Raw genomic sequence first — 144,179 nt, forward strand, 5'->3', positions numbered from 1 at the left:
ACTATTAAACTTAGTGGGAAGTAAAAGTGATCCATAAGTATTTCCAATTAAGGTTAGGAAAACAGCTTTTTAAATTTTTAAACAACTTCATTGGTTGGGAGTGTTTGAGACAGTCTCCCTTTGTAGCCTGACTAGCCTGGAACTCCCTGTGTAGACCAGGCTGGTCTCCAACTCATAGAAATCCACCTGCCTCCTCCGGAGTGCTGAGATTAAAGTACATGCTCAGATTTTTACGTTTTTTACATTTTTGTTTTGTGTCTGAGTATTTTGCCTACATGCATGTGTCTGTACCGTGTGCATGCCTGGTTCCTGAGGAGACTAAAAGAGGATGTCAGATTTCAATGGAACTGGAGTTAAGAGACAGTTGTGAGCAGCCATGTGGGTGCCAGAAATTGAATTTGAGTGTTCTGGAAAAGCAGCCAATGCTCTTACCTGCTAAATCATCCCCAGCCCAGGAAAACAACCTTTTTTTTTTTTTTTTTTTTTTTAAGTTTCTCAAGACAGGGTTTCTCTGTGTAACTGCTGTGGCTGTCCTATAACTCACTTTGTAAACCAGGCTGGCCTAGGAGGAGATCTGTCCGCCCAAGAGCTGGGACCACCTGATGGAAAGCAACTTTAAAAACCAGAATTTGGACAGGTGAGATGGCTCAGTGGCTTAGTACTTGCCATCCAACCTGATCAAACCTGAGTTTGAACCTGAGAATCACAATGCGGGAGAAGACTCAAAAGTAAATGTTCCAAAAACAACCATAAGGTTTATCCTAATCTGGGTGGATGATCAACTTCGTCTTGGCCTGATGCCCATTTGGGCAGCCAGACCACTGGGTTGATGGTCCCAGTACTGTCTGGGCCCCTCATCCTCTGCTTTCCGAGCAGTGCGCTGATCCCAGGGTAATGACAGGTTGCTCAGGTCTAACCTCATCCCTGCCCTTTTCCGTATGATTGACCGAACACGCAGTGCCAGTGGCTAGTTAGAGGAAAATGCTAGGGTGGTGGAGTGAGTTGGAAGGCCTCCCTACGTTGCTAAGCCTATTCTGCCAGTGCTCCTTGGTTGCCTTGGAGAAGCAGAGGCCCCTCAGTGTGCAGAAGCTCTCCCACCTTGGGGCTGTATACAAATTGTTCCTAAATGTATTTAGCCTAGGTGGTGGTTGAGACGCCTGGCTCCCTGCAGGGCCATTCAGTTAACCAATGGAAGAAGAAAGCGGGGGTGCTGCAAGCCACAGGAGTGGGGGGCACAAAATCTGGTCTCACCGTTTTGATTCCCAGAAAGAGCCTCAAAACCAGAAAGGAACAACGAAGGCTTCCAAGGCTCTTCTTTGGCGAAGCCTGCCTCCGGGACAGCACTTCAAGAGCGACCCTTTAGGACCATCTGGTGCCCGCAGACCACAGCTCCACTATTCCCGGGTGGGGCACGATGGACCGTAGACAGGAAAGAGCTGGGCTGACAGCCGGGGGCATGACCTAGGGTAAGAATGTCAGGACAATCCCGCGAGCTGGGGGCAGTCCCGGCCCCCACCCAGAACCGCCTTACTTGCTCAAGCCAGGCCATAGGCTGAGACCCGCCTCTGTGCCCCAGTCCCGCCCAAGGCTTACGTAGGGCCCACCCGCGTTCCAGAGGCCTCCGGTTTGTTCCGAAGCCGCGTCCAAGACCGAATCGTCCCGACGTGCCCAAGTGCAGAGTCAGACTAAGAACTCGCGGCTTTCCTAAGTCCCACCCAGCGTGCCGGAGCTCGGATCCACCCGCGGGGGAGCCGCACAGCGCGGCTTCTGACATTCGGGCTCTCACGCCCCGCCCTCCTCGGGTGGCCACCAATCAAAACTGCATACTGCGCTCGCAGACGCGGGTCGGGAGGACCCGCCCGCCGGCCAATCGGCGGTGCGTCCGCGGGGGCGGGCTGCGGGCAGGGGGGCTGCGGCGGGCGGGGGGCAGCAGCTCGCTGTGGGATCGGCGGCGCGGGCGGACGTGCAGGAGGCCCGGCTGGCGGCGGCGCAGGCCGGGGCGGCTCGGTGAGGACGCGGCGGCCGTGGCGGGGGTGGCGGGCGGGCGGGCGAGCCAGCCGCGCAGGGGCGGTGGGTCGAGCTTGGGCTTCCTTGGTTGGCCGGACCTCAGCAGAATCTGAGCCGGACCAGGCCTGAGGCTGGCGGTCCACCAGAGACAGTCCACGCCCGGCTCTGAGGCCTTCGTGAGGCGCGCCAGCTCCTCACCGAGTCCGCTGTTGACAACACGCGTCCGTGAACGGCCTGTCCGTGGAGGGCGAAGGGAGGACAGGCCTGGGTCGACACTGGCGTCGGCTTGTGTAAATGGGCAGGCTGGGGAGGGCCGAGGGCTGCAGGGTTCTGCCTGGAGCCTGGCTGTCAGCAGAGTCCTGAGGGCAGGGACATCACACGTGGGGACCAGCTGTCGAGGGAGGGGGCGATCGCGAGTGTGGGCGGGCGCCTCTCGTGGACTCTGCGTGTCCCGTGGGGGGTTAAAGGCCACCAGATTGCCCTCCCGAAGACCACCCCCTCCCCCAGCCAGTGCTCAACCAAGCCGGAGCCTTGGAAAGCAGCACCAAGAGCCACAAGTGAAAGCCCAGAAGGACATTGGCCACTCCCTGATTTTTCTTCTCAGCCTTACCTTCAGACCGGAAACTCAGGTGTCACTGTCCTAACGCTGCTGGGATCTGGAAATAGTACTGGCCCATTGCATTTTCCTCACCCTAGATTATAAACGCCTTTGCCGTTTACATACGTGGCAGTGATTTCTCAAGATCTTTCCTGTCCCAGTAACGGTGGTGAAAAATAGAAATTAAAGCAAGGCATTCGTGAAGGAAATAATGTCGATACATAGTGTTCAGAAAGAATGGAGAGACATTCCAGGCAGAATCTTTACAGGGTGGCTTTTCTCCCTAACTTTTTGATTCCATGAGGCGTTTTGTTTTTGTTTTTTTTTGTTGTTGTTGTTGTTGTTTTTTGACTGGGCCGCTGTGAAAATGTTTGGTAATTAGTGGGTTACACTGAATTCGCGTTGGTCTTGTGGAGACAGTATTATAATCGGTACTACTGTGTGCTAGATGAAAGAGGTCGTTTGAAATAGGGAGGTGTGAAGTAAGTAACCTTTACTTGTAGGCTAAATACATTTTTTGTGAATTTCTGGACACAGCAAGTCATTTGTGAAGTACTTTATGGCTGTTATTTTGTCAGTTTTGAAGTCTTCAAAGGAGACATGCCCAAGTTGCACAGCCTTCTCACATCTGCACCCCACATCCCCCCGGTTTTTATTGAGACGGTTTCTGTGGCCCAGGCTGACCTCCAGCTAACCTCTTAGTTTTGTGAGCGCTGAGAGTACAGGTGTACTCCATTCTAAAGCACAGGAAGAAGTTAACTGGTGGGTTTAGGGTGACGTTCTGAGATATGTGCACCACCAGCCATGGCTCTTGCTTCTCTTATGACCTTGCTTTGCTACATTTTATGGATGCTAATGGTGAGTTAGGTTCCTTCCTGTAAGTTCCTTTACCAAAGAGGAAGTTACTATGAGGTATATCCCCCATTTATCTCTGCCTTAGGTTCCTTATCCATAAAGTGGGTTTAAAATGTACTTACCTCACAGGGTTATTTAAGGACTAAGAATTAACCTTTGAAAGTTGTTACGATGCCTCTCAGTAAGTAAGTACTTCATGGACTTCAGTAATTGTTACTATCGAGTGGGAGAACAACCTGAGTAGCACAGGCTAACCCTGTGTGTCAGACGAGTTGGTAGAGAATTAGACAGTGACACCACAGTTAACCCACTTGGAGGGAAGGCTATGAACTATATGACCTAAGCAGAGATTAATCCATGGGTGATCCCCTGGAAAGCCATTGTGTTTCTTTGTGAGTTTCCCCCTTTCCAAACATTCCTGCATCTAGTCCCATGAACACTGTATTCAGACATTAACAAATTTCCTAAATTCTGCCTACAATTTCAGTTATACTCGTATTTTCCTTTTCCCCCCGTTCCCATCTGATTCCTCAGTTCCCTTCATGAGCTTTGTATATGCCAGGCAGTGCTAGGTGTGCAGCCGGAACACAGTGAAAAGTTGGGTCTGTTCGCTTGGGTCAGTGTGTGTTGAGTCTGATGATGGGAGGGTTTGACTTTATCGACAAAAGCTGAAAAGTTGAGTGAGGATCTCATAGGACTTAGTACGATAAATCCCAGTGTTATAATTTTCCTGGGAGTGTTTATGTTGCAGAGGATTGTGGCCTACTGTTTTGGGAAAGCAGCTACCAGTATGTAATATTTTGATTTTTGAAATCCCACTTTTAAAAAATAATCAGATAAGCAAACATTGTGTCAGTCAGGTAGTTAAGTATGTACTCTTGGCCAGTAAACATTCTTTGGCAAGCTCATTCCAGTCCCTTCTTGAAGCATAATTTGAACCATAATTTGATCCTGGAAAATATGCTTCACATATGCCGTTAACCTTAAAGGTGAAATCGTGTGCACAAATTCAGATGTAAAAACTGTGATGAGGACATAGACAGAATCAGGAGGGCAGAATGACTTAAGTGATTTTATTTTAGTCTTACAGGGTTATTTCCCACTAACCCTAAATACTAAGATAAAAAAAAAACCTGAGGACGGTTGGATGGCTGAATGGGTATAGGTGCTTGCCGCCAAGCCTGGTGACCTGCATTGGAACCAGGCACAAAAGTGGTAGAAAGAGAAACAATTTCCAAAAGCTATGCTCTGACCTCTTTATGTGAACAGTGTCAAACATGCACACACACATACACAAGTAAATGTAATTAAAAAAAAAACAAAGCCATGACGGGCATTGGTGGCACACACCTTTAATTCAAGCACTTGGGAGGCAGAGGCAGGTGGATCTCTGTGAGTTCCAGGGCAGCCTGATCTACTGAGCTAGTTCGAGGACAGCCAGGGATACACAAAGAAAACCTGTCTTGAAAAACCAAACAAACAAAGGCACCGTGACAGCAGGATACAATGCTTTGGCTCATCGCTCCTCCCCGGCCCATCCTGATCACATCCCAAGATAGATTTGGTAATGTCCCACCCAACTTCAGAACCTGCTTCAGTATGAACTTCCTTCTAGTTGACAGCCCAGTCCCAGGCATCTTCCTCTGCTCTTCTCTGTTGTCTTGAACTGACTATACCCTGCCTTTCCCCTAACTCTGTTCACACACAGGTAATGTGTCCACCCCACCTGAGGGAAACAGGGTCTGGCCACTAAGACCTGGCTGTCCTGGAACTCGCTGTGTAGATCTGGCTGACCTCGAACTCATAGAAATCTGCCTTCATCTTTTTCAGGAGTTCTGGGAGTAAAGGCCAGTGCCACTCTGCTCCACCTTGTCCCTTGCTTCCCCACCCCATTGAGCCTGAGCAGCCACTATAGTAAGTTTTGTTTTCCTTGCTGTGATTGCAGTGGACAAGTGGTCTTGAGTGCTTACTCAGTTGTTTTCCTTTCTTGATTAAACTTTTTTGTGCACACTGTAGAATCAGGGTGGGAATCAAGGTGGAGTTGAAGCCATCTGCAGAGGTGAGGAACTGCCAAGTCATTCTCCTCTATGAGCTGGAGTTCATTAAGCTATAGTGTGGAAACACTGTCACCTGTCACAGGTGGCTGTGAGCAATAAATGGCACAGTGTAAAACAAAGGGCTCAATCTGGGCCTCCTGGCAGTGGTGGTCACTTGGAAGTAGTAGCTACTGTCATGTGTGAGGATCGATAAGCCTTTTTGATTAGACTACTCCTCCACCTGCCAATTTCCCCTCTGTATCCTCACTTTATCTAGCATGCTTACACCATCTAACATTCCCACTGCATTGTAGGGATTTTTCTCCCTTAGAAGGGCCTACATCCTTAAGCATTTAGAATTTCTATATTATCAGAATAAGTAATCAATAAATGTTTGAAATACAAAATGATAATATATCATTAGTACAATGCAATAATGAAGTTTCCTGTGAGAGTGGAGTCTGATGGCTAGGTTTTGTGGAACCTGAACTGAAGCCTCCCTAGCATACACAAAGCCCTGAGCTTGATCCCATAAACCTGAGATAGTGGCACATTTCTGTGATCTCAACATAGGGTGGTAGACACAGAGAACCACAAGTTCAGGGTCAGCAAAGACAGCCGGGGCTACACAGAGAAACCTTGTCTCAAAAAACAAAAGTAAATAAATAAAAGTTTCAATACTGGAATTAATTTAGATATTGTGGCCTACTCCCCATATTAACTACTACTAAAAAAACTGATTTTAATAGACAAAATATTTAATAAAGCCTTGTAAGTTCATTTCCAACATCATCTCCTCCTTCCCAAACAAATCCCCACTAGTCAAGGAAAACACACTTGGGACCTTAACCCCACATGCTACTAGTTTATTCAAGATCAAGCATGGAGCATAAAACTGTCCCAAACAAAGTTAGCTTGATTAAAAACTAGTCTGGCTAAAGTTTCTAGGTGTCTCACATGGGCTTCTGTTCCAAGGTACTGGTAAGGCCCCAAGCAAAGGCCCCTATGGTCATAGGTTTCTGTGAAATTTACCAAAACTTACTTTGATTATAATCACTTGTGACTGTTGGATCTTTCTGGTTTAACTTTGCCTGCACCATTCTCCCCCATGAGAAGGTAGCTTGAAAGAGCAGTTGGCATTTCCGGGAGCCAGATAAGGAAGCATTAAGGTGGATGTACATGTAAGTTTCCGGTAGTTAATTTTATGTACATTCTAAACATGTTCCTAGACTTCTGTTCACATGCTGTGTGTCCCTAGGCACCCAACACGAGTGGGTCCACTATTATCTGGCATGGAAGGACATGGACAATGAAAAAGAAACACAACTGAGATACAAGGGGCCAGAAGCTCCTTTCTGAGAAAATCTTCAATAGATTCGTTAAACTCTAGGCAGAGTTCAGTTCTTAGAAGACAAAGTACAAACCCTTACTAATACAGAACTACAATTGTAAATATGCCTTAGATGTATATTTTTCCTTATTAAATGTAATTGTTTAAAACAGAATAAAAATCTTTCCACCACCCCATAAACACAAAGCTATTTGTGCACTATTATGAAATATACCTATATGTGAAATCATAAATTATGTATCCTACCAATAAAAAAATTATCAGCTATTCTAGAGGAATTTTAAAAAAAAACAACAAAGTGAAGCAGGCCATTACAGGTGTCTTCAGGAAGCTGTGTGATTTGAAAGGTAATATCCATCCATTACTGTAGACAGCTGGGAAAGAATCTTACATTGGAAAGTAGAGTAAAACTCAGTCCTTTACCTTCTCCCAGTGAGAACCACCATAAACATGTCTGGAGTTGTTTTTAGGGGAGGACTCGTTTATTTTGGCTCATGGTTTAAAATGTGTGATAATGGAGCTTAGTTTCTGGGAGTGCGTGCTCCATCCCAGCCCTCCCACTCATTAGCTAGACCATCTGGATGTGTGCATGGCAGCTGTGGAGGACTCTGGCAAGCAAAGGTAGTGGGTAGTGCAGATGAAGGCCAGAACTTGAAGCACCGCTACACCAACAGAGAGCTTCTTGTTTTTCCTCCACTATTCCCTGGCCTGTTGCTATCACAGTGTTCAGAACCTGGAGGTGAGCTTCAGGTAGTGACACGGGGAGCTACAGAGAAGCTCTCTAGTTTGAGCTCCAGAGGAGACTGGGGAAAGTCCACCATTTTTCTCTTTGCCTGTTGGCTTTTTTCCCTTTCTTCCTCTTGGAGCTCCATCACAGGCAAAGTACAATTTGTGGGTAAGCAGGGCTGCTAAAGCCCCAGAGTTCTGGCTACAGGACTGAAAAGAGAGCCTTATGAACAGGAAAATATACCAGAGAGATCAAAGAGAAAAAGTTTGAGAAAGTTGGTCCTTAAGGTTTTATAGACTTAGGTGCTCAACACTGAGCATGTGTGTGGGTCCTGAACTGAGAACCATGGTCTGGAGAGATGACTCATCAGGTAAGAGCACTGGCTGCTCTTCCAGAGGATCTGCGTTCAATTTCCTAAACCCATATATCAGTTCACAGCCAGTTCCAAGGGACCCAATGCTTTCTTCTGGCATCTGCAGCTAACATCAGGCTAAGTGGAACACATGTAGGGTTTTACTGAGGAAAAATCAGGGCTCTGAAGTGGAGTTAGCACTGAGACAATATGCCATAGAAGACTGCATGGGACTGGCAGCCTGAATCCAGCCAGGCCAGTGTCTGTGCATCAGAAATACCAGTATGCTCCACAGGAGTGAAGTAAGACCTACACTCCAACAGCTCAGTGTTTTGGAAGTCTAGGATATAATACAAAGATACTCATGTATGAAAACTCAGGGAAATGTCACAGGCAAAAGACAGACTAGAACTGAAGTGATGTAAATATTGAACTGATCTGAGAACTTTGTCAGTGTGCTGACTAGTGTTATGCCAATGTGATATCCGAAGTACAGTTATCTGAAAGGAGGGAACCTCAATTGAGAAAATGCCAACATAAGATCTGGCTGTGAGGCAATTTCTTAGTGATTGATGGGAGAGGGCTCAGCCCTTTGTGAGTGGTTCCATCCCTGGGCTGATGGTCCTGGGTTCTATAAGAAAGACTGAGTAAGCCAGGGGAAGCAAGTAAGCAGCCCCCTCCATGACCTCTGCATCAGCTCCTGCTTCTAGATTCTTGCCCTATTTTAGTTCCTGTCATGAATTCCTTCAGTGATGAACAGTGCTGGGGAAGCATAAGTCATATAAACCTCTCAACTTACTTTTTGGTCATAGTGTTTCATTGCAGCAATAGAAACCCTAAAATAGTCAGGTTTGTGGCCTTTGTGGCCATAAAATTCTTAGTGTTCATCGAGGAAATGTGTTACATAGTAAGACTATTTGCAGATATAATTAAGGGTACTAATCAACTAACCTTGAAATAATGAGGCTGACCTGAATTCAGGTGGTCCACCCATGTGATCAGAATTCTGTGGGAATCTATCTCCAGATGATACCAGAGAGGTGGAGAGGTTAGAAACATGTGTTTTCAGTGTGTTTTTTCTGCCTTAGAAGGAGCCAGGAGCCAAGCATGAAAGTGGCTTGTTGTTATACGCAGGGGGTTAAACCTGGGCCTACAGTGCTTGCCTAGTACTTATGAGACCACCACACAAAGACTTTTTTCAGTTATAGAATTTTTTTACATAAAATCAGAACATCTAGTGATTGAAGCACCAAGTGAAGGAAATTATAAAACTATTTACTGTTGAGATGCTTAAACAGCTAGGGGGAGAAGGTAAAGCTGTGAGGTTGATAAATGTCCATTGTCTCCAAAGATGCACCTTTGACCAGCTGTCTTGTTTATTCTGTGCTGTTTGTGTGAGGGGGTCTTTATTCTTTAGCTACTGATGGACATGCCCAGGTCAGAAGACTGATTGCAGAGCTTCACGAGGTTTATTTTAGTTTTGGTTATAAGTACTATAAACTAGTTGACACATCACCTTCCACACTTTTTTTCCATTGAGCTGCTTAAAGCAGTTGTGGGTCAGTGACAGAGTTGGGACTGGATCCTGTCTCTGATCGTTCTAAAAATTTCCACTGGATGTCTGCTGTCCTCGTTCCAACAAATACCTGCCTCACTCTGGTTTTTGGTCTGGTATGTGTATGTATACTGTGGGTGTGCACATGTGGGGATATATGTTGACTTCAGGAGTTTTCTTGAATCATTTTCCACCTTACTTTTGGAAACAAGGTCTCTTTTTAGATGTAGATCAAATGAGATCCAATCATGAATTTGAATACTTCGTGCCCAGTTTGTGGATTACAAGGTATATATGGCCTTTTTCCAAGATCTGTGTCACTTGGGGTGGGTTTGAGGTTTCAACAGACTCTTGCCAGTCCCAGTGTGTCTTTCTCTTTCTGCTTCCAACTGTCGGGTCAAGATATAAGCTCTCGGCTGTTGCTAATCCAGTGCCTTTGTTTTGCCACTATGGACCCTAACCCTGAAACTGTGAGCCCCAAATTTCTTTATAAGTTGCCTTGGACAACTTATATTTTTTGTCACAGCAATAGAAAAGTGACTAAGACACTGAGAGCTCACAAATTAAGCAAGACTGGTGGGCCAGCAAACTCCAAGGAACTGCCTGTCTCAGCCTTCCCGGCACTGGGATTACAAGCACACCTGGGTTGTGTGAGTTCTGGTGTAGCAAGCTTTCTTGTTGGACTATTTTTGGATTACCAGCCTGCAAATAACAACCATAGAGACATTATTAATTATGAAAGCTTGGCCTTAGCTTAGGCTTGTCTCCACTCACTCTTATAACTTAAATTAACCCCTTTATACTAATCTATGTTCTGCCACGTGGCATTACCTTTCTCTGTACTACCCATCTTGCTTCCTCCACATCTGGCTGGCAACTCTGCTTTTCTTCTTCCCAGAGTCCTCTCTGTCCCCAGAAATCCTACTAGTCTCTTCCTGCCTAGCTACTGGCCATTCAGCTCATTACAGCAGTCACAGCAATATGTCTTCACACGGTGCATAAATACCTCCCAGCATTCTGGGGATCCACACTCATATCCTCACGCTTGCACAGCAAGCATTTTACAACTGAGTCATCTACCCAGCTCCTCTGTGACCTTTAAAGTCTTAACAGAAGTTCTTGACTGATCTTCCTGAGGTCTGAGAGGCCAGTGTTTTCTGTAGGTTCACTTGTTCACATTTGTGCAGGGGATGAGTCCAGGTGTGGTTTCTGCAGTGCTGAGGCTGCTTCAGCATCCATCTGGCAGTGCAACTGTGTCTAGAGAGGTGGTGTATATTTATACAGTGAAACTCCTAGGAAGGGTGTGGATGTTCATACCTGCCCGTCTGCCTAGCTAGCTGTTTCTCATCAGTTCTTTGAACCTTGCCCTATAATATAAAACCCGACATTGTTTTTCAGCTTCTGTTATTGATTAACTTGCTTACTTACTATTTTAAAAAAAAATCAGTTGTGCTTAGAGAATGAGGGAACCATCTTTTGCTATACTGCAGTAGTGTAGCCCAAGGTTAGGGAACTGGGAATCCATATATTATCAGCTATGAAAGTTGACTCGATGGCCAGTGAGATGGCTCAGCCAGTAAAGGTGCTTGCTGACAAACCTAATGACCTGAGTTCTGTCCTTGGGGCCCACATAAGTTCGTAACATTGAGGAGATTTTAGACCTGTTAGAAAATGATTAAATATCATATTCTGTCTCTTTGGTTAATCAATAAGGAAGTTTGCTTTTTAATTTAATTCTCCCATAGGAACCCAGGGTTTCAAGGAAGGCAGATGTCCACTTCCCAACAGCATTCTAGCTAGATACATTACTGTGAATAGTAGACTGGCTTTTGTTCAGGGAGAGCAAGGATCTTGGTAACCAGATCGAGGCTCAAAGCTGACTCTGTGGCTTATGTGTTGCTGGGCAGCCTCTTTTATTTATTTATCTATTTATCTAAGCAGTTTTACTGCAGAGATTTCCCATACACATTCCATCCTATACATCCCCCTACTGTCAGCAGCCCTTACCAGAATAGACAACTGTTACATCACCACCATCCCCAAAGCCTTTGCCAACTTTTAAGCTAAATTTTCCAACTTTAGGAAATGACATGTCACAGGTTTTTTTAAATTATTTTTTAAATGAGAACATAACCAAAGCAGCCAAATTTGTAGTGAATGGTACAAAAGGATGGAAATTGTATCCAGCTACCAGAGATATTTTTAGGAATGTAGACTACAAAGCATTCCATTCACTTGGAAAAAAGGATAAGAAAATTACTTGAGCCCCTTATATAGGTTGCTGGTTCTTCGAACTGCCTTTCTGTGGACTTCTGGGGGTGGTGCCCCAGCAGATGCCAGGACAGGGCAGAAGTGGACCATAGGCTCCCAGAACTGTAGGCCTCGTTCTGTTTCTGTCCTGGCCTTCTTAGTATTTATTTATAAGCACACAAAGCAAAGTTCATTCTTGTTAGGTCATATTTTACATAAGGCAGAGCTTTCCCCCCATTTTTCCTCATGTCACACAAAAGCAAATGATACTGAGTGATTCTGCAGCAAGAGCCCAGAGATGAAGGTTAACCAGCATTCCCTACACGGGATTGCTTACCAGTTTTCTATCAAGTTCTTTTCATCTCTCCTCAACTTAGCAATACACTGAGCCCTAAAGTCTTTGCCTTAAGTCCCTGTCTCAAACTTTGTCTTAAAGCTGAGTACTTCCTAAGTGGGTAGTTCACACCATATCACTCACTGTTGCAGACTAGCAAGCAGATTTGTCATTGAAATTGCAGCAGAGTGCCTCCTGGGTCAATTCTTATCCAAACCAGTGTGAATAAGAGTGTGTTAGGACTCTGGGTCTCAGCTGCAGCCCTATGAATGACTCTCTTTGAACCAGATGAAAAGAAAGACAAAGGTCACTGCTCAGAAGGTGTGTAAGCTTGCAGAGGTTTCTGTGGCGAGCCTCATAGTTCAGGAGAGCTTTGATATCCCTCCAGTTCTTCTGGGTCTTTTGTTCTCATGGCCGCTGAACTAATTACTGTTAAATGAAAAAATCACAGCTAGGATTAGAGTTAAGCTGTTTTAAGTATATTTTTTACCAAATATACATATACAGCATGAACTTATGGCTTAATTTTATAGGGTTCTTTTTTAAAGATTTGTTTTATATGTGTGTGCACATGCATGTTCATGCAGGTGTCTTCAGAGGCTGAAAAGAGGATGTCAGATTCCCTGGAACTAGAGCTACAGGTGGTAGTAAGCTCCCAGATGTCAGTGCTAGGAACCAACTCCAGGTTCTTTGCAAGAATAGCAAGTGCTCTTAACTGCTAAGTCATCTCTCTAGCTCCATTTGGTTTGTTTTTTTGAGAGAGAAAGTTTAAGAGCATTTGTTCTTGCAAAGGACCTGGGTTTGATTGCCAGCACCCACATAAGAGCTCACAACTGTTCATAACTCATTTCAGGGATCCAGTGCCCTCCTCAGGTGTCAGGTATGCATGTGGTACACAAATATACATGCAAGCAAAACACTCATACAAAATAAATAAATCTCTAAAAAGAAAAGAAGGGAGGGATATAGGCAGGCACACAGGCTTGCTCCTCTTTCATGGTTCCCAGCATGCACATGATGGTTCACAGCCATCTGTGACTTCACTACCAGAGGATGCAGTGCTTTCTTTTGACCTCCACAGACTCCTGAAGGCATGTGACACACGCATACACACAGAGACATAAATAAATGAATATTTTTTTTAAAAAGAATGCCGGTTCAGTTCTCAGCACCCATATGGTGGCTCATGACTGTCCATAAGTCAAGTCCAGGAGATCTGATGCTCTTTTATGACCTCCTAGGGCACTGCATCCTTGGGGTACTCAGACATACATGCAGGAGAAACACGTATGCACTTAAAAAAGATTTTAAAAAGGTGTGGGGGGGGCTAGAATGATGGTCCAGTGATTAAGAGCATTTGTTAACTTAGAGTCTTACTATGTTAGCCCAAGCTGGTCTTGACTTGTGACCACCTGCCTCAGCCTCCTAAATACATGTGTATACTACCACACTGTGTGTATACTACTACACTGTGTGGCTTAATGCTTTGTAAAGTGAACACTGTCTGCCCTAGGAGTACTTACCCTGTGCCCTGTTTATGCGAGAGAGGGGCTCATGTCCTGAGGGAACTAGCAATAATTTCCTTGCATTTTCTTTTTATGTCTTTTTCATCTTAGTGTGCACTTCTAGGCCCTATGGTTATCCTTCATTTTCTTAGGACTGTGTGGTTAGATGCAAATATTTTATAACAAACACAAGCTGGGCAGTGGTGGCATATGCCTTTAATCCTAGCACTCAGAAGGCAGAGGCAGGTAGATCGCTTTGAGTCTGTAGCCAGCCTGGTCAGCCTACATAGAGAAACCTGGTCTTGAAAAATGAAAAACAAACAAACAAACAAACCCAAAACAAAACAGAAAACCTGAAGAATTTCTCCCTTTCAACATAGTAGCTGAGCCAAGTGTCATATACCCATAGCCCAACATGGGGGAAGCTGAGGCAAGAGGATGGACTAAGTCAGGAAATATAACAAAACTCTGTCTCTAAATTAATACATATAAAAATACAAGTGAAAGGGCTGGAGAGATGGCTCAGGGGTTAAGAGCACTGACTGTTCTTCCAGAGGTCCTGAGTTCAATTCCCAGCAACCACATGGTGGTTCACAACTATCTATAATGGGATCTGGTGCCCTCTTCTGGCATGCACTGTATACATGATAAATAAATAAATCTTTTTAAAAAAATACAAGTGAAAATCATTACATAATAAGATAGCCTCTAAAAATATATTTTGACTTTAGTAGCCTTACTTAAGGGAAGATTTACCTTGATGAGCAGAGTAAAAAACACACCTTATTTCAGAAGAACTAACTTGAGTTCGTTGGTTTTCCAACATCACTCTTAAAATACTCAAGAAAAACGACTCCAGGGAGAGGCGTTTATTCTGAATCAGTCTCAGGTGTCAGTCCATAACCACTTCCCTGTGGCTCCTGGGCCCATTTGTAGTGAAACAGCATCACGGCAGAGAGCGTGTGGAGTATCGAGTGCTCATCTCAAGAGAGGCAGAGACACTGACCCCCACTGGCCTACTTCCTGCCTGCAAGTAGTCCCTACGGCAATAATGCCATCCAATTATGAACCTGTCAGTAGGTTAATCCACCATAGGATTAAAGCCCTTATAATTCCATCAGTTCTCAAGAGCCCATCAGATGGGACCTTTGGGGACAGTTCACACTCAAACTGTAGCAGATCACTTGATGATTCGGTATTTGATAAATGTAAACTGATGAAGAGGAAATAGAGGCCACTGTTTGTATTTTCGTCTCCTTCCACTTTGGAGGTATCCCAAAGGTAGAAGTCTCCATTTGCAGTCTCTTCTGTGTTAGCGTTTTGTGGGAGTCAAGGGCAACGTTCATGGTTGTAGCTCTCAAAGCCCACTAGTGTTAACTATCAGTGTGCACACTCATAAGTGCTTATCTGCTGCTTGATGAGACAGTGCAGTTTCTTTAATGCCGAGGATACTAAGGAACTACTTAGCTGGCAGACACAGTGAGAGTACAGACTGGACTGGAGAGCTTCCAAAGAATGGCAGGTCACAGCTACCTGAGCCTCACATCTAAGTGGTTGTCCTGTTCTTTGGTTTGAACTAGCTTTACACAAGGATTGAGATGGGAAATTAACTTGGTACAATTATGTACCACTTTGTCACTTTGCTCACGTTACACTTGTTTTTAAAATATTTAGTTGTGTGCATATGTGTGAATGCACATATGTGTCACATTAGTGGAGGTCAGAAAATTTTCTGGAGTCCGTCTGTCCTTCTACCATGTGAGTCCTGGGTATAGAGCCCAGGTCACTGGGCTTGGTGAAGTGCCTTTACTTGCTGAGCCTTCTCACTGGCCCTCATGTTGCACTTTGCCAAAAGATTTTAGCCTCTTTTGATAAACTGGGTCCACGCAGCACTTCTCAACTGAGCTCCTCATGCATGTGGCTTTAAGAAGGAATTGGTTGGCAGTGAGTCCTGAAGAAGCTTTTCAAATGTAACTCTACAAGATTCATTGTTTGGTTTGTCTAGCTAAGTAAGACATGCGTGAAAACAGGACAGGACCCACAGCAGTGGTTGGCACAGAAGAGAATGGTTGGGGGTTGAGTGAGTTTGTTTTGTTTTCTTATTGCTGAGGATTTAACTCAGACCCCTGTCCCCTCCTGGGCCAGCATTCTGCTACTGAGCTACAACTCTAGCCCAAGGGAGAGAGATTCTTTAAAAGGTTAGTACAGTTAGCAGAAGACATTTGCAAAGTGACTTAAGAGACATTAAGTACATTTTGCAGACTGCATTTTTTACCAGTTAAACATCTGGTATTTGTGTCTCACTTCTACCAGGTTGGCCTGTATCTTTTGCTCTCCTGGTTTTACTGTTATAAAATTTTTCTTTTTTTTTTTTCTTTGTATGTTGTTTGTTTGTTTTAAAGGCAAGTTCTCACTAAGTAGACCAGGCTGGCCTCAGACTCACAGGGAGTCTTTTGCCTCTGCTGAAATTGTTTAGCTTTGTTTTTTTAAGAGATGGTCCCATATAGACCAAGCTGACCTAGAGCTCGCTTTATAACCAAGAATGATATTGAACTCAGACCCATTCATCATCCTGTCTCTGCTACTGAGTGCTGGAATTGGGTGTGTGCTACCACCACCTGCTATACATGATACAGGGGATTGAACTTGGGACTTTGTTCATGCAGACAAGTGCAGTAGTAATGAGGCCACATCCCTACTCCTTAATTTAATTTTCAAACATAACTAATATATTTAAAAGGGTAAATTGCCATAAATAGTAAGTACCCTAGTACAAGGAAAAACAATATTATGAGATTCTAACAGATACTTAGCTTGTTCTTTGTTAAAAACATGGAGGAAATTACCCTATTAGACTTAACAGCTTAAAAATAGGCTTTTCCTTTAGTGCAACAAAGAGGATTGAAAATGACCTGGCCCCTTTGGACCTTTCTTGTCATCTGTTAAATGATCTTGCATAGCAATGCCAGTGTTATGGTGGGTTTGAGGTGGGTTATAACATGAGAATAGGCTGGGTCAGGTGTGTGGATTCACTAGGCCATTGTCCGGGCTGTCATTTGGTGCCATGCCCCAGATTTCCTCCCAAGTGGCCAGTGGCAACTGCTCTACCCTGGAAGACACAAGGAGTAAAAGGCTGACAAAGACAAGTCTGGCTGTTTTCATGTCCTTTAGCTTCAGCCCTGGTGGCCTTCTCTGCACACTGAGCCAGTGTAAAAGGCAGGTCCATGGCTACTTCAGCTTACTGTGACCATACCAGACATGCGCTGATGCTTTACTATTTATATATGCTTTACTATTTATATTTATACTATAATAGTATTTACTATTACTTTTACTAGAAAGGACATTGTCTAGCACCTCAACCAATTGTTAGCACACGTGACTGGGCTGAAGGAGGAAAACATGCTGGGTATTGAGCAGTTCTGGGAAAAAAGATAGTCACGGTTTTCTTCCCTCTCCCAGGTGAATGATAATGATGTCACTCATGAATAGCTTCTTGGAGGATCAGTGAGTTAATGTATGTGCCTGGCTCAGAGAACCTTGGAAATATTAGGAGGGGTTTTATTCATTTTGTGCTACAACTATATGTATAGGAAAAGAAAAACTTTATGTTCCTTATTTTAATGTATTTAAAAACTCACAGAAGTTAAGCCAGGCGGTGGTGGCGCACGACTTTAATCCCAGCACTCAGGCAGTAGAGGCAGGTGGATCTCTGTGAGTTTGAGGCCAGCCTGGTCTACAAAGCTACACAGAGAAACCCTGTCTGGGGAGGGTGGCGGGGGAACTCACAGAAGTTAAATACATGATATGGTGGGTTCTTATGGGCCCATATTTTTTATGTCGCTTTAATATCTAAGTGATAGTTATTTAGTATGTTTTTGTTTTAGTGTTTCCTCCACTTTCAACTAATGAAGAATGGGGGAGATAGAAGGAACATACAGAGCTTTACCGACTTCAGGGACACGCTTGGGTGGCCAAACTTCTGTTGGAGTGAGCACCCTGGAACCGGAGCAGACCCTCTCACCCAGGATGCAGGAGAAGCACCTGCACATCAGAGTGAAACTGCTGGATGGCACTGTGGAAGTATTTGACATTGAGGTGAGAAGCATGGCTTTTTACGGCATGTTTCCTTCTATGTTCTAAAGTCAAGTAACTCTGTACCAGATTCCATTTTGCTGGTAAAGAGCTTGTGTTGTGTATTTATTCAGGTAACCAAGAGTTGCTTTGAGTCTTTGGAAGTAATAAATCTAAGTTCACTTTCAGATAACATTCTAAAGGATACACTGTTTCTCTTCTTTTGTTTTAAGAGGATGGCTGAAGGATACAGCTGTGACCAAATGGCTTTGACTCAGATCTTCTACATTCCCTGCCTAGGTGTCTGGGGTCCTGGTACCTCCATAAAAGATGCCACAGGGCCTCAAGGAGTGTCAGCATACCTGTGTGAGCACAGAATCAGTCCTCCCTGTTCAGGGTGCTGGTCCATGGACTGAATAAACGCTAGGAACAGAGAGGTGATGTCGTGCACAGTGAGGGCTTACATAGTGAGAGTGACATCAGTCTGTCCTGTACAGTGAGGGCTTACACTAACAGGTGACGTGCAGTAAAGCCTTAGACTGTCAATTAGTGTAGAGTGAGGATCTTACATTGAGAGGTACTGTGATCTTGACCTCCTGAGGCAGTGTACAGTGAACCTGGTGTCCTGGCAGTGTGCGGTGAGGGTGAGGCCTGCTGTTGTGAGGAGGTGCACAATGAGTGCTAACATTGGTGTGAGGAGGTACACAGCAAGTGCTAACCACTAAGGAAATAGAAACCGTGATCTCCCAACCAAAAAAAGCTCAGGTCCAGATGGTTTCACCACAGAATTCTGCACGATGTTCAAAGAAGAACTAATACCAGTACTCATGAAATCATTCCACACAACAGAAACAGAAGGAACATTATCAAACTCTTTTTATGAGGCTACAGTTACCCTAATACCCAAAACACACAAAGACCCAACTAAGAAAGAGAATTACAGACCAGTCTTCCTCATGAACATTGATGCAAAAATACTCAATCAAATACTGGCAAGCCGAATTCAAGAACACATCAGAACAATCATCCACCATGATCAAGTAGGCTTCATCCCAGAGATGCAAGGATGGTTCAACATGTGAAAATCCATCAGTGTAATCCACCATATAAACAAATTGAGAAAGAAAAACCACATGATCACTAGATGCTGAAAAAGCCTTTGACAAAATCCAACACCCCTTCATGATAAAGGGGTGATCAGGGATAACAGGAACATACCTAAACATAATAAAAACAATATACAGTAAACCAACAGCCAAGATCAAACTAAATGGAGAGAAACTCAAAGCGATTCCTCTAAAATCACTAACAAGGCTCTTCCACTCTCTCCATATCTCTTCAATATTGTCCTTGAAGTTCTAGCTATCACAATAAGACAACAAAAGGAGATCAAGGGGATACAAATTGGAAAGGAAGAAGTCAAATTATCACTATTTGCAGATGATATGATAATATGCATAAGTGACCCCAAAAACTCTACCCTGGAACTCCTACAGCTGATAAACACCTTCAGTAATGTGGCGGGATACAAGATTAGCCTTCCTATATACAAATGATAAACGGGCTGAGAAAGAAATCAGAGAAACATCACCCTTTACAATTGCCACAAATATAAAATATCTTGGGGTAACGCTAACCAAACAAGTGAAAGACCTGTATGACAAGAACTTTAAGTCCCTAATGAAAGAAATTGAAGAGGATATCAGAAAATGGAAAGATCTCTCATGTTCTTGGATAGGTAGGGTCAACATAATAAAAATGGCAATCCTACCGAAGCAATCTACAGATTCAATGTAATCCCCATCAAAATCTCAACACAATTCTTCACAGACCTTGAAAGAACAGTACTCAACTTCATATGGAAAAACAAAAAATCAGCTAAAACAATCCTGTACAATAAAGGAACTTCTGGAGGCATCACCATCCCTGCCTTCAAACTCTATAATAGAGCTATAGTTATAAAAACAGCTTGGTATTGGCATAAAAACAGACAGGTGGATCAATGGAATCGAATCAAAGACCCTGACATTAATCCATACACCTATGCTGTTAGTTTTTAATAGATATCTTTGACATGTTTAGAAGTTGCCATCTGTTCCTGGCTAAATGAGAGTTCTCCCCTTTTCTTTAAAATTGTATTACATTTACCAAATTTTGACATCAGTTAAAATGATAATTTATTTTTCTTTATTGTTTTCTTTTTTTTTGAGACAGGGTCTCACTACATAACCCTGACTGGCCTAGAACTCACTATATAGACCATGCTGGCCTGGAGCTCAGATACTTGCCTGTCTCTGCCTCCTGAGTGCTTGGATTAAAGTCATGCATCATCATGCCCTGCTTATTTGCTTTTCTCTTATTCTGTTGATATTATTCATTACATTAATTACATTTTCCTAGCTCTCACCCATTACCTTCTGCATAGACACCAGCATGTCCTGGAATCCCCAGACTCTCATGCATCACTAGCTAGCTAGTTTTTTTGTTTTTTTTTTTTGTTTTTGTTTTTGTTTTTTTTGGGTTTTTTTGTCAATTTGACACATGCTAGAGAAGAGTAGACCTCAATTGAGAGAATGCCACCAAAATATTGGCCTGTGAGCAAGCCTGTGGTTCTTTTTCTTGATTAATGATTGGTATGAGTGGGCCCATGCCATTGTGGATAGTGCCACCTGAGCAGATGGCCCTGAGCTGTTCATACAGGCTGAGCAAGCCATGAGGAGCAAGCCAGTAAGCAGTGCTCCTCCGTTGTCTCTGCTTCAGTTCCTGCCTCCAGGTTTCTGCCTTGAGTTCCTGTCCTGGCTTCTCTGTATGATGAATTGACTATTAAGCTACAAAGTGAAATAAACTTTTCTCCCCAAGTTGCTTTTGGTCATGGTGTTTTGTCATGGCAATAGAAACCCTGGCTATTAAGCTCCCATATTCCTGTTTCTTCCAACATATATTATGTAGCTAAACCTTATTTATCCTTCAGGAATCTGCTAAAATGTCACTTCCTTTGGGTGGCTTTCCCTGAACCCCCTTCTTCCTCAGTGTTTGTGTGTGTGTGTTGTGTTTTCTTGACATTTATGGACGTGGTGTTTGGTTGTCCTGAGGTTGGTCCTTGGATGCATTTCTGGTCTGGAAGAGTGTCATCTGTCTTAGTTAATTGAGTTATATGGTTGTAAAGACTGAAGTCTGGCCTCTGCTCTAAGGGTCTTAGTTTTGAACCTTAAGTTTATTTTTATTTATTTTGGTTTTTTTGAGACAGGGTTTCTCTGTGTTGGCCTGGCTGTCCTGGAACTCACTCTGTAGATCAGGCTGTCCTCAAACTTACAGAGATCCACCTGCTTTTGCCTCTGAATGGACCACCACATGCAGCCTTAAGTTTATTTTAAAACCAGGACTTATGATACTCTCATCCATAAGCATCACTTGCAGAGACAAACTTGGTTACCAGGATTTTAAAAGACGGTAAATCATGGTTCTTCATATTGACTGTGACTGAATCGAGATGCTTCTGCTTGTGTAGAAGGCACTGTAGTGATGCAGGAAAAAGGAGGAAATCACTGTGACAGTTTCAGGATGGATCACTGTGTGGATGTAGGCTTCAGTTATTATTCCCATTTCAAGGACTTTTGGCATTTATAGACCGGAGTCTTGGCTATCCAAAGGCCAGTCAGTGGCTGGCTTTCTGACCTACAGTAGTCTTGGTTTGTTTCAGTTCATTGAATGAGTTGTATGGTTGGTGATCAACATTGAAATCTAGCATCATCTCTAGAGAATCTCCATTTTAAGTCATAACTTTATTTCAGAACCTTGTAGAAGAAAGTTGTGTATCAGCTTGCTTTGTCCTACACACTAAGCTGTGGGGTAGAAACACTTTCAGCTCTGGCATAAAGTGGGAAATTACCAATACGGAGTCAGGTAGAAATATAAGGGTATTTAATAGGGAAAAGCCTTACTTACAGAGCGACCTAGCCAGCCGGTGCAACAGCAGTCTGTAAAGCAAGCTGAAAAGTGAAACCAAAAGCGAAACCCAGCCTCCTGAAACTCTACATCACCCTGACCACGCACTTGCCACTTGCGTGGTCAGGCACACCTTTAGCCAGCCCCTAAGTAGGTGTGGCTATAGCTTCCTGTACACTGGCACTGAGAGTATCCAGCTCTGTCACTCAGACAGTGAAGGTGGTACCTAAAACCTCACCTAGAGGGTCCTCACCAATCTACAGAGGGCAGAATGTCTAGAGCAAGTGTTTCACTGGTTCCTAACTTGCAATTTTAAAACTTTTCTATTACCTGAAAGCATTACAGCAAGAGACTTTAATGATTAAAATAATCATTGGTGTTGAGGATGTGGTTCAATGATAGAGCACTTGCTAACATGTACAGATCCCTAAGTTTGACTCTCAGCACCATGCTAGAAACCCCACAAACAAAAATAGGTACAGTGATATACTGTAATCTTAGTGCTTGGGGTGGGGGAGGGGTTGAGGCAGGAGAATTACTATAAATTTGAGGCTAGCCTATATTATATATTGAGTACCAAGTTGGTCAAGGAAGGCTTCAGAGTGAGATTCTGTCTCAAAAAACAAACAAACAAACAAACAAACAAAAACTAAACAAAAAGTGGTCTTAAGATGAGCATGGTGGGAAAAAAATTAAGATAAAGAAAAAAAAAGATGAACATGGTGGCAGAAGCCTTTAATCCCAGCACTGGGAAGGCAGAGTCGGCTAATCTGATTTCCACATGAACTAGGGCTACGTAAAAAGACCCAGTCTCTGGAGAGATGACTCAGTGGTAAAGAGCATTTACTGACTGTTCTTCCAAAAGATTGGCACTTAATTCCCAACACCCATGTGGTAGCTTACAAGCATCTATAACTCCAGCTCCAGAGAATCCACATGTTCTTTGGGTCTCTGCAGGCAAATCAGGCATGCATGTGGTACGAAAACACTCATTCACAGAAAATAAATAATAAATTAATAACTAAAAGAAGGAAGACCCGGTCTCAGTAAATAAATAAATGAAAAAGAGGGCTGGGATGTCCTGTACCTTCACTGAGAGATGGCGATTGCGTCCCAAAGAGCATTCAGGTATTCTTTTTTTTTTTTTTTTTTTTTTTTTTTGTTAGTACTACTCCATTTTCTCATATTTCATTATCCTTTAGTGTATGCAAAAGCTTTAGAATAGGCTTTCATTTTCTTTGTGTAAGAAATAAGATGCCACATAGGCAGAGGCAGGCTAGCTAAGGCCTGTCTTTAAAGAAAAAGAAATGCAGAGGTTGTCTGGGAATGTAGCCGAGTTGGGAACGTGCCTGTCTGCTATGCTCAAAGCCCCTGGTTTGGTCTCTGGCACTGCATAAAAGGGGTGATAGTACATGTGCAGTCACTGCCCGTCATCCCGGCTTTCAGGATGTAAGTCATGGTCATCTTCAGCCGAACCGTGAGTTCAAAGACACAGGTGCAAATGAAATGCCTATCAAAAGAAACGAAAGTGAACTGCATAAGCAATAGTTTAACTATGTGACGAGGCCGTGGTCTCAGTCATGAACTTCCGTGCTAGAATACAAATTTGTGTTCCGGTAAAAAGTTAATGCTTTCCTTCTGACCAGGGAAAAATAGTCAGAATTCCAGAAAGCATTGTAGACAGATGTTTGCCATTTCTCCCACATGAACATCCTAAATATGGCAAATAAACGGCCTTAAAATTCTTTTTGGTCTGACCTCAGAATAAAAAGCTAGTAATTTAACATCTTAAGTTTGGGGATAATGTAGGTGTTTTGTAAAAGCTCTTAGAAGATTTTACGATACATAGCTGTTATATGACTCTGCCCTAGACCTTGAAACTTGTGATTTTGTCATGGAAAATTGAACCTTTTTTTTTTTTTTTTAAATCCTAATGCTAAGAATGTGGTTGGGTGGTGCCATGGCAGAGACATTGGCACTTATTCTTAGCTGTTCAGAGTGTGGTGTTGGGACTCTCTGTACCAGCTCCCCCCACGTAACACCAGCAAACACCCTCTGTGTTTGATTAGAAAGTAATGCTGCTGAAGAAGGTAGGTCATGAAATGGAGAATGGGAAATGGTACCCCTAAAAGGCCTTTAACCACAGTTTTACAAAGGAGAGTGCTATAGTGATTCAGGATCTCAGAGGGTATAGAAGTGAAATTTGATGGTTAGGTCCCAGCTTCTTTAGCTGTGGGTCACAACCCCATATGGGGTCATGTAACTGAATGTGTGGATTGTGAAAAACTTGGCATCAGTAAAAGATTTCTTAATACAGAATGACCAAAAAGTCATTCAAATCTGAATGTGCATAATGAGTGCAGTGCTGACCCATGGCTTATTGCAAGACTTGATCGCTGCCTTAGTTCTGACACAGCATGCACACTGAACCCTGCTTATACCTCACATCAGGCAAGGCCAGTGAACACTGCCTGAAAAGCCTCAGCTCAGTTCATGGCTGTTGTATGCTATAAAGTGCAGTGTTTTTAATTACACATGCAAAGTTTTCTGTGTCTATAGAAATATAATAGTTTAATTATAGAAAAGAAAGATTTTTAATACTTTTCTACCATTGATTTTTTTCAGCAGGTATCAAATTAATGTCTTTGGTTTGCAGTGTCTTAGAATGTTTGTGTTGATGGCTTGAGTTTCATTTAAAAATATTAAATGAACTTAGCCAGGCATTGGTGGTGCACGCCTTTAATCCCAGCACTCGGGAGGCAGAGGCAGGCGGATCTCTGTGAGTTCGAGGCCGGCCTGGTCTCCAGAGCAAGTGCCAGGATAGGCTCCAAAGCTACACAGAGAAACCCTGTCTCGAAAAAACAAAAAAAAAAAAAAAAAAAAAAAAAAAAAAAAAAAAAAAATTAAAAATAAGTAAATAGATAAATAAATGAACTTTATAGAATTAGGTTAGAATTTTCAATAGTTTCTGAAATGGCTGTAAACCTACTTCTATTTTGTGTTGTTTATTAATGCAAAGTAGTATTCTCAGCAGTGATAACTATAAAATCAAAATATTGTTCAACCCTGAAAAACATTGAAGATGCTCTGTGTCCTGCAATATCAAATATTCAACCAAGATCTAATTCTTAAAAGTAAATGTGCACACCTTTAATCCTAGCACAAGGGAGGCAGGTGGATCTCTGTGAGTTTGAGAACAGCCTGATCTACACAGAGAAACCTGTCTCAAAAAACTAAACAAACAAAAAAATGCACATCCATCGCTTTGCATTCAAATTTGCTTTTGTTCTTAATAAATGTTGAACTTATTTGTATACCAAAGATTTGGTTTGTTTTGCTTTTGTTGTTTTCAAGATAGAGTTTCTCTATGTAGCCCTGGCTGTCCTGGAACTCACTCTGTAGATCAAGCTGGTCTTGAACTGAGATCTGCCTGCATCTGCCTCCAGAGTGATAAGATTAAAGATGTGCACCACTACTGAGGGGCCAAAGAATTTTTGCAGGGGGAGGGGGACTCGAGACAGGGTTTCTCTGTGGCTTTGGAGGCTGTTCTGGAACTAGCTCTTGTAGACCAGGCTGGTCTCGAACTCACAGATATCTGCCCGCCTCTGCCTCCCAAGTGTTGGGATTAAAGGCGTGCGCCACCACCGCCCAGCTAAAGAATTACTTTTAAGAGAAATTTCTGTATGGCTTGCTGGTAAGTACCTATTTTATATGCCTGTATAACTGGGATCTTGAAAACTTTTTTGGATGAAGGAAAGAAGTATCCCTGAGTTAGATTGTAGCACTATTCTTTGAGCACCAGGGAAGTCTAGCACTTGGTGTGATTTATATGCTCATTACCAACACCAACAGGGGACAGGAGTCCTCCCAGGTGGCACAGGAGCAGCTGACCCCTGTGAGCTATAAGCCCCAGTCAGAACCTCTGTGCTTTCTTGTTACTTGTGTGATCAAGAAAAAAGTTAACTCAAAAGAGATGTCTGTTTATTTTACCGACATTTTTATCTTTGAATTTTCACTACCTTTCTGGTTTTGTTTGTTTGTTCGTTGCATCTGTTTTTGACATTCAAACACCTACATTCTTGGCCCAACTCCTGGCTAGTTTTGTGCCAACTTGACACAAGCCAGTCTTTTGAGGAGGGAACCTCAAATGAAAAAAAAACAACAACAACAACAACAACAAAAAACAATGCCTCCATTCAATCTGACCTTAGGCAGGCAAGCCTGTTAGGCATTTTCTTAATTAGAGATTGATAGGCAGCAGGGGATCTGGGAGCAGACCACTGTGGATGTTGCCACTCCTGGGCCGGTGGTCCTTTTGATAAGAAAGCAGGCTGAGCAAGCCATGAGGAGCAGACCAATAATCAGCACCCCTCTGTGACTTCTGCATCAACTCCTGCCTCCAGGTTCCTACCTTGGCGTCCCTTAGTGAACTGTAATTCAGAATATGTGAATCAATTAAACCCTTCCCACCCTAAGTTTCTTTTGGTCATAGTGCTTATCACAGCAACAGTTACCAAAACTAGACAGAATTAGCACCAAAAGTGGGGTGCTGTTGTGATAGAGCTGACTATGTTGTATGGGGGAGGGGCTTTGGAGCTTTGGGCTAGAAAGTCTTTGAGTATTGAGAGCTTAAATGGGCTGTTTTGGAACTTGGAAGGTAATACTGAGAGATGGTGGCCTGGCTTATAAAGTTCAGAGTGAAGTTTCAAGACTCTATTGGGGTCATTTGATATTTTGAATTAAGAATCTGTGGTTCTGGTCAGCTAGGTCTGAAGAACCAGCCATGATTAGCATCACCAAGCGCCTAGCGTCACTGAAGTAAAACCTTCCTTTACTGGGAAACTCAGAAAGACACTGGCAAATGGAAATCTTTACAGTGGGCAGAATTTAGGGCAGTACACGTGGTCATTCTTTTTTTGGAAGGAGAAATGGCTAGATGTTGATTGATTGCTCACTGATTTGTGGGCTGTAGCCAGTGGGTTGGTTGGTTAATCAGGGACTTGGAAAGGACAAGACTGGAAGACTGGTTAGAAGGACATCTGAGAAAGAAATGTGTGGATAGGACCCTCCAAAAGGACAAAGGGTGTGAAGAGTCTCCTGTCCCATGTAAATGCTTATCAAAAAATGACTTCAACAGAGGAGTTCAGTAATCTAGTAGATGGGGTGACCCAGCCATTTCTGTTATTGTACAGTAGGCCCATGAGCAAAGTGGCCATGTGGCAGAGATGGAGATTATGCATGGGCTCAGTAACGTGAACTTTCATTCACCAAGGCTGACCTGGATATAGCTGCTGTTGGGTGCCAGATTTGCCAGCAACAGAGAGCAACACTGAACCCCAGTGTAGCACCATTCCTGGGGTTAACAGCCAGCAACTTGGTGGCAGGTTAGTTACATTGAAATATTCCTTCATGGGCAGCACAATGCTTAGTCCTTAGTGGAGTAGATATTTATTCTGGTTATGTATTTGCCTTCCTGAATGTAATGCTTCTGCCAAAAGTCTACCATCCATAGACTTACAGAATGCCTTACCCACTGTCATGGTATTCCACACTGTATTGTTCTAACCAAGCAACTTATGTCACAGCCAGAGAAGTATGACAGTCGGCCCATACTCATGGAATCCATTCATTTTTACCATGTTCCCTACCATCTTGAAGCAGCTGGCCTGATAGAACAGTGGAATGGTCCCTTGAAAACACAGAGCACCAGTTAAATGTCAGTATGGTATAGTTTCACCCATAGGTAGGATTCACAGATCCGGGGACTAGAATGGGAATGGTTCCACTCACTGTGATGCTTCCTGTTCCCACCACCTTAAGTTCTGCTGGCCTAGAAGTTTTGGTTCCAGACAAAGGGAGCACTCCTGCCTGGTCATGGGTCATTCACTGGAGCAGGAGAAGGTTAGGTTATGCCACCAGGCATGCCCCCTGTTATTTCAAGCCTGCAGTGCCCGTGTACTCATTCCTATTTGCATCAACTTTCATCTCTGGAACTGGTTGGCACCAAGGTCTACATGTCAGCCCTTAGCCACATGGTAGAGCATGGACATGCATCTCTGCCAGTTTCAGATTTAGGAGAGAGATTTGGTAGGACAGTTTGGTCAGACATCTTATCTGGGCATGCAGATGCAAGGATGAAGAGTCACTAGCACTAGATTCCTGAAGCCAGGGATACTGGAGGCCAGCTTGTTCCCAGAAGTCAAAGGGCTCCGGGGTTACTATAGGCCCTCCCTCAGCTGCCCAGTGCACACAAAGTAAAGTCATACAGTACTTTCAGAACTGCCTGCCTCCCTTAGCTGTTCTGATGACAAAGGTGTGAGTAGTGAGATTTTTCCTAGTGCTCGGCTATGTCTAGCAAACTTACCACACGCTTTCTTTTGTGTCATTGTATGTACATTTGTGCTTCCGAACTTGGGCTTATCTATCTTGAATTGCGACCAAGGTAACCCTGGATTGTTTTGGAAAGTAAGCTGTGGTATAGCCTTGTGACCCCACAGGAGTCAGCTTGTTCCCAACTCTCCTACTGTCTACAACCTGACCTACTGTGGGGCCTGTAACCAAGTTACTTCAGGCCTACCCTGGTCTCTTCCTCAGTCCTCACCTATTCCTTCCTTCAAGTACTCCACCTCAGTGACCTTTAAAGCCCAGTGATAAATAGGTGGGTGTCATGTTGTTGAGAGCTCCCCAAATACTGTAGACTAGACAGTAGGCAGCAGCTATGAGAAGAGTTAATGAGCTGGGAACGGGGCCCTTCAACCACAGGTTACCATTGTCCGTCACACAGTCTGTCAGGGACCTTCTGCTGGAGCCATTGTTTTCTAACTTATTCCCCCATTCACCTGTAGCAGAAAGCCTCTCCTTTCTCCACGAATGTTTTCCCATTTCAGCCCCTCCTCAGCTGTGGAGCCTTTCCAGGTCATATCAGCCCTGCTTACATTCGCTTCCTCTTCAACATTTAAACAGTAAATCCTATGCTATGCATGATGCTGTATACCTGCAAACCTAGCAATGGGATACTAGGGCAAGAAGATGGAGAGTTTGAGACTAGCCTGGGTTACATAGTGAGATTTTTGTCTGTTAGAAAGCTGAGGGTACAAATACAGTCATCTCTGTCTTTCCAGAGACAGCGTCCTACTTTTCTACCTTTCAGAGTAGAAAATATACTTCTAAATGTTATATTTACAAGTGATGTGTCCATTTGGGTTATGGTTGCACTGGCAACACCTTGGCTTTCTAAGATGTGTGTCCCTGGGAAAGCCTCAGACACGAGCTCTATACGGCCATCACATCTATATGCTGTGTGCTGCTGCCATGGGTGTCTCAGGACTACTCTGCCTTAAGATTTTACAGAGAGTTCATCTAAAAACTAAAAACAATAGTTGTTTCAGCTGGACATAGCACATATCTTTAATCCCAGCACTTGGGAAGCAGAGGCTAGCATCTCTCTGAGTATGAAGCCAGCCTGGTCTATATAGCAAGCCCCAGGACAGCCGGGATGAGTTAGAGAGACACTGTCTCAAAAAGAGCCAAAAAAACAAAACAAAACAAAACAAAGCAACAACAACAGAGTCGTTTCCTTTTGCAAGTAATGTATATTTGTTGTAGAAACCTAGAAAGTCTCATGGCAACACCCACAGGGGACTGCTAAAGTAGACAGCCATCCAAATTTCTGAGGAGCCTTCTAAAGCCTTTGGCATTGGCACATATGGGAATTAAATGAAATCGGCAATTGTCTTAGTCAGGATTTCTATCTATATGATAGCACACAGTGACCAAAAGTAACTGTTATTGCTTATAAGTCCATCACTGAGAGAAGCCAGGGTAGAAACCTGGAGGCAGATCTCTGTGAGTTTGAGGCCAGCCTTGTCTCCAGAGTGAGTGCCAGGATAGGCGCCAAAGCTACACAGAGAAACCCTGAAAAAAAAGAAAAGAAAAAGAAAAAAGAGAGATGGTTGTAAACCATGTAGATGGTGGGAACCAAACCCAGGTTCTCTGTAAGAGCTACAGGTGCCATCTCTCTAGCTCTTCCTCTTCCTCTCTCCTCCCACTCCAATCTTAAATATTTCATAAACATAAAAATAGAAATTCCTTAAATATAGTTATGTGTTTAATGTTGTTAATAAAATTGTTATATGTGAATCTTAACCTATAAAGTAGAATTCGTAGTTGTCTTAAAGAAGTAAAAGTAATTTTAGGCTTATGTCAAGTCTTGCTTAGTCTGGCTATCCTGGAACTGACTCTGGAGACCAGACTAGCCTTGAGAGATCCGCCTACCTTTGCCTCCCAGGTGCTGGGATTAAAGGCATGTGCCTCCACTGCCTGGCTATCATATCTTAAAATAGAGCTTCACTTTACCCAATCAGAGAAGTCACATTTAGAGATAACTAGGAATATCATTAGGGTCTATGGTGGCTTCGCTTGGGTGTCACCTTGACTAAGTCTGGAATCAACTAAAACTGAAGTAGCTGGGCATGCCTGTGGAGGATGTGTATTGACTAAACCCTTGATGTGGGAAGATGCATCCTGGATCTGGCTTGTTTGAAGTCAGAATACCCACTGTAAGTCTGGGCCACACCCTCTGGTGGCAGACTTCAAAACAGGATGAGGAAGAAAGAAGCTTTAGATTTTTGCCTGCTTGCCCTCGCTCTTGGTGTTCTGCTGCTAAGGCATTTCCTTCACTGGTATTAGATAGAACCTACTTCTTCAGGATTCCAACATAGACTAAAGATCAAGTAAGACATCCAGCCCTTTGTACTGACTAATTTACTGGATTCTTGACCTTTCTGTCTGGAGACAGCCACTGCTGGACTAGCTGGACCACAGCCTTTAAGCTGCTTTCAATGGGTCCTCTTTGTTGTTCTACATACACTCTTTTCACTGTAGCTGACTTTCTACTTTTTAAGAAGGCGTTGATAGTTTAGGAATTTGATAGGAATATTTGGTCACTCTTACTGTGTCTATGTAGTTTGAAATGGTCTCCATGTTGCAGCCAGCAAGTGGTGGAAAAGAGCAGGGTCCCAGCACAGTGAGGTCGCAGGGCAGGTTCTATTTCCATGCACCAGTGTCATATGTACTAACAAGTCAGGTTCCACTTCTGTTAACAAAGAAGAAATGAAGGAATTTCCCAATGCCAGTTTCCTTTAGAGAGTTTTCTTTGAGCCAAACTGCATTTGTGTTTTGCTTTTTCTCTGAGTAGAATGATAAGAAATAAAAGGAAGTCCTGTGCTAATTGTCCAAATCCTAAACATCAATTAATAGGTTGCTCCTCTGGTTTCCTGTGTGACATATGCTACATGCAAATGTGTTGAGAAAACAAGGTTGTAGAAAAACTAATGGGTACAGTTCTTCTTGATACGCCCTTGTTCTTGCTCAGTGGGGAGACTTGAACAATTTTTTTCACTAGTGGGATAGTAGTTCACTACTGTCTACACTTCCGTTCCTGACTCGGGCCCTACAAGTCCCCTGGATTCTCTACTAGGAAGCTTACCTCAGGTTCTGTGTCTCAGCCCACTGCTTCCCTCGTGATATCCACTGATGGGCAAGTTTCCTCTGTGTTGACAAGCCTGGACGTGCAGGTCAGTACCCAGTGGAGCAGAGACCAAAAGACCCTCTACTAAGCTGTAAGCCCCACCCTCCTGGTTGTGCAGAGCTTCTGCTCCTGTTACATTGCTGTAGTTGTTTGGGCAGTCAGACTCAGAGCTTACAAGAGTGCCACAGGGCTTTGCTTTTCTGCCTCATATGTGGAACCCTCTTTTCATTAAAACTGTTAAGGCTGCCCAGTGCAAGGGCACTCTTTAGAGCCTGTCCACTTAGCTGTTCATGGTCTAGTCAGGAGGCAGACACTGTTTCACACTAGGACCTTAAACTGGGCTCTTTAACAGATAATCACTAGCTAGTTACAGCAGATTATCTGAAAGGCTGGGGGTGGCAATGCTAAAGAATATAGGAATAGGAGTTGTCCTGAGCAGCTTAGAGCTGAGGGAAAGGGGACTCAGTGAAATAACAAACTAGGAAAGGCCTCCTTTCCCAAAGTTGGGGTTCAGACCACTGGATGATGGTGAAGTTCAATGATGTCATTGGAACAGGGTGGCAGGCCTGGGCTGGTGTGCCAGTGAAGTTCATGGGTAGTGGGAGTCACTGGCCATCCAGCACACAGCTGAAGTCTCAAATAGAAAAATTCTTTCTCATATTCTCCTTAGTGCCCTGCCCCAACACCACAAAGTCTGGCTGAGGAGCATGGATTTGGGGTGAGAGACAATAAAGAAATAATTGTCTCACTGATATTAACAAGGTTCAATTAGACTTATAGGATACACTGTTTCCTTGAGTAATTTGAGATAACTGTTGTCTAAATATCTAGAATATCAGTGGATCTGCTGACGGGGAACTTGTGTTTCCCCATGTACCTTGATGGAGAGTAATTTGTGTTGGTAAATCCCTTTGACTTTGTTGTTTGTTTGCTGGCTTGGGACTTGAGTCCTCCTGTCCTAGCCTCCTGAATGCTGAGATTATAGGTATGCTCGGCCAGCCCTGTCTTCAGTTGGTTTCTTCTGTATTAAGAATGTAGAATGCTTTAATCCCAGCACTCGGGAGGCAGAAGCAGCTGGATCTCTGTGAGTTTGAGACCAGCCTGGTCTACAAGAGTGAGTTTCAGGACAGACTCCAAAGCCACAGAGAAACCCTGTCTCAAAAAAAAAAAAAAAGAAAATGTAGAATGCACAGAGTCAATACCTGCCCCTCACAGGTAGAGTCAGAAGCACCTATTAACACCATTCAGGGATGTATGGGGACCTAAGACTTGAAGTTGCAAGACAGGAGACAGAAGATGGCTGTCCACAATGTTGATGGTATTTCAGTGACTCTAGAATGAGTAAAGTTACGGTTGCCTGTAAGCTCTCAAGATTATTTGATTGTGCCATTGAGGATGACCAAATATGAGACAAGTAACAAATATTAAGTAATGAAGATAATAGTACAGATACATATTTTGTCACAGGGCAACTTGGGTTGAACTGTAAATGGGTGCATGAGGCAAACAGGCTAGAGGACAAAATCAAGCTGTTTGCAGAATTTTCCCACAGATCTGAGACAAAGGATAAAGAAGTACTTTGTTAGCTGAGCTTTTGTGCCCATTTCTATCTAGACAGAATCTTTAATGGCACTTTTGTAGATGTAGATTTTGAACAATATACTTTATGTCTAAGCTTAGAGAAGGGACTTCCTTGAATGCCACAACCAACTAAAATGACGAAACATTGAACAAAATGTTTTGCTTTTTATCCTGTAGTTCTCATGTTGTATTCTGATGTGGGTGGCTGTAGGGTCAAGTGGGTTGCCATTGTGACAACAGGTTTCTCTTCGATCTGAGTGTCTATGGATGACATCAGTGTTTCTGTCAGTGAATGAATGGTCTTTTCACTTTATCTCATGGAGAGTCTCATCTCACCTGATCATTGCTTTGGGGATAGGCTATTACTGTCTAGCTGACCCTGAATTTCTTCATTTTTAGGTACAGAAAGTAAACTTTTAATATACGATATGTGAGAGGTAAAAGTGGACATATGAGGGCTGGAGGTACCTGTTGTGCCTACATATAGGCAGAGAAAGAAATCATTAACTGCTATTTTTGAGCAAGTTCATCCATCATGTAACCAAGGGATCTCAATCCCGTCTGTTGCCTTTTCCTCCCAGCAGACCCTCACTGAAAAGATAGTTACATACTGGGGGCCTGTCCTGTGTGAATTGTCCTCAGTGTGCGTGCTGGTGGAGGGTTTCTGGGGATGCCCCATGCTGTTTTCTGTGTTAAGTTGGTATGTATTGGTTTTCAGCTTAGAGACCTGTCCCTAGCATGGGGCCTATTTCCTGTTATTTCATTAAATGTCCATAAAAGCCTTCCAGGTTATCTTAGCTAGGGTTTCTAGTGTGGAGATAAACTGCCATGACTAAAAGTATCAGGGAAGAAATGTTTTATTTCTCTTACATGTCCACATCACAGTTCATCATCGAAGGAAGTCAGGGCAGGAACTCAGGTAGGTACCTGGTAGCAGAAATTGAAGCAGAGACCATGGAGGAATACTTCTTACTGGCTTGCTTCCCATGACTTGCTCAGCCTGCTTTCTTATAAAACTCAGGATCACCTATCCATGGTCGGCACTGCCCACGCTAGGATGAGCCCACCCATATCAATCATTAATGATTAATCAAGAAAATGCCCTAAAGCTTGCTCATAGGCCTTCCCAAATGGTTCTAGCTTGTATCAAGTTGACAGAAATAACTATAACCAGCAACAGGGTAAGAATAGCATTTAATCTTCAAATGGAGAAGACCAAGGCTTAAAATTACCACTCAGTAGAAACCAGGAATCTAGCCTCAAAGCCTGTCTTATGAGTATACAAGTGAAACTTGCATTTGCTCTTAAACACAGGGGCCAAACAATGTCTGGGGACACCCTTTGATCAGAGGCTTACCAGCTCTCAGGAAGGACAGTTGCTTGAGTACAGTTTGGAGGTGCCTGGCAGCACATCCATGAGTCAAAGGACCAGAGGGAGGTTCTGCTTGGTTTTATCTCCCATTGTCCTTAACATATGTTTTTGTTCAGATACAGAGACCTCCCCAAAGGCTCATGTGTTAAAGGCTTGTACCCCAGCTGATGGAAATGCCGAAAGGTGATTTGATATGAGAGTGCCATCTTTCTCAATGGACTAGTCTGTTGATTAGTTCATAACACTTTCTATTATTTGGAAAAGAAACCTAGTTGTAGGAAGGTGAGTGACAGGGACATGTCTTTGAAGGGTGTATCTTGCTCCTATACCTTCCTTTCTCATTTTCTCCGCTTCCTGTGAGCCACTTTGGTCCACCACATGCTCATGTTCTACTCACAGTACACAAGCCCAGAAACAAGGGTGCCAAATGACCATCTTGGAAACCTCTGAAAATCTGAGTGCAGAGTAAATCATTACATTTTTCTCTAGCGTTATATTCTGGAGAGACTTCCATTTCAATATGCAGATGGAAGCCCTACTCCTTTTACTGGGCTCAGCATTTCCTGGTCTGAATGTTTGAATTTTGTCAACCAACCCTCCACTGTAGTCAGACTTTCCTTTGGGCTGCCAGCTCACAAATAATGACATGGAAACTTCTTATTAATTGAGAAAGCTTGGCCTTGGCTTAGGCTTTTCCCCAACGACCTCTATAACTTAAATTAATTTGATTTTGTTAATCTACATTCTGCCACGGGGCTCAGTTACCTCTTCTCTGTACCATATTCCGACTTCTTCAGTTTTTCATTGGCATCTCTCATCTCAAGTTCCTGTCTCTACCTGGAAGTCCCACCTATTCTCTCTTTTCTAGCTATTGCCATTCAGCTTTTTATTAAACCAGTCTCAATGACACATCTACACATGGTGTAAACAAATATCCTGCAATACTTTACTGACTGATTTATGTTTAAAGTTAGTATTAGAAGTATTATTATAACATATACCGTTTTCATGCATGATTTTGCACTTGTAAAGTACTTCTGAGAAGTGGAAATTTTAAGATAATGGTATAGATACTTTGCATTTTGGGGGTACTACCAACCTGGGCCCCAGTAGAGGTTCAGAGTTGCTCCCAGAAGCACCCCATCGTCATGCTTCAATATTCTCCACATTCTCCAATACAGTGTGCTTGGAGACTCCCAGGTCTTGCAGGGAGAGATAAGTGCACTTTTCATTTGTGTATTCCTAATTCTGAGCTCATTGAGCTCCATGTCAGTGGTGGGTTTTGTTGTAGTTTTCTTCTTCCTTCTTCTCCTTGCCTTCCTCATGCCTTCATATCCTTCCTCCGACTTTTCTTCTTTTCCCTTCCGCTTTCTTTTCCTGGTACAAAGGATTAAACCCAGGGCCTGTACATACTAGAAAGTACATTCCCCCGAGTTATACCCCAGCTGGCTACCTTTGCATCTTCTTCAGAAGTGTCCACTGGGGTCCTCTATCCTTTTTGTTGTTGTTGTTGTTTGGTTTTCAGTTTCTTGTTCTAGTGTTGTGTGACTTGCTTCTATATTTTGACCAATAGCTTATTGTAACGTGTGGTTTGCATCTATTTTCTCATACTCCACATGGTAACTTTTCATTTTGTTGATAATTCCCTCCGCTGTGGAGAGGTCTTCCTTATGGTGTAGTTCCAAATAAATCAAGGCCAGTCAGTGTTAAATAGACTTTTCTCTGTTTATTTTGAGAAGGTTTTTGTTGTTTTGGTTTTTGTGGGGTAGAAGTTGTGGGCCAGAGTCTCATCATGAAACCTTGCCTAGCCTGCAGCTCACCCTGTAAACCATGCTAGCCTTGAACTTGTGATCATCTTTCGTCTGCCTCCCATGTGCCAGTTTTAAAAGTGTGTAATGGGCTTTGGGTATACTATCCTGGGCTTTGCTTCTAGAAGTTTTATGGTTTTAAGCCAGATATGTTAAAAATCTTTAATCTATTTTGAATTGACTTCTATATGTGATGTTAGGTTCAGGTCCAATTTCTTTCTTTTGTGTGTGGTTATTCAGTTTCCCCAGTACCATTTATTAAAGAGTTTTCTCTTTCCTGTTCTGTCTCCTTGAAAAAAAAAAGTAGTTGACTTAATTGCTTCTATTTATTCTGGACTCTCTTTATTCTGTTGGTTTTGTGAATAGCTAATTCCAGTACCATATTGTTTTGATTGATGTGCCTTTATAATGTCATTTGAAGTCAGGAAATATAGTGTGCCCAACTTTGTTTTTATTTTCAAGATTGTTTTTGGTGATATGAGAACGTTTGTGGTTACACACAAATTTTAGAATTTTTTTCTATTTATATGGAAAGTTCCATTAGAATTTTTATGGGAATTGAGTTGAATCTGTAAGGCCCAGTTATATGCTGTCTATAAGAAACATGCCCATTAGATTCAGAGATGCTTACAAGCCAAAATGGTATGCCATGAAAATGTTAACTAGAAGAAAAGAGGCTGTACTTGCCAGACAAAGTAAACTGCAGAAACAAAGTCACTGTATATTGATGGAAGGGTCAATTAAGCTTGAAAGTGTAACTAAGTGTACATGTACCTGACATCACAGCACCTGCCTCTAAAGCAAGCAATAGCATGTGAAGGGAGGATGAACGGGGCAGTCGTTGGAGACTTCAGTACCTACCACAATGACAGGCAGAAAGTCAGTCAAGAAGCAGACATGAACTGTGTTCCAGACTCAGTGAGCCTCTGCCAAGATAGCTCACTTTTTATGTTGTTGAAAATACAATTGCTTCTTCTAGTCTGTCCTCAAATTATAAACAATTGTATAAGTAATAGCATTCCCCTGATCAAAAAACTGAATTTAACTTCTTCTATAATAGTTTCTAATTGGTATCCTTGGATTTTTAAAATAATAATATCACTTGCAATTTGATAGTTGGCTTTTTTCCTTCTAGGTTTTTACCTCCCCCCCCCTCTCTTCATCTCTTTATCTCTCTGTGTGTTTTTTGTTTGTTGTTTTGTTTGTTTTTCAGTACATGGTTTCTCTGTGTAACAGCTCTGGCTCTCCTGGAATTCACTCTGTAGACCAGGCTGGCCTTGAACTCACAGAGATCCACCTGCCTCTGCCTCCTGAGTTGCTGGGATTAAAGGTGTGAACCACCACCAGCTTCTTTTTTTCTCTTTTAATATAGTTGTTACAACAACAGTGATGGAATTTTAGAAGTTAATCTTCCGATGAGAAGGAGTAACTTGTGGTGCTGGCATTGTCTTACCCCCTTAATTCTAGCACTATAGATGTAGAAACTGGGGGATCAGGGTCTCAAGGCCAGCCTTGTCTACATAATGAGTTCAAGGCTAGCCTGTGCTACATGAAACTCTTGTCTCAAAAAAAAAAATTAGGCTCTAGATGGTTCAGCAGTTAATAACTTGCTGCTCTTACTGAGGACACTGGTTTGGTTTCCAGTGTCACATAGTCACTTACAACCACCTGCAAACCCAGTTGCAGGGGATCTGATGCCCTCTTCTGCCCTGTGAAAGCTTTGGGCATATGTGCGGTACACATACATATGTGTAGTCAAACACTCACGTACAGTAAGTAAAAACTATTCTCAAAACCAAAACGTCACATTTGGTGACCTGCTGTCCCACATCTGTCTTCATAGCACTGAGTGGCAGCAGCAAAAAGACCACCACAAGCTCAAGGCCAGCCTATTCTACTTAATAAGGTCCAGGCTGTCCCACCCCATCCCTGAAAAGTCCCTACAGTTACATCAGGCTGGGGATTTCACTTGGTGATAGAGTACCTGCCTGCTGTGCTCAAAGTCTTATGTCACTGACTTAAAAAAGACTTGTCTCAAGTTGGAGGCTGCTCTTGCCGAGGACCCAGGCTCAGTTCATAGCTCCCAAATGGGTGCTTTTAACCATCCTTAACTCCCGGGGCATGTGGTGCCCTCCTCTGACCTCTGCAGGCACCACACACGCATGCAGTAAGTATCATACATACAGGCAGAACACAAAGTAAGAATAATAAGTAAATCTTTCCAGGGGATCTGATACCTTCACACCAAGGCACATAAAATAAATTTAAATAAATTATTAAAGAAAAAGAAATAGACCAGGTGGTGGTGGTGCATGCCTTTAATCCCAGCACTCAGAAGGCAGAGGCAGATAGGTCTCTGTGAGTTCAAGGCCGGCCTGGTCTACAGAGCTAGTTCCAGGACCGTTAGGACTGTGACACAGAGAAACCCAGTCTCAAGTCTAAAAAAAAAAAAACAAAAAAACAGAGGAGGAGAAGAAGAAACATGGTATCAAGGGATGGTGATAAATTGGTAGTCTGCATTAATTGGTGTAGTGCACTTGTGGCACAGCTCACATGTAAGAACCAGAGGACAACTTACACAGTGTGTTCTCTCCTTCTACCATGTGGGTTCTGGGGACCAAACAGACTTAGCAGCAAGAGCCTTTGCCCACTGAGCTATCTTCCCAACCCACAGCTATGAAATTCTCAAAGAATAAATACGAGAGAGAGAGAGAGAGAGAGAGAGAGAGAGAGAGAGAGAGAGAGAGAGAGAAAGAGAGAGAGAGAGGTCTGCCTGGTCTATACAGCAGGTTCTATATAGACCTGGATAGTGAGACTTTGTCCTCCATCCCCCAAAAAGATACTTGCAAGTTCACACTATAGCCCTTCTCTTTTAAGGTATCCATTGCATATTTTTACTCTGTGCTTCTTTATTATTACAAATTTTAGGGTTTTTTTTTTTCCTTCAAAGAATTTTCCTCCTAAGAGCATAACCACTGTTTACACAGACAATCTGCTAGGTAAACTTCAAGGGGGAATGGTGTGCCAGCATCTCAGGAATAAAGAAATAAAGTCTTGGTTCTGCCTCTATCTAGTGCAGTAATGATAATTTTCTCAACGATTTGGGTGCAACCTTCAAATTTGTTATATAGCAATTTATAAGTGCTATATATAAGACAGAATCTTTACATGGACTGTGTAAACACAGAGAACTTTAATTTTCTCATACCTAATCTTTGTGCTTTGGACTTTATTCCATAGTATGTAGAGAGTTCTGTGTTCTCTTTTCATCATGGTTGTGTTACTACTTATTTGAGGTTTGCGGGGTTTTTGTTTGTTTGTTTGTATGTTTATGTTTTGAGCCAAGTTTACCTGGGAACTCAATATGTATGTCAGGTTAGCCTCAGACTCAACAGCAGTTCCCTTGGCTCAGCCTCCTCAGGTGCTAAGATTACAGCCTCGAGCTTGCTACAATTACTCATTTGGCCAATCCTCTACTGAATGTATCCTTGTGTAGTTTATGAGACAGTCTGTATGGAAAAGTTCTAGAGGTAGGCTTGTTGGGACAGATAAATACATATTAAACTTTGAAGATTATTTTCAAATTTCCTCCTCAAGGGTTACATATATGAATTTATAATATTAAAGGCTTTTCGTTGTTGTTGTTTGTTTTAGATAAGTCTTACTGTGTAACCCTGCCTTCTATGGAACTCACTATGTTCCAGGCTGGCCGTCCATCTCAGAGAAGTCAGCCTGCTGTCTCGTGAGTGCTGGGATAAGAGGTGTGCAGCAGCATGCTCCCTGCACCCACTTTTTAAAAACAGGGCCAGCAAGATAGCTTTGAGTCTGACAACCTAAGTTTAACCCCCAGTACCCACAGAAGCCTTGTAAAGGTGAAAGCAGAAATTCACAGAAGCCTTGTAAAGGTGAAAGCAGAAATTCACCTCCACAGAGTTGTCTTCCGACATCCACATGCTGCACCATGGAAACATCTCTCCCCTCAGATTGTTCTTTTTCACAGTCTCGTCACTCGGTGGGAGTGCCTCACAGACATTTCTCCTGACCCTCTAATGAAATCTCTCTGTTTTAATTATCCGGGGACTAATTTATTAACCACTACACTCCATTTGTTTTTCTTCCTTAGCTTGTGTGTGGGTAGAAGATAAATTGTATGATTCTAGATTATTATACTTTGCTGAAGATCTCTCTATTCAAAAGTTTGTCAGCCAGGCAGTGGTGGCACATGCCTATAATCCCAGGACTGGGGAGGCAGAGGCAGGGGGATCTCTGAGTTCAAGGCCAGCCTCGTCTACAAAGTGAGTTCCAAGACAGCCAAAACTATACTGCATGTGAATACTATCCAGTAGTAAATTATTCACAGGAACACAACATAAATAGATTTTTGGAGCTTTGTGTTTTATTGGTAAATTATTTGATAAAATATTTACTGAAACTAGGAATGGTTGCTGTACTCTAAAATCACAAAGAAATATGACTAAAACACACTAAGAATATAAGATAGAGTTTTGTTTGTATATTTTGCTATCAGTTTCTAAGCAAAAGATCCATTTGTTTGCTATGTGATAGCTTGTGAATCTTATACACACAAAGGCAAAATGAAGCAAGAAATTCAATAAAACTTTATGTGGAACATGGGATTTTATGCCAGCTTTTACAAACCTTTGTTGTTCTCCATACAATCAGTGAGCTTTTTCTCACCTGTCTCCTTGCAGCCTAAGTGTGATGGACAGGTCTTACTGACACAAGTGTGGAAGCATCTGAACCTGATTGAATGTGACTACTTTGGTCTGGAGTTTAAGAATGTCCAGTCCTACTGGGTATGTGCTTTTGATTTGCTTTGGAAACTGACTTTGACTGTGTTGTAGAATAATCATGGTGTCCATGGTGTACAAACATCCTTTTAGGTCATACTGTAATGATGTAAACAAGATGCTTGATAAGTGACACACACATTATTCTTAGCAACGTTATGATATTAAAGTACTTGATTTTCACCTGTGAGGAATATGCCTGCCTTTAAGCCTAAATGCATATCCTCCCTAAACTCATCCCACAGACTAGCACCTGTGCTAAAGAAACCTGAGTTGCCATGACAACCATTGACGAATCCTTCTAGATCTGAATTGTGTTGCAAGTTGATTTTGAGCAAAGTGGACAGATTTTACATCATTTTACTTATTAAAATGTAAAAAGTGTGGCATGTTATTATTTATAGATGTGACTGTTTTAAAAACAAAAACCTCGTCAGGCCTGTAGATCAGAAAGTGTGTTGCTGCTATGCTCTGTCCTGTCTCAGCCCCCAGCAGCAGGGTGGGTTTGCCCAAGTATTTCTGCTCTGGTACACAGCAGACACCTTCCACATAGCAGCATCTCATCAGTTGTTGTGTCTCACACGTGGTTCTGATTGAGTCTGTAGAGTTACCCTGATTAGTGTCAGGAGTTACAGCACATTAACACTACTCCAGCTCTGCATTGCTGAGCTCCTGGTACAGCTTGTTAAGATATGATTAAGGTGTAAGAAAACCAAAGAAAATATCCTGTCATAAAATCTTCTAATTAATTACTGTATTTTGTAGCACACTTACTAAATGAGGAAATTTTTAATAGTTTTATTCTCTTTTGTTAAAAACCCTGTTTAGATTTGGCTTGAACCCATGAAGCCCATCATTAGGCAAGTACGAAGTAAGTACCTTGTTCTGGAATGGTAAATTCCAGTGTGTTCACAGTTGTCGTCATGGCGCCCTATAGGTGGTAATAGTCACAGTAAATAAACTTGAAGTCACTTTGCTGGTTGGTTTTAAACTACAGTAAACAGGCATAAGGACACTAGCTTTAATGAAAATAATCATAGATAACTTGCCTTAAATTTGAAAGCCATAGGATTTATTGCTTGGTATCTTAATTGTAGGTCAATATGTTAGGAGGAAAATAGGAGTTTCTTTCTAAGTCATGAGAAGACATTGCCAGGCTTCTTTTAAGAAACTTTTTTGGGGCCGGAGAGACGGCTCAGAGGTTAAGAGCACCGACTGCTCTTCCAGAGGTCCTGAGTTCAATTCCCAGCAACCACATGGTGGCTCACAATCATCCCTTATGAGATCTGGTGCCCTCTTCTGGTGTGCAGATATACATGGAAGCAGAATGTTGTATACATAGTAAATAAATCTTTAAAAAAAAAAAAAAGAAAGAAACTTTTTTGGAGGTCTAGAGAAATAGTTCAAGGTTAAGAGTGCTTGCTGCTTTTGCAGGACCTATTGCCCATATGGAGGCTTATAGCTGCCTGCAACTCCAGTGCAGGAGACCTGACACCATCTTCTGGCCTCCAGGGGCACCAAGCAGACATGTTGGGCACATATAAACAGGAATGTGTTTTCTGTGCATTTGCTCATTTTCAAGACAAGGTCCCTCTTTGTAGCTCAGACTAGTCCTGAGCCCATAATCCCCCTGCCTCAGCTTCCTAAGTACTGGGATGCACCACTACTCCTGGATCATATTTGTTGTTGTTTAAATTTATTATTGATACTGCTTTGTTTTTAGGGCAAGGGTAACCTCACACTTATTGTGTTGCTTCAAATGCACAGCAATCCTACTGCCTCAGTCTCCCCAGTGCTAGAGTTACAGCCATGAGCCATCACACCTGGTTATAATTAAATTTTATTTTTTGAGAAAGGATCTCATGTAGTCCAGGCTAGCCTCAAATTTGCTGTGTATCTAAGGATGACCTTGAGCTCCTGATCATTTTGACTCTACCCTCCAGTGCTGGGATTCAGGCATACACACTACACCTGGTTTTTAATGTGGTCTTGGGGATGGAACTCAGTATCTCATGTGTGATAGACACACACTTTACCAACTCAACTCTATCCTCTCTAGCTTTTTTCTTTTTTCTTTTTGAGGCAGGGTATCACTGTGTAACCCCAGATGGCCTTGAACTCATAAATGTCCACCTCCTTCTGCCTTCTAAATGCTGGCATTAAAGGTGTACACCACCATGCCTGGCATTAATTTTAAAGTTTTAATGTGTAATTTTCCACCTACTTTAGAATGTTTCCCCAAGTAATCTCTGCTTAAAACAAAATATTAAAATTTCTCAATACATAAATGTATGCATAGGAAATTTCATTAATATTTTATTATAAAGAGAAAATAAATATGGAGATTTATGTTATCTGTGAAATTTTATTGTATTTTTATAGGGCCAAAGAATGCAGTTCTTCGTCTGGCAGTGAAATTTTTCCCTCCAGATCCTGGTCAGTTGCAAGAAGAGTACACAAGGTAAAGCACTCACACTGGTCAGAGACTTCTGTTAGTCACCTAACAGGAATGAATGAGGCTGTGTTTCTACTTAGTTGTCACTGAGTGTAGCTGAACTGTATTCTTACTACATTTTATTTATTTATTGTGAAAAATATTAAGATATGCTATTTTAGTGCTATCATTTTATGAAAATATGTCTTGCATCCAGAGAGATTGATTTTTTTGCTGGACCCCACAACCAAGTTAATGATACACCTTGAGATCAAATGAGCTTCATCTTTGCTTTAGTTAGGATTTTCATTGCTGTGGAAAAAAAAAAAAAAACAAATGTGAGCAAAAGCAAAACCTTTTCCTTGGGGAGGAAAAAGTTTATTTCATCTTAAAACTCTCGGGTCACACTCCATCACTGAGGGAAGTCAGGGTAGGAACTCCGAGGCAGGAATTGAAGCAGAGGAATGCTGGGTCCTGGCTTGCTTCTCTTGGCTTGCTCAACCTGTTTTACAACCCCTCACCCTGTGGGATGGTCTCACCTACACTAATCACTAATCAAGAAAATACACCACAGCCTTGCTCACAGACCATTCTAGTGAGGGCATTTTCTCAATTGGGATTCCCTCTTCCCAAATGACTAACCTATGTGAAATTGACAAAAAGCCAATGTAATGTGTCCTGTTCCTACTGTGTTTAACCTGCCTTTATGAGAACATCATAGCAACCAGCCTTGGATTTCCCATGCAGTCAGCGTTTACAACCTAGACTAATTAATGGCTTCAGTCTTAAGTTATGTCCTCATCCATGCCCCCAGCATAGATCGTGTGTGTGTGTGTGTGTGTGTGTGTGTGTGTGTGTGTGTGTGTGTGTGTGTGTGTTGTGGTAACTGTCTGCTGAAAGCAGCCAACAGGTCAGAAGCAACCTTATAAAATAAGTATTCACCATAAATGTTAGAAAAACATGGATATTGTTTGCCTAAGTGAGTTAGGTCGGTAAAATGACTCCCCTTGTAGAATTCTGTTAAAGATTTCTAGAAGGGATCCCTCATCCCTTTTATGTGGTGGTTGTTTTGTTTTGTGGGTGTGTAGTTCAATAAATTCAGAGCCAAGTTGTTTGTTAGGGGACAGACAGACCAAAGGGACAGTCAGACATTAGACAGTATTCAGGCAGGCACAAATATATACAGTGACAGATCACAGATTGACCAGTAACCACAAAGTGTGACAGATGGAAGATACAAGGAAAGTGGTGGAGAATTCACATTTGGGCTTGTTCTTAGTCAGATAAATACAAATGAAGTTTTTGTTTTCATTCCTTAATGCAACGTTGACACATTTTGGTACCTCTAAGTTTATCTTTAGTGCATTAAAACACACACACACACACACACACACACACACAGAGAGAGAGAGAGAGAGAGAGAGAGAGAGAGAGAGAGAGAGAGAGAGAGAGAGAATGAAGACAGGTTGAATGTCTCAGTGTGGGGAAAGGTCGTTGCTGCCAAACCTGCTAATCTCTGCTCCGTCCTCATTTCCACATGCATATGTGTGGCATGTTATTATTCCAGAATAAATATTGTAAGCGAAAACATAAATGAGCTAGGAGACAGATACCAGTAAGTGTAGTTAAAAGAAGAATCTTAGCAGCTGGTTCCTTTTTTTTTTTTCCTTTTTTTAAATTTGAATTAGAAACAAGATTATTTTACATGTCAATACCAGTTCCCACTCCCTCCCCTCCTCCCCAACTAAAACCCTACCTATCACATATCCTTTCTGCTCCCCAGGGAGGGTGAGGCCTTCCATGGGGGGTTCATCAGAGTCTATCATATCCTTTGGGATAGGGCCTAGGTCCACCCCCTGTGTGTCTTGGCCTAGGGAGTATTCCTCTATATGGAATGGACTCCCAAAGTCCACACCTATGCTAGGGATAAATACTGAACTACTACTGGAGGTCCTGTAGATTTCTGAGGTTTCCTCACTGAAACCCATGTTCCTGGGTTAGCAGCCGGTTCTTACAGAGACAAATATGACGTAGAACTTAGAAGGAGGACCTATGCCTTCAACTGGAAATAAAACTTGAGTGTAATGATTGAAGAACTTCAAACCACTATTCACTGGCTGGCTTAGATTTGTGCTTACCAATAAAATTTGTCAGAATTCTGGTCATATAGTGGGAGCTGTGCCATGCAGTGATCCTCATGAACAGTGGCATAGAGTGAGTTGGGCAGGGGTATAAGGAAATTCCTATTGCTTCCCTAGTTACAGGTTGCTTTTTGCAGAAATTACTGGAGAAAATATTAACAGTAGTCCTCTAGGTGGTAAAGATGAGGAAATCTTCTTTGTGCTTTTTATGCATATGTGTATTGATTTTAAAATGAGAAATAAAGCAATAACTTTAAATTAGATTCAGGTCAGGCTCGGTGACGCTCACTTTTAATTCCAGCAGAGACAGGCAGATCCGAGTTTGAGGCCAGAGCCCTAATCTTATAGGCTCAAAACCCTGGGTCAGATGCAGATGAAAGAAAATAGGATATTATCATAATGTCCCAAAATGACTCTTAAGTCCTGACTGGACCAGGATCGTAAGTGAGTCACAGTGAACCCCTCTTAAAGGCTCCATGAACCATGGAACACCCAGAAACTCTCGAAATGTCAGGTGTAAAGAAAGGAGAGTGACATTGTCTCAGCCTCTTGTTGAGCAATTGAACTGTAGCGAGCAAAGCAGTGCTACTGTCAGTGAACATAAAACATACCTGGAAACATACTTAGATTTATTGAAATCTAAGAAGTACCATGGGCTACCCTTTTGAAAGGGAATCATTTTAAGCCATATTCTCCAAAATTAAAGAAAAACATTCTCCAATTTAGGGTCCTGGGTGTGAGTATTAGATTCAAGCCTGTTATTGTATTTGTTTTGTTTTGTTGTTGTGACTAAGGCTGACCTTTAGCTCTCTGTGTAGCTGAGGGTGACCCTCTGTTTCCACTTCCCGAGTGTTGGACTCTGGCTTTGGCCAGCACAGCCAGTTTAAGTTTGCTAGGGCTGAACCCAGAGCTTCATGCACTTAGTGAGCACTCCGCCAGCACCTCAGCCCTAGGAAGTCAGTTATTCCACTCTTGTTTTCATTCAGAAGGTCCTTTCCCCTTTAATTTATTAAAAAGTATATCTGTGGCAAAAAATAAAATTTCACATTAAGTTATAAAAATAAAACACCAGAGTTATTTTTCCTTGTCTGTCCCCTCCAGGTAGGTACTAACACTGGGCAGAATTTTTTCCAAGGGTTGCAGCCTTTCCATGAACACAAGATAGAGTCTTAAAAGTATGTTACAAAGAGCTATCCAATAATACATGTGAGCTATAAGTTGAAACTCTCCCCCCACCCATTTTTAGCAATCCATGGCCTTTTACACTATGTAGACTGGCATCTAACTTATTTAGTCATTAGTATCTTAGTGCATTTGGGACTTAGTCTCAGTTTTTCTGTTAAAGTATCACAAATGTCACTGTTGGTATAGCTTTGTGAACTCCGGGAATACTGCTGTGGAAAAGCTGTTAGTGTGGAGCTTTCTAGTTAGAGAGAGCACATCTTAATTCTGAGAGAATGCAGGTGCCCCTTTCAGTCAGGCGTTCGATAATATTGGAAGGACAAGGAATTACCACGGCATCTGCACAATGGTGATGAGCAGGCTCACGGGGCATTCCGTTTTGTTTTCAAAAAAGAGCATTTAGTACATTTTTTTTTTTGCATACATGTGCTTTGCCTGCATGAGTTTCTGTGTGCCACATGTGTGCCTGATGACCAACTAGCCATCAAATCACCTGGAACTGGAGCTAGAGAAGAGTTGTGAGCCACCATGTAGGTCATGGGAACTGAACCCTGGTCTTCCAGAAGAGCAACAAGTGCTCTTAATTGCTGAGCCATCTCTCCATTCCCAAGTCTAAAAAATTTTTTTATAGTTTGTATTAAAGTGTAAATTTCTGTGAAGACAGGGACTTTGTGTTATTCACGTTTTACAACTCCCAGAACAATACTTAGAACTATTCAACCATCACTTATTGAAGGAATGTTTTCATCCATTCATCTATCTACCTACCTACCTATTTACTGATTTTTTTTATTTATTTATTTATTTATTTATTTATTTATTTATTTATTTTTGAGACAGGGTCTGACTATTATGTAGCTCTGGCTTTCCTGGAACTCACTATGTAGACTAGACTGGCCTTGATAACACCTACTTCTGCCTCCAGAGTGTTGGGATTAAGTGTGCGCCACCATGATTGGCCTCATAAGTGCTTTTCACTTGCCATCTGTTGACATTTTCACATTTAAAATACTAGTGGTATTTTAAAGCACTGTGTCTTGGGCTCTCACTAAGACAGTGTATTATCAGTCTGCTTCAAAGTGTCACAGCGCATCTGAAGCTGTCTTAACTGTGTACTCCTGTTCTTTCATCCAAACCTGTGAGTGACATTCTGTAATACGAATTTATGGACTTCCTTGTTGAAGGCATTACCACAGAGTGCTATGCCTGGAAAGGCCAATTTCTGTGTCCTATGGTTGGACAGAAGTTCTCTGTGTACTGAGCACTTCATGTATGCTCTGACGTGCAGCGCAGAGTGCTGAGCAGACTTTCCTTCTGACCTTTGATGTCTGCTTGCTGTGTGAAAGGGCTTTTGTGCCTTGGCCTGATCCAGGACGCAACATTTTGTTCAGTGTTGAGTGCTGCTCCCCAGAGCTGTGTGCTCTTCGAGAGGTTTGTCTGTATTGTGTTCAGAGGACTTTCGGATTTGATATTCTCTTGCTTTGAACTCCTTTCTAGGTACCTGTTTGCATTGCAACTCAAGAGAGACCTCCTGGAAGAGCGCTTGACCTGCGCGGCCACCACGGCAGCCCTTCTCGTATCCCACCTGCTGCAGTGTTAGTGTCTTCACCGAGTTGCCATTAGTTGCTGGTGCTCATGTGTAATTGACAAGCCTTGTTTAAAAAAAAAATGGGCATTTCTACTTAGATGCATTCTTGATAGATGAAAGCTAACTTCTGTGATGACCACTCCTGGAGGCAAATAGCTCTGCGTATAGACTCAGAGCCAAAATCTGTAGTGACATTCACTCTTTAGAGATGTCTCCCATTTATGTCTTTGTGCTTTCTCTTCCCTTCCTAGTGCTGGGAAAGAACCCTGAGCCTTACACATGCTAGGCAGACATCTGCCACTAAACCATAGAACCAGTCCTCGATGTTTTGTTGTTGCTGTTTATATTCCTAAACAACGTGGGCTGGCCTTAATTGTGTACTCCCGACTGACCTCTGTCTTCATGTCCCATCTACCTTTATCCAGTTTAATGGCAATAAATAGTCAACTCAGAGTCAGGCTATAAATCAGATTCTCACCACACCCACAAAGGGGCCTCCTGAGGGTGAGTTACAGTCCTCGCTGTCTAAACATTAACACTAAAGGGAAGAGGGCACATGCCTTTAGTGCCTTATAAGGAACAAAAGGTGATGGAGAAGGATATAAAAACTAAACTAACTTCAGAAACTGTGAGAAGTGTAGCAGAAGATTCCGAGACCCAGTGCCTGTTTTACAGGATTTAGGAAGCCATGGGAATAGAGGGGAAAGGACCCACACTGTTTCTAGACTAAAGGTTAGGCCATGTCAGTGTGCACTTACTATGTACGGGTGAAACACTCATATACATACAATAAAAACAAATACATTTTTTAAAAAATTAATACATTTAGGAGATTTTTTTTGAAAAATTGAAAAGCCCTGAAAGAAAAGAATGATTTAGTATGCATTTTCTAAAGCAAAATTATTCTTGTGGTTATAGTATTCATGAGACAATATATGTATAAACTGATTTTTTAAAAATAGAAGCCAGATGGTGGTAGTGCATTCCTTTAATCCCATCACTTGGGCTGCAAAGGCAGGCAGATCTCAGACTTCAAGGGAGCCTGGTCTGCAGAGTGAGTTCCAAGACAGCCAGGACTGTTCCATGGAGAAACCCTGTCATGAACAAACAAGAAATTAGTAAGCTAGGGCTAGAGAGGTGACTCAAGGGTTAAGATAGCCGCTACTCATGCAGAGGCCCTGGGCTCTGTTCTCAGCACTCACATGGTGGCTCACCAACCATTGAAACTCCAAGTCCAGGAGTACATGCTTTCTTCTGGCTTCCTTAAGCTCTGCATACGTGTGGTACATGCACATGCTACATGTACATGCTACATTCATATGCAGGCAAAACACTCATATACATTAACTTTTTACAAGTAAAATGAAACAGTCATTATACTCAGGGTTCACTATAAACTGTCATCAGAATTTTTGGTCTTCACAAGTTGGGAGGGGAAAATCCCTATACTCTTTCTGTGTTTACCTTTAAACAGCATAATATTGGGAAAAATAAAATATAAAACATTTGCATGATTAATGCTTATCATTTATTTCAAAATCCAAGTGACCGAATTCCTTTGTCTCATCTCAGCGGAAATAGGAGATTATGATGAAGCCCTGGATCGAGAACACCTCAAAGCCAATGAGTACTTGCCCAGCCAGGAACAATCCCTGGAAAAGATCCTAGACTTCCACCAGAGGCACGCGTAAGTTGGTCAGAAGTGGGGAAATATAGTTACCCAGATGTGGCTCTATGTGAGCATCACTTTTCTGAAGGCTGCTCAATAGAGTGTTGGCCAGATTCACTTCTGTTCTCTGGTGATGTAACCTGGGCTGTGGACTGTATAGCATGTTAGGAGACCTTTGTGTTGTTAGATCCTGTTATTTTGTTGTCGTTGTTGTTCCCAAGGTAGGGTTTCTCTGTGTAGCCCTACAGGTCTTGGAATTTGCTCTGTAGACCAGGCTGGCCTCAACTCACAGAGATCCACCTGCCTCTGCCTTCCAAGTACTGGGATTAAAGGCATGTGCCACCACCACTCAGTAAATTCAGTTGTTTTGCAATGATTAAGAAAGATACAATATCATTTAGGACATTTCCTCCAGCTCACTGTTTGTTAGCTAGATGTGTTATTTGCATATAACTTAAAGTAAGTTGTAAAACTGATTATTTAGTGAATTCAGATGAAACATTCTACTTTTTTTTTTTTTTTTGGTTTTTTGAGACAAGGTTTCTCTGTGTAGCTTTAGAGCCTATCCTGGCACTCGCTCTGTGGCCTCGAACTCACAGAGATCCACCTGCCTCTGCCTCCCAAGTGCTGGGATTAAAGTCGAGCACCACCAAAGCCAGCTGAAACATTCTACCTTTTACAAGTAAAGTAGAATAAGAAAATAAAAGACTGACATAGAAGGAACCTATTTCCTTGGCCTCCATATATGGTATGTTAGTTTTGTAGTGGGTAAATGTATACATATGAACCATATGTCCTCTAAAAACAAGACCTTCCACACTGATTTATTGGCTGACTTTATCTAACTGTTTTCCTGACCCACTTTCTTATATGCTTTAGAAGACAAGTGTTTGGGGCTGGAGAGATGGCTCAGAGGTTAAGAGCACTGACTGCTTTTCCAGAGGTCCTGAGTTCAATTCCCAGCAACCACTTAGTGGCTCACAACCATCCGTTATGAGATCTGGTGCCCTCTTCTGATGTGTAGATATACATGGAAGCAGAATGTTGTATACATAATAAATAAATAAAATATTTTTTTAAAAAATAAGAAGACAAGTGTTGATATGTTGAAATGTCCTTCATTATAGGGGTCAGACACCTGCAGAATCAGATTTCCAGGTTCTGGAGATCGCAAGGAAATTGGAAATGTATGGGATCCGGTTTCACACAGCTTCTGACAGAGAAGGAACCAAGATTAATCTCGCAGTTTCTCACATGGGTGTCCTCGTGTTCCAGGTAGTTGGAAGGGCAGGGAGGGGCCAAAGCAGACCAGAGTCCTGGTGTACAATGAGTTGGTATGGTTTGTTGTTGCTGTTGTTGGTGGATTTTTGTTGTGATGAGTGAGTGCTGTGTGTGGAAGAGAAACAGCATATCATCATATCTGACTGACCTCTTACAATGAAGAAGCTGCTTTCATGTCCTCTGGCACAGTAAAACCATGCTCACTGTCCTGGAACTCACAACCCACACCACCACCAGCGCTGACCACTGTTCTGTTATTCATTCTAATGTTGAACCAGAGTCACCCTTGGGATCTTAAACTGGGATTCAGGATCTTGTCTGGGGCTGTGGACATTCTGGGGATAAGAACTCTGTTCAGCTATGAGAGCTTTTGATGACAGGGAGCTCATAGTTAGACAAAGTGGACCTGAAAACAGAAGATCTGGTTCGTCTGTATGGAGAGCAGTAAACATACCCTGTGCTACAGCAATATAGCTGACACACACCCTCCATGGTGTGTGTCAGAAGCTAGAACCAAGACACCTCCCTGAAAATGTCACCTCATGAGAAACCTGCTGGCCAGATTGACAGGACACTGGAGGCTTCTTTGAAAAGCCTGGCTGTCTAGCACCTATACGTGCTAATGCCAGTACCTGCAACAGCAGCGCTAGTGTAGAAGCTTCTCTGGAAGCTGAGTATTAGGACAGCACAGAGAACCCATTTGTCCATAGCCTGGACCTGCCCTTTGTCAGCACTTTGGTGCCCTCAGTCCCTGCTTCTTATAATAAGTGAGAGGCTTCCTCACCCTCAGACCTTTATATGCATTTGTTATGGATATGGTGCTCTTTTACATACTCACAGTGCATTTACCACTGACACTGTAACACAGTGATCCCAACTGTCTGGGAGCTGAGTTGGGATCACAAATTCAAGGCCAGCCTGGGCAACAAAGCAAGCCTCAAAAAGAAAAAAAAATTAGCATGGCAGCATAATGATTCATTGGGTAAGCTTGCTTGCTGCCAAACCTGATGACATGAATTTGATCCTCAACTCACATGGAGGAAGAAAAGAACTGACTTCTACAACTTGTCCTCTGACCTCCACATATATCCCATGGCATGCATACACCCATGCGCACACTGCACACACACCGCGCGCGCGCACACACACACACACACACACACATTAAAGAGAGAAAATTTTTAATATTAAAAAATTACCAGATCAGCCGGGCATTGGTAGCACCTACCTTTAATCCCAGCACTCAGGAGGCAGAGGCAGGTAGATCTCTGTGAGTTTGAGACCAGCCTGGTCTAAAAGAGCTAGTTCCAGGACAGCCTCCAAAGCCTCAGAGAAACCCTGTCTCAAAAAACTAAAAAACTAAAAAAAAAAAAAAAATTTACCAAATCAAGAATTAAAATGAGACCATCTTATTAATAAGGTGCCATTTGTTTTATTGTCAGATGATGCCCTTTTATAGTGTGGCTCCTCCAGGACAGCTTGTGGTCTAAGAGCAGATGTATCATTTATATGTCACATCACATTCAGCCTCAGTCTCTTGATTCTGAATCATTTACTGTGGCCTTTCCTTTCTCATTGTTTAATGACATTGACATTATTGAAGAGTATTCTTCCTTTACTTTTAATAGTATAGTCATTATTGTGGCTTATTGGATGTTTTTTGTGATTAGGTTCAGGTAACACATTCTCAGCTGGGCTCCTAGGAAATGTCACATCCTTCAGGGCTTCACACGGGTGGAGTAAACCTGTGTGTGCTCTGATACTTTCTTCACTACAGACTTAGTAGTTTGTCTCTTTTAGCTGAGACATACTTTATCACCACACTGCCAGCCATACCTCTTCAGATTTTCTCTTGATTCGAACTCATTGCTAACCCATAGAGTCACAATCCTGGCCTTGTAATACATATCTGTAAGTAAAGAGTGGTAGGCAGGCACCTGAGGAGGTCTCTGTCACAAAGGACAGGTCCTGTGTTTGTTTAGAGGAGGCAGCCAGTACTAGAGATGGAGGAGATGGAAAGACAGAACAAAACTTTAGGAGGATGTGGCTCTTCACCTACCAGATTGTGGCAAGCAGAAAAATCATGTTGTGTTGTGACCATGAGAAACAGTAATGCTCCTTCATCAGAAATAGTATTTTGTAATTTTTTACTCTAGTCTTATTTGTAATAGTAAAATCCTAGAAAGCAACCATTAGAAGTTCACTTAAATCAATTATACACTTCTATATTACAAGGCAGTTGCACATTGAAGATGAATGCTCTCTAGGCTCTGATACTTGAAACACTCTGTTCTAGAATGATTCAAAACTATGTAATTCTCTGTGGTGAAAGGAGGGAAAATTGCTCACTCTCTCACATACACACTCACATGCGCGCGCGTACACACACACACACACACACACACACACACCTCCATATAAATTAAACTGGTAATTTTACTGGTCCTACAGACGGTAATTGCAGTGACAGGCTTTGGTCAAGAATGAAAGGGAGGTTTTACTGTGGACTCACTGCTGCTACAGGCTCTGGCTTTGTTAGTCTGTTCTGTTGTAGATGTCAGTCTGTTACTGTTAAAGAGAAAAAATCCATCCCTAAAAACAAATCAGAATGCTAGAGAAAACAAAGGTAGAACAACAGTTGCAAATTTAGAAATATGATTAGGCCTGCAAAGTGGCACAGCTGATAAAGGCTCCTGCTACCAAACCTGATGGCCCTAGTTTTTTTAAGACAGGGTTTCTCTGTGTTACAGCTCTGACTGTCCTGGAACTCACTTTGTAGATGAAGCTAGCCTGGAACTGAGAGATCCACCTGCCTTTGCCTCCCCAGTGCTGGGATTAAAGGCATGTGCCACCACTGCCCATAGAAAGGAAGAAAGGAAGAAAGGAAAGAAAAAGAAAGAAAGAAAGAAAGAAAGAAAGAAAGAAAGAAAGAAAGAAAGAAAGAAAGAAAGAAAGAAAGAAAGATCTGGCCACCAGATCTGCCCATTGCTTTTTAGGGAGTCATTTCTAAGCTCTCTGAAAGCTACATACATGTGCCCTGGTCGCATGTCTGTATTTGGTTTTGCAATGTCCATCTGCGGATGTGGAAACCAGAAGTTTTCTTTAACTACAGTGCATTCTAGGGTCATCTTCCTGCCTGACACCCCTCCTAGCCAGCCTAGTCACCACCACTACCTCTTCCAGACACTTCCCTTTGTTGGGGGCGGGGGACTTCAAAATGTGTACTGTTACTGTTGGTATTTAAAATTTGTAATAAAGTTGTACCTAAAAAAAACCAGATGCTATATTTAATGTGGGCCTTTAGGAGCTGTTCTGGGTGAAATGGTGATGCGAACTTGATTTGCTCTGCTGCTTATCAAGGATGTAGCTTAAGCAGATTCTACTCTGTCAGAAAAGGCCATTGTGCTTACATTCCAAATATGCCATATGTCTATCTGTGATATTTCAGGGAACCACCAAAATCAACACTTTCAATTGGTCCAAGGTCCGGAAACTAAGCTTCAAGAGGAAAAGGTTTCTTATCAAACTCCACCCAGAGGTTCACGTGAGTATTAGTTTTGAACTTTTATTGTTAGGCAATTTCACTTTACGGAATATTAAACATTTTAAAGCATTTGGTATACAATCAGGGCACACATCTATAATCTTGGCACTCTGGAGGCAGAGGCAGGAAGATCAGAAGTTCAAGGCCTCCCTGGTTACCTAGGGAGGTGGAGACCCGCCTGGACTAGAGACTCTTGTCTCCAAAAACCCTGCTTTGTAAATCATTTCAGGATCAGGTATTTAATAATTTAAAATCGGACTTTGGGTTCAGAGTCAAGATGGGGATGAGTGCCCAGCATGCCCATGTTGCCCCTCTAGGAAGCTTATCAGTTCCTACCCTGAGGGTTTCCAGTTCACCCTGGGCCTAGGACGGCACATGTTGAGAGTAATCGGAACCCGTCAACAATGTATGGTGAGGACTTTCTGGGGACCTCCCCAGTCTTTCCAGGTGCTTTTAGTGACCTTGGGGGCCAGAGAGATTACTCAGCAGTTAAGAACATTTACTGTACTTTCAGAGGACCTGGCTCAGTGTCCAGCACTTACATGGTGGCTCACTACTGTCTGTAGCTCCAGTTTTAGGGGGTCCAAAAGAAAACAGCTACACTGCTCAGTTTATAGAGGCAACTAATGGAGTGGCATATTTTAAAGTTACATTTAAATCCCTAAACACCTAGTTTTTTGTTTGTTTTTCTGTGTCTCTCCATCTCTCCCTCTCCCCTTCCCCCTCCCTCTTTTTTTTTTTTTTTTTTTTTTCCCATGACAGGGTTTCTCTCTGTAAACAGCTCTGGCTCTTCTGGAACTCAATTTGTAGACCAGGCTGGCCTTAAAATCAGAGATGTGCCTGCCTCTGCCTCCTAAATACTGGGATTAAAGGTGTACACAACCACTACCCAGCCACCTAGTTTTTAAGACTAAGTAGAAGACCTGAAGTTGTAAGATTCAACATGGGAGCCTGAAAACTATTACTTGTAGTTATCTAAGGCATGTGCCACGCCCCATTCTAGGTTTTAATTGTGAAGTTGCCTGTGATATGATCTTGCATTTTGCTCTCCAGTACTTTATTGTTGCATTTGCTTCTTGAACTTTGTATTTTGTTTCTAGGGACCCTACCAGGACACATTAGAGTTCTTGTTGGGCAGCAGAGATGAATGTAAGAACTTCTGGAAGATATGTGTGGAGTACCACACCTTTTTTAGGCTTTCTGACCAGCCTAAACCAAAGGCAAAAGCTGTCTTCTTCAGCCGGGGCTCATCCTTCAGATACAGGTATGGCTAACTTCGGCTGCCCAGCCGGCTGAGTGCTGGGGAAAGGGGAGTGAGAGGGAGGCATCATAGGCTGGCAGATAATTGTATTCAAGAGTTTTGTGAAGGACAACACATAGAGAAAAAAATCAAATAAATATTCAAAGTATGAGAAAATAGACTTTAAAAAACTATCTAGAAAATTGGTTATGCTTACTATAAAGTATAACTTTGAGTTATTTATACATGTTTCTGGGAGAGGATGGGAAGTCTTCTGTTCCTAACTGTAAAATGTAATATTGTGAATTGCTGTTTTGTTTTTAACTGAGCCTTTTTTTTTTTTTTTTTTTTTTTTTGTAGTGGAAGAACCCAGAAACAACTAGTAGATTATGTCAAAGACGGCGGGATGAAGAGAATTCCATATGAAAGGTAAACTCTGGTGTTTATGCTATAAATATATGTCTTTAAAATTTCTATTTTTAAATTTTTTATGTGTGTCTGCATTCATGTCTATGCATCACATGCCTGCAGTGCTTTCAGAGGCCAAAAGGGGGGTGTCAGATCCCTGAGGACTAGAGTTACAGATGGTTGCAAGCTGCCATATGGATGCTTGTATTTGAACCCATGTCCTCTGGAAAAGCAGCTGGTGCTCTTTTTTGTTGTTGTTGTTGTTGTTTTTTGAGACAGGGTTTCTCTGTAGCTTTGGAGTCTATCCTGGCACTCGCTCTGAAGACCAGGCTGGCCTCGAACTCACAGAGATCTGCCTGCCTCTTCCTCCCGAGTGCTGGGATTAAAGGCGTGCCCACCAACGCTGGGGCAGCTGGTGCTCTTAACTGCTGAGCTATCTCTCCAGCCCCTCCTTCCCATTTAAAAAACAGGGTCTTGCTATGTAGCCTTGTCTACCCTGGAACTCATGTAGCACTGGCTGGCCTTGAACTCAGAGAAATCCTACTGACTCATCCTGAGTGCTAGGACCACCATGTCCAGCTTGTTTTAAATATTTACTTGAATAAATGATGTTTTAAAGGCACAAACATGTATTTCAATGCTGAGATTTTTTGGTTTTTTTTTTTGTTTTTTAGAAAATGGGTTTGTAATGTCTTCATGGGGATAATTGTATTCATACTTGGAATCAATTTATAGTTTCTAAACTATATAGCTCATTTTGTATATGATGGTTCTCCATGGCGTCTCAGTTTCTTTTCCTGTTGCTGTGACTTAATAGCTGACAACAGTGACTTGAGGAGGGAGAGAGGGGCTTTTTCTGGTTCCAGTCAGTCACAGTGCGGGGAGCAAAGCCACCTGAAGCATGTCCTGACAATGCTGCCACAGTCAGGAAGCAGAGTGCTGGATGCCTTTGTTCAGCTCACTCTCCTAAAGTGTAGGATCCTGTCCCAGGGAGGATTCCATCCACAGTGGGGGTTACCATATCCACCATAATTCTCACAGGCATACCAGGAGCTAAATGACCTTCACAGGCTTGTCCCCTTAAGTGATTACAGACCCTGTCATGTTGACGTTAACACTGACCTTGATAGTATGGTAAGCAACCTGAAGCTCATGTAGAAATTAATTCCCATTAGTATGCAGATAAAATTTTATCCCTTTGAGTTTCTTTTTAATTTCAGTTACTGATTTCTTTTATTCTTCCAGTTTCTAGTTTGTCGCCCTGTCTTGGTCGCGTTCTTATGTGAGCTTTCTTCGTGGCTACAGTACAGACTTGGGGGTTCTAGAAACACATGGTGAGAGGGATGATGACAGATACGGAGATGGGGAGAGCCTCACAGCATATTCTCTGTTTTGCAGACGGTTTAGTAAGACTCGGACATCTCTTCATGCTCTGACTGTAGATCTGCCCAAACAGGTCAGTCTTCGCTGGAGCCATATGCAATATTAACTACCGGGGTGTATTCTTCCATACAGTCATCTTCTGTGTAGTAAGAAGGGTCACATGACTTAGTGCATACATATGCTGACTGCAGAGTGAATCCCAGGGGAAGGGACAGCTGTGAGCTCTGCCAGTCTGCTAGGGACCCTGAACAAGTGCCAGCTGTGCCGGTCACTTCCTAAATACACTGCAGCCTCTCCAGGCGGTGGACTGGTGTGCCACTCTTAAGGAAGCACCCTTGCTGTGAAAAGTAAAAGGCAGGCAGCAGCTTTACATCTGTTTGGTGTTTGGTCTGATTACAGCTGTATTGAAGCTGTACATGTATGTGCACTGATTCCTCATGGAAGAACACTTGGCAGGGATGTCCCCAGTGAGATACCAGCTGCTCCACGCCCCTGTGCTGAGCCATAAATGACTAATCTGTGTTCCATGTCTGCCTCATAGCAAATCTTTTACCACTTACCTCCCACACTCAAGCATGATTGTATGCCCAGTCCTGCTTTTTGGTACCATTGTGTAATTGTTTCCTTGTGCTGCTGTGGTTTCTTGCTTATAGTTCATTCTGAGCAGTATTTGCTCATTTTTATTGATGGTCTGTCATTTATACTGAGCACAGTTTCTGAGAGCTTCTTTTGAGCCCTGTATCTTAATGTTTAGTGTCCCCATCTTTTAATTGAATTTTAGAGGATAAATATACCAAAAATTACATTTAAGCTTTAGTTACCTAATTTATTTTGAAAACCACAGAAATAACGAAATATGGTTGAGTGATTAAGAAAAGGCAATATGCCAGGCGTGGTGACTGAATGACATCTATAATTTCAACATTTGAGAGGCTGAGGCATAAGGCTCATGACTTAGACTATATAGAAGACACTGTTTAGACTATATAGAAGACACTGCCTTAAAGAAAACAAAACTAAAAACAGGCAATATGGTATTATTGAAAAATAGATGACTTTAAAGCTATGAGCATCTATTCTTCTCTGCAAGGCTAGTCACTGAGCCTCCTGAGACAGCACTTGCTTGTTTTTCACACTGCAGTGTGTATTTCCTAGGTGTATTGCTTACAGACGTATTGCCCTGGAAATATTCAGTTCTGTGACATGGTTTCTTTGTGTGCCTTGGCTGTCCTCGAATCAGCTCTGTAGACCAGGCTGGCCTCGAACTCATAGAGATCCACCAACCTCTGCCTCCTGAGTCCTGGGATTAAAGACATGTGTCACCACCACCTGGCTAAGAGTTTTTTTCCAAAGTATGACTGTATCGTAGTAATAGCACACTAGAGAGTGATGTTAGCATGTACAGAAGAACTGAGGCATCCTTACATGTGGCATCGTGAGTGAGGACATGGTTAGGTCAGCAGGAGTAGAGAGAACCACGGTCTGGTTCCTTTCCTTCCCTCACACTGCTGTAAAACTCTTTGACTCATACATGGAGCCACTCTAGCTAGCACTTTCATAATGTCCCAGGGCTCTTGTACCTGATTCTGGCAAGGGGCATCCCAATCACTGATTTTTAACCCCCCATCTCACTTGAGAGTGGACTGACATGTGTCTCCTCCTTGGTGATATTAAATCTCTAACACTCAAGATCCCCGGGACTGTGAACATGTCCTTGTTACCTGGTGTCAGTGCCACAGTGGAGGGCGCTTTAGCTGAATAGAGGTGTGAACACCCAAACGTGTCTGCTTATGGGTTTAGGAGGACCAGGCTACCACAAAGACTTCGTCTTCGTGCCATTTAGTTCTCTGTGATGGTTTCTCTTCTTTATTATGACATTTCACTCCACAAGACGGGGAAAGAACTAAAGGGTGTTATAAGTAGATGGCCTCGGGTCAGCTTTCAGTGCTAGGCATTTCTGAGCCAGGCATGGCACTCATCTATAACTCCAGTACTTGGAAGGCAGATTGTCACAAGTCTGAGACCAGCCAAGACCACAGTGAGACTGTCTCCAAATAGTCTAAATACTTACTTGGTGAATGAAAGGGAAAAGATGTTCAAGTTCCCTTTTCAAGAAAAGTTGTAAGGATGTGTAGATGCTGGAAGTTGACCCAGTTAGCTTTACAATTTGTAATAGTGTGTTTTATAATTTTATTTGTTCCCTTTTTTCTTTTCTTAATTTTGATCCCCAGAGCATCTCATTCACCGATGGCTTGAGAACTTCTGCCTCCCTGTCTTCAGCAAATGCCTCCTTTTATGCACTCCCAGCTTCCTCTTTGTCCCCTCCTGGCATTCCCAGTGTGAAGGACAGCAGCAGTTCCCATGGGGATCCCCAGGCTCCCTCCATCAAGAGCACAGCAGCCGAGAGGAGCAGCAGAGCATCGTCATCTGAAGGCCCCAGCGTGCAGTCAGCCCATCTCCCTGGACCCCCTGTGCTCCAGCCTGGTCCAGGTGCCGGGTTTTGTGGTGTTGTGAACAGCCATGGTTCTGCCTGTCCCAGAGGACAGGGTCTCGATGCTTTAGACCCAAACAAAGGGAGGGCCAGTAGGGGACTCAGAGCTGTTTGTAGAAATGATAGTGGTGAGGATGCATTTTCTGCTGGCTCCTTCTTACCCAGAGGGGAGTACCAGGGTGGCCGGCAGTGCCTCAAGGGGAACCCTGTTTTCACATTGACAAATACACAGCTGCAGGTGTCTGAAGAGTTCATAGATGATGACCCAGCAGACATCTCTTTCTTTGCTGGAGGTTCTGAGGCGTTTTCTTTCCCATACAGTTCCTTAGTCCTTCAGGAGTCCCTGTTACCCATCCAGTCCACTGGGTCTCCTGCCTTGTGTGGGCTGGATTCCTTCCAGCACCCAGCATCTGCCCAGTCCAGCCCAGATAGATACTCCACTGAGGCAGTGGACATGAGCGTGGAAGATGATTTTGAATTCGGGGAAGGAAGTGACTTCAATGGCAATGTACATCCCTCAGACACCTCAGAGCTGTTTGAGGTGAAGGCACAGGCTAGCCTGATGCAGAGCCTGTTGAGTCCTTCTGAAACTAGCTCACTCAGGAACAACCAGTCTGAGAATAGCTCCCTCAACAACCTGCCACTGCACGGTGGCCTGTCTCTGCACACATCTAGCTCAGCCAATCAGTCCGAGGCCAGCTCCATGGTCAACTTCCCAGCCTACTCAGTGCGCTCTGAGTCCAGCTCAGCCTTCCAGTTCTCTGACATTATAGACCAGCTGGAGCAGCTTAGCTACCCACCCACAACAGCTGAAGACTCGAGCAGCACAGACACCGACTCCTGGGACTCGGAGGCTGAGGCGCCCCTGGACGTGAACCTCTTCTTCAGCAACCCTTTTGCTCAGACTAGTGGGGAGAGAGTCCCTTTCAGTTTTCAGCCCAATATAAAGAGTTCCACTCCAGGAAAGCAGACAGATAAAAACCCATCTTGACCCCTCCGGACTCCTCTCTAAAGAGCCCCTTCCCCTACTGGTGTAGTTAGCAATCAGAATCCTTTCTTCGGACATAGACAGTGAGTGAGTTCATGCTAGACAGTCAGGGCTTTTTCTAATTACAGGTAGATTATACAGTTTGTTTTTTATTGTTTTTTTTTTTTGTTTTGGTTTTTTGGGTTTTGGGGTTTGGTTTTTTTTGTTTTGTTTTGTTTTTGTTTTTTGTTTTTTTGAGACAGGGTTTCTCTGTGTAGCTTTGAAGCCTATCCTGGCACTTGCTCTGGAGACCAGGCTGGCCTCGAACTCACAGAGATTCACCTGCCTCTGCCTCCCAAGTGCTGGGATTAAAGGCGTACAACACCAACGCCCGGCCTATATTATACAGTTTTGAATGTCAAGGAATTAAAACTTTCATTTGAAGTGATGTTAAAACTTACACATGACTCTAAAACAGAAGAGCAAGTCCAGCCATTCCCTGTAGTGACTGATGAATTGGCCTCTGCAGCATTGGCTTTTCTGACACCTGCTTTGAATTCAAGTAAAAACTGGTGCTATACATTCTGAATATTATGCAGTTGAGATTCTTGTTCATCTGTAGTAGATTGTGTATCATGCCCCTTGATGCTGCTTTTAGAACGAACCGTGCTTCCCATGACCACTTAGTATGTAGGTTTTGTTTAGTTTGTACAGCCAGTACAGTGTATGAAATCTCTGTGGAATGCCTGGATAGCATCCTAACCCAGGAAGGACAGTGAAGACTGTAGCCTTCTGGATGCAGAGGTGGTCCTGGGACTTCACTGGTGCCACCAGCCTCTCCTAGTTAGTGACATGAGACCAAGGCCGTGCTGTGTCTAGAGTGGGCTTGCGGGGGCGCTGGTCTGAACGCCACTGAGAAAGGGTGAGCTGCTTTGCTTCCTTCTGCCCATCTGAGTAACAGGTGAAATAGGTACTGTGGTTATAGCCGAGCAGAGCCAGATCCACGAACGAGCTTTGAAGGTCATAACATAAACTGGTGCAGCAGAGTCCTTTCCTTACTGACAGAGAAAGGTGTTTTTTCAGAATGCTGAGAATGTAAGAAATGCCTCAGAATGTACGAGAATGTGAGTCTTCTCTCTAGGAGTGACGTTGGGTAGCGTCAGGTGGTCTGTTATATACCACACTAGCTGTTTCCAGTAGAAACTGTTGCAGACATGGCTCTGTCCAGTGAGCATATGCTGAGGACTACATGTTCCTAAGTACTCGGAAGGACAGGACTGCTGTTCATAGGATAAGCCACTGACATGACAACCAGCATCTCATAAGAAGTGGTTGAAGCCAGCCCTGGCCATCTTGCTTATGTTTGTGTGTTCCATGGGCCCATGGGTAACTGGTCTCATTGGTTGGTTTGCTGGTGGGCCTTTGTGATCGTATCTAGCAGTGCAAGACACATTGACAGTTTCATTTTCTTCTCAAGATGTCCTGTGGAAATAATTTTTTTTTCTGGTGTGAACTCAGGTCCTGGAACATGCTAGGCAAGTGCTTCTTCACTGAGGTCCATCCCCAGTCTCCTTGGGGAACTAACCATCATTTGTAAACTTGTGGTTCTGGGATGGGATAGAATGACTGCTGGGATTTGAGGCACCTGGCATCTGTCTTTTCTTGTTGTATTAGTCAAATTCTAGCAAGGGGGTTGTAACTAAATGGATCCTGATGTTTTTTTTTTTTTTTTTCCTTTTGGTTTTTTGTGGCAAGGTCTTACTGTGTAGCCCAGGCTGACCTAGAACTCATATAGCCCAAGCTAGCTCTGAACTCATGGTGATCTACCCATCTCAACCTCCCAAATGCTAGGGATACAGACTATAGCCAGCCATAATTTTCATTTTTGTAACTCCCTTAGATGTGTAAAGTGCAGTCTTTTTCTTTTACTAATCCAGTCAGTGCTTGCTGTGTGTTTAGTTGTTCATTCTGTCCCCGTTTTTCTTAGAGGAGTGCTGCTTTCATTGCATAGAAGGTAACGCTGCTTAGAACAGAGATGCTTGAGACAGTGGATCACTGCCACAAGAAGCCTTGGGTTTCTGTTTTGGGGAAGAACTGATCAGTATCACCTTTAAATGTTCTTGACCGTTAGTGTTGGTGTGGTTGCGGAAGACCACCCTGCTCCCTCCTCGTCACTTAACCAGTATACTCATTAATGCTGAGAAGCAACCAAGTTGTCATTCTTGACTTCTGGCTGGTTAGTTGGGTTTATTTTTTGAGACCCTGGTATCTCAGGCTCTCTAGCCAAAGTGATCTTGACCTTCTCCCTCCATGTCTAGAACGATGGGATTACAGGTGTGCATGCTGCACCATGTCTAGTTTTTGAGGTGCTGAGAGTTGAACTCAGTGCTCATTTGTTTTTTAAGCAAGCCTACCCTCATAGCTGGGCAGCAGGTCAGGTATGGGAGGGGCTGAGCCCACTCTTCTACCAGGCTGGGGTGACTACTTCATGGTAAAGCTAGTGCTGAGGAAAAGGGGTTGTTGCCATCAGACAGACAAGGACCTCCTCCCAGTCAGTTTATCACACCCTCCCATTCGAGAGTCTTAATGAGCTGTTGTCACCATCTTCTGTTAGGCCTCCTATAAAGTGGGTTTTGTTATTTTCTATTCCTACTAAGGGAACCTTACTTTCTATAGATAATTCTTTTATGGGGGGGTTCAAAATATATACAAACAAGAACTATAATAAGCCTGTCTGTCCTGTTGAGTCCCCACCCGCATCAGCATTGCTGGTACTTGGCCACACCCACTCTGCCTCTTTTCTTTTGAAGTTGGTTTGCCGCACTGGGGATTGAACCTGGGCTCTTTGCAGGTCAGGCAAGCACTTGCCATCAAGCTCTATCCCAGTCTTTTCCCGCTTATTTTGAGGCAAGTTCTTACTAAGCTGCCCAGGCAGGCCTTGGACTTGTGATCTTCTTGCCACAGCCTCAGAGAGTTGGGATTATAGGTATTTACTGCCATCGCTGCCTTTCCTGATTGGGGGCTGTAACATTTTAAAGAAGCCCCTGGAGAGCTTATTATACCTTTCCTCAGAATTCTGACAGCATCTCTCAAACACTAGGTGCACTCATACACGAGCCTACACATTCATTATCGTATGAAATGATAGTTCCCTAGTACCATCTAATGCTGAGTGCATACTTAAATTCCCAGTTATCTTCAGTGCTTGGGCATAGAGACACACCTGCAGTCCTACCATTTGGGAAGTGGAGGGAAGAGGCTTTTGAATTTAAGGCCAGCCTGGGCTACATAGTGAGATCCCTATATCAAAACAGTCACAAGCCAGTTAATGTTTGAACTGTTCAAGTCAGAAGACAGACATGGTCTGCTTTCTTTGTCTGCCTGTTATGTTTCAGAATATCCTACCCCCATTTTAATCTGTGCCTTGTAAGGAAAGCCAGGCTAGTGATGCTGCCTTAGATCCCAAAGCCTGGACTGGCACCCAGGAGGCCAGCCAGATATTATACCAGTTTCTGGAGCCTCACATGACCTCCAGTGGGAAAGAGGACAAGACAGCTTTGGTAGGAACCTGGCATCCCAGGTGCTCTATGGATAACCCCAGTGAAGGGTCACTTTTTGATGTTGGTAATCCATCAGCTGTACCTTCTTCTGAGTTCCTGTTCAGACTGTCCTGACCTTCCCCTTCCCAGGAGGTCACAGTGTGCAGGTGCTCGGGCCATAACCTGTCACAAATTACGCCTCTGCTTGCTGCTCTTTAGCTACTGTGTTACTCTCACTGTAGGAGAAGGTGCAATGTGGCCTGAAGCCACTGAACCCTGCATGACTATTGAGCCTTTTCTTTGGTTTGCCTCCCTCCCTGTGTCAGCCAGTGCCCCCATGTAACCAGTGACTGGGAAAGATGCAGAGACTTAGGGAGGTGAGTTCATAGCCTTGAGCCGCATGCCCTGGTCTGGAACAGCTCCCCAGAGTGGGTAGACACAAGTTCTGTGGTGTTGACAGTGCTCTCCGTCTGTTGGTCTCCTTAGTTATGTCCAGAATAAGGGAATGGTTAAAGGGAATAGTTCTCCCACCCTGGATAGGCCCCTGACAAGGCTGTCCTGGTGACTTTTAGGATGGGTGGAAAGGAGAGCCAGAGAGAGCTGTCACAGCCCATATGTCCATGCAGAGTAGTAACAGTGGTCAGGTCTGTCCACGTGGATAATAGCAGCCAGTGTGTCAGTGTTGATAGGGCCAGAACTCCACATCTGTCTCCTGCAGTACAAGGCCACCACTAAATCCATCACTAACAATGTACTCTGCTTTAGATACATATTTATTAGTTATCAAGTATATTTTTATATTTAAGATCCCAAAGTCTCAGTATTTTATATAAACCACTATGAATAGTTGAAGACTAACAACATAGTTACATGGTAGCAGGATTGTTTATGCTAAGATGTGCCATGTTCTGCACTGCATAAGCCTTTGATCCATTATGTAACGGTCCGTGCCTTTTATGTGGCAGAGGCATTGTCTGGGTCTGGCATTTACAATGCCCGTTTTCATTAGCACGTGTGTTTTGTTTAGTTCAAATGACCAAGGGATGTGCACTAGCACATCCAGGAATGTAACATGAAAACTGTTGACATGTCAGTGATTCCATCCTTTCCGATGGAGTTAGTGCACAGGTATATTTTCATTTCTTCATGCAATCTCCCCTGCTCTACCTGAGTAATGATTATATTGTGTCACCCACACTGTGGTTATGATAACACAGTCTTAACTCTTACATGTTTATGTACCAGCTGATGCCGATAGGTACCGTATAACTTCAGGTGCACTTATCCCCTCCAGTTCATAGAGCAGCAGAAACTCCTAAAAATTTTACTAGAACAGTTAGTTACTTCATCATCAGTGCTGCTCAGTAGTTAATGTTTGTTCTTAAGTTCGTGGAATTGCGTCCTCGTGGTCTCACTTTGGCTCCTGTCTCAGGGCTACATATGCAGAAGACACTGTCACAGGTGGCAGGTATTGTCACCTCCTTCCACTCAGTAGCCAGTGCCACAGTGTCCACTGGTGCACAGAGCTGTCCCTTTGGATGGAAGCGCTTACATTCACTCTTCTAGGAAATGAAGGACGTGGAGCTGGGATTTCTCTATGCATTCTAACTTGTTGATGTTTTAAAGAGACATTTCTATTGTCTGCTTTGTGGTACTTATAAAATCTGTTTTCCCTTGAAATTACCATTTATAAATTTGCAGATATGTACTGACAGTTTTTAATTGTTTATTCAATAAAATGAGGAAATATTTACTATGAATTTTTTAAATGGGCTTTTTAGCTTTCTTTCCCTGTACTTAAGAGTTTGATTTATGTAGGTCACAGATTATTTTACATGTTAAATTAATCCTTGAAATAAGTGCATGTTTATGCAACCCTTCACTGATTTTTCTTTCATTGGCTCCTGAGCAGCAAACAGGCAGTGTGCTGCTTACATGGATTGCCTCACTATGGGTATGGGTAGTGACATCTGTTTTGAAGGCCAGTGGTTGGGGTGGCGTCTTGCTTTCTCTGTCTCAGCACTCTTTCATTGCCTTTCTGTTATTGTCTGATGTGGTTAACATGGCCAGTGTGGCAGAGGAGGTCGAGGAGCCCGTGGAGTGTGCTTAGAGCACACACCACACTTGAAGGTGCAAGCCCCACGTGGCCACCTCTGTTGTCAAGTGCACACCACAGAGGTGTGCTTTATTCTGCACAGAAGGTACTGCTGACTCTGAAAGCTGAACACCAGGACATGTTTTTCAGTGTGTTCCTGTGGGCTAGAACCTCCCAGTGGTGACAGGGAGGAGGCCTGGCCTGGAGGGCAGTACTTACTCCCCAGAGCTCAGCAGTCTCAGGCAGGTTTTGCTCTGGATACAAACTTAAAACTTCCCATTCATCCAACAGAGGCAGAAAACTGCTTGCTTGGAAGTGTCCATACTTCTCTGGCCCCTTGTATCCCCAGGGAAGTTCAGGGACCCAGTTCCCACCTTCTGGGCAGCAGTGGCCAGAAACACTTTGAACACCTTAACTCTTTGAGGTGCTGGGAGCACAGAGACACAGCTCCAGGCACCAGTGATTAGCAGGCACCCGTGACTCGAGTGGGAGGCTCACAGGCCCCCAGAGCTCAGCATCAGTGTCTCTCCACAGAGGAGAGGCCTGGGCAACAGCGCTTCTAGGCCACAGTGCATGGTGGCAGGCACTCCCACACAGGAGACTAGTCACAGGAACTCAGGTCTCCTAGCACACAAGTGTACGCCCGGCTGATACGTTAACTGTTGGTACCCACTGCACATGAATGAAGTAATGACTCTAGTATGTGGGTCTCCAGGGATAAAACTCATCATAAATGAGCTGCTATGCTCAGATTTGGGGCTTTGTATGTTGTCTGACCTAGGCTAACTCCCCATCTAATGGAGCTAATGGAGATGGTAACCCAGTTACTCTGCCTCCCTTCCTCCCTCCCTCCCTCTTTCTTTCTTTCTTTGTCTGGTGTTTTGAGACAAGGTTTCTTTGTGTAGCCTTGACTGTCCTGGAACTAGTTCTGGAGACCAGACTGGCCTCGAACTCACAGAGATCCGCCTGCCTCTGCCTCCCGAGTGCTGGGATTAATAGTGTGCACCACCACCACCCAGAAAACTCTGCCACTTCTGATGAGGCCCACTTTGTAGACTCACCATATTTGACTTGTCATAGGTTCTAAAGGTTTTAGGCAAAAGTATATTTTGGGGTTTGGAGGGGTTTGTTTTGTAGCCCTGGGTCTAAAACTCAGGACCTCACCATGCACGTTAGGTTCTTCCACTAAGCTATACCCCTAACCTCCAAGAAATCGTTCTGTTAAAACCAAAACGTCAAAGTGCATGTGCAAAGGTAAACTACAAGCCTGGCAAGTGCTGCGCCTCTTCTCTGCCCCCTCCCTTCCCCCCCATCTCCCTTCCTCCCTCCTTCCCCCTCCTCCTGTCTGAAATGAAAGAACTTAAGTTGGTGTTTGTGCAATATTAAGTTCCAAGAAGCATGACAGTGCCTGCTCTGAGCTACAGGACAGTCAGTCTCAGGCCCGGCTCCCACTGCCGCCCCCTGGCCACACTTGCCAGAACATTCTGCCATGTCCCATTGGGAACTCTGGCCTTGTACAAGCTGACCATAAGATCACCAGTTCTTTGTTGGGATTTACTTGCTTATTCAGGTGATGAGTCCCACTGAAGTCACATAAGTGGACTTGTCTTCTGTCCATGCCCAGTTTGTGCAGCTCTAGTAAAACACCCTTCTTCCCAAGTGCAGCAGGCCCACTCTCTTTAGTCTGATCTCTTGACAGCCTGAAGGAAGATCCAGCTACCTCAAGTGTTTTCCATCTTTATCAGTTTCTTTTCAGGTTCCCTCTCCTTGTGAGATTCTGGTGAGCAAAGTATTTGGCAGAGGTCAGAGCCACACACCATCACAGTTGCAGCGCTAACACAGGGGTAGGTTGACACTGGAGCTGTGAGGTTCCAGGTCAGTCTGGTCCTGTAGGGGGTCTGGCACACCTGCACAGGGAGAATGAGCATCATGGTGTGAATCTGAGAAGTCTGTGGAGCAGTGGTAGAGTGCACCAGGGTGCCCGAGGGTGCTGTGAGGAGGGGGCAAAAGATTGCTGGCTCTGAGCGCTCAGCCTGGTGGGGCTGAAGCCCTCGTTCTCTCTGAGCACTGTTGAATCATAAGGCCACAGTGACCATCAGGGGAGAGTGTCTTTGTCTTCCTTATTTTCTTGTCAGGATAGGGGGCACTGTTAACTGTTTCTTTACCTTCCACTCGTTTTAAAACCAGATTCTGTTTGTAAAGACAAAGTATGACACTAGCCCAGTAACAAAGCCAGAAATAATGTCTGAGAACTCACCAAATGTACATTTACCTGTTTGCATCATGCAATCAGTTCTGTGGGGTTTTTTTCTTTCTTTCTTTCTTTCTTTCTTTCTTTCTTTTCTTTCTGAAACTGACAGTCTACTATTCAAGGCATAGATTTTCTTCCTTGTGCCTCTTATACTCAAATTAACCTTCAGTTTTGCTGAGTAGGAATTGATCCTCTGGTTTAGGCAAATATGTTCAAGACTTTTTATTAAAGAATTCTTTAAAAGAGAACTTAACGGTATGAAATAAAAGTAAATTTTCTTTTCTCTCTAAATGTGAAGTTGTTTTTCATCATCTTTCATCTCTTGTTAGATGAACAAAAACAATTGTCATGAAGGAAAAGGTAAAGGTAAGGACAAAAGGATAGCATTGCATTTTAAATAACATTTCAAAAATTGTCAAGTGTATTCTGAGAAGTTTTAAGAGATAAACCACCTGCCAGAAGTACTCACTGTTGACAATTTGAAATAAGTGTTAAGTGTCCTGTGATGGCACGTTTGTAACTTGCCACTCTGAGACTGTGTTAAATGACACCCCCACCTGCAGCCTATGCAGCAGTGTCCCCCAGGGGACATCTGGGTCTGCCCCCACAGAAGTGTAGAGCTCAGAGAACCGGAGCTGCTGTTTACACCCCTCAATTTCAAGGAACTTGGTTTTGAATCTGAAGAATCCCTTCTCTGCAGCTAAGATAGCTGATCCCTCACACTACAGTAGGGAGCTGGACGTTCCCTGGGTGTAGCATATACATGAAAAGCTGGGAACACATGGGATTTATCATAGGAACTCCTGTGGCTCGGAGCAATACTGATTCACTCTCAATGGTTTTTGCTAGAGGACCTTGGGGTTTCTGCAAATACTTAAGATTGACTCTGTAGTGAAGTGTCAGTTACCTTGAAACATTTCATAACACCTCAAACTCTTAAGACAGCTTTAGTCATTCATTCAAATTAGTCTTTTTACACCTGTAATTCCAGAACTCAGGATGTGGAAGCAGGAAGATCAGGGAATTTTGAGGGCAGCCTGAGCTACATATGGAGCCGGTCTTCAGAACAAAACAAAAATATGTCTTAGTGATGTTGAGAGGCTTTTTAATGGAAGAACTGTTAGGCCCATTGTCTTCCATGTCAAGGAACACTGAGTCTCAGAACCTGAGTGACACTGGCTTTATGCTGCCTGTGATTCTGTCAAGCAGCCAGGCTAGCCACCCTTCACACACACACACACACACACACACACACACACACACACACACACACACACAGGCACACAAGTCTGCTGGGTAACTCCAGCTGAAAGTGTGCTCCAGGGACAGACACTGCTTGCTGTGAGAGGATACACCAAGGTCACATTTACAAGAGTTACATGTATATTGCCAGTTACTTGACAAAATATCTCACCATACTTTTTGGTAGGGTGGTAGCAGTGGTGGTAATCGTGTGTGTGTGTGTGTGTGTGTGTGTGTGTGTGTGTGTGTGTTTGAGTATGTGTGTTTGAGTGTGTGTGTGTATGTGTGTGTGTGTGTGAGTGTATATGTGACTGTGTGCGAGTGTGTGTGTGTGTTTTGAGTATGTGTGTTTGAGTGTGTGTGTGTATGTGTGTGTGTGTGTGAGTGTATATGTGACTGTGTGCGAGTGTGTGTGTGTGTGTGTGTGTGTGTGCGAGTGTGTGTGAGTGTATATGTGACTGTGAGTGTGTGTGTGTGTGTGTGTGTGTTTGAGTATGTGTGTTTGAGTGTGAGTGTGTGTGTGTGTGTATTTATGTGTGTGAGTGTATATGTGACTGTGTGCGAGTGTGTGTGTGTGTTTTGAGTATGTGTGTTTGTGTGTGTGTGTGTGTGTGTGAGTGTATATGTGACTGTGTGCGAGTGTGTGGTGTGTGTGAGTGTGTGTGTATGTGTGTGAGTGTATATGTGACTGTGTGCGAGTGTGTGAGTGTGCGAGTGTGTGTTTGTGTGTGTGTGCTTGCACGCTTGCTGGGAGTCAAATTGAGGAACTTCGGAGTGCTGAGAAGTATTCTTCCACTAAATCCCAGACCCAGCTTACTTAACATTATGATGGCGTTTATTTGTATAATTTCAAGAATGATTTAGAAATTTTTCTAACAGGTTTAACTGTAAAAAGGTATATTTAAGGGTACCTTGTGGTACATTTAAGATTATTCATTAAATTCTAAGTTGATAACTTTTTTATAATATAGAAATATGTATAGTGATAGTAAGTGATTTTTTTTTGTAGTTTTTTTTTCTCGAGACAGGGTTTCTTTGTGGCTTTGGAGTCTGTCCTGGAACTCACTCTGTAGACCAGGCTGGCCTCAAACTCACAGAGATCCTCCTGCCTCTGCCTCCAGAGTGCTGGGATTAAAGGCGTGATTTTTAACCTCCATAAAACCAATAGTTTACACTAATCCATCCCACAGTGGAGCCTCCCTTCTTTATGGCTGCTTGTTGGCAGTCACATCTCTTGCCTTAATGGCTGTTCCCCTCATGCTTACTATGCCCTATTTGCATCCCAGAAATGCATCACTTGACGGTGCCTGAAGTACAGCATTTCTGCATGTTCTGCCCCTCCTGCTCCTAAAAATCAATGTCCAGTTTTGTGGCAGCCGTTTAAAAAGATTTGTTTTATGTTCATGAGTGTTTGCCAACATGTGTGTCTGTGTATTACATGCACACATGGTGCCTGCAGAGGTCAGAGGTCAGGATAGGGCATCAGATCCACTGGAACTAGTGTTACAATGATTGGAAGCTGCCATATGGGTGCTGGGAACCAAACCCGGGTCCTCTGGAAGAGCAGCAAGGGCTCTTAACCACTGAGCCATCCTTCTAGCCTCAAGATTGGGCTTGCTGTGCAGCCCAGCTGGCTTATAAATTGTTAGGATTACAGGCCAGCCCATGTGCTCTATCGCTCTGTATCCCAGAAACTCTTTGGTAACTGGCCACTAGAACTTACTCTAGACTTCATATCTTCAAGTATGATGCTGTGAGGAACCTTAGAGACTTGGGTAAAGCAGTGGTATCTTCTTTGTTTCTTTTGGGAGGGTTGTTTTTTGTTGTTTTGTTTTGTTTTGTTTTGAGACAGGGTTTCTCTGTGTAGCCCTGGCTGTCCTGGAACTCACTCTGTAGTTCACACTAGCTTCAAACTGAGATCCACCTGCCTCTGCCTCCCAAGTGCTGGGACTAAAGGTGTGTGCCACCACCCCCTGCCTCTAATGTCGGGGTCTTTGATATATTTTTTTAATAATTAAATGTAAAGACTAACAGCTACTGTATTTTAAACACTATAGTTGTAGAGTGTAAATTATTCAGAGCTTCTAGATTCTGAGTTTTAATTTCATAAAAGGACCTCATGTAGTTCTGAGTTACCAGTGATAGAGATTTTGGAGCATGAACCTTAAGTAGTACATCTTTGGGATGTACTTGATGGAGGGAATAACCCACAGTTCAGGGCAGCAGGGACAGGTCGGCTCCACTTTTATTCCACAGTAGAGAAAAATTGAAATGCAGTGACAGGTATCATTTTATATCATTAATGTTGTTTAGCATGTTTCAACCAAATATGTAATAAAGCAAATTTCAATAAACCGGTTGTTAAACTTTCCTATAGTAACATTGTCTAGGCTTTCTATGTTAATGAATGTTTCCTCCTGCCTTCAGACATGACTTGTGAAAAATTCCAAGGCAGAGTTTTACCAGAATACCTGTCAGAGCATCTTTAAAATGTCCTGACAGCAGGCAAGGTCCTTGAAGACCCCTGACTTTGTCAATGTGAAAATAAGGACCTCCTCTGCCCAGCGGCTTGTGCCTGTCCTGTGAGTGGGGGCTGCATGCTACCGGTTCTCATTTAGGAGCTTTAGTTAAATAACCAAGGTTTAGTCTTATAAACTGGTCACTGCAGAGGACTTCACTGGAGGACTCTCAACAGCAGAGCCTGACGGTCTTCCTTTGAAAGCAGTCGTGGGTGGAGTGAGGAGGTTGTGGCACCCTGGCAACCTGGGGTCTCAGGCATGCAATAATCACGGTTAGGAGTACTGCTAATTTCAGGGCAAAAACACTTTTCACCTGGAAATGTAAGGTAAATTTCCTTTTCAGTGGTTTCTAAATAGCCTTTCCATGACTCCTGTACACTACTGTTTAGAGTGTAGTGAGTTTGCCTGTAATCCAAGCATTCAGGATGTGGGAGCTAGAGGATAAGGAGTTGCATAGCCAGTTTGAGGTCAGCCTGAACTGGGACCCTGTCTCAAATAAAACATGCTGTTTTCAGCGCATCTTTAAAATTTGCGTTTAATTGTTGAGAATTCTTTGACAAGAAGTTAAGGAATTTTCTTCCTCTCTCTCTCTCTCTCTCTCTCTCTCTCTCTCTCTCTCTCTCTCTCTCTCTTTTAAGTGTGACAGTGTGACAGGATGTTACTTTGTAGCCCAGGCTGGCCTTAATTTCATGATCATCCTGCCTTAGCCTCCTGAGAAAATTTGAGGATTATAAATTGTCAGATGAATAATTGGCCTCCTAGGAAGTTGGCTAAGATTCTAGTTTATTCAAAGGCAAACCCTGTTTTAATAAGGAGAGGAGTTAGGCATTAGTCTTTTATTTTAATGTGAGAACCTAAGTTAGTGAAAAGCTCAGCAACTGGAACACAGAATTATGAAGTGAGTGATTTTATGTAATCTAGCTTTTTAATAAATCAGTCATAACACAGGCCAAAAGTTAGGTGTGCCTTTCAGGTGAGCAATGTGGTGATGTGCGTGTCTCTGCCATCCCTGGCCTCCACTGAACCATGTGTTGGTCCCCGAGACTGGGCAGATTAGCCATCACTATGTTTCCTTTGGTGTTGTGTCTAGGATTGCATGTGACAAACCACACACATTTTCCATAGAAGCTAACTGCAGCACGAGATTTACAGTCTAGTGCCAGGGAGGCTGACCTCGCAGCTGTTCTCATTTTTGCTCCGCCTACTTCATTCATTTCTAGGCTTTTCTGTGGATAGTCCTCAGCCTTCTCCCTGCAGCCAGAAGCGCCAGCTGAGCCTGAGCCCTGAGCCTCAGGCCTCTCTGAGCACAGCTGAGCAGGGCCCGTCCCCTGTTCTAAGCCCTGTCCTCAGTACAGCCAGGATGGACAACCAGGAAGAGCAGAAACACAAGGTGGGCCACTCTTGAGACTGACGTGCTGCTGGGTATAAACCCTAAGTGGGGAGCCCCGGGGTGGGCAAGAAAAGACTGCTCACACCCCATCAACAGAATCCCTTTCTGAGATACTTGGCTAGAAGTCAAGGCTTCGGGTACACACAGTCCCTTATTTGTGTAACAGGCCGTTTTGACAGCCATGGGTTCCACGTGTTAGGCTGACCCTGAAGCTAAGTGGGAAAGGGACAGGCCATTTCCCTGCAGGAGCTGTGGCCTCTCCCCTTTTGTTTCGCCCCTGCCTGTTCCTTCCTTTCTCCTTGCTTACAGGTGAGTAACTTCAAGTTGGGGCTGCAAAAGGAAGGTTGGTTGGGGCTCAGGAAGATCTCATATGGGAGACTTCCTGGATGAGAAGGGTATCTGACCAACGTTAGAGATGCTAGTGCCTGAAGTGGGAGGTCCTGAGCTTTGTGACAGGACATGACATGTGTTTGTGTAGTTCTCTGTGGTGAGAGCACACTGAAATATACGGTACTGAACGAGCAAGCAGAAGAGCCCGCTTACTCATAGGTGCCAGGGACAACCAGTAGCCAACCTGGGGTTATAGCTTTACAGGCAATCATGAAGAATGGTCTAGGAAAGGGAATAGACCTAAAATAGAAAGCCATTGTGATCTCTTAGGAGCCACAGTGGGATGCAGTGGGGTTTTGAGCATCAGCCAGGTGGGTAATAGGGGGTGCGTTCATAGGCGGCGCCTGTCTTCGCACCATTCTTATAGCTCCTGTGCTCCGTTTGTATTTGCTCTCTCTCACTGTAACGTGGACACCCGAGACAGATCAAGTTATGAAGACACCACTTTCACTCTGTCTCACAGTGTGGGTGGTTTTAGCCCATGGTGTGCAGCTCTGCCATTTGGGCCGCAGAAAAGCTGACTTGATGGGAGCTCGTGCTGAAATGCAGCCATTTATTTCATGGCCAGGACATGAAAGAGAAGCAGGACTGAATCCCATTAACCTCTTTGGGGACATACCTGCCCCCCGTGTCCCAGAGTACTCCCACTAGGTCCTACCGGGACCCACCTGAAATTCACCACCTTGCCATAGTGCTGAATTAGAGACCAAGCATTTCAACATGTCGGCCTTTAAGAATCAATCCAAACTGTAGCAAGATTTTAGCCCAGTTATCCAGAGGATGGGACATTTGAGACACCTTAGCAGGGAGGACAAGACCCATTTCCACACAGTGTGAAGCAGGCAGGCCACTCCTTTCTCTGTGCCCAGGGAGCCTCTAGGACCCCATCTTGGCTGGGGGAAGTCCTTTGACCCATGCAAGGGAGATGGTTACAAAGTGGCTATCCTGGAAGCCTGCAGGCAAGAGATGGCCTACTCCCAGGCCTAGAGATCAGCGGGCAGTAATCACTCTTACGACATTGGCCACTTTGTGTTTGGCATGAACACAGTTGTCTTATGGTCCTTTTTATTTATTTTGGAAACAATCTCTTTCATCATTTCCTTGGTAACAAAAAAAAAACAAAAAAAAACAAAAAAAAACAAAAAAAAACAAATGGATCGAGGGAACTGTTTTTAACACTGAATTTTAATGTTACCGCATTTAAAAAAAAAAAAAAATGAGCCGGGCATTGGTGGAGCTCGCCTTTAATCTAGCACTTGGGAGGCAGAGGCAAGTGGATCTCTGTAAGTTCGAGACCAGTCTGGTGTACAAGAGCTAGTTCCAGGACAGCCTCCAAAGCCACAGCGAAACCCTGTCTCAAAAAACCAACCAACCAAAAAAAAAAAAAGAAAAACTAGTTGATTCTTCACCTGGGATGGTTGAGCTCATGGAGTGTAGCCCTAAAAGAAGGTGTCTGTCTGGTCATCATGATACAGCCTGGAAACAACCACCTTCCTAGGCCCCTGGGGAGAGGTCACCTCTAGCCTTCACAGAGACATGCTCTCCAGGAGGTGGTAGCTGCATCACCAAGGAAGAAGATCCATCTGCAGCAGTCCTGTGAGATTCAGCTCTGCTCTGGCAACTGTACCATCCTAAATACCTAAGTCTACCTCATAAAGCCAGGATCAAGCATGGCTAAGTTCCTGGGCAGCACAGACAGTCCAGTCCATCACAGACCCATCAGGGTCACTGAGTCAGAAGTCACTGCGACCTGACCTGAAGGTAGCCTTCCCCCAGAGTTTCCAACTGTTGTGACTTTATAAACCACAGCCACTGATGACTCTCCTGAAGAATCTGAGTAGCATCCATTCCTTTTGGTTGCACATATGGGCATGAGTTAGAGATGCATTACCCCATCTATGCCCAGGCCTGGTCAAGCCTTTCTCTGGCAGCTCAGCTATGTGGAAGAATAAGGAATGGATGGCCCTCCAAGCCTGCTGGTGGGAGCAGGACAGCCCGTTCCCCTTCGTTCCACTGTCTTCTACTTGATGCATTTTTAATTGTATTTTACATGTATGAGTTTGTTTGGCTTGTTTGCATGTCTGTGCACCACATGCATGCAGTGACCACAGAGGCAAGAAGAGAGCACCAAATCCGCTGAAAATGGAATTACCAAGATTGTGAGCCACCATGGGAATGCTGGGAATTGAACCCAAGTCCTTTGGAAGAACAGCCAGTGCTCTTAATCACTGAGCTGTTTCTCTGGCCTCACATAGTGTGGTTTTTTGGTTTTTTTTTTTCCTTCCTTTGTAATAGAGATGGGTGAAGATCAACAATATTCAGAAAGCAGGATTGCCAAAAGATTGCAGAAGCATTTTTCCTTGTGCTTGTGTAGGTCTGACAGATGGCGCTATCCTGTAGTGATAGGTGGTAAAGATGGGCAGGTGGTGCTGTCCCCATAGACTGTCCCCATTGCCATCCACCTATCTCATCCACCATACCCAGCAGGTCAGCTTGCCTGGGTTTGATTTGGTCATTCTGTAACAGGGGCAGGGAAGTTGGTGGCTTGTCACCATCAGTGGTACCTGTATAGAGTTTTCACTGATGCGCTTGGGACTGTGCATGTTTTCTGTCATACAGTGAGGAGCTGGTTTCTGTCACACATGCAGAGTTGGGATGTGCTTTTGGGTTTCAGACAAAGGTAATTACCATTACAAGGCCATCTTCCCTGACCTGTTGGCCCTAGGCCAAGGCCAGAAGTGTGCAAAACTAGCAACCAGAACCTCTGTCCTGCTGTGGGGAAAGCTAGAGTCACCCGGCTCTCACTGCTAAAAGTTCATGACATATGTATGTTAAGCCAGGGGGAGATAAAAGACTATTTTTTTTTTAGATGTCATTGGACTTGAATTTTTAAAAATGTTTTATGGCACAGAATACAAAAATGTGGAAGGTTGTAAATGTAGGTGAGCTGTTCTGCTGGGGAAAAGGCCATACCCCAGGAAAAACACCAGGGGCCCTGGCTAGTGCATCGCTCCTGGTCATTTGAGAAGAGCTGATGGAGACATTGCACATGGCTTCCGGCGGGTATGGATTACAGTGGTGCGCCCCTCTGATGGACAGAAGGCACTACATTCCATGGGATCCCAGACACATAATGAACATACCTCGTGACTCCTTTATTCCAGAGACTGTGAGAGAATATTCAGTCTATCTTGAACTAAATCAGGCGCACAGAAAAGACAATATGGACCCCAAACATGGGCCTCTGGGGGGATCACTGTGGCCCCCTTGTTTGTCCTTATGCAGCCTGCGAAGCATATTGCAGGCTATTGGGGTGCAAAGTTAGTCTCTTCTTCTCCCAGAACTGCCTCAGCCTTCCCATCTCTGGTGGTGACCGCTGATCTTTCCCTTGGCTTAGGCCAGAATATGTTGCGGTCATTCTTGCTGCCTCTGCCAGTCACGCATCACATTTACAAGACACCATCTCACTGGACTTGTGCAGAGGCCTTCTGAGGCTCCCGTCTGCCCCTCCAGGTCTGCTTGCATCCTGCCTGCATATCACAGTTCATTCGCCTTGACTCCAGACACTCCACAGCACCAGAGGCCTGATGGCTTTCTTTTACCACCCTGCACCCCTTATACTTTCTGTGCCTTGACACTTGTCCTGTTTGCTGGCCCATTCGACCCACTCCGTGTGAGTGTGTGGCCTGATCACATTCTTCACGGCCTTTTCTGCCTTGTACTCTCCATGGCAGCATTCTGCCATGGTTTGCAGCCCCTCGCTGACTTTTCGTGTTGCGTTCACACACTGGACAGACACAGCCCTGATGGAGATGCAAGGTCTCCTTAGACAGGTCCACCTTAGGTCCTATACTAGCAAGCACAAAGGAAGCTGCTGAAAACTGAGCCTGGAGATGGACCTGGGGTCTGCTTCCACGTTCAGGAAGTATGTCAGCCAGCTCAGCACTGTGTCATAGGCACGCTCACAATAGATACTGGTAGTTTGTTGTTGTTGTTACTTTTATGAGGTAAGTTTAATTGTTCTTTTTTAAAAATTTCATGCTGAGCTCTATCTCCAGCCCAAGTTTAATTATTTTAACCATATACTTAACATTTTTATTTATTTTGTGTTTATTTTGCCTACACGTATATATGTGTACCATGTGCATACAGAGGCTATCAGGTTCTCCTGGGTCTGGAGTCATAAGTGGTTGTCTGCTACCTTGTGGGTGCTGGGATTTGAACCTGGTCCCCTGGAAGAGCATCCAGGGCTCTTAACCACTGTGCCATACATACATACATGTTTAAACATTCACTCATGGTTCTTTATCTTATAACCAGCTTCATCACTGGCAGTGATAAACCAATAATAAGCTTCAGTTCTGTTTATATATATTAATATTTGAATAGCAATTATTTCCTTGAATAACAAACAATGAGGGCCCGATGTTGAGAGAAATGTAGCTGGTCTTAATTGGATGTGTTTGTTTGCAAGTAAATCTCCAGGCTCGAGAGATGCCTATATAGTTGAGAGTCCTTGCTGATCTTCAGAGGGCTCAGATTCAGTTTCCAGCGTCTGCATCAGGTGGTTTGAAAACACTTGTAACTGAAATCCATTGACCTTTTCTGGCCTCTGCAGGCACTGTACACATGCAATACATGGACATACATTCAGTCATACACATATACAAATAAAATAAATCTTTTACAGTAAATCCCTGTGGGAATTATGCTAGGAATTTCCAAAATGATGTTTGCTTGAGCATAGCATGTTAGAAACACCTGGCTCTCCCTGTGTGTGAAAGGGTAACGTGGCCCCAGAAGTGTGCTCATGCTTCTCTCTGCCTCTTTCAGCACATGCCAGAAGATGAGGCCTATTTCATAGCCAAGGAGATTCTCGCTACAGAACGAACCTATCTGAAGGATTTAGAAGTTATTACTGTGGTATGAAACCTTAGTCCTTGATCGCTTTGATTTCCTCAATATGATTTGGATATAAACCCAGAGGCACCATCCTGAGACATGTCTTTGGCGGTCTTGAGACTGACTTATGTAAATTCTGTTGACTATGCTCGCCTCACAGCACGTTGTCTAAGTCATGCTAGAGTGCTAATGTCTTATAAGTTCTCACAAAGCTAAAGCTTAGAATGTCTCTATCCAAAAGCTTTGTCCTAGAATTGTTTTGTTTATATCTGAAAATTATACAGTCAACAAAGAGGATACATGGAGCGCTGGTTTAGGCTGTCTTTATAAACTGGAGGAACTTTGCTGGGTGTCATGAGTTCATAAGCCCTCAGAGGCGTGGTCCTTCAGCTCCTGGCTGAGCCTCTCATGCCAAACTCCTCCCACAGTGGTTCCGAAGTATGGTGATCAAGGAGAACGCCATGCCTGCTGCCCTGATGACCCTGCTCTTCTCCAACATTGATCCAGTCTACGAGTTCCACAGAGGCTTCCTGCTTGAGGTGGAGCAGAGGCTGGCACTCTGGTAACAGTACTGTACACTGGATGGTGCCATCTCCTTGACGCCCCCCACAGGAGACCCCCACTTTCTGAAACCTCCATGTAGATGGCTCCCACGTCCTCGACCTCCACTGTACACACTACTGGCTCCTTGGCCTGGGTGCCTGACAAGCAGTCCCCGAGTCTTGAACTCTCCTTGGAGAGTACCCACCCCTTGACACCATCACTTGCCTCCGGAAGTCCCCCATCTTTTTTTTTTTTTTTTTTGGTTTTTCAAGACAGGGTTTCTCTGTGTAGCTTTGGAGCCTATCCTGGCACTCGCTCTGGAGACAGGCTGGCCTCGAACTCACAGAGATCCACCTGCCTCCCGAGTGCTGGGATTAAAGGCGTGCACCACCACCACCCGGCTCGGAAGTCCCCATCTTCAGGAACTGATTTAGAACAACCATTATTTCATTGAAGTGTATTTCAGAATCCTATTGGGCGAGGTAGAATAAACCTTAATAACAAGTTTTATTTATCCTATTCCAGTAAAGAGAGTAGAGAAGCAAGTTAAAGAGAAAAGAATCTGTTTTCACCTGGTTACCATCGTATTTAGAGAAATGCAGTAATTGTTGCTGTCAAATTCTTTCCACATGCAAACACCTCACCATTCATGACTGTGACTGCTAGGTGTAGTGACACACCCTATAATTCCAGCACTAGGGAGACAGAGATAGGAGAATCCCATGTGGGGGCCAGCCAAACCCTGTCTCAAACAAGGAAAAATGACTATGACCACAGTAACTTGTTACAGGAAATCATGGTATTTTCTGTAAGCTACCATGGGGCTTATAAACCTTCTTCTTCCTCTAATCCAGGGAGTCACCCTCCAGTGCCCAATTAAAGGGTGATCAACAACGAATTGGGGACATCCTCCTCAGGAACATGCATCAGCTAAAGGTAAGCAGGTTTGTGTGGTAGCTCCAGGCCGAACATGGAAGCCGTGAAGGAAGTGTCTGTGTTGTTCTTGGAACAGTGTTCCTCTCACAGCAGCATTCCGAAGAACAAGTTCATCTCCTCATTCTCCACAACAGGGCTCCCTCAGAAAAGGGTTCTTGTCTGCCGGTACCTACCTGAATGCTCCACTCAGGACAGGGCTCTCTGAAGAACAACACTGTTTCCAAAACTGCTCCTTGAACAACCCTGAACAAAGTTCTACATTTAGTATTAACAGTGTTCCTTGGAACAGTATCCCAGTAAAAACAGCCTGTCTCAGGGGTCTCCTCAGAACATGGTTCCCTAGAGTACTAGTGCTCACAAGAGTCTCTTGGGAACACACATTCCTAGAGCAGGGTCCCCTCAGAGCTGCCTCTCCCTCAGAGTGTAATTCCTAGCAAGGTTCCCCTCACAACACCTGTCCCCAGAACAAGATTTCACCTAAGAAGACATGCTTAAAACAAAGGCCTGTCAGAAAAGGTTATTTTCCCCAAGAGTATTTCCTCTAGAGCAGTTCTCCTCAGAACATGGGTTATTTTTTTTTTGGGGGGGGGGCTTTCTCGGTACCGCTTTCCCTTCAGCACCACCTCCCTAGATTTCCCTTCAGAATGTCTTCCCCATGGTAGTATTCCCTAGAGTGGCCTTACCACCTCAGAACTGCGTTTTTCTAAGCATGGCTCCCCTCAGAACTGAGCTTCATAGAACTTGTTCTCCCAGAAGGGCAGACCCTATGTTTCCTCTCAGAATTCTTGTTCACCAGAATTAAGGTTCCCTCCTAGTGCAATGTTCTTTCAGTGCAGTGTTCTCAGAACAACATCCTGGGTTGGGGGTTGGCACAGTGGTAGAGCACTTGGGTTGGGTTCCCAGCACCCACACTGTTCTTACAACCTATAACTCCAGTTCCCATGTGCCTGGTGCCGGCTTCTTCAAGGGCATGGGGGTTTGCACCCTTAATCCCAGCACTTGGGAGGTAAAAGCAGGCATAGCCAGGGTTACAAAGAGAAACCCTCTCTCAAAAACACCGTGCGTGCATGTGTGCGTGCGTATAAGGGAGAAGGAGATGAGGCTTTCCCCAGAAGGGACTCCTCAGATATGATGATTTTTTCCCCTCCCTCAGAAATGAGTTCCCTTCAGAACAGGATTTACCGTTCCCAGAATCTCTCTCTGCATGAGGCTCCTCATTGCAGGGTTCCCTTCACAAGACCTTTCCCAGAGCACTATTGCTCTCTATAATTTCTTTCTTTTTCATTTTTGTTTGTTTGGTTGGTTTTTGGTTTTTCTAGACAGGCTTTCCATGTGTAACCCTGGCTGTCCTGGAACTCATTTTGTAGACTAGGCTGGCATCAAACTCTCAGAGGTCCACCTGCCTCTGCCTCCCAAGTACTGAGATTAAAGTGTGCACCACCACTGTCTGGCTGCTAAATATAATTTCTTAAGTGTTCCCCCAGAGCAGATTCCTCTGGGAATATCATTGTCCCAGAACATTTCCCTAGACAGCAACCAACTAAACAGTGCCCCCCCCCCAGAATCAGGTTTTATTCAGAATATCTTTCTCTAGCACACTTACCCTCAGGACAGAGTCCTCTAAACAGGGCTTCCATCAAAGCAGTCACCTTGAGCAACACCCCCTTTAGAGGAGTGGGTCTCAGCATGCTTTTTCAGCTTAGCATTGCCCTCCGGCAGGGTTCCCCTGGGTTCATGTTTTTATCCAGCAGAGTTCTCCTCAGAACACAGTGCCTGAAACAGGATTCCCCTCTGCCATTGTTACCTTTCCAGCAGGGTAGCCCTCAGCGCAGGGATCCCTTCTGAACAGTCTCCTCTCCAATAACCAAGTCGGCACTGAACCCGGGGAAGAGGGTTGAGTTCTTGCCAGGCACTCAGTGTGTCCACAGGCAAGCTCCAGCTCCCCTAGCCTCTGAGCTCCATTCTTTATCCACACATGAAGGAAAGGCTCGTGGTCTTGTACCACATGAGAGTGCAGGGCGGGACCAGTCAGCAGTGGCCAGGGTGAGGACCAGCTGTGGAGGAGCCCCAAACACTGGGAATGGAATGAGGTCCACACTGCCATAGAGTCTAAGATGGGGAAACATGCAGTTCTGTGTGAACAGAAGCTTGGCTTGTACCCACCAAATTGTGTGTCCCCATTGTGTCCTGTCAGGGTTTCCTGCTACCACGTTAGAGTCCACACTGGGGCTCTGCCTGGGCAGACAAGCTGCCTTCCCATGGACCCCCCATCATCCTACCATCACGTCTCTGCACCTGAGCGTTGTCCTTTTGTGCCTCAATAGGAGTTTACTAGCTACTTCCAAAGACACGACGAGGTCCTCACAGAACTGGAAAAGGCCACAAAACACTGTAAAAAGCTGGAGGCTGTCTACAGAGAGTTTGAACTCCAGAAGGTATGCTACCTGCCTCTCAACACATTCCTGCTGAAGCCCGTCCAGAGGCTGGTGCACTACCGCCTGCTGCTGGGCCGTCTGTGTGCGCACTACTCCCCTGGACACCGGGACTATGCCGACTGCCATGGTGAGTGAGGACACTGTGAGGTGGACTGGGAAGTGTAGACTACACTGGCTCTACCCACAGCTGACAGCCCAGTGCTCACAACTGCCTGCTGGCCTTGCCCTCTTCTCGGCTGCTTTGGGGAAGCATGTTCCGGCTTTTACTGCCTTTCTGTTCCCTGGCACAGTCTTTCTCAGCCCTGGTCACATTCCAGAGGGTGGGGTACTGCAACCAAGGTGGTCTGCTTCTGTCAGGATCACTGACACAAGGGCACTGTGGGATGGGCATATCCCAGAATGACCTCTTTCTTGTGGGTGTTTCTGTCCTGGAATACTTGACTCTAAAATGAAGCAAATATTTGAGCCAAGCAGCCTGTTGGAAGTTCCTGACATATGTGAACCATACAGAATGAAGTTTAAATCCTGTTAATTTACAGATAGAAATTTTAGTCATAGCATAAATTTAATACAAGACGATTCTATCTATAAGTCATTAAAATTATTACTAAAATATACTTAGCTGGCAGTAGTGACTCATGGATGTAATGTAATCCTAGCTACTTGGGAGGCTGAGGCAGAAGGGTCACTGGGGTCTAGGAAGGAGGGTCACTGGGGTCTAGAAGGAGGGTCCCTGGAGTCTAGGAAGGAGGGTCCCTGGAGTCTAGGAAGGAGGGTCCCTGGAGTCTAGGAAGGAGGAACACTGGGGTCTAGGAAGGAGAGTCACTGGGGTCTAGGAAGGAGAGTCCCTGGGGTCTAGAAAGGACGGTCCCTGGAGTCTAAGAAGGAGGGTCACTGGGGTCTAGAAGGAAGGTCACTGGGGTCTAGAAGGAGGGTCACTGGAGTCTAGGAAGGAGGGTCACTGGGGTCTAGGAAGGAGAGTCACTGGGGTCTAGGAAGGAGGGTCCCTGGGGTCTAGGAAGGACGGTCCCTGGAGTCTAAGAAGGAGGGTCACTGGGGTCTAGAAGGAAGGTCACTGGGGTCTAGAAGGAGGGTCACTGGAGTCTAGAAGGAGGGTCACTGGGGTCTAGGAAGGAGGGTCACTGGGGTCTAGAAGGAGGGTCACTGGGGTCTAGAAGAAGGGTCACTGGAGTCTAGAAGGAGGGTCACTGGGGTCTAGGAAGGAGGGTCACTGGGGTCTAGGAAGGAGGGTCACTGGGGTCTAGAAGGAGGGTCACTGGGATCTAGGAAGGAGGGTCACTGGGATCTAGGAAGGAGGGTCACTGGGATCTAGGAAGGAGGGTCACTGGGATCTAGGAAGGAGGGTCACTGGGGTCTAGGAAGGAGGGTCACTGGGGTCTAGAAGGAGGGTCACTGGGATCTAGGAAGGAGGGTCACTGGGATCTAGGAAGGAGGGTCACTGGGATCTAGGAAGGAGGGTCACTGGGATCTAGGAAGGAGGGTCACTGGGGTCTAGGAAGGAGGGTCACTGGGATCTAGGAAGGAGGGTCACTGGGGTCTAGGAAGGAGGGTCACTGGGGTCTAGGAAGGAGGGTCACTGGGGTCTAGAAGGAGGGTCACTGGGATCTAGGAAGGAGGGTCACTGGGATCTAGGAAGGAGGGTCACTGGGATCTAGGAAGGAGGGTCACTGGGGTCTAGGAAGGAGGGTCACTGGGGTCTAGGAAGGAGGGTCACTGGGGTCTAGAAGGAGGGTCACTGCGGTCTAGGAAGGAGGGTCACTGGGGTCTAGGAAGGAGGGTCACTGGGGTCTAGAAGGAGGGTCACTGGGGTCTAGGAAGGAGGGTCCCTGGAGTCTAGGAAGGAGGGTCCCTGGAGTCTAGGAAGGAGGGTCACTGGAGTCTTGTCAACGATGATGATTTGGTGTGTGTTCCCCTCTTAATTTGCCTTTGCCTCTGAAAGCTACAAGCACCCTATAAAGAACACTAACTGTCCTGGGATCCCATGAAGTCCCTGTCAGGGTGGGACTGAGAATAAGGGGTGTTAGTCAGGTCTGGAGACCTTGTCAGGCTGCTGGTGGAGAGGGAAGCACAAGTGAGAGGCATGCAGTCAGGCAAAAAGAGATTCTATTAAAAGGGCGAGCAGAGGGCTGGAAAGATGAGATGGCTCATTGGTTAAGAGCACCCTCTGCTCTTGCAGAGGACACAAATTTGGTTCCAGCATCTGTGCCAGGTGGCTTATAATCTCCTTTAACTCCAGCTCCAGGGGACCCAGTGCCCTTGTCTACACTCCAAGGGTTTCTGCACCCAAGTGTGTACATAATCACATACAACCACATATACATTTACACACAACTAAAAATAAAACTCATTTTAAAAGATGTAAGAGCAGTCCCCATGAGTGGTTCCAGCAGGGAAGGCGGGTCACTGCACTAGGGACGGCAGAGGGGCAGGACTAGATAAGTGGCTCTTTCCAGCCAGCATCACCTACTCAGGGCTGGGGTTGAGTTCATGTTCACCTTAGTGAGTTTCCTTTATTGACCTCTTAGATTTGCTTCAGCTATAGGTGGGCATCTGTTCCAAGAACGAACAGCACAATGACCTGCTCTCCTTGAACTAATAGTGCTTTGCATTGTTTATAGAATCTGCCCTTTTCCCACCAAGCTGGCCCCTTGAGTTCAAAGAGTCAAAGCTTCCAGGGAACTGCAGGGGCTGTACTTGAACAGGAGCTTAGCCAGTGGGGCAGAACCTTGCAAGGAGTCTGAAGTCCCTCAGATGAAAGCCATCTATAAAATACCAGCTCTTTCCCTAGGCAGAGAGTGGAGAGTCTTATTCAGGGGTCTGAACTGAGGGATCTCTCCACACAGAGGCACTGAAGGCCATCACAGAAGTGACCACCAGGCTCCAGCACAGCCTCACCCGGCTAGAAAACCTGCAGAAGCTGACAGAGCTCCAGCGTGACCTGGTTGGCGTGGAGAACCTCATCGCTCCTGGAAGGGTAAGTGCCTGTACTTGGGAAAGATTTTATGTCTGCTGTCTTTAATTGAATTTTATTAAATGTAGCATAAAACTCACCTTTTAAAAGTGTGTAATCCAGGGGCTTTCAGTGTACCCACAAAGTTATGTCGTCATCATCACTAATTGGCAACATTTTCATCACCCCAAAAAGAAACCCCAAGGCCCATTAGTGGTCAGTCCCCATTCTGGTAGTATAAGCCCGGCAGAGCCACCCCTTAAGCTAGGAGACTAGAGAAAGCACAGTAGCGTGGCGGTGGTTCATATCTCTAAGCCCAGCAATTGGGGCTGAGGCTAGAGGATTTTGAGTTTAGGCTGCATGGTGAGACTCCATCTCAGATATCTGGGTTGTCTCTTTATCCTCATTGGTTATATTATTAAATTATTATATTAAAACTTTTTATTTTACTAATGCTCAACTTATCTTTAGTTGTTCACACCTTAGGTGTCATATACCAGGAAATATTCCCTAACCCAAGATTAGTCACCTATTTGATTTTCTTCTATTAGTTTTTCTTTTTTTTTGTTGGCAGGGTCTCATGTAACCCAGGCTCACCTCAAATTCACTTATATTCAAGGATGACCTTGAACTTCTAGTCCTTCTGTCCGCCTGCCTCACCTCCTGAGTGATGGGATTGCGGTGTGCACCATAGCACTTGGTCTCTGTGACTCTAGGGATAAAACATGCTTCCCAGCGTGCACCAGTCTTCCAGGCCACTTCGTCCAATTTGATTCCTTTGCACATGGGTATCAGGCTACCCTGGCACATCTGATGAATCGTCTTGTCCTCCTTATAAACATTAAAAGCCCCATAGATATGTGGGCTTCTTTCTGCACTTGCAGTTCTGTCCCAAGGGTCCGCATGTCTCTTGTCTTTTGCTCTTGACTCAGTACTTTGACATAAAGGCTGGAGGAAGCGAGCTTAGTACCTGGCCCTACTAAGTACTAACTACTACACAAGTTCACAGACAGGGTGGCAGACCTTCCTGTCTCATGGAATAGTCCCCTGGGGCTGTTTTTCATCTTATGTCAGTAAGCATGTAGTCTTCTTTGTGGGCCTTACTTGGTATCAGGAGGACTGCGCCCACCCAGACTCCTGTTGTTTTGTTCAGATTGCCCCACACACACTTTTGTTTGTTTGTTTTATTTTGAGACAGGGTCTCACTATGTAGCCTAAGCTGGCCTGGAACTACACTGTGTAGACCAGGCTGGCCATGAACTCATAGAGATCCACCTGTCTCTACCTCCCGAGTACAGGGATCAAAGGCGCGGCCCCTTGACTTTGTAAGCCTGTGTGGCAATAGGGCTCTTATTCTTTATTCATGCTCCCGTGAGGGGTAGCTAACCCCAGTGTTTGTAGAGACTGTCCCCTTCTCATACCTGCTCTGCCCAGCCTTCCCACAGCAGAACTCAGATGGACTCTTCATGACCTCGTCTCCCAGTATCTCTCCAATAGAGAGTGTACCTCTTGGTTCCCTTGTCTCAGGGCAGGTAGGTGGCTGGGGACCACATTGGCACCAGGATAGGGGTACATTTGCAGAGCAGGATGACTCTCCCAGAGTGCTGGCAGGACAGCTCAGCAGGAAGAGGTGATGCAGGCCTGACACCCTGGTTTGTTCCTACATCCCACAAAATGGCAGAGAGAACCGGTACTGAGGGTTGTCTTCTGACTCCACACGCATGCTGTGGCGTGTGCACACAAGCAAGCTAGCTAGAGGTTGGCTCGCATAACCTGTGGCCCAGTAAGCACACGGCTGATGCAATCTTGCTTACAGACCCTAATTACCTTTCAGGAGTTCATCCGAGAGGGCTGCCTTCACAAGCTCACCAAGAAGGGCCTGCAGCAGAGGATGTTTTTCTTGGTATGTTTCCCTCTGTGCCCCAAACTGCATTTCCACACTGGGAGGAATCAGTGGGTAAAATTCTGTCAGGAAAATTAGCTCTCTGCCTGCTAGCTCAGCCCCAAGAAGCTTCATCCCAGGTGGCAGCTCAGAGTCACCTGGGAAATCAGGAGGTCTCTTGAGAGTGAGCAATAGGAAGGCTGCTTTGCCTGCGCTGCCTGCTTATTCCTGTCCCACATTCTAGGACAACAAGCAGAGCCAACATAGAGATGCCCACATGGCTATAGAAATGTCTGGCCCATCAGCAGCCAGGGTGTCTCAGTGCTGGCCTAGAAACAGGGGACAGAGGGTCTAGGTTTCTTTTCCAAGTGCCCCAGACTTGAGCCATGCAGGTGAGAAGCTGACTGTCTGCACCAGCCAGAGCTCCTGGCTGCTTCTACTAGCTAGTCCAGACCAGAGAGGACTGGGGACTGGCCCCCCAGTTCTTCCGAAGGAATGAGATTTTCCCCAAGCAATCTCCAGTGACTTCGGTAGATCTGGTAGACACACCATGGCCATCTGTAGTTCATCAGAGTCTAACTATATTTACATTGAAACTCTGTCCCTTGTTTGCACAATTCACTTATCTAAGGCTGTGCATTGCTCAGTTCTCAGATATGTTGCTGTATACAAGCAAGAGTGTCACAGGGGCCAGTCATTTCCGAATCCGTGGCTTCCTTCCTCTACGCGGCATGCTGGTGAGTAGTATCAGCTTACCTGAGGTTCAGTGTACTGGGCTGGGCTTCTGCTCCACCTCCCTCATACGATGGCAAGGCTGAGGTCTTCTTCAATGGTGAGCAGGCCACGTGACACTAAGGGGATCTGTTGGACTTGTCTTGTTCTGTCTCAGCTTCTCATGGCTGTTGTTCTTCCTGACCCCTGGACTGAACCATATTCAAGCAACAGGCAGCTTTCCCGGTCATTCTCCTTCAGCACCTAATGTTATTTGCCTGCTTTATCCACAATTTGGAGTGGGTTTTGGTTATCAGCTGTTTCCATATACCATGTCTGCTCACCCACAAACAACTGTCCCTTGGACAGACACAGGCTTGCCGTCACTGTACTGTGCTTGATACAAAGCTGCCTGGGGCTTGGGCCATTGATGCTGCTGCTGTAGGCAGATGTGCCCACGGGGATATCTGACATGGGATAACCACTGACTTTAATATAATCCAGTTTATCAACATGGCCTTTGGAGGTTAATGAAAACTCTGTGTAAGAGCTGCAGAGATGGCTGAGCAGTGAGGAATGCTTGCTGCTCTTCCAAAGGAAACAAGTTCAGTTCCCAGCACCCGTGTCAGGCAGCCATAGCTGCCTGTAAGTCAGACACTAAGGGATCACTGCCATCTGCGGACAAACACACAGCCATGCACACATACATGCTCACATATGCACAGGCACATACACATACACACACACAGCACACACAGCACACACACACACTCCACAGCACACAGCACACGCACACGCACAGGCACACGCACAGGCACACGCACGCACGCGCACACACACACACACACACACACACACACACACAGAGGCACACACACACACACCTTTAAAAAGAGCTGGAGATGGCTCAGCACTTAGGAGCACCGACTGCTCTCCCGAGTTTGACTCCCGGCATATACATGGCAGCTCACAGCCGTCTGTAACTCCAATTCCAGGGGATCCTACACTTGTCTAGGTATGCACACTGTGTGCACATGGTGTGCAGATATACATAAAAGAAAAAGAAAAAAATCTCCAAACAAATTTTAGAAAAAGAAAGCCCTGTTTAAAGTCAGAGAGAGTCAGGAAGAGGTAGAGCAGTGAGCGTTTCTCAGCCTGTGGGTCACGACCCCCCCCCCAGGCTTGAAGGTCCCTTTCACCTGGGTCACATAAGACCACCAGAAAAGACATTGACATTACAGTTCATAACAGTAGCAAAGGTACAGTTACGAAGTAGCAAGGAAAACAACATTATGGGGGGGGGTCGTCACCACAACCTGAGAGACTGTATTAAAGGGTGGCAGCATTAGCAAGGGTGAGAACCGCTGATACAGAGGTGGTCTTCCCTTCATGTAGACCCCAGAACCTGGCCTGAAACTTGTCCTGGACACACTGAAGGCAGGGGCAATGCAGCGTGTTTCCAGGACATCTTAGTGCAGTGGTCATGTCTTGCCCCTCACACTGCTCCCTATGGCCTTGCCTACTGCTGCAGCATCAGGCTTGGTTCTGTTCTTACTGACTCCATAGCCTCTGCTTAGCCTCAAAACAGATGTCTGCCATCATGATTCCACTTGCTGAGTGTAACAGGGGCCACCACTGGAAGCCAACCCCATTGCTTGGTGGTTTACTTTTATAAAGTACACACTCCTACGAGGGGGGGGATGGGGGGATGGGGACTGAAAATACTCATAAATGTCGCTGTGACTACAGCACTCCAGTTTTAGCTGTGGTGACTTGTCACCAGTTGCCACCGTCCACGAGCTGCTTTATGAACAGCTGTTTTCCTCAGTAACTCATCCTGAGCACTCTGTTACACTCTCTGACTTCTCTGGAGCAGTGGAAGAATCTGGTGGCAAGAAGCAAGCTCCAGTGTGCCCAACGTAACATGTCACTATGTCAATATGGTCTTTCAAGAGTGTGCACTGCATTACTGGGCTTCTGTCTCTCAAACATCTTTGAGCCCCTCCTTCCAGGGGTCCCATCATGCAAAGCACACATTGCTCTTAGTTTGGCTTTGCTCTTCACTGCCATCAGTAGCATCAGTTAGCTGCCCACAGTGAGTTCAAAATGTGGCCGTCCCTCTGCCCTCCATACCCTGGTGAGAGGGGCACCATCATTTTACTCCCCAGCCCTTGGACGATTGGCAAGGCTAACCAAGTCCCTAGTCTTGGCACTTTGTTTTTCTGCAAAGTAACCACTCACTCAGTGTGCCTGTTGCCTTGTCTCCATTTGTGCACATTAGTGAGACCTTTTCATAGTAAAACTGGCTAGTCACCCTTTACAGGTATGTGGTGAGTGCACAGTTGCATGTATGTGTGTGTCTGTGGAAATGGGCACGAATGTGGAAGCCCACAGGTCCACATCAGGTTCTTTTCAGTTGCTTTCCACCTTATTTTGTGAGGCAGTCTCTTTGAACCTAGAACTCACTGAAACTAGAACCAGTGGGCTCAAGGGATCTGCCTGACTTTGTCCCTGCAGGGCTGGGATAACAGATGCTCAATGTCACACCCAGCTTTTCCATGGGTGCTGGGGATCTGAACTCATTACTGAACTGAGCTGTCTGCTCAGCCCCAGTCCTCAAATGCTTCAATCTTGCAGTAATTATCTTTCTTAGTTTGTCTGTAATTTAGTGGAATTTAAAACTCCATCCTGTAGAGGTGTCTTAATTTGGAATGGTCTCTGAAATAGGAAGGGTGGCATTAACCATTTGTTGAAGGAATGATGTAGACATATTGCTGTGGCCAGTTCTTCCCACCCTTTCCATAAGGGCTTCATTTGGCCCTTTTAGACTAGACACGACACTGTATGGGCTTTTAGTTTTTTGTGTTTTAACAGGGACTTTCTACCTCACCCCAATTGTCCTGGAATTGTGTAGAAGAGGCTGGTCTCAAACTTACGACGTTACCTCTGCCCACCCCTTGAGTGTGTGGGATTAAAGGTGTGTGCCACCACACACAGTCCTCTTGGCACTTTTTAATGTTTTAAGATGTATTTTTATTTGGGTATGTGCATATGTGTACTGGTGTCCTTGGATGCCAGAAGAGGGTGTTGGATACCCTGGAGCTGGAGTTACAGACAACTGTGAGCTGTTCAAGTGAACTTTGGTCCTCTGAAGGAACAATAGCATCCTCAACTTCTGAGCTATGTCTTTGGTTTCATTTTTCAGTCTGTCTAGAATTTGCTAGATGTAATTACTTAAGGATGTAGCATTTTTTTCTCCATGTAGTCACTTTCCCTGTCATTTGTTGAAGCCTCCATGTCCTCACTGAGCTGTAAGACTGTGTACATTGTGTGACAACCCCATCTGCTACAGTGTCATCGTGGTGGAGCTAGCCACTGACTATGCGAGGAACTACAGCCTGCCCCATCCTGATCCCCACTTTTAAAATGGTCTCTCTCTGTAAGGACTGCATGCACACACATCCACACACACACACACACACATTACACACTTGATAATGCACCCTTTTTAAATGCCTTCATGATCTCCAAGTAAACTTTGGAGTCCTTTAGACAAATTACATTCTAAAATACTCTTGGCATTTCAACTGAAATCACAGGCAACTTAAATATTAACTTGGGGGAAGACTAACAGACCACGTTCTGTCAGATGGCTGGCAGGGTGCCGATTCAGATCTCTGCTGTCGAGAGTGAAGCTCGGTGATTTTTGCCGTGTGGGCTCTGTATAGGGAACTGTGAGTTCTTTGGGTCATCTGTAACTGGCAGTCCTAGGGCTACATAGTGTGTCCTTACCTAAACTACTCAGAGAAAGAGAGTGGTTCTTGGCTTGAGAGAGAGGAGCTTGGTCGTGTTAAGATAATTTCCTTCTATTGCAGAAGGTATTTACTGTCAGAAATACTAGAAGTATTGGTTCCCGGTGGGTAAAGAAATCACTTTTCTGACCTCTGATGGGATGAATTCCGTTCCTAAGCTTTCTAGCATCGGCCTGTCCATGCACTCCATAAACCCACCTTGCTTAGTGCTAGGACAGTTCTTCTGTATGTTTCTAGGCTTGATTTGGTAATGTTTTATCTGGAAATTATGCCATCCAGCCATCAGTCTGACTTGGTTGAAATCAGTATGCAGTGGCTTTTCTCATAAAGAGCCAGGTTGACAGATAAATTTTCCAAGATGCTCAACATCTTCTTTGCTTGATTTTCAGCTAATAGTGTTGGACCCACCGGTGAGTATTTCGGTGTCTCTAGATCAGACCTCAGTCACTTGATGACAGCTGCCAGAATGTAGGGATACAAGCCCCTGTATTTCCCTAGTAGTTATATAGACTTAGATTGTACAGACTTAGATTGTCCAAGCCAGCTGCACCTAGCACTGTTGGCAGTCATTTTGTGTATACCTCAGGTTTGGGCTCAACCAGCATTCTCTAGCTCATGGGGTGTTACCTCTTCTCTCGCCTACAGGTGGAAGAAAGCGAGAACGAATGGTCTGTTCCTCACTGTTTCACCATCTATGCAGCTCAGAAAACAATCGTGGTAGCAGCCAGGTGAGAGCCTGCCTTCTTCAGGATTCAGTTGAGAACAGGGCCTGCTGCATGCAGGGATGGGGGCTTCAATACAAACCTCAGGAGCCTCATGGGATTCGGCTCCATTTCCAGGTTACACAGGCAAAGGGCTGTCTTCTCCCTTGTGGGCAGGGAGGGATTGTTGACAGTTGTTTCTCGAAGAGACCAACCATGGTGCTTCTAAGCTGCCTGTACCCAAGGGTGCATGGCAGTTGTTCTAATGGCACCAGCCCCCAGGCAAGGGGAAATACTTATCATGGTGAAAGTCAACTTGGGGTCGCAGGACAGAAGCAAATGAGGCTTTCTCCTCGCTGGATTAGTGAGTTCTTCAGGTGTAGTTCGTGCTCAGTGAAATATGGCTTGGCTCGTGTCCTCTTCCACCAAGAAATACCACCCTAATCATGAACCAAATCCAGTCTTGTATTTCAACATTGAGACTTTTGGAAATAAACTCACCAGTTCCAGCCCCAATGCCTGCCCTGCTTCCCCAGCTCTTCCCAGATCACCCTACTAACAGGCTGGAGAAGGCATGTTTCTGACCATCCTGGGGACCCAGAGGATAGACCAAGTGCCCAACCCAGACCTGTCTGCTGACACAAAAGGACAGGAGTCCAGGCCAGGAAGAACTGCTCTGCGGTGGCAACTGACTTGACTTTCTCCTTTACAGCACTCGACTAGAAAAGGAAAAGTGGATGCAGGACCTGAATGCAGCAATCCAGGCAGCCAAGAGTATTGGTGACACATCCCCAGTGCTGCTGGGAGGCCCAGTGTGTACTCGAACCCCCAGTGAGTTTTGGCTCAAGACTCCCCAGGAGAGTCCCTCTGTAGCTCTGAAAGCTTCTCTAAAAACTGCTTTCCTGATCTTGACCAGTATACCAGGCCCATGAGCTTCCCTCCCACACACAAGGAAAATAGGTGGCCAAGCCCATGTGGAAGCATTCTCGGGCTGTCCAGCACCATATGGTTTTGTCTGGCTGCTGACTTGGGTACCAAGGACCTATTTCCCAGATGCTGGAGGAGCCCATGGGTGCATGGTGCCAGGTGCTGCTAACTCTCCCCAGGATCTTCTGATGAGGTCTCTCTGGAGGAATCAGAAGATGTTCGAGGAACCCGGGGCTCCCTGGAAGGGAGCAGCCAGCACCGGGCCAACACCACAATGCACGTGTGCTGGTACCGCAACACCAGCGTGTCCAGAGCAGACCACAGTGCCGCTGTTGAGGTATGGCTGTCATGAGCACACGGGAGTCCCCACAGGTTTCCCCTAGTGCTGTGCTGGCTGCTAGGGAGGAAACCAGTAGGACAGCTGCCTCCTGCTCCCTCCCTGACCGGTAGAAACCAGTTTAGGTCTGACTATCTACTCAAGCTCTCTCTGAAAAGGGACATCCCACCAGATGTCACCTGGTGTTGTAAGGGGAGTCAAAGCAGAGAGAGGCTGAGCAGTTCATCCATGGTAGGATTTGGTGAAAGGCCCACTGTTGCCCCAGGACAGTGCTCTCCCTGGTCTGCCCACAGCCTTTCCCACTTCCCATTCTGCACGCACGCTCACCCCACTTCTCGAGCATTAGTGGTCGACACCCCTGGCTTCCCACACCCTCATGTTATGCAGCCTCACCGTGCTGCACACCCATTCCTGGACTTGCTCCCTCCTCCTGACTGCAAGTTCTCCATAGCCTCATCCCCACTCTATTGGGCCAGGCTGGAGACTGAGTGGGATCAGAACACAGCAGGTCCCCAGTGAGGACTGAGATGCTTACACATCAGAGTAGGCGGGGAACTCTTGGGAAGCCAGGCAGCACATATTAGACACAGTGGGCTGGCTGGGGTGTCTTGTCCAGTGCTACACTTAAATGCTTTCTTCCATAATTTCAAAGAGCCTTCCAAACGTGGTTCAATGTGTCATCACCACCGTCACCTTGTTCTCTTGTAGGTTTGTAAATGGTGTCCTTTGTCAGAAAACTAATTTTATTATGCATCAGGAAGAGAAGTATCCTACTTGAGTGTTTGGGACATCCGTCCCCAGACTAACTTCCTGTTGTCAAGTCTTAAGTATGCACAGATCATGTAGATAAAAAGGGCGGTAGCGGTGCCTATAATCCCAGCACTCGGGAGGCAGAGGCGGCACATCTCTTGAGTTTGAGGCCAGCCTGGTCTATGATTGGGTTTCAGGCCAGAGCCACAGAGAAACCCTGCCTTGAAAAAGACATGCAGAGACCTGTGTGGGGGTATTCTGGCTAGGTGTCAGGGTCATGGAGCTGATGACAGCTGCCAAGCAATATTATGGTGAGGGCAGAGTGCTTTTGCCTTTTCTGTGGACAGAATCAACTCTCGGGATATCTGCTGAGAAAGTTCAAGAACAGCAATGGCTGGCAGAAGCTCTGGGTGGTCTTCACCAACTTCTGCTTGTTCTTCTATAAAACTCATCAGGTATGTTGAGCCTGACTAGAGTCTAGGACAGAGTACAAGACCCATACCTGCTTACCTAGTTCCTCTTCCCAGCCTGATGCTGAGTCCACCATTACAGCACCTTTTCTGTGAAAGTGGAATTAGCCTTTCTCACCTGTGGGTCCCTCAGTACAAACTAGCATTTTCTTGGGAGAATCAGTGGAATTAAGTGAAGGGCTGGGGAGGCCACAGAATACTGGGCTCCCTTAGTGCAGACCTGTACAACATCCCCAGTGACCCTGTTCCTGTGCCAACCTCCAGGATGACTACCCCCTGGCCAGCCTCCCACTATTGGGTTACAGCGTGAGCCTTCCCAGGGAAGCTGACAGCATCCACAAAGACTATGTCTTCAAGCTTCAATTCAAATCTCACGTCTACTTCTTCCGGGCTGAGAGCAAGTACACGTTTGAAAGGTGATTCTGCCATGCTTCTTTTGTTCACAGAGCCAGAGGCAAATTTCCCAGTTCCCTGAAAACAAGGGTTGAATAATGCTTGCAGGTTTTTTTTTTCCAGTGTATGTTCATGTTTGTATGTGGGCACTAGTGTACATATACACATGTACACATCCATATAGTGACCAAAGTACAACTTCAGGAGGCATCCTTTTTTCTTTTTTAATTTTATGTACATTGGTGTTTTGCCCTCATGTATCTGTGTGAGGGTGTTGGATCCCCTGGAACTGGAGTTACAGTTGTGAGCTGCCATGAGGGTGCTGGGAGTTAAACCCGGGTCTCTGGAAGAACAGCCAGTGCTCTTAACCACTGAGCTTTCTCTACAGCCCCCCCCCCCCCCGCTTATGAAAATTTTTTATTGTAGGGAGGGAACATGAGCATGTGTGTGGAGGCAGGACAACTTTGTGGAGTTGGAGTTGGTTCTCTCCATGTACCTTTGTATGGGTTCTGGGGATCAAACTCAGGCTGCCAGGCTTGCGTGGCAGGTGCTGTTACCTGCTAAGGCATTGCACTGGCCCAGTCCACCTTGTTTTTTGTTTTGTTTTGTTTTGTTTTTTTGAGACATGTGTTTCACTTGGAGCTACTGTGAGGCTAGGCTGCCAGTCAGACCAGTGAGTCTTCCTCAGTACTGTATTACAAGTGTACATCACGCCTGGCTTCTTACTCAGGTGCCAGGGATGGAACTCAGTTCCTCATGCTCGAACAGCACACACTTGACCCGCTAGCTGTGTTTACCACTCTTGGGGAGGCATGTGAGTATGTGCCCACTGGTTTGATCCTTTCTACAGGTGGATGGAAGTCATCGAAAGGGCCAGCAGCTCACCGGAGAGACCCCCAAGTTTCACCCAGGCCTGCTCCCATCTCTCTCCAGGGCTAGAGGCAGAGGTCAGAGAGGAGGAATGTCCTTCAGCCTGCATGGACAAGAACCTATGACCGAGGCTTGCAGGGAATGTAGGTATCATTCCCAGAGCTAAGCAACTAGAGCCGTCTTCTCACCACATGACGGGTGACACTGACGACCTGTAGGAGAGGGGCTCTGCCTGCCCCAAACTCCAGTGACGGCTCATGATGACTGGGGCACATGTCTGAGATCCAGGAAAAGGAAATGAGGGTTCCTCAGTTTGTTCTGAGTGCAGCCTGGCTGACTGGCCCCCAACACAGGACCAGATGCTTCCACAAACCTGTAGCACCAATAGCCAAATTCACACAAGCACTATACTCAGGCTTATGTGATAAGCTCAGGGTTAGCCTCCAGATCAGAGCAAGACAGGAGTGCGGCCAAAGCTACTCTGGTTCCCATCTCCACACACTGTCTAGACAAGAGGAAACCAAAGATCCCGGCCCCACCACCACCACCAGGCCTGGGAGGGTGGAGCCTCTCCATATTAGTTCCTAGTATTTCTCATCAACTAGGGCAGGCCTATGACTCCTGTTCACTATGTGACTTTAAAATAAAAGGACATATCCCCACCCACATCCTCTCTGCCTTACTTTGTTCTCCAGCAGGCCACAAGAAACTATCAGGATATATGACAACATTTGGAAGGGACGCTAAGGATACAGACACCCCCATCTGGCCAGGCTCCATCATCAGAATGTCTCCAATCCAGGTCTTTATTGAAATGATAGGGCTTTCAATGCTCTATGAAAACTAACACTGTCAGAATACTTAGCAAGTTCAATTTCTTTAAAAAGAAAAAAGAAAGGCCCAAAATACTCTGAACGATTCAGAGTACCCATGAGATCACACAGTGCCTGACCTGACACCACAAGGCAAGTTGTGACCATCTTGGACCCCTATGAGCCCCAGGACAATACATCCCTGGTGTAGGGTGAGAGCCAGAGCTGCCCAGTAGTCGCTTTCATCCTTAGTCTAGCAGCTGCAGGGGCCCGGGATTCTAGAAGGTCACACCGGCGCCTCCCAAATTGCTACCTGGTTCTTCAAGGGCTCCTGGCTGCCTGCCGCAGCTTCAGTGAGCCCAGGAGAACACGGGTGTTGAGCGGCTGCTGTGCGGGCAGCACACGATGGCGGGCCGAAGGAAGGAAACCTGGTGCGTGAAGCCTACAGGCTGGCAGGTCTTTGCAATTGTGACGCAGCACAAGAGGGCTTCCCAGTCAGTCCTTTTAGAGCTCAAAACAAAAAGCCTTCTTCTCCCTCTCTGTAAGAGCAGTGCATCAGTCCGTCGTTCAGCGGGTAGATGTCAGATGGTTCCTGCTGTGTGAGAACCTGTAAGAGAAAGGTACCATTACCATGCTGGACACGAACTTCACATGTGCAGTTCCCAGCAGCATCTCACAAGATACCGTCAGAGTTTCAGGTCCCAGGTTCAGTGCTGACTAGACCAAACCCTGCTGCTGCTGCTAAGAACCACCAGGGTGGGTCTCTTAGTGTACAGTAACAGGATCCAGAGGCTATGGGAGGAGGGACTGGTACACCTGCCTCTAACAGCCTGGGACCCCTGAGCCTGTGGAGCTGCCAAGGAAGGGCCAGTGGCTGCCCTGCATGTTCCTTCACAGACGGGAGTCAGCTCAAGGCTCCCCATCAATAGCAGGCAAGTCCTCAGCTTACAAAGTATCCATGCTGTTCCTGGGGCACAGAACCTCTAGGAAGCCACCAAGTAGAAAGGTCAGATGTCAGCTGTACACAATGCTCTGTCACTGAGCCATTTTGTGGAATTCTGTCCAAACACTGCCTGAGACTGAGTCCAACCTTCATGCATAGCTCAAAGTCTCAAGAGGCCCACTTGCCTCTCCCTCTCTAACTCCAAAGATACAATTGAGAGTGTGTGCTAACCCTGAAAGAGGAGGACCAGCTGCTCCCAAGAATGAGTCCCCTACGAGGATACCCTACCTGGGTCAGGGCACCGTGCTCACCTCTGCACACGCTCCACCAGGTGCACCATCAGCTTGTCTGAGATACCAGGACACGACTCCTCAGCCAGGCTGAAGGCATTCTCTAGCTCCTCCAGGGCCCCCACGCTCCCACCGCTCTGCTTATGCTTCTCTTTGAGCTGCAGAGAGAACAGGTACCCAACTGATATCTTACCTGAGACCCACACCAGAAGATCTACAGACCTGCGGAAGCACTTCATGTGGCCCTGCTGATGGGGACTCTCGTGGCCCTTCTCCCAAGACCCGGGTTCTCAAAAGGTCAGGACAAATGGCTTCTTAAAGACTCAAGTTCAGGAAGTCAAATCAAGTGGGCCCAGTCTGACTTAGAAATGAGTACAATGTCCCGGAGCACACGGCAAGGACATTGACGGCCCAGATCAGATGCGGAGCGTTGGTAACCGATTCTGGGACCTCAGCCCCTGATGGCACGTCTACTTTAAGGAGTCACTTTCCTGGCCCTGGGCATCACTGTCTGATGCCCATAACAGCCCTAAGTGGCTGTTTCCTACTCTGGCTAAGGACACTGCCAAATCCTACTCTGCCCACTGTGTCCATTCACCTACATCCTGTACTTCCTCTCTGGGATCTAGGTGCTGTTGTAAGCCTACACTGCATTTCTCTTTCTGTTGTTTTTGTTTTTGAGACAGGGTTTCTCTGTGTAACAGTCCTAGCTGTCCTGGAAACTTGCTCTGTAGACCAAGCTGGCCTCAAACTCACAGAGATCCGCCTGCCTCTGCCTCCCAAGTGCTAGGATTAAAGGCGTGCGCCACCACGCCCAGCTTGTTGCACTGTATCTCTGATGTTGGCTTTGACCTCCCTCAGCAGGCAACAGTGACATACGTGACCACCAAGGAATCACCTCCCTGGCCTAGGACTGACCCAACATCAGTGATTCTTTGTCTTCCTCCACAGAAGAACCACGTGGAAGTTGGACAGTACAAAACACTAGTACTGTAATGCCAGATGACTTTAGTAAAAGGGCCCTGGCCAGGTCAGTTATTCCCAGTGGGTTATGGTACAGACCTTCTCAGGAAACTGGACACACAAGCCTGTGCAGAACCAGCTGCAGCAGACCCAGAAGTCAAATAGATAAAGCCCAGGCTCAGGGCCCACGAGAACACCATACCATGGCTCTGCAGGGAGCACCTCTGAAGAACAATGCTACTACCCCACATGACCATAAGCTCAGCCCAACTCTCACCTCTCCAAAGACAGGCCGGACTAGCGTGGACAAGCACTGGGACCTTGGCTGTCTCTTGATAGGCTCAGTAGGCTGCAAGGGAGAAAGCGAGGCACTGGGTACATGGAAGAGATAAGACGATTCCTTCCCTGTCTCCTCAGTCTCTGGCTTAAGCAGGTTGACAGAGTACACACCAGAGGTCAACTCCCAAACGATAAGCCATCAGTTCTCATTAGGCCTGCACCTAAGCACCAGCAGACCCAGGCTTTGGCATGACTCCTAGCTAGCTCAATGTCCCTCTGAGCTTAGAAACCACCTGCTCTCCTGTCCTTCCCAAGCTCTTTGCCAAGACCCCAGATACTGTGTTTAAAACAGCCTAGGTCAAGGGTACTTTGGAGCTGACCTCCTCAGAGCCTGGGTACCCAGCCTGTAAGTCCACATCTGCTGCCCCAGGGGAGCTGAGGCAGTGCTCTGGCGCAGGGCATAAACAGACCTTCTGTGAGCTGTGCAGAGCAGTCCCCTTGTGCAACTTGCTATGTGGACTTGGCCGGATGGTTGGGGGAAACGTCCAGATGGGACCCTGCTCCCCATCCTCAGCCTCGCCATCACTAAAGAGAATAAAGAATCAGAAGAGCTGATTGGAGACAGGGCTGGAAGTAACCATGGTACATCTCATTTCTCTGAGTTAGCCTCTTGGCCTAGGAGGCCCCAGGCTACAGCATCTAGGTGACAGTTAAAAGGCCCTGCTCTTCAACATGCAGGTTCCCAATGTCAGTCCCCACCCTAGTAACTAGCTCCAAGCCTGCCTCTGGAGGAGACTCCTCCTGGCATCACAGCACCCAGGGAGCCCTTGAGAACAAAGAACTAAACGGCCCTACATGTCAGAATCCTCGGAACTGGACTCCTCGCCATGCCCCTCAGACTTCCAGCGCTTGTAGCGGTCAATGAGTTCAGTGAGAAAGGAGGTCTTCTTGGTGTAGCGTGTGATGAATTTGTGCTTCAGGAGCTCCTTGGCAGTGGGTCGCTGCCAGGAAGAGAGTCAGAGCTGAGTTCCACCCTCACATCAGACAAAAAGCAGGAAAGGGAGGGATGTGAAGGCTGGGCCCTGTCTCACCCCAACTAACATCCTCCCTTCATAGGCTCCCCTGAGCCCTCAGCTGCGGGGAGGGGGTGGGGGACAAGTGGGAACAAGCCTTACGAATCGTGGGTCCTTATTGAGGCAGGCCTCTACAAACTCCTTGAAGGGTTTGCTGTGGTGGCCCTCCAACGTGGGTGGGTTATTCTTGGGAATCAAGAACAGGACTCGCATAGGGTGGAGGTCAGAGTTTGGCGGCTCCCCCTTGGCCAGCTCGATGGCTGTGATGCCCAGGGACCAGATGTCAGCCTAGACAGGATGGCACACAGGACAGTTGATACATGTAATATTTTGAGCTACATGTAATGTACTCCCACCTCCCATCCAGGACTCACCTTGAAGTCATAAGCTGACTGCTTGATAACCTCAGGTGCCATCCAGAAGGGAGTACCCACAAACGTGTTCCTCTTGATTTGTGTGTCTGTGAGCTGCCCAGCCACACCGAAGTCTGCCAGCTTCACATCACCCTGCTCTGAGAGCAGCACGTTGGCAGCTGCTCAACACAGGACAGGTGGCGTCATCCTTGGCTCCTCAGCACACCCCAAGGAGCCCTGCATGCAACTCCTTGCCTAGTGATGGGATGGGATCCCTGGGGCCCTGGGGACAGCAGCAGCGATGTCTTGGACCTCAGTTTTTATCACTGCGGGCCAGTGAACCACTGCTGACAGAAGCAGGCAAGCTGGGACCTACAGGAGCATTCCTACCTTTGCCCCAGGGTTTCCCTGTTTGGCTTTTCTGACAAACCCCAACAACAGTGACATCCACATCACATCCAATCATAGTGACCTTAAATAACCAAAGAGGACAGCTGACAAGACGTCCATCACTGTGCCCACAGGGTCCCTCGCTATGACATAAAGGCTCAGCCATCCTCACCAAGTCACTTGTAGTGGGCTGGCCCAGCTTTATGAGCCCTCATCAGGACTGGACCACACAGGAGTATGGCACAAATCCACACCTGATGCTGAGTCAAGGCTCTTGGCTGTGTACTAGGTACACAACTGGTCTCCTTCACATATGTGAAGACTGAGATTAGATTAGGTAGTATGAGATTAGGAAGGTTTTGCCTAGGCTTGGGAAGTACTTCAGTAGCAGAATGTTTGCTTAGCATGCAAAATCCCCTAGGTTCCATCCTCAGTGTAGCCATTAAAAAAGGGGGTAAAAAGCAAGATGGACACACACCCCAGTTTCCAGGTGGCAGAAGGGCTCCCCACATCCCATGCCTTAGGCACCACCATCTACTGGTTGCATATGCCAATCTCTTTCTAGGTCATGCAGAACCGGCAGCCATGCCCACCCCGCAGGACCTTTGATGTCTCTGTGGATCTTGCGCTCTGAGTGCAGATAATCCAGGCCCTTCAGGATCTCCCGCAAGATGGTGGCAATGTAGGTCTCCTCCAGTGGACCAGGTTTTAGCTGAAGAAAGACATCAGGGAAGAACCTCAGTTGTAGCTACCACAGACATACCACCACAGCTCCTGAGTTCTACCAACTTCTGAGTCCTTGCAGACGGCTGGGGCCTTTGTGTTCTTAGTTCTCAAAATTTCTGCTATCAAGGATAATGGGGAAGGGGAAATGGGGTGACAGAGGCTGTTTCCAGAAAACATAAAAGCTACTTTTAGCTGGGTGGTGGTGGCTCACGCTTTTGATCCCAGCACTTAGGAGGAAGATGCAGGTGGATCTTGGAGTTTGAGGCCAGCCTCAGAGCAAGTTCCAGAACAGCCAAGGCTGTTACTACTGGCTGAAACCCCAAAAGGCAAAATACAAACCAAAAAGCTATTTTTATCTTTTCTGTTACTATAAAGATGAGAATAGGTTCTCTTAACCATGAGCCTGACCCTCTTATTTGTCTGGGGCTTCTAACTATGCCTATGCCCCCAGGCAGGTAGAGCCCAAGACCACTTTCACCATCAATCAGGGCAAGATAAAGAGTAATTTGTTTTGGGAGTTGACAATTCCTGATTAACATCTAACTCACTTAGACAGTAGACAGCCAGCCTGAAAAAGACCACAAGCCTAAGAGTTTGCAGAGCAGTGGGGCACTGAAAGACACTGCCCGCCCCCGCCAACACACACACACACACACACACACACACACACACACACACACACACACACACACACACACACACACACACACACACCAAGCTGCTCATTGCTTGTGCCTGAACTTACCAGGTCCAGTGCAGAGCCACCACCCAGGTATTCCATGATAATCCACAGCTTGGTGCTCTGGGAGCAGAGATACATGTCAGTGCCTGGGCAGCAAATGAAGGAGGCATACCCAAGTGTGCAGTCCACAGGCCAAGTTCCTCTAACTCCACCAAACGATGTCAGCTAGGGGCTCAGGCCACACAAACTATACCAGGCTAGTTCCTGCCAGGAACCCCAATAGGAAAGGGTCCTAGCTGGGCAAGGTAGTAAATGCCTATAAGCCCAGCACTTAGGAGATCAGAAGTTCAAGGTCAGATTGGGCAAGGAGACCAAGTGTTTTTCAAAGGGGGGGAAGGGATAAAGAGATGGCTTGGCAGTAAGAGCACTTGATGCTCTTTCAATTCCCAACACCAGCAGCATGCGGCTCCTGTTCCGGGGACATCCACCAACCTCTTCTGGCCTCCTCAGGCACGCACGTGTACACGCGCACGCACGCGACACATATAGGTAAAAATAATAATAAATTAATATTTTTAAAAAGAAGGGCCAAGCCAAGCATGGTGGCACATGCCTTTAATCCCAGCACTCGAGTGGCAGGTGGCTGAGTTCCAGGACAAACAACTACACAATGAGACCCTGTCTTAAAAACAAAATAACACACACACAAAACCAAACAAAAAAAGGAAGCATACACCTTAATTCCAGCACTTAGAGACATAGGCAGATCTTTTGTGAGTTCAAGGCCAGGCTGGTCTGCAGAGACCCTGTCCAGAGGAAGGGGCAGGAGAAAAGGTCTTACTGACCACCCAGCTACCATACCTCTGGTACAGGCACTTGGTGGACAGACCAAGTGCCCAGAGCAGTCACTAAGTCTTTTTCAATAGCCCAAGTGCCCTCCTGGCAGACCTCCACAGTACTGCCAGCAGGGACCCCTTAGACTGTACCTAACAGCACCCACAGATAAGACAGCTGGGTCACTATGACCACTTTAGAGCCACCTGACTCTTGTAGATTGTACTTCTCAAAAGAACAGACTTTTTTGTGAAGCTGAGCTTTGGGGTAAAGGGGAGCCTCTTTGCCCTTCCAGAGGGATCCCCATGTGCCCAGCAGTGCCTTTCTCTGCTCTCCTCTACCTTGGGTACATAGTAACTCCTCTGGAAACAGGACAAACCCTGGCACAGAGCCTTCAGTGCCCCCCCACTCCCATAGATGCCCCCTCTCCTGGCAGCACCTTCAGGTAGGAGCCGAAGTAGCGGGTGATGTAAGGGCTGTCACACTGGCTGAGCACAGTGATCTCCTGCTGGATGTCCTCAATCTCATCCTCTGCCTCTTCCAGGTCAATGATCTTGATGGCCACCACCTCCTTGGTTTGGTTGTCGATGCCTTTGTACACCTCCCCAAACGAGCCCTTGCCAATGCGGTCAAGCTTGGTGAAGAGTTCCTCTGGGTCCACACGAGAATTCTACATAAGCCAGAAGGGACAGAATGCTGAGACAACACCCACTAGAGGAAATACTAGAAGAGGGCTGACTGCTGACTGAGGGTCTGGGCCACTGCAAGGAGCTAAAGAGAACTCACCTCAATCCTTTTCTGGCTTCTTTATCCCTTGTCCAGAAAACCTAAATGTAACTCTCCACTCTCCAAGTGACACTATATTCAATAGACTTGATACAGTGAATCAAAGTATCTGTAGACTCAACTCAAATGTATATTTAGAATCAAATGTATTAGCAATACCACATCTCAAAGTGCCTTCTTCAGTTGTCTAACAGAGAGCCAGGCCAAGACCTATCAGGAATGACAGGTAGGAGTATGTGCGTGCCAGAGGGTACTGTAAAACTCATTTTACTATAAATCTAAAACTGTTCTAAAAAAAAAAAACAACAAAGTAATGGACTGGAAAGATGGCTTGGTGGCCAAGAGCACACACTGGTCTTACAGTGTGTGCTCACTGCTACAACCTTAGCTCCAGGGGATCTGAGGTCTCTGGCCTTGGAGAACACCTGCACTCACATGTGCATAGCCCCAGTAATTTAAAAGTAAAATTCATCCAGGCATGGCGCATGCCTTTAGTCACAGCACTCAGGAGGCAGAGGCAGGCAGATCTCTGAGTTCAAGACCAGCCTGATTTACAGAGCTAGTTCCAGAATTCCAGATAGTCAGAACTGTTAAACAAAGAAACTCTGTCTCAAAAAATCAAAAACAAAACGAGAGATTAAAATTTAGCAAAGCTAACTTATGTTTTCCATACTTAAAGTGCCTCTCTATTCTCAAATTAGTCCTCTAGCCAGCTACATTCTCATACCAGTACTGAGTTGAACACTTTCTCAGATGTTTAATTCTAGATACTAAACACAGAAGCATTTGTACCTAATATAAGTCTCTGGGAGTTACTTGGGACCTTAATGTGGTGGCGGGCGGAACTCAGATGGCCTGGTGGAAAGCGTCCACATGGCAGCAGGACTCAGGCAGCTGGGCGTAAAGATTTATCATTACAAGCTACCCTAGACAGCCCTCAGATTTAACTAGGATCTTATCATTGCTGAACCGATCATGTTGAAGATGAGCCAGGATGGCAAAGGTGTGTGCTCTGTCCAAACCACGCTAGGTTTTGAATCAGGGCTGCCTCCAGAGAGGAAAGAAGCAGAAGAGCCTCTCCCAGGGCCACCACTGAATGTCCCTACTGTGCTACCTGGCAGACTGGAAAAGAACATGTTCTCCATACCACTGGCCACGCTGGCACAAGACCTCAAAGGGGAATGCTGAGTCTCATCCAGGTTTTCAACCATGCTAAGTTTCACCTCCATTAGGAGATGGTCACCCCAAAAGGATGTCCCCCAAACAGTATTTTGGTGCCTGTTAAAAGGAACCCAAATCAGGCGGGTAAGATGGTTCTTCTGGTAGAGGCACTTGCTACCAAGACTAACAACCTGAGTTTGGTTCCCTAGACCACATGGTGGAAGAGAACTGACTCCCAAAGCTGTCCAGTGACAACACACATGCCATGGTACACACACGGAGAGGTGTTGTTTTGTTTTTAAGGGGGGGACCATGGAAATAACTCAGTGGCAGAGCACTTGCCTAGCATGCCCAAGGCCTGGAATTCAGCTCCCAAATGGGGGGGTGGGAGGCCGAGACACAAAAAGGCAAAACCACACTTATTTACAACTGTCTAAGTACTGATGCGCAAATCCCTCTGCTTAGGGAAGAGCCTGTCCTAGGTGTTTACCATGTTTCTAAGAAGCCTGTCCTCCAAAACTGACATAGCTGCCTGATTCCCTGAAGCCTAACTGCCCCAGCTTCTTCTCTGCAAGCAAAGCAACTGGTTTCAGACCCCATCTGAGACAAAATTGCCAACTAGCTACATTCTTAAGGTTTTTAACCGTGAAAGAAGTAAAGGGAAGAGACAGAGGACCACACTCCCCAGCCCTCGACAAGCCAAGAACTGCAGAACAAGATGAGGTGAGCAGAGAGAAGTTCGGGGAAGAACTCCAGGCACAAGGGCAGTGTCTTAACACAGAAGTCACCTAACCCCTCTAAGCAAAGCTGCCTCCAAGAGGCCCGAGTGTGTGCCACAGTGCCATGCCTGGCCCAGAGCAGGCACTCTGAGCAGACTAGCTGTGGTGTCCGTATGTGCTCTGGTTTGGCCAGGGGGCTAGAGAGATGGCTCGGTAGTTAAGAGCACATGGGTTTGGTTCCCAACAGCCCACGTGATCTCAAGCACTTCCCACATGTGATGCACACATGCATACATGCATATACTCACACATACACGTAAAGTAAATAAACCTATTTTTTTTTTTAAAGAAGATGACGACAACAAAAAAGAAAAAGGAAGGAAGGAAAAGAAAAAGACCAAGACCAGATGGCTCAGTGGGTAAAAGCACTTGTCACCAAACCTAACAACCTGGGTTTGATCCCTGGACCACATGGAAGGAGGAAACCAATTTCCATAAGTGGTCTTCTAATATTTACACTGTGGTACATACATACCTACCCATCCAAAAATAAATGTAATCATTAGAACTGGCAGCCAAATCCTAAGACCAGTTCTCACTGAGCAGCAGTAGATGCTTGGAGCAGAACTGCAGCCTGAAGTCCTGAAAGGCCACGCTGAGATTTGGCCAGACAGATAAAGCTGAGTGCTGAGGTCCCTTAGGCTGCACTGGCCAGGGAGTAGTGTTTGCCCCCAGGCTCTCCTGATTAATCCCATGTTCAAGTGTAAAGCCAAGAAAAATTCTCTCAAGTGTGGCTGATAAGTCAGATAGCTCCGTGGTTTCAGACTGACACTGGGCCCAAGCCGGATCAGAAGTACACACCCCAGGCCATGCACTCTCAGCACACTCATGGCTGTAGGGATCACCAATAAAGGTGGAAAGATCAGTACAAAAATTCTCAGTCTTCTGCCACTTCCTGTCTGGGCACTAACCACTTGATCCCTGCTCCAAGCCAGTCCTGAAAGCCAGGTGCAGGATAAAGTCAATATAGCAGACCTTTTTCTGCCTGTTTCTGCTCTAAGAGGCCCCCAAACACTTCCTCAAACCCTCCTCCTGCCACTTAGTCCCCACTGTTTCCCAGCTGCTACAGTTCCACCCATGTGTAGTTTTTGAGACACCCTGAGAGCCATCTCAGACTCCAGGAGGTCTAGCTGATGACTTGAGGTTATAAAGTCTTATTTATCACTGGTTCCTCCAGTGGCTGCTAAAGCAGCCTAAGAACACCTGGAAGATGCAGAATCATGCATGACCCAGGACCACCGTCCCTCTGATTCTCAGGGGCCCCTTTTCCCATACCTCAGACTCAAACACCATGTCATCTCACACTGCTCAGCCATACTGAGAATCCTAGAGTCTCGACTGATTGACCACAGCAGCCCAAGAAGGGTCTCCTCAGGCCAGGCATTCATTCAGCACTGCCTCAGAGAAGGAGAAAACAGCAGACCCCAAAGCTAGAGTTCTAGGTTTTCTGCAAGGAAGGGGGGGGGACCTCACTCTTCAAAGTCCATGTGTTTTGGATACCTACAACTGTGGACCAGCCAGCCTTAGCAGAAACAGTACACAGACAGGAAGCTTCCTGGCATAGTTCTGACTCTTTATTTACATCATGGAAGCATCCTTACGCCCAATCCCAGCTGGTCAAAGACAGCGAGGCAGCATCCTGATCTGGCTGGCTCAGCTTTCTCTTCTGGACAGGATGCGCTATAAACCGCTCAGGCCATTTAACTGGCTCTGTGCAGTTGAGACCCATACCTTCCATCCACTCCCATAGAACCTCTTGCATATCTGCAAACATGCCTGCTATGTGTTACCACCACCCCCAAAAAACCCAAAAAACCAAGAGGAGCAACCCAACACTCATCCTCAACTACCACCACACTGTGCTTGTCAGTAACCATCTGGGCCTTCCACAGATGGACCTGGCCAAGTGACGGGTAATCTAAGGCAGAAACGCAGGCTATGGAGTGAAGTAGAACCAGAGAGGGGCAGTTTCATAGCACACCATGACAGCCATGTTGGGAGAAAACAGCACTACAAAGCTTTTGTGTTACTTTCAGAAGCCAAGTATGTCCAGACTAGACACAGGCCCCTAAAAAGACAAAGAGGCACTTTCTGTCTTTGAGAAAGGTCCCCTAGCCATCATCCCTCTACTCCTTCACAGTTCACGGCTCCAATTTGTCATCCTGGAACCCACAGGAGCTAAGCCTCTTAAAAATAAACTAGAAGCAGATTTTTCTCTCGGTATGTTATATAATTAGAGGCAAAATGTCAAAAAAAAAAAACCATATTCAAAATGTGTTAGCTTAATTCAGCATCAGTTAGCAAGTCGGGGATCCCATCTGTTGACAGCTGGGCCAAAAGCCCTACCCCAACAGCTGTGAGTAGTCTTCCAGGCTGGTTCGGCTTCCTCCAAGGAGTCCTGCCTCCAGTTCCTGCTCACAAGCAGCGGACGGACGCGCTTCCTGTCTGCACACCCAGTTCTCAAGGATGCAGGGGAAAGAGGGGGGGCTGCACTGTCCTCAGGAGCTGATTCCCTCGCTGTGCAACTGTCAAGCCTAAGCCTAACCAAGACGAGCCCTTAAAAAGCAAATCCCACAGCTAAAGCTTAAGAAAATCAGACACCAAGGCAGTCTGCTCCTAACGGGGGAGAGAGACACACACAGAGAGAGACAGAGACACGGGGGATGGGGCGAGAAGGGGTCCAGAGAGCAAATCCCCGAGCCCTGGAACCCTACGCCGCCTCATCCTCCACGCCGTGTGGTTTCCGTGTTGGGATTACATCCCGTTAGCCAGGGGGGAAAAAGTCCATCTTCGGGAGGCGCTCCGAGCCGGGGTCAAGCAGGTTCCGCCAGGGCAGCCTCCTGCACCTGTCCACACCAGCTCCTGAGCAGAGGGGCCCCGTGGGTCCCGTCCTCCGCCGACCGGCGATGGCTCGGCCACACAGGCCACGGCGACCCGGGCCGCAGACGACCCGCCCCCGGGCGCACGGCCCCCGCCCCGCTCCGCTCCCCCACCGCGAACGGCCGCCGAGCCAGGCAGGGCCCGCCGACGCCCACACTCACCTGGTTCCCGAAGCCCCGGAGGTGAGCCATGTCCTCGCTGACGTGTCCGATCCGGGTAGCCTCTCCGCCCGCTCGCCCGCCTCAAGCACCTGCGAGAAACCGCAGGCCGCGGGATCAACAGCAGCCGGGGACCGGCGGCTCCGCGGAGTCCCCCCACCCGCGCCCTCGCGTCCCGCGCCCAGGGCCCGACCCGCCCTCAGGGCGTGCCCGGCCTCCCCAGCAGCCAGGCGCGGCCCGCTGGCAGCGCCCACCTCCGGGAGGCTCCATCCCGGTCTCCCGGCCCGCTTCGCAGTCCCCACGGCGGCTCGCACCGCAGTTGGGTCGCCCGGAACGCCCAGGCCTCCCAGTCCGTGAGGTGGAGGGAGCGGCCGTGAGCGGGGTGTCGTGGCGAGCGCGAGGCTCTGTGGGACTAGGAGTCCCACCGCCCGCCGGGTACCCCGCGCCCGCGAACTTGAGACTACAAGTCCCAGCTGGCTGCGCGGCAGGATGCGGACTCGCGCAGATGCTCTGAGGCCCTGAGGGTGCCAGACTACAAGTCCCAGCAGACCGTGCGGTGGGGGTGGGTCGTTGTGAGGTACAGGCACATCACAGATCGGATTGGAACCTTGAGTTGGGGGGGGGGGGGCGCTGACCCTCCTGTTAGACCCCTCGGTGTGCCTGGTGCAGCGCGTGCGCAGTTGCCATGAAGCTTTCCAGGCCTTTCCAACCTTCTCGCTTTCCCCGAGCTGTTTACCAAGCCTCGAGGCCAAGACTGAACCCACGTTACCCTGGTCCTGGTGCTCCAGCTTTAACCACAGTGGGACATTCTTGTCTGCACTGAGCAACTGAGCAACACACACACACACCACATACACACCACATACATACATACACCACACACACACACACACACACACACACACACACACACACACCACACACACACATTCTTGTCTGCATTCAGCAATACACACATACCACACCACACACACACACACACCACACACACATACACATTAACACCACACACACACATTCTTGTCTGCATTCAGCAATACACACATACCACACCACACACACACACACACCACACACACATACACATTAACACCACACACACACATTCTTGTCTGCATTCAGCAATACACACATACCACACCACACACACACACACACCACACACACATACACATTAACACCACACACACACATTCTTGTCTGCACTGAGCAATACACACACACCCATACACCCCCCCCCCACACACACACACACACCACACACACACACAACACACACTTTAGAGAAGTCGCTCAACACAGCTCATTCTTTGGGCAAGTGCTTTCTCCTGCCTCAGTTTCCCTATCTGTAATGGTGAAATCATAGGACCCTAGGATGAACCCTGGTGATGGGAAGACAGCTGTGGCCCTAATGGGGTTTCCCAAGGCTGGGAGATGCCTTCCATCCTGTAAAACCAGGTGCAAGTTGTCATGAGTGACGAGGTCAGCAGTGCCCACCTCTATACAGTTTCTTAGTGTGACACAGGGGGAGATTTGCCTCCATACTGTGCCCATTCTACTGACTCAAAACCTATGAGGGCTCTGTGTTGTGGAAAATCAGTTGAAGATGTGATGACATTGGTTTATGCTGTGGAACATTTGCTTAATGATGGGAAGACGAGTTGCCTTCTTTCGTGTTGCATCTGTTTAACTCTACGAAGCTGTGTTACTTGGCCTGTCTAAAACACTTGATTGGTTTAATAAAGAGCCAATAGCTAGGAGGAGAGAGATAGGCGGGGCTGCCAGGCAAAGAATAGGAGAAAAAAAGAGAAGAGGGAGGAGACAGAAAGGGAGAAAAGGAATGACAGCGGCCAGCCACAGGCAGACACGGAATAAGAAGGGAGGGAAAAATGTGCAGAAATAGAGAAAGGTAAAAGCCCACAGGCAAAAGGTAAACGGGATAATTTAAGAAAGCTGGCTAGAAATAAGCCAAGCTATGGCCCAGCATTCATAAGTCTTTGTATGATTATTCAGGAGCTGGGAAGCTGCCCCCTTGCCCCAAGAATAAAGAGTAAAAATCAAACAAAACATGAAAGTTCAGTGCAAACCACACAGCCTCCCCACTGTCACACTGATGAGGGCTTTTTGTTTCTGCTCGCTGGTGATTTCCTTCCTGTGCACCATCCTGGAGCATTCTCAAATCTTGCATCCAAGACAGCACCTTGCATCTGACTCTATTTTATCCCCAAACTTCACTACATGCTGATTAGGTTATTTGTTGTGTTACTCCCCAGAAGAAAGTAGACTTCCAGCAAACACTGGGCCCCATAGCACCATGCCCTGCCCCCAGGCATAAATGCTGAGGGCCAAGAGATTTTAGTGCCCCTGAAAAGGACCACCTGTGGTGTGGCCTTCAGGATAGCCTGACAATATGGCTTCCGTACCTGGCCCTACTATAGCTAGGTCTGGCATTTGTCAAGTCCTACTCAATATTTTAGACTTATTTATGCCCCACGTGAAAGGATAACAACCTTTTGCAGGATAATCTTTCTATACACTGTGAAGATGTCTGTTTTACCTTCCAGTTGGTTTAATAATGAGCTCAACGGCCAATAGCTAGGCAGCAGAGGATAGACGGGATTTCTGTGGAGAGAGAGGAACTCAGGGAAGAATCTGAGAGGCGGGGCTTTTGCCAACTAGACAAGAAGGAAGTCAGCTATATGGTACTGAGGAGAGGTAACAAGCCACATGGCAGAACATAGATTAGTATAAATGGGCTAAAGTTTTAAGAGCTAGTTGGGAACAAGCCTAAGCTAAAGCTAAGCTTTCATAATTAATAAAAAGTCTCCTCCGTGTCGTTATTCAGAGACTGGCTGTCCAAAGAAAGACCTGTTATACCCACAAAGGCCTGCAAACAGTGTTGCATCCTTTGGGGCTGTAGTTACAGGGGGTGTTGTGTGCTGATTGACATGGATGCTGGGACTAAATTTTGGTCCCCTGAAAAAGCAACAAGAATTCTTAATGTTTGAGCCATCTCTCTAAGCTTTTGTTTTGTTTTTTTAAGACAGGATCTCACTTTGTAGCCTAGGCTGACCTAAAACTCACTATTTAGCCCATGCTGGCCCCAGATTTCCTGCCTCTGCCTTGATGGGGAATGTACTACTGTGCATGTTTATCTTATTGATTGTTAAATAAAATACTGTTTGGCCAATGAGACAGCAAGTTAGACGGAACTAGGAGTCAAAGAGGATTCTGGGAAATGTAGTAGAAAGTGCTGATCCAGACAAGAAGTGACATAGCAAGGAGACTCATATTTAAGTGAAGGAGAAACAGGATGGGCCCTTTTTTCCCGTTCACCTCCTCCAGCGGCAGGATGTGAGCCACCAGCAAGGAGGGACGCCAATAAGGTGTCCGATAAGATACGTCTTATAAAATATATAGATTTATGATAGTTAAGACTGAGCTAACAGATGAGAATCATAGTCATTGGCCAAGCAGCATTGTACCTAATACAAGTTTCTGTGTATTCATTTGGATCTAACTCGGGCAGGTGGCTGGCGTAAAGCTCACACATGGCGATGAGGCTCAGGAGGCATTTGGCAGAGAGATTTATTGTAGCACTGCCTCCCAAGTGCGGGGGTTATGAGTATGTACCTTCACACTCATGTGAAAAGCCCTATTCATTAGATTCAACTTCGCATCTGCTTATCACCTTGTTCTTGGATCAAAAATAAGAGCTGCTGCCTATCCAGGGAGCTTCTCTTGTGATTTGGCTATAAAGCACTCCCCAAGAGCCTAGAGAGATTGTTCCAACTGTAAGGGCACTGCAGGTTCTTGCAGAGGACTCGAGCCAGCATCTACACATACTCTAGACTTTTAAAATCCAAATGAATCTCATTTAAAATAGAAAGTCTCTCAACTACGGGCTCCTATAAAAATAATAAGTTAAAGACTTTCTTGTTTCAAGAGGGAAGAAGCAGGGCACAGCCACAATCACATCAAACCAAACTCCAACAACGTAACTCACTCAATGTCCAGTATCTGGGGTTTACTCATGATCTTCTAGACTCCTCCAAAGGACCTGGGTCACTTCTCTGACCCCGCCCCAGTTTGTCTTCTAGGCTCAGGCTGGCTCATCTCCATAGCTACTGATATTCATGTGATCATCCCATGGTGCTGGGTTCTTCTGCTGCAACTTGGCTGCACCTTCACCAATAGCTCTCACAGTGCCAAGCCTCAGCTGCTCTCCATGACCTCCTTATGCCTTAAAAAGCAGTACCACCTGAGAGACTCTTACACCTGACCATGCTACTTCTGAACACAGCTTGTGTGTGCTAATTCTGAGAAAACACTTCCCAGAGATGTTTGCCTCCATGATGAAGGTCTTCTTAATCCCCAGTGACTCCTCAGCCCCAGCTGACCAGCATCCAAATGTCCCAGCAAAGCAAAGGTTTTACTTCAGTAGCTCTGGCATCTTGTTACTCACAGCTGGTTCTTCAGCCCGTCAGAGCAGAGCCAAATCAATTCTCAACTCAAAATAGCAAATGGCTCTGATAGAATCCTTAAGGGACTCTCAAACTTCCCTCTGGAACTTCATAAATGATGCCTCCAAGGTCGCTCCTCCATGGCTTCTGACATCTATCAGTTTTCACCCCAGTATCTGACTCCCAAGTATTTATTGGTAAAAGAACAACTTAGATAAAAACAACATATGGTACAAGATCATGTGCGGCTTCTGAAGACACCCACACACCCACACACACACCATACACCCACACCACACCCACACCACACGCACACCACACACACCACGCACACCACGCACACCACGCACACCACGCACACCACGCACACCACGCACACCACGCACACCACGCACACCACGCACACCACGCACACCACGCACACCACGCACACCACGCACACCACGCACACCACATACACTACTGAGGCCACTCCTTGGGTGGCTTCTCTCACCACCGGCCCCTCCCAACCCTCACTTTGGATCACAGGCTTCTCCCAAAAGAAGATTCCATTAATTACCTAGGATAAAAGATTACAAAAAAATTCAGCCCCAAAAAGTACTCATCAGGAGAGATCAATTACAAACTCTTAATGATATTCAAAAGTTTCTGGGAGACATTAACTGGCTATGGCCCACAAATGAATTAATGACTCAAGAACTAAGTAACTTATTTCAAACCTTACTAGGCAATAAGGAATTAAATAGTCCAAGAAAATTATCAGCTGAGGCTGAGAGAGAACTGGGTCTGGAAGAAAAGAAACTACAGGATGCACACGTGGATCTCTTCGACCCAAAACTCCATTATGTTTTAGTTATTTTACCTTCCACTCACTCTCCCACAGGAACTCCCTGCAGAGAGAAGATAATGTCTTAGAATGTATATTTTTACCACACATGCAGAGTAAAAATTTAAAGATCTGTGTAGAAAAGTTTTCTGAATTGATTCTGAAAGGAAATTAGCAGGAATAGACCCAGCAGAAATTGTGCTATCTTTTACTAATGCTGAAATTGCCTCATTATGGGCAGAAAAAGAACATTGGCAATGAGCTTGCAGCAATTTCTTGGGAGAGATTAGCAACAAATATCCCTCCAAGCAAGAGACCTTAGTTTATAAAAAAAAGAACTAATTGTATTCTCCCCCATATAATAAAGGGACACCAATTTCTGGAGCCCCTACATTCTATATTGATGCAAATAAATCAGGAAAGGCAGGTTATAAGTCAGGGGATTTAAGAAAAGTGGCCCAAAGCCCTTATGATTCAGTTCAGAAATCAGAATTATATGCTATTCTCATGGTACTATTAGATTTTCCAAAACCTGTTAATATAGTTACTAACAGGGCTGGAGAGATACAGTAAGACCACAGACTGCTCTTCCAGGAGACCTGGGTTCAATTCCCAGCACCATGGCAGCTCAAAACTGTCTATAGGGGCTGGAGAGATGGCTCGAAGGTTAAGAGCACTAACTGCTCTTCCAGGGGTCCTGAGTTCAATTCCCAGCAACCACATGGTGGCTGCAACCATCTGTTATGAGTTCTGGTGCCCTCTTCTGGTGTGCAGATATACAGGGAAGCAGAATGTTGTATACATAATAAATAAATAAAATCTTTAAAAAAAAAACTGTCTATAACTCCAGTTCAGGGGGATCGGACACCTTCACACCAATGCACACAAAATAAATTTTAAAAAATAGTTACTGACTCTCAATATGTAGAAAGAGTTGTTTTACATATTGAAACTGCTAAACTTATTTCAGATGATTCAGAATTAACTTTTTTATTTATTTAACTCCAACAAGTAATCAGAAATAGAAAATCATCCCTTGTATACAACACATATCAGATTCCATACAGGTCAACCAGGCTGTCTAACACAAGATAATGATGAAATTGGTCAGCTCTTGGTAAGGAATGTGCTGGAAGCCCCAGAATTTCACAAGAAACATCATATTAACAGCAAAAGTTTGAAGAAAGATTTTTCTTTTTTAAAAGATTTATTTATTTACTACATATCCAGTGTTCTGTCTGCATGTATGTCTGCAGGCCAGAAGAGGGTATCAGATCCCATTACAGATGATTATGAGCCACCATGTGGTTGCTGGGAATTGAACTCAGGACTTCTGGAAGCGCAGCCAGTGCTCTTAACCGTTCAGCCATCTCTCCAGCCCAAAGAAGATTTGGTAATAAGCCAAGGAAATTATAAGACAACGTCCTATTGTTCTATGTATAATCAAACTCCATCACCTACAGGAAGTAACCCAAAAGATACTCAAAGAAATGAAATTTGGCAAATGGGTGTGTTCATTTTTCAGAGTTTGTAAAGTTAAAACATGTGCTCCATAATATATATATATATATATATATATATATATATATATTCAGGATTTCAATGGGCAATAGCTTTTAAGTTCTGGAAAGGATGATTTTGTAGTTACACATTAGCAATCATGGCTATTATAGGGATACCTGTGAAATTAAGACTCACAATGCTCCAGCATATGTCTCTATTAAAATAAAACTTTTTTTGCATAGTACAACATAAAACATATTACAGATATACCATACAATCCTACAGGACAAGCAGTTATATAAAGATATAACTGCACTTTAAAAGATAAGCCTAACAACAGAAAGGGGTAATAAAGACCCCCCCCTCCCCGGGATAGATCACACAGTGCTTTATCAAATTTAAATCAGCCTATATATTTTAAAGATTTGTTGACCTCAGAATGGAAACCAGGATATATGTTGTGTTGGGGAATAGTTTTGCTTTTCTTTCCACAGCAGAAGAAAAGCTATGGATACCATCAAGAATGATAAAGATTAGATTCAAACAGGAGAGACTGCTTGATTAAGGAGAGGTGGTAGTTCATCAAACAGCTTGGTCATTCAATCCAAACTAATTTATAAGACTAACAAATGCCTTTCATTCCATCAGATATGAAAAAATATCTTTTTTGGTGGGGGGGATTCGAGGCAGGGTTTTTCTGTGGCTTTGGAGGCTGTCCTGGAACTAGCTCTTGTAGATCAGGCTGGTCTCCAACTCACAGAGATCCCCCTGCCTCTGCCTTCCAAGTGTTGGGATTAAAGGCATGAGCCACCACCACCCAGCAGGAAAAATAATTTTTATTATGAAAAGATAATACACTCAAAGTCCCTCCCTACTACTTCCTATGAGTTTCTCTATCCATCTTTCAGACTCCTTCTGACTCTCTATGAATACTTTCTGTCAACTAGTTGCTGGCTCCTCCTCCTGACCCAAAGTTAATCTTACTCAATTGAAGCAAATGCAAACTCCTGGTTCACAGTGTGATTGAATGTCCTGCAGCAATGAAAGAATAGATAAATAAATAAATAAATAAATAAATAAATAAATAAATAAATAAGGCTAGAGAGGTAGGTCAACAGTTAAGAGCACTTACTGCTCTTGCAAAGGACCTGGGCTTGTTTTCCAGCATCAAGTTGGTGTCTAGCTGGCAGTTACAACTGCTTGTAACTCCAGCTCCAGGGGATCCAGTGCCCTCTTCTGGACTCAACATAGTCCTCATCACAGGGCAGGGCAGGAGGGATAGGAAGATTGTATGTGTGAGCTCAGACATTATGACAGTATACACCAAAGCCTGGTCACCTTACAACAAAAAAAATCTATTTCCCACAGTTCTGAAAGCTGGGAAGCACAAAATGAAGATGCTGGCCTCTCAGCCACTGCCTTCTCACTCAGTCCTCACAGGACTGAGAGTGGGCTCTGGCATCTCTCAAACAAAACTAATCCCGTCCTTGTCTCTACCCTGCAACTTTACTTAGTTTTACCTCTCATAGACTCTATTTCCAAATACAGTCTCTTTGAGACTCTGGGGGTCTTAGTGAGAGTTTCTATTTCTGTGAAAAGACATCATGACAAAAGCAACTCTTATAAAGGAGAGCACTTCACTGGGACTGGCTTACAGTTCAGATGTCTAGTCCATTGTCATCACGGCTAGCAGCATGGCAGCACACAGGCACACATGCAGAGAGGTAGCTCAGAGCTCTGCATCTGGATCCACAGGCAGCAGCAAACAGAGAGTGAGATACTGGGCCTGCCCCCACTTCCTCCAACAAAACCACATCGACACCAACAAGGCCACACCTAATAGTGCCTATGAACCTATGGGGCCATTTTCATTCAAACCGCCACACAGGTTTCATTCATCAGATGAGGTGGGGAATGAGGTACAGTTCAGGCCAGAGCAAAGGTTTCCAAGGACCAGCAAACTAATAGAATAAGGCAGAACATTTTTTTTATTGACTAATAACTGAAAGATATGTAACCTTGTCTCCGCCAGTCACCAAGCTAACCCGATTCAATGGGAGAAAGCATCAAAAGCCTTCCCGGTGGCAGGAGTGTGAGATCTTAGGGAGCTCTTCCCAAATCTCAGTCACACTGTGAGAACATGGGACGTTTGGCATTCATTGCAGTATTGGAGATGGGACCTAGGGCCTCACAAGTTAGGTAAATACTACCACTGAGCTACAGCCTCTGTCCTGAAGTTAATTTTGAAAAAAAACGTTCTCTAGAAAATATGCTGAATTGTGGTGAGGACGGTTCATTGTGTTTATCCCAGGTCAGCAACAAATAATGTCCCTCCTTCATTCCCTCCCTCCCTCCTCTTTCTTCCTCCCTCCTTCTGACAGAGTCTCACTCTGTATCTCTGACTTGGAACTCACTATGTAAGCCAGCCTCAAATTCAGAGTTGCAACTGTCTCTGCTTCCCAAGTGCTAGGATTAAAGGAGTGTGCCAGCACTGTAGCCAGTCTCTCTTTGGACTGCCAGCTCCCAATAATGATATGGAGACTAGTTATTAATTATGAAAGCTTGGCCTTAGCTTAGGCTTATTTTAGGCTAGTTGGGAATAAGCCTAAGATAAGGTGGAGTACAGGCCTTTAATCCAAGCACTTGGCGGAAGCAGGAGGATCTCTGTGAGTTCAAGGAAAGCCTGGTCTAGAGAGTGAATTCCAGGACAACACGGGCTGTTACACATAAGAACCCTGTCTCAAAAAAAGAAAGAAAGAAAGAAAGAAAGAAAGGAAGGAAGGAAGGAAGAAAGAAAGAAAGGAAAAGAAAAAAAGAAAAAATGCAGCTTGAAAAAAATCAGGTGGAGAGTGATAGAGGAAGACACCCACTATCAACTCTGTCCTCCACATGCAAGTATGTGTGTGCAAGCATGCACACACAAAACACACGTGTACACATGCATGCATTCACACAGGGATACATGCATGCATGAACACACACATATAGGAGCACACACACCAAGAGTTTTGAGACTTCCGGCCTACAATGCATTCTTTTTTCTTTTTTCTTTTTTTTTTTTTTCTTTTTTTTGGTTTTTCAAGACAGGGTTTCTCTGTGGCTTTGGAGCCTATCCTGGCATTCACTCTTGTAGACCAGGCTGGTCTCGAACTCACAGAGATCCACCCGAGTGCTGGGATTAAAGACGTGCGCCACCACTGCACTTTCCACCTAGTCTTCAGAAGCTATCACCTCTACATCAGGTGTGGCTTGCAGGGTTTGATCGTGCTTGAATATATACCAGCTAAGACCTTCCAAACTTGCAGAAAGGCATGAAGGCTCATAAAATTGCCCTCCACGGGCCAGCAGCATAAATAAAAAGCAACTCTCTTCTACAGCAACCCAGTGGAACTGCGCAGCTCCAGGGATAAAGAGATCATATCATGCAGTATGTCAGCCAGAGAGAAACTTCAATCTACAAGGGAACAATAGTCTCATTAGAAATAGCAAGAGCAACACAGTGGTGCTGAGGTGCAGCCCAGGGCCGGGAGAGTGATAAGCAAGAACTCTACCAATGACCTATAACCCCAGCCATTAAGTGTTGCCTTTTAAGTGTCTATCAGGCCCGTTCTGTTAGGTTACTTATGGGATTTTGCTATGTGTGGTTCTCTCTCTCTCTCTCTCTCTCTCTCTCTCTCTCTCTCTCTCTCTTCTCTCCTCTCTCATCTCTCTCTCCTGTATAATATACATAGCTTGGATCTATATTTTCCCACCTCATACCCGTGGCTCCCTCTTCTTTCTGAAGATAATTTCCCCTGCTACGCATAAGCTGCACGCACGCACGCACACACGCCTTGAATTTCTGATATTCCTGCCTTGTCTCCTGAGTGTTAGAATTAGAAGACTTGCACTATCATTCTGCTTTAGGTATTGCTAGGGATTAAACCCAGGTCCCATTTGTCTGTCTTTGCTTTAGAATGACATTCAAAGAAATCATTATCATGACCAATGACAACAAGACTTTCCTCCCTACTTCTAGAAGTCCTGTTGTTTCAAGATCAGGTGTGTAAATCTTTGGTCTATTTTCTGTTTGGTTTCTGTTCATCATATTTGGCTAGGGTACAGCTTCTTCTTTTACATGTGGCCATCCATTTTCTCAGCACCACTTATTAAAGATATTGTCTTTCCCTCTTGTGTTCCTGGACCCTTTGTTGGAGACTGATTGTTGTCTGAGTCTGTCTGTAGTCAGTTCTACAACCAAACACTCAGAGCTGTACAATTCGTAAGGAAGACATTTCTTTCTCGCAGGTCTGTACAGCTCTGAGTGTTTGGTTGTAGAACTGACTACAGCCCCTTCCATCTGTTTTGTTTGTTGCTATTGTTTTCCGCCAGTGCTAGGGATAGAATTCAGGCGACCACCCACACTTTTTTTAAACAGTGTCTCCCTATTTAGCCCATGCTGGCCTTGAACCCATGATCCTCTTTGCCTCCACGTCTCCGCTAGGGATTAAGAGTGTGTGCCACCCAGCCCTGCTTCAGTTGTTTGCCTTTTCCAGATGGCAATAGCTATTTGAGGTCCTCTGTGATTCTACATAAACTTTAGGACTATTTTTTTCTATTGCTGTGAAACATGTCTTTGGAGTGTTTGCTAGGGCAGCACGGGAACTGCAGAACCCCCAGGCAGTACAGATTACCTCATTTCTCTCTTAGTACCCTCACCCTTAGAGGGGGTGATGCATGTGTGTGTTGTGAAACCTTGACTCAAATATATACAAAATATTATATATATATCATATATATCAACACCATATATATTGGATTTATTATATTTACTAGAATGACTTACAGGTTGTATTCCAGCTAATCCAACTATGGCTAATTGTGAATAGAAAGTCCAAGAACCCAAAAGTTACTCAGTCCATGAGGCCGGATGTCTCAGCTGGCCTTCAGGATATGCTGGCATTCCAAAGTAGGCTCTAATGTCTGTGAAAGAATGGACTTGCCAGTGGAGCAAGAAAGAGCTGCAGGCAAAGAGCAGAAGCTTCCTTCTTCCTTGTCTTTATATAGGCTTCCCGCAGAAGGTGTGGTCCAGATTAGAGGTGGGTTTTCCCAGCTCAAACTATCTAAATTAAAGGCCTGTCTTCCCACCTCAAAGACCCAAACTAGAAGTGGATCTTCACATTTCAAATGAAGCAAAAATTCCTCACAGCTGTGCCCTCCATTTTTGAAATTTAGTTAATTCCAGATGTAGTCAAGATGACAACCAAGAATGGCCATCACACTGGCTCTAGTCTTTTTTGACTGACAGCTTTACCGTCTCTCTCCATCTCTGTTACTCCCTTGCAACTCCTCAGGCAAGAGTATAGAGAAGCCTGGGCATGCGAGTCCACCTGCTCTCCTTCCTGGAACCCAAAACAGGTCCTCAGGCTCCCACACACTGAGGAAAGCTGGGCACTTGCCATTCCTCCTCTCCCTTGCTCCCCAGAATTGGGTCACCCATGGGACATGGGATTAAGATTAGCTCACATGAGAAATGTAAAAACTACACACAAAACTTCTATTAAAATAAGCATTAGGTCTCTGAATTAAAAAAAGAAGGAAAGAAGGGAGAGAGAGGAGGGAGTGAGGAAGGAAGGAAGGATTCATTAGCTCTGAAGCTGAATTGTTTTCACACCCTCTTGTCTCATTTTTCTCTTGGAGCAGCTGCTATTTCCAGTCCCTGGGGGCTTTGAAGAGCCCCGTCACACACAGAAGCGTGCACCGTGGAACCCCCGCCCTCATATCACACATGCTTGATCTTCCGGACAACAGACAGGATTATAAATCTAGGTCAATACCCACAGATGGAACAGATCTCTATGGTGAACTTGGGGTGTGTCCTGACCTCTGCTGTACTGTGACCCCTGTGATGATGTCACATGAGAGCACAGGAGCATTTCCTGGAAGGGAATCACTGAGTCAATGGGTACAAACATTAAAATATAAGGGACATTCCCTTCCAAAGAACTCACATTCCTGTCCTTCCTCATGGAAGGTGGGGTCCCCACACCCCTGAAACAGCATTTACAGCAGTCGCCTTCCAGCCCATTTGACCTCTCACACTTGGGAGGAGGGTTTGTTATCACACGGAGCCATGGCAGCAGCTGCCAGCATGTTCAGGGCTTCCTTATAGGCAGAGCTTATCTGAGTCTGGACCAGAGAAGTCCGCAGCAACGTCCAGACCACTGCCTAGTGCTGGCTTTCCGTTCTGAGGTGGCTAGCCTGATCTGCACAGTGAGGAGCAATAAATGATGTGTCAAGCAAGGTGGAAGGTGAAGGCCAATATCTGAGGTGTCCTTTGACCTCCAAACATTCACCATAGAACATGCATACCTGAACTCACACACCAAAAACAAACAAGTGCACACATACACACACACACACACACACACACACACACACACACACACACACACACACACACACGGCTGCCTGACGGCCCCTGGCTGAAGTGCACGCTTTGCCAGCATGAGGACATGGGTTCAGACACTTAGCCTTCACATGAAAGCTGAGCATGTAACTCCAGTGCTGTCTGGCAGAGACAGGTAGACCCCTGGGGCGCACTGGCCAGCCAGTCTAGCAGAAAGCACAATGGCTGGGTTCATGGAGAGATCCTGTCTCAAGCAATGACAGGGAGGGACTGGAGAGGTGTCTCAGCAGTGAAGAGTGCTTGCTGCACTTCAGGAGGCTCCTCTTTCAGTTCCCAGCAGCCATGTCAAGTGGCTGACAGCTGCCAATAACAGCAGCTCCAGAGGACTTAACGCGCTCTTCTGGCCTCCGAGGGAACCCCCACCCTGAATGTGGCATACATCCGCACACAGAGAGATACACATATATCCATATTCAAACGAAGTGGAGAATCTCTGGCCTCTCCAGACATGCCTGCATGGGTGACTGTACTCATACGTACATGTGCAGATGCATCTGCCCACAGGCAAGCACACACACAAAAGAGAAAAGAGAGAGACACACACCCACATACACAAGGAGAAAAGAGACCCCACAGAATGGGAGAAAATACTTGCAAATCATATGCCTGATAAGGCTTAAGTCCCCAAATATACAAAGAACTGCAACTGAGTAACAAACATTAAACTAAGATTCAAAATGGGCAAAGAACTTAAACAGACATTTCTCCAAAGGAAATAATATACAGATAGCCTATTGTATTAGTCAGAGTTCTCTAGAGTAACAGAACTTATAGAATGAGTCTCTCTCGCATATATATATATATATATATATATATATATATATATATTATTCAACCTGACTACATCTGGAATTAGCTAAAACCCCAAACTGGGACACACCTGTGAGGGATTTTTGCTTCATTTGAAATGTGAAGATCCACTTCTATCACATTATATATATATATATATATATATATATATATATATATGAGAGAGAGAGATTGAGATTCCATTGGAATGACTTACAGGCCACAGGCTGTGGCTGGCTGTGGATAGAAAGCCCAAGAATCCAGCAGTTGTTCAGTCCATGAGGCCAGATGTCTCAGCTGGTCTTCAGTATACACTGGAATTCCAAAACAGTAGGCTGTAATGCCAGTGGAGGAATGGACTTGCCAGTGAGGCAAGAGCAGGGGCAAAGAGCAGAAGCTTCCTTCTTCCTTGTCTTTATATAGGCTTCCGCAGTAGGTGTGGTCCAGATTAGAGGTGGGTTTTCCCAGCTCAAATGATCTAGATTAAAGGCCTGTCTTCCCACCTCAAAGATCCGGTTTAGAAGTGGATCTTCACAGCCGGGCGTTGGTGGCACACTCCTTTAATCCCAGCACTCCAGAGGCAGAGGCAGGCAGATCTCTGTGAGTTCAAGGCCAGCCTGGTCTCCAGAGCGAGTGCCAGGAAAGGCTCCAAAGCTACACAGAGAAACCCTGTCTCGAAAAACAAACAACGAAAAACAAAACAAACAATAAAAAAAGTGGATCTTCACATTTCAAGTGAAGCAAAAATCCCTCACAGGTGTGTCCCAGTTTGGGGTTTTAGCTAATTCCAGATGTAGCCAGGTTGACAATCAAGAATAGCCATCACACCTACAAAGTCAAGATTAAAAAAAAAGACTGGACAGCCAAGTTTGGTGGCTCATCTCTATAGTCCCAGTCCTCAGAAAGCTGAGGCAGGAGGATTGCCTGTGGCAGAGAGAGAGACCCTGTCTCAAGGAAAGGTGTGTTTGGGTCAGAGCCTGGAGACAGCTCAGTCGGTAGAATGCTTTCACAAACCAGGAAAATCAAGAGCGGGCTGGAGAGACGACAAAGGTTAGGAGGGGGTAGTTATTGCTTTTGCAGATGACGGAGTTCAATTCCCAGAACCCGAGTCCACCGGCTCAGAACCACCGGTAACTCAGCTCCAGGAGACCACCAACTCATCCGGCCCATCCTCACACACACATACAGTTCTAAAGATGGAATAAGTAGTTTTTTAAAACCAAGGCACTAAAAGAAGGGGGAAAACCTGGCTCCTTGATAGCTACTTTGTGTTTCCTGTTGGCTCAGAGTCAGGAAACTTTAACACTACTGATAAACCCAAACTGCCTGTAAGAAGTCATGAATGGTGTTCCATGCTGTAATCTCAACACTGAGGAGGCTGAGGTAGGAGAACCACACACGTTTAAGATCAGCTTGGTCTACATTTCTCTCTCTCTCTCTCTCTCTCTCTCTCTCTCTCTCTCTCTTTCTCTCTCCCTCTCTCTCTCTCTCAAACCAAAACAAAATTGTCCATAACAATAATGCTGGGCTGGTAGACTGCTACGTGGGCAAAGCACTTGTCAATCCGAGTTTAATCCCTAGGACCCTCATAGCAGCAGAAAAGAACAAAATCTTGAAAACTGTCCACATCCTCCACATGCAAACACGGACACACAAATGTAATAAAATTGATGATAGTCTTTGTTTTGCTAAAGTTTCAAGACAGTTTACAAAAGATAAATTTAGATGTAGTGTATGTATGGTAAATAAAGTTGGTTTTGTGGGTTTTTTTGTTTTGTTTTGTTTTTCATCCAAAAATCAAACTTGGCTCAGTGCTTGTTTTATCACTCTGTTCTGGACATTAGTAGAAACCTTTAAAACACCCCCTGTGGGGACATCAGTCTTACAAATGTACCTGTAGGGGCTGGAGAGATGACTCGGAGGTCAAGAGCACTCTGGCTGCTCTTCCAGAGGTCCTGAGTTCAATTCCCAGCTCACAACCATCTGTAGTGAGATCTGGCGCCCTCTTCTGGCTGGCAGGCATACATGCAGGCAGAACCTGTATACATAATAAATCTTTAAAAACAAAAACAAATGGACCTGTGGATCACTCTTAGGTCAACTTTATTTGGCCTTTCCTTCTTTCCTTTGTTTTTTGTCTATTTTTTGTTGTTGTTTTGTTTTTCTTTTTGAGACAGGGTTTCTCTGTATATCCCTGGTCCACTCTGTAGACCAGGCTGGCCCCGAACTCAGGGATCCACTGGCTGCCGCCTCCTGAGTGCTGGGACTTAAGAAGTACATCACCATGCTAGTAATATATTTGACGTTTCAACAACAGAGACAAAATGAAGGCAGTGCAGAGGCCCTAAGCAATTACACACAAAGTACAGTCAAGCCCACCTGACAGCTTAAGTCCTGGGAATAGTACATTTCCCCCAGGCAAATAAACCTTCTCCTCAAAGAGACCCCCCCACCCTTGGAAAAGAAAGAGGGTTGTAAAGGGACCAATTTCTGGCACAGCTGTGGGGTGCTCACTGAGAAAACCATCAGCAGCAGAGTGTAAGAAATCAGGCCTTTGTCCAGCACAGAGGGAAGCCACGGTAGACAAGATGCCCTGACCTCCCCAGTGATGCCTCCCCTGAAAGACGGAAGCTTCCCTGTTTTCCTGGTGATCTCCCCTCAATTACCACAGACATCAAGGAGGAGCCTTGGATAACCCCTGGTGGGGTAGGTTAAAAGAACATTAATTTTCTTTTAGATAAAAGGGCTTTGTTTTCTACCTTAATCAATAACCCAGAACTCCTTTAAAGTAATTAACTTAATGAATTAATGCTGTGACCAGGGGGTTTTAAAAAAAATCAGTAAGCTTTAAACAACAGCCTTTCAAAGTGAAAGGTGTTTTTGTTATCAATCACAGCACAGGGAATTCCTGACCAAAAAAAAAAGCAACTTTTTGCCCTGTATGTGACAGAAAGACAAGGTTTCACTGGGAGGCCTCACCCTTTTGTAAGAGGACATCTGTAGGCAAATAGCCTGCTTCCCCCAGCAGACAGACTCTGTAGCATGTCAGCAGTCAGAATATTCAGGAGCAGCTCCAACCATCCTGGCACTTGCTCTAGGACACTTGTTGGAGCAGTGGTTCTCATCCTTCTTAATGTTGAGACCTGTAGTACAGTTCCTCATGTTGTGGTAACCCTCAACCATAAAATTATTTTTGTGGCTACTTCATAACTGTAACTTCACTACTGTTACGGATTGGAATGTAAATATCTGATATGCAGGGGATCTGATGTGACCCTGTGAGAGGGTCACTGGACTCCCTCCCGCCCCTAGCCAAGGACTGCAACCCACACACAGGTTGAGAACCACTGGAGAGGGTTGTCATGTATGTGCTATGCCAGAAATGTAGATGAATATGTCTGTGTCTCTCCACAGTGTCAGAATTTATTGAATAGCAATACAGTCACAAGGGTTAGCAGTTTGTCCTATGCCCCACCCCCTGTAGTCTGGCCAGGGTGAATGCAGGTTCCTTTATTCCAATCTGTTCCCAGGAATTAGCCACTTATCAATCTATGGTAAGTGGATAACTCTTGACAGAAGGGCGGATAACTCTTGACAGAAGGGCGCCTCCCCAGCCTATCCAGGGTCTGAGTTTATAAGCTGCTTATAGAATGAGGTCTTCAAGGCACAGCCTGAAAGACCACTGCTTTATATAATACGGTGTCATCAAGGGCCTTAAGGAGCTGAAGAGATGGCTTAGAGATTAAGAAAACTTTGGTGTCGAACGCCTTTAATCCCGGCATTCAAGGAGGCAAAGGCAGGTGGATCGCTGTGAGTCTGAGGCCAGCCTGGTCTACAAAGTGAATTTCAGGACAGCTAGGCCTACACAGAGAAACCCTGTCTCCAAAAAATAAAGATAAAAAAACAAAAAACAAACAACAACAAAAATAGCACTGGCTGCTCTCCCAGAGGATCACAGTTCAATTCCCAGCACCCACATGGCAGATCCAGGGGATCCGACACCCTCACACAGATACACATGCAGGCAAAACACCAATGCACATAAAATAAAAATGAGTAAACCATTAAAAAAACAGGGTCTTAAAATGAAACACACCAGTAATCAAGGAGGAGATGGCACCTACATGCAAACTCACTAAAAATTATCCTTAAATCTTGCCACATGCTAAAACTGACAATTTTGCTTATTCCCCAAAATAAATGAAAAAAAAAAAAAAACTACTCCAATGTAAAAATCGCAAAATATCTATTCTGGCAAGCCTAACCTGAGAGACCAACCTTTAACAAATAATAAAGTAGTTTACAAATAAAGTAGCTACAAACAAAACCCTTTAAACAGAAGACAGGATTGTTCCGAGAGGTAATTACAGGGGCCTGGATGTGGTTCAGGAGATTGGGGAGCTTGTCACCGAGTCTAACAACCTGAGCTCCAGCTCCGGGGTCCACACAACAGAAGGGAAGAATCAGACCTCCCAACGCGTGTCATGGAGCTCCCTGCCCTCCACAATCAAGTAAAGAAATAATTGCAGGAACAGACATGGGGGTGCTTGTCTCTAACCCCAGCACTCAGAAGGGAGAGTTCTGGGAGCTCAAGATAGAGGATCAAGTGTTCAAGTTTACCCTGAGCGACTTAGTGAATTTGAGGTGATCTTGTGCTACATGAGGACGCTAAGAGACATAGATAGATACATACATAGATGTATAGATTGATAGTGATAGATACCTAGATACGTAGATTATACATGATAGATAATTTATAGATAGATGATAGATGATTTATAGATAGATGATAGATAGATGATACATAGATACATAGATGATAGATGATTACATAGACAGATGTTATATGATAGATACATAGATAGATGGTAGATGATAGACAGATAGATAGAGCCTATTTCTCGAAACACCTCAGCTCAAATGCTGAATATATTGCTTTACAATTGGGAAAAATAAACAAGCTGCTGTTTACACTGACTCAAAATCCTCAGCCCTGGCTCTACTTACTCATGCTGCTATATAGAAACTGGGGATTTTTTAAAGGTATTTTTCTGATTTTAACTATGTATGTATGAATGCGTGTGTTAACTGAGGGCAGAAGATACTGGATCTGCTGGGGCAGTTGTGAGCCACCTGATGTGGGCGCTGGGAACCAAACTCAAGCCCTCTGCAAGAGCAGTACACAGTCAATGTCAAAGCAACTGCCCTGGCCCCCAAAGGGAGGATTTTAAGAGGGAAAGCCATCTGATAAATATGAAGCTAAGACTTCATCTCTTTGGGAGATGTCCAGTGACTCACACAGACAGCAGTTAATGCACCCAGGGACGCCAGAGGCAACTTTGGCATTACTCAGGGTGACATACTGACAGCTGTCTCTGACTCCAGGGACCGGCACAGAGGGCTCTAGTACACCTTCCCAGGAAACACAGAAAAGAGAAGGGCCGCAGTGAAGGTAGACAAAAAATGGCAGTTGGACTCAGAGAACCCAAGATCTGTTGCCCAAGCAGACCAATAAAAAAAAATTATTCAGAGACTTCATGACTCATGTTACCTGGAAAGGAAAACATTAACTACTTTAGTCATCTATGCCTTTCAGGGAAAGGATTAAAGTCTGAGTATAAACTGAGGTGAGATTCTGCACATTCTGTCCCCACAGGGCTCCAGGAAGCTGCCCTGAGCCACCACCTTCATTAAAGAGTGGTGGTAACAGAAAGGGAATGATGGCCTGTGAGACTTTGCTTGGCTCTCATGTTTGCTGACACCTCAAGGTGGAAAGAAAATAAAACCTGTGCTTTCTGAGTCTCTGTGCATCTAGACAAGGTCTTCTAACCTATAAACCACTAAAAGGCTTTCAAACTTGTGGTAGCGCCCGCCTTTAATCCCAGAACTCCACAGGCAGAGGCAGGTGGATCTCTGTGAGTTCAAAGCCAGCCTGGTCTCCAGAGCAAGTTCTAGAGCAGGCTCCAAACGCTACACAGAGAAACCCTGTCTTGGAAAACCAATAAAATAAAATAAATTCTCTCTAAACAAGGAAAAAAAAACTTAACTTTTTAGCATAAAAATCACTTTATTCTGATTAATTCACAACTGAAAATGTAACAGAGCTAGATCAAGGATGTTAGTATTCAAGCATCTGTACTGGCTGTTCCTTGGAGTTCTGACAGGATACTCCCTCAGCTGCAGCCTCTAAGAGCACCACCCATGCACATTCACTGTTCCCTTTTAAAGGGGCCTGCCCACCTCCCCTCCCCCCTCCCTTCCTCCTCCCCTCCCTCCCTCCTCTCTCCCTCCCTCCCTCCCTCCTCCCCTCTCTCTCTCTCCCTCCCCCTCCCTCCCTCTCTCTCCCTCCCTCTCTCTCCCTCTCTCCCTCCTCCCTCCCTCCTCCCTCCCTCCCTCCCCCCTCCCTCCTCTCCTCCTCCTCTCCCCTCCTCTCTCCTCCCTCTTCTCTCCCTCCTCCCCTCCCTCTCTCTCTCTCTCTCTCTCTCTCCTCCCTCCCTCCTCCTCTCTCTCCCCTCCCTCCTCTCCCTCCCTCCTCCTCCCCTCTCTCTCTCCCCTACCTACCTCCTCCCTCTCTCCCTCTCCCTCCCTCCTCCCCCTCCCCCCTCCCTCTCTCTCTCTCTCCCTCTCCCTCTCTCCCCTCCCTCCCTCCTCTCCCTCCCTCCTCCCTCCTCTCCCCTCTCTCTCTCCCCTCCCCTCCCCTCCCTCCCCCTCCCTCCTCTCCCCTCCTCTCCCCTCTCTCTCTCCCTCCCTCCCTCCCTCCTCCCTCTCTCTCTCTCTCTCCCTCCCTCCCTCCCCCCTCTCTCTCTCCCTCCCTCCCTCCTCCCCTCTCTCTCTCTCTCCCCTCCCTCCCTCCTCCCCTGTCTCTCTCTCCCCTCCCTACCTCCCTTTCTCTCCTCCTCTTTCCTTTCTCCTCTCTCCTGCTGCTCCTGTCTTCAGGAACTGGTCTCCCTGCTTCCTCTCCCCTTTTTATGATCTCTTTCCCTAATAAAGAGCCCTCTGCTTGAACCCTGTCGCATGGGGTCTTTCTCTCACTAGCCAATGTTCTTAAGTTACAACGAAGGAACCACTCAAACATCTGTCCAGTCCCAGACCCTGGACATCTCAGTGAAGTCACACATGGTCATTCTGAAGCTATGGAGTCTCATGCTGTGGAATAGTCCTTCACACTGAGTGAATTTGCCGATATTATTGTTTAATAAAGAAGCTGACTGGCCAGTAGCTGAACAGGATAAGGTCAGGCAGGAGAGCCAGACTAGGAGAATGCTGGGAAGAAGGGTGGAGTCTGGAATTGCCAGCCAGACATGAAGTAGCCATGTTAATAAAGGTACCACGACCTGAGAGAGCATGAGTAAAAAATACGGGTTAACGTAAAATGTAAGAGCTAGTCAGTAATGAGCCTGAGCTATTGGCCGAGCATTCATAATTAATACAAGCCTCAGTGTATTTATATGAGAGCAACTGCGGGACAAGAAAACTCCACCACAGCCTCACCTGGGGTTTTAACCTTTCACTATCATCAACTCCAGGTTCATTCATTCATTCATTACAAAAAGAAAACAGTATGACAGTTGACACCAGAAAAAATAGCTTTCTGTCCTTTTTCATGACTCAAATGTCGTTTGCCTGCACGGTCCTTCCCCATCACGTGGCAGTCCCCACCCTTGGCCTCTTTCTAATTTTGTTTTTACTATATCCACACTTATATCTGTTTACATATATTCATTATGTATAATAGGCTGGGATCCACATATGAGGTAGAGTGTGTGGTATTTTTCTGAGTTTGGGTCACCTAGCTTATGATCTTATACTTTCCAAGACCATCCGTTCTCTTGAAAACTTAATGGTTTAAGTTGTCGTTATAGATGAATAACATTCCATTTTGTGGATGTACCACGTTTTCAGTATCCATTCACCTGTTTGTACCAGGCTTTTTCTTTTGGGCCACCAACCAGCTCCCAAATCATGACACAGAAACGTGTTAGTTATAAATGCTCTCTGCCTTACCTTGACTCATTTCTGCCTAGCTCTTTTACTTAAATTAACCTGTTTCTTTTTATCTACCTTTTGCCATGGGGCATTTTACCTTCTCTCACTTTCTTGCTGTCTGTCTGTCTGGCAGCTGCCTGGCTTCTGGCCCTGGGGTGTCACCCTTGTTTTCTCTGTTCTTCTCTGCTTCTTCTCTTTAGCCTAGATTTCTTCTATTTAGTCTCTCGACCTGACAGCTCCACCTAGCCCTCTCCTGCCTAGCTACTTGCTGTTCATTAGACCAATCAGGTGCCTTAGGCAGGCAAAGTGAAACAAATGCAACACATCTTTTTTTCTTGTTTGTTTTTTTTTGTTTTGTTTTGTTTTTTTGTTTTTCGAGACAGGGTTTCTCTGTGGCTTTGGAGGCTGTGCTGAAACTAGCTCTTGTAGACCAGGCTGGTCTCGAACTCACAGTGATCCGCCTGCCTCTGCCTCCTGAGTGCTGGGATTAAAAGCGTGTGCCACCAACGCCCAGCTTGCAACACATTTTTACATAATTAAACACTCTGCTGGATGTTGGTGGCACAGGCCTTTAATCCCAGCACTCGGGAGGCAGAGGCAGGCAGATCTCTGTGAGTTCGAGACCAGCCTGGTCTCCAGAGTGAGTTCCAGGACAGTCTCCAAAGCCACAGAGAAACCCTGTCTCAGGAAAAAAAAAAAAAAAAAAAAAAGTCAAAATAAAAACAGCAGATCATAATGGCACAGGATATACGTTACCATTCCAAAACATAGGGAAGGGAGCACAGTGAGGAAACACTGGACCAAAGCAAGGCCGAAAACTAGCTAGGCAAACTCCAAACTCCCCATCTCATGTCTGACGTGAAAACGCTCTTCAGATCTCTGAATCCTGTAGGAGAAACTGCGGCCAGACTACCCAAACCCATGTCATCCTGTCAGATGCCCAGGCCAGCCTTCATGAGCATGCGCTGCAGGCACTTCCTCCCTGAGCCAAGCCTGCCTCTATGCCCAGACTGCTGATGAAGAGACACCTGACCAGAGACACCATTGAGAAAAGGGCCATGCAGCGGAGTCAGGCGCCTGAGCCAAAGGCAGGGCTAACTTCCTTAATAAAGGAGTCTGCAGCACCCTCTGCTACTCACTGCCTCCCGGTGAGTTGCTGCTGCCTCTTCTGACCCCTCCCCCAAGGGGTGTCCCAGCAGGGTCATCCACAACAGAGTCTTTTCAGCTTTGTTTGAGTGCCACACACTTCTTTCTCTTGGGCTGTTTCTTCCACTCCCTGTTGACAGCTCTCCTCAGCAGTATCCCATGGCTCTGGCATCTCCAACATCTTGGGGTCCCCAAGGCAATCCAGGCTTCACCTTTACAACTTGATGCAATGGCCTCTCTAGGCCTCCATTCTGGGACACCCCTGACACATGCCTGGCTTCAGTGGCTTTCCTCAGTGACAGAGGAAGTGTCCATAACTCTTTTCTTCTATCCTTGACTCTAGAACCACATGGCCAGTAAGCTGCAGAGTTCTGCTGCTTGCTGGGGTTGGGACATGGCCCCTCATGCAATTACATCTTCATCAGCTTTCTCTTTCAATGGTTTCCTTCACTGCCTAAGTTCTGGAACTTGTTCTGTAGACCAGGCTGACCTCAAATTTAGAGATCCACCTGCCTCTGCCTTCCAAGTGCTGGGACTAAAGGCGTGCACCACCACATCTGGCTTCAAGATTTCTTTTAATTCCATTTCATACATTGGAAACTTAGCTGGGTGGGGTCTTGCCCGGAGGTCACCAGTCCCCTTAAACTATTTCTCAATGTGTATCTCTTTGAACACAGGACTTAACTCCATCCACTTCTTCATGACTCTTTTTTCAGTCTGCACATTTTATATTTTTATTTGCTCAGCTTGCTCCTTCTCATTATAAATCTTTATAAGTATGAACACTGATAACCACAGGACACAGTCTATAAGGGCTGTTTTGAGATTTCCTCTGCCAGTAGAATTAATCCAAACCTCTTTGCTTTAGCCTCAGGACAAGGGCAAAAAGCAACTGTATTCTTCACCAAAATATCACAAAAATGATTTCTAGGCCACATATTAATATTCTTCTCCTCTGAAACCTCTTGGTTCAGGCACCCACAGTTCAAATCATACTCAGCATCTGTCTTCCATGTTCCTATGAGGATGGTCCATTAAGCAGCACTTAAAGCATTCAACTGCTTTTCTAATCTTTAGTCCCAAGGTCTATATTCACTCAAAACAAAGCCTAGTCAGACTTGTCAGCAATCCCCACTCCTTGTACCATCATCATTAGTTAGGGTTTCTGTCGCTGTGAAGAGACACCATAGCCACGGCAATTCTTATAAATGAAAACATTTAGTTGAGGTGGCTTACATTTTCAGAAATTTAGTTCATTATCATCACAGTGTGCCGTGGCGGCATGAAGGCAGACGTGGCGCTGGAGCTGAGAGTCCTGTATCTTGGTATTCAGCGAGAAGTGGTCTATGTCACTGGGCGCCATCTTGGACTCATAGAGATCCACCTGTCTCTGCCTCCTGAATACTGAGATTAAAGCTGTGTGTCACCACCACCCAGCTCTTAATCTGTTTTTTGTTTGTTTGTTTGTTTTTTCTCTTTCTCTTTTGGTTTTTCAAGACAGGGTTTCTCTGTGTAGCTTTGGAGCCTGTCCTGGCACTGGCTCTGTAGACCAGGTTGGCCTTGAACTCACATAGACCTAAAATTGCTAAAATAGTATATTTCACATAATATATTTTTACCACAAAAAGGAAAAGCATGAACCAGGCAGTGGTGGCATACACCTATAGTCCCACTAGTCAAGAGGCAGAGGCAGGCGGATCTCTTGACTTCCAAGACAGCCAGGGCTGTTACACAGAGAAACCCTGTCTCAAAAACTAAAAAAAAAAAGCAGTGTCAAATTGAAACTAATCAGCTCTTAACTGCTGAGCTACCTCTCCAGCCCCTATAAATAAAATACTTTTTAAAATTTGAAAAACTAGAATTGGAGGACTAGGCCTGGGAAGATGGCTTAGTTGTTGCAGTGCTTGTTGTACAAGCATAATAAGGTCCCCAGTTCAATCCCCAGCACCGGAGTAAAAGCCGGGAGGCTGGAGACACAGCTCCGCCTTTAAGATCCCTGGCTACTCTTCTAAAGGACTCAGGTTCAAGCCCCAGCACCCACACTTGTCTGTAACTCCAGTTTCAGGGAGTCTGACTCCCTCTTCTGGCCTCCATGGGCACCAGGCACACACAGTGCACAGACAGGCATGCATGCAGGCAAAACACCCATGCACATTACAACAACAAAATGTTGAAAGGCCAGGCATGGAGGTGCACACCTGTAATTCCATCACAGGTTACCTAGAGACAGGATTCTCTGGGGGTGATTGGTCAGGCAGCCTAACCTAATTAGTTCCAGGCTATTTAATGATCCAGCCTCAAAAAACAAGGGAGAGTCAGGCAGTGGTGGTGCACGCCTTTAATACCAGCACTCAGGAGGCAGAGGCAGGTGGATCTCTGTGAGTTTGAGGCCAGCCTGGTCTGCAGAGTGAGTTCCAGGATAGGCTCCAAAGCCACAGAGAAATCTTGTCTTGAAAAACCAAAAAAAAAAAAAAAAAAAAACCCAAAATCAGAGATGGACACCACTTAAGAAAAGACAGCTGGGTTGCCTTCTGACCCCTACATATAGACACAGAAATGTTTAAGTGTTCATGCACTTGCACATATATGGGTACCCTCCCGTGAACGAGCACACAGATGTATGCATAAACATATACATGCACAAAGGAAAATAATAAACTATTAACACAAGGAAAATAATGCAGGGGGTTGGAGATGGCTCGGTGGTTAAGAGAACTGGCTGCACTTCCAGAGGTTCTGAGTTCAAGTCCCAGCCACAACGTGTTAGCTCACAACCATCTGTTGTGGGACCTGATGCCCTCTTCTGACATAAAGTTGTACGCAGACAGAGCACTCATTCATTAAAAAAACTAAGGGAGGGCAGGGCAGTGGTGGCCAGTGCCTTTGTTCCCAGCACTTGGAGTTTGAGGCCAGACTGGTCTACAGAATGAGTACCCGGAAAGGCTCCAAAGCTACACAGAGGAACCCTGTCTCAAAAACCAAAATAATAATAATAATAATAATAATAATAATAATAATAATAATTCATTTTAGAAGAAGAATGTATATAACTTATCAATAATTGATGTATAGAGACAGTATACAAAAAACTTTCAAAAATTTGACAATAAGAAAACAAACAAGTGGGACGGTGGTGGCACATGCCTTTAACCCAGAACTTGGGAGGCAGAAGCAGGTGGATCTCTGTGAGTTCAAGGCCAGTCTTGGCATACATAGTGAGTTCCAGGATAGCCAGGGTTATATAGAGAGATCCTGTCTCAAAACAAACCAACAGGACTGGAGAGATGTTTTAGCAGTTAAGAGTGCTCGCTGCTCTTGCAGTGAGCCTGTGTTCATTTCCCAGCACCTACAACAGACAGCTCACTCCAATCCCAGGCAATCGGTTGCCCTCTTCCAGCTTCACCTGCATACACATGGCACTTGTACGTATAGTCAAGTACACAAACAAACACATAAAATAAACAAATAAAGCTCCTAAGCAAACAAAAACCAGTAAGAAAGAAAATGAAAACAAGAGGCTGGAGAGATGGCTCAGTGCTTAAGAGTACTGGTTGCTATTCCAGAGGATCAGGTTTCCGTTCCCAGCACCCACAACCAACCCTTAACTCCAGTTTCAGGAGATCCAGTGCCCTCTTCTGGCCTCTTCATGAACCAGGCACACGTGTGGTGTACAGACACACATGTAGACACATAAATACTTTGGGGAGGGGATCGTTTTGTTTTGCTGAGACAGAGTGTCACTGTGTGGTCCTGGCTGTCCTAGAACTCTCTATGTAGACCAGGCTGGCCTTAAACCCACAGGGATCCATCTGCCTCCCAAGTGATGGAATAAAAGGCATGTGCCACCATGACAGTTCATGTAAATTAAAAAAAAAATTAAAAGAAAAGAAACAACCCAAAAAACTGGGTATGGTAGCCTATGCCTATAATCCCAGAATTCCAGAGGTAGAGGCAGGTGATCCTTAGTTACAAAGCAAGTTCAAGGCTAGCCTGGGACACATGAGATCTTACCCCCACTGAGTTATAAAAGAAGGAAGGAAGGAAGGAAGGATGAAAAATGAAAATATGTCTGGCAAGATGGTTCAGCAGATAAAGGCACACCTGTGAAGCCTGTAACTCCAGTCCAGGGGATCTGACTCCCTCTTCTGGCATCTGCAGGCACCAATGTGCACATGGTATACATAAACTACACAAGAACATACATACAAGTAGTTTTATTTTAAATCTTGAAAAAAAATAGAAAGAAAAAAGTAAAAATAAAAACAAACAAAAAAGTAATAAAAGACTTTTAAACAGAGATGTGGGTGGCAAAAAAAAAAAAAGGTATTCAGGTCTGCTGGGCAGTGGTGGCACACGTTTTTAATCCCAGACACTCAGGAGGCAGAGGCAGGCACATCTTCATGAGTTCGAGGCCAGCCTGATCTACAAAATGAGTTCCAGGATAGCCAAGGCTACACAGAGAAACCCTGTCTTGAAAAACAAAAAGAGGTGCAGGTGCTCAGGTGCTCAGGTGCTCAGGTCAGCAGCCAGCAGTGTCTTCTCAAACCCCGAGAAGACACAAACTGTGCACACACACACACACACACACACACACACACACACACACACACACACACACACACGGCAGTTAGTGGTAAAAGAGATAAACACCTATAACTGATAGTAACGAGGGTGTGTCAGGGTCTCCAGAGCAGAATCACCAGTGCACAGCTCACTTCGGCACAGAAGACAGAATTCAGCACAGGAAGATACTGTTTTACTTCTCTCCTTGGGACAAACTTAAGGAAATGAAGGGTTAATTGTAGCACAATAAATAAAAGACCCAGAGACAGATACTGGGGTCCAAGCTTCAAGCTCAAGATCAGAAAAGCAAAGCAACTTGAGGCTGACTTTGCTTTCTGAATCCTCAGGCTAGCTTTAATAAATCATAGGTAATATATCACCACAGTTTATTTTGGCTCACGGTTTGAAGGGATATAGTCCCCATGATGAGAAAGCATGGTGGCAGATTGTCACCCTGCACCCACAGTCAGGGAGCAGGGGGGAGGAGGGGGAAGGAAGGAGAAGAGAGAGGAGAGAGGGAGAAGGAGAGATGGAAGAGGGGAGGGAGACACGGAGGGGGAGAGAGAAAAAAGAGAAAGAGGGAAGAAAGAGATAAGGAGGGGAGAAAGAGGAGAGAAAGAGGGAGGAGAGGAGGAGAGAGAAGAAGGGGAGGGGAGAGGAAGGGGTTAGACAGGAGAATGCTGGTGTTTACCTGGGATTACAGGAACGTGCCACCCATACCCATTTGACAGTGCTTAAATTTCATATCTACATCTATGGTTTCCTTGGTGAGACTGCAAAGGCTTTGTTCAAACCAGGAGCGTGGTGGTTCTTACCTGTCATGATTGTTTCTGCTTTTGTAAGCCCCGCTTAGTTGTGGTAGAAACCTTGTTCTATGGGCATCTATGGACTGGACACTCTAGCTGCATTCCACAGTAAGCTGTTCCTCCGACGCTTCTCCTGAGAAATGATGGCATTTGTGTACCCCAGGCTCCTTTGTTCTGTGGAGAGGCTCAGCTTTTTTCTTATGTTCAGGTCACATTTGCTGAATTGTACAAACACACAAATAAGGGGAGCCAGAAGATGTCAGCGGTTCTTTCTGGAAAGTCTTGTTCCCAAGTGTAAAGATGCTCCCCTTCTTTGCAGAAGCTGTACTGGGTGCAGAGAGAGGTTTTGAAGGAGATCACATCCAGGACATCTGGTCTATCATAATGAAAAGGCACACTCTCCTAAAGGACCCCTGCGAAATGGGGAAAAAAAACCTCAGGTACTCAATAAGCACACACCTTCCTCAAAGCCATGGAAACCATGCCCTCAGTTTCATTGTCTAGCCTAGATATAACCTGTCCCCTTATGAACAAAGCTTCTGTGGACAGAAGTTTCTTTTCTGCCTGGTCCCACAGCCATTTAGTACCAAATAAATACACACAGGCTTTTATATTAATTACAAACTTTTGGCCAATGGCTCAGGCTTCTTATTGGCTAGCTCTCTCTTAATTATTGGCCCATTTCTACTAATCTAAGTATTTCCATGTGGTCTTGGCTTACTGGAGAATGCCTGGACCTGTTATTCCTTTGATGGCTACATGGTGTCTTCCCCCTGCATCTTCTTCCCAGAATTCTCCTTGTCTGGTAGCCCTGCCTATACTTCCTGCCTGGCTACTGACCAGTGTTCTATTCATCAACCAATACAAGAAACATATGTACAGAAGGAAATCCCCCATCAAGCTTCCACTGAAGAAACATAGAACTTTTTGGCAGGGAGTTGCTGGGTCCCATGGCCTTGGGCCTGCACATTTTGCTGTTGGGCAAATGGCTTCACATATGAGACACCCATTCTGTGCCAGAACTTGGAGATATAATACAGCTGAATGGTCTCACCAGGTCTACATTGCTCTATCCACTGGTCTACTTGACCTATACTCAGGGAAACTAGGATGCTCACAGAGCATCCATTCATTGGCTCCCTTCAGTCCCTAGTGAACTATGTCACCCCAGGGGTTCTGTGAGGATGTCAAAAATTTGAATTGTACTGCAGATGGCCCCTCCATGGGATGGGAGCAGGCCTATGGGTTCTGACTTCAGGAGTTAACTTCCATATTCTTCCCCCAAGGTTGCTCGGCCTCTTAACCCATCTTGGAAACAGAGGAAGGGGTCAGAACCAACTCAGGCAGCTCAGTGCCAGGTTTCCTCAACACTCATCTTCCTCAGCTGACAGCTGCCATTTGCTTGTTTCTTGGGACTATGACTGTCAGAGACTAAACCCCACAGCCACCTATCTGCCTCACTGCCTATTAAGGTCCCTGACTCGCCTGATGTCAGGATTTCTCAGACTCCTCAGACCTCATAGTTGTTATTACTGGTCTCCTGTGCTGTTTCTTCAGCCCTCAGGGGATGGTTCAAATTGTCAACCTCCTACACCAGAGCATCTGCAGATTTCTGTCTTGTAGCACATCAAAACCTTCTGGGCATTTTTAGTTCACTCAGCCTGGTGACTGAGATATAATGGCACTGGTTGTGGGGTGTAGACTGTGCCCCGGGGGAGGTCCAGGACTCAGCTACACCACTGAGACCAGGCTAAAAAGACAATTGGTAAAATAGTGTGATAAGTCAATGTCCACGGAAAGGCAATGAGGGCCAAGAAGCTCAGCCCCAAGGGATGTGACCACGGGTCTCAGTCAACTGGCAGACCAAAGGCCCCAGGACTGGACTAGATGAGCCAGTAGCAGGCTAGAGTAAGTAGCCTGTAGTCTGTCCACCCACCCTGTGACATCTCACCATGAGACCCGTGTTCTGGGGCAAAATTCTTCTGGTAATCCTTGACCTGCCTGGGGTTTGTAGCAAGGGCAGCCTGGGGACCTCTGTGTGGTTTTGACTGCATCCTGAATTTCTGGGTCTGACTGAATTATCTGAGATTGGAGAAGCCTGTGCTGCCAGGGAGATAATGAGAGTGCTGAGGGCCACACTCTGTGAGAACACCAGAAGGTAGGAGGCAGCTGCCCTATAGACTTCCGCCTCCTGAGCCTGGTGATTTAACTTCTGACAATGGGGTGGGGGTGGGGGGGTCCCAGAAAAGATTTCCTGAACTACTCACGTGTGTGTGGACTGCTGAGCCGACTCCCTGTCATTGTCCTTGGAACAGCTCAGCAGCTGTTGGCCAGCAGGCAGGGAAAAAGCCCCAAATGAGATCTCCCTTGGATGTCAGGAGAGAGCTAGGACCACTCCTAGGGCAGAGGTGCTGGATCCTGCTACCAGAACCACCCTCCTCCTGGCCCCTGGGTTCTCTACCCGTTGCTCAGGCTTCCCACTTCTCCACTGAGTGGCTTTGTGTGGGCCGGTTATTCCTCTCTCCGAGTCTGTTTCTTCTCTGTCAGGTGGAGAATGTGACCACAGACTCTCATCTCCCCTGGGGCTGAAAAGGGCAAGGAACCAGTGTGGTCTTCCAGATCAAAGAGCAATGTCTCTGCGGCAGAGTGCAGTCCTGGCAGACAATTCACCTCACCATCGTCCATGATGTAGTGTGTCCTTCTAGGGTGTTTATCACAACAGCAAGGACAAGGTCAGACTGTCTAGGAAGAGTGAGCAACGGACCCCAGTTGTGGGATGGAATTTCACAAGGCCCATAGGACTGTGAAGAAAGGCCGGAGGAACATGACACGCATATAACAGTGTTGAGTCCAGTTTTAGGGCCTCAAGCATTTGACATAAATGTGAATATTCTTTTGGCTGGAAAATATGCCACAAGAGTTCTTACCTCCACACAGCAATTGCAGCTTTTGAAATCTCATATGTGCCAGGTGGTGGTGGTGGCACATGCCTTTAAATTCCAGCACTCTGGAGGCAGAGGCAGAGGCAGGAGGATCTCTGAGTTCAAGGCCAGCCTAGTCTACAGAGTGAGTTCCAGGACAGCCAGGGCTGTTACACAGAAAAACCCTGAGAAACCCCGTCTTGAAAAACCAAATAAATAAATAAGAATAAAAAGTCTCATACACTTTTCCAATTTCCCAGTGTACTGCACCCAGGTTTTACCACTATAGTTGGATAAAAATGTTGTGTTGACTTCTGACCTTGGCTTTGAAATCTCAGAACAATGCTGTCTCAAAACAACATATTTTGTGGCGGCGGCGGGGGGAGAGGGGGCTTGTAGATCCCAGAACAAGGAAGAAACCGAAGAAAAGAGTGCTATCCACAGGGAAAAACTTAAACTCCCCACAGGAAACACAGCCACCGGTTTCCTGCAGCTGTTGGCGTCTGAAAACTCAAAGGAGCAAAAGGACCTGGCGCTTCTCTGGGGCAGCTGGCCGCCTGGGGGCACGAGAGGATCCATGGCCACTAAGAAGTCCTCTTTGTCCCTGAGAGCGAGCGCGTGGCGGGCATGTGCACTCTTCCGGATGGATCTGAGGGTTTATCGTGGCCTCCCCCGCTTTAGAGGAAGAAAGCACCTCCCCCGGCTCACACTCCCTTTCCCTCCCCTGGTTTTAGCAGGCTTGGCGCTCTGACCGTCCCCCGGTGGAGAGCCTCAGAAGGGCCTGCGGTAGGAGGGTGTAGGCTGCAGGAGCACCCAGGCATAGTGCAGAGCCCAGCGAGGGAAGGGTGGGCATGACGGGGCTCAGCCGCTTGTGGGAGCCGATCTTGGACCTCACCAAGGCCTTGGTGTTTGCAGGGCAGGTCCTCCCGGGGGCGGGGCTGTGGGCAAGGGCGGGGTCAGGAGAAGGGGCAGCACCTCATGCAAGGTGTGTTTACCTACCCTGGTTTAGCAGATGAGGATGTTTTACCCTGTGAAGCCTGGATCCTGGCCCAGTTGGAGGTGGGAAGTGATACAGATAGGGCCCCCAGAAGGGGCTATGTCCTGCGGGAGGTCATTGTTCCTGGCTCAGCCTGGTGCCCTCTTACCCCGCTTTCCAGGGCTACCCGGTGCAGATGGGTACCCTTGGGTACCCTGGTGCTTATCCCTACTCAGTTGCCGTCTTCCCCGCCCCATCTACCTACCTACCTACGTTTTTTACGTGTGTGCATGCGAGTGCGGGCACAATCATATATTCCACAGACGACAACGTACAGAAGTTTCTCTCCTTTCACTATGTGGGTCCCCAGGGTCGAACTCAAATTATCAGGCTTAGAAGCCACCACCTTTACCTCCCGAGTTTACCTTGCCAGACCCAACTTGTCGTCTTGTGTTACTGTATCTCTATCCCCCATCCTCTTACACAGACGGGCCCAGCTTGGCCTTGTAAGAAAGAAAGGTGAAGTGGGTACCTTTCCGGCCCATGCTGAGGTATGCCACTAAGCAACACCCATGCAACAGAGTTAGTGCAAGAGGTTTATTTGGGGGGGGGGATGAAAGAGGGAAAGGCCAAAGGATGTCAGAGTTGGAACATGAGAGAGGCAGGCAGGCAGGCAGGAAGGCAGGCAGGAAGGCAGGCAGGCAGGCAGGCAGACAGACAGAGACAGACAGACAGAATAGGGAGGAGACAAGAGGGAGAAGAGAGGCAAGCCGGCGAATTGTGCCTGGCGGGGTGCACATGTCACATAGCTGATAGTGGAAAGGCACCCAACACGTAATCAGGATGAAACTCTGTAGGCACAGAGGCAGGATGCCGCCATGGTGGGAACTAACAGGCCTCAGAGTCAAGATTTTCCTGCCTTGCACCCCCAAATACCAAGAACAGGCTGTGAGCCATAAATTCCTTTTATGTATTTATTTTGAATCAAGGTTTCACTCAGTAGCCTCGCCTTGTAGACCAGACTGTCCTCAAACTCATAGGGATCTGTCTGCCTCTGTGTCCCAAGTACAGGGATTAGATGTCCAACACCACACCTGGCTCCAGTTTTGATTTTAATGAACATGTAGAGTTTGGGGATACAGTTCAGTAGTAGAGTGTCTGCCTAACATGTCCTTGGTTCTGGGTCCCCATTACTTCAGAATATTATGTTTAATATTATTCATTATAAGAGATACTATGTTTATGAATAGTTTGCCTCTGAGGAGGGGCCAAGAGCAACCCCAAAGTGTCCCCCAAGCTTCTCCTCCCTTCCACCACAAGCAGGAGGCGTGACTGCTGCACTGACCAGGGTACAGTTGAGCTCACAGTTAAATCATCACGTTCATTTTTTTTCTGACAGCTGTAACAAATGATCATAAACTTACTGGCTTAACACAGAACACCTTTGTTATTCCCTGGGCAAGTCAGCAGACCGACAGTGGGGTGTTGTCAGGCTCTCCTGAGGAAGGGCCCAGAAGGACCTGTGTTCCAGGCTTTCCCACCTGCAGGCCCATCCTCTG

General features: G+C 45.5%; 2 protein-coding genes across 2 annotated transcripts; one reads left to right on the forward strand and one right to left on the reverse strand.

The window, feature by feature from the left end:
• Positions 1-1,923: 1,923 nt before the first annotated feature.
• Farp2 (FERM, ARH/RhoGEF and pleckstrin domain protein 2) lies at positions 1,924-97,750 on the forward strand. The gene is made up of 27 exons (XM_027397671.2): positions 1,924-2,007; positions 17,458-17,668; positions 40,592-40,696; positions 41,519-41,561; positions 43,073-43,151; positions 47,945-48,042; positions 49,608-49,722; positions 50,832-50,979; positions 54,434-54,529; positions 55,630-55,793; positions 56,130-56,198; positions 57,576-57,633; positions 59,792-60,050; positions 73,885-74,054; positions 79,278-79,367; positions 79,775-79,908; positions 80,744-80,825; positions 83,150-83,387; positions 86,125-86,255; positions 88,066-88,134; positions 88,761-88,850; positions 93,282-93,364; positions 94,050-94,168; positions 94,444-94,601; positions 95,699-95,806; positions 96,086-96,237; positions 97,065-97,750. The coding sequence occupies exons 2-27, from the start codon at positions 17,486-17,488 to the stop codon at positions 97,207-97,209; spliced, it is 3,186 nt and encodes a 1,061-aa protein (XP_027253472.1). The 5' UTR covers positions 1,924-2,007; positions 17,458-17,485; the 3' UTR covers positions 97,210-97,750.
• A 109-nt stretch (positions 97,751-97,859) lies between these two features.
• Stk25 (serine/threonine kinase 25) lies at positions 97,860-110,637 on the reverse strand. Its single transcript, XM_027397673.2, has 12 exons — positions 110,448-110,637; positions 110,197-110,285; positions 104,869-105,099; positions 103,659-103,715; positions 102,791-102,899; positions 101,819-101,976; positions 101,547-101,732; positions 101,227-101,372; positions 100,842-100,956; positions 100,370-100,441; positions 99,151-99,287; positions 97,860-98,503 (listed from the first exon to the last, which is right to left on the reverse strand). Exons 2-12 carry the CDS (start codon positions 110,224-110,226, stop codon positions 98,464-98,466), a joined length of 1,281 nt encoding a protein of 426 aa, XP_027253474.1. The 5' UTR covers positions 110,227-110,285; positions 110,448-110,637; the 3' UTR covers positions 97,860-98,463.
• Positions 110,638-144,179: the final 33,542 nt, after the last annotated feature.

The sequence above is a fragment of the Cricetulus griseus genome, chromosome 2 (assembly GCF_003668045.3).
Source record: "Cricetulus griseus strain 17A/GY chromosome 2, alternate assembly CriGri-PICRH-1.0, whole genome shotgun sequence".
In the NCBI taxonomy this organism is placed as follows: Eukaryota; Metazoa; Chordata; class Mammalia; order Rodentia; family Cricetidae; genus Cricetulus; species Cricetulus griseus.

Bases quoted from the DNA above. Each gene is read 5' to 3' on its own strand.
- Stk25 (XM_027397673.2), bottom strand. From the start codon at position 110,226: ATGGCTCACCTCCGGGGCTTCGGGAACCAG. The intron at 105,100-110,196 runs GTGAGTGTGGGC...TGGCTTATGTAG, and splicing joins TCCGGGGCTTCGGGAACCAG to AATTCTCGTGTGGACCCAGA. The intron at 101,977-102,790 runs GTCCTGCGGGGT...TGTGTTGAGCAG, and splicing joins GATCCACAGAGACATCAAAG to CTGCCAACGTGCTGCTCTCA.
- Farp2 (XM_027397671.2), top strand. From the start codon at position 17,486: ATGGGGGAGATAGAAGGAACATACAGAGCTTTACCGACTTCAGGGACA. The intron at 49,723-50,831 runs GTAAGTTGGTCA...CCTTCATTATAG, and splicing joins GACTTCCACCAGAGGCACGC to GGGTCAGACACCTGCAGAAT. The intron at 79,909-80,743 runs GTAACAGTACTG...CCTCTAATCCAG, and splicing joins GAGCAGAGGCTGGCACTCTG to GGAGTCACCCTCCAGTGCCC.